The following is a 144,179-nucleotide window of genomic DNA, read 5'->3' on the forward strand; positions in this document are numbered from 1 at the left end:
CTTAGATGATGATATTCACTTTGCAAATACAAAAGCTATGACTAAATAACCCTTATTCTTCTATCTCTTCCTTACACCAGCAATAAGTAGGCCAGGTAGGTAAAGCAGTTTTGTTTGCCATTTGTCTAGTAGGTCATGTCCCTGATACCTTTAGTATTAAAAAGAGAAGGTGCCCAGTACATTCCACTCGTGGTCTACAAAAGCTTAAAGGACTTAGAGTCAAGTTTCAACACGTCCTAAGTACTTATGCAGCAAATTAAACAATTCTCCATCAAGTGGTATATGTATTTGTCTATAAAAGTTTTGTCATAAGTTCACCTTAGTCATGTTTGTAAAATGCTTTTAAAAAATATTTTTAGCTTGTTCTAAATCTTGTAAAGATGCCCATACCCATAATCATCTACAAAATTCTGCTCTGTAGAGAGATTTAGTTGTACATTTTATGGCTTAAGTCAGCTCTAAAGTCAGACAGACTTTGGTTTGATTCCTGGATATGTCTTTTCTTAGCTTTGTGACCTTGGGCACATTACTCAACCTTGTGACACCTCAGTTTCCTCATTTGATATATAGACACAATGATAATACTTACCTCACTGGGTTGCTAGAGGAATTAGACGAGATCCTGTATATAAAGAGCTTTGCACAGACTTGGCATATCATAAATTTTCAATAAATATTTGTTGTTACAGGATAAAGGTCTTTATTGTAAAATAAAATCTTTTTTTTCCCCTTGGCACGTGATCTTATTTTTCTTTCAAACAGCCAGAACTTAATGGATTTTTCCCCCTACTATGGCAATAGAGACGAGTATTTTTGTCTTTTTGATAAGACACATACCAGAAGCAAATGAGGGCTTGTGACCATAAGAATCTTGGCCGTGAAGCTTCCCCTGTGGACTGCTGCAGCCCAGGCAGGACTCTCCGGGCCTGAAAAGGTGTCTCACAGTGTTTCCCCATACACAGAGTTCTAACCTTTGCTGCTGCTGCAGATGCAGTAGGAAATAACTGCTCATTATCAAGCACCTTGATTGAAACTCTTTTACTACTTTGATGAGAGTGAGATTTCTCTTCTTCAGTGTCACTGATATTGGGCTTGGAATGTGGCTTTGAAACAGACCATCTAAATTATTAATTCCTGTGCAAGAACATTATTCTACCTAATCCATATCAAATGGCATATGTATGTAAATCTTAATACATTTTTAAACAGATTATTAGATGTTTGTTTTGATGTTTTATGTAATAACAGTCATTTGTTCTGAACCCAAAATTGGGACATGTGAAACAACAAAAGATTTTAAACATTTTTAGAACTTTAAAAAATTGAACTTTTTTTCCTTTTGATTCTTTTTATTACTCAATAAAGCTTCATTTTAAAATTTAGCTTTCTGACTCTGTGCTTGTGCTTGCAACACTTTCCCAACAATTTGCTGCTCCTCAATAAGTAAAGCACGCTTGATTCTGTCATGGACACATTTAGAACACATGGAACCACCACAGGCCTTTCCGACATGTTTTCTCATTTTAATCAACCTCATATGAACTTTAGGTCTCAGCACAAACGCCTGGGCACATGCCACATGCAGATTCTGGTGCTTCCCCAACTTTCTTGGTTTAAACATAAACGATTCTATTACCAGTGGTTCAGGACAGCTAGTTTTGTTAGAGGCTGTTTTGTAGGAAAGCCTTTGACAGTATGTCCAACGCTGGACCATTCTTAGTGCCTTCTAGATGCTGTCCTTGGAATAAAATTTTAACTTTTTATTTTGAAATAATTTCTGACTTACAGAAAAGTTGCCATAATGATACAGAGTTCCTGTATATTCATTACCCAGCTTTCCCTAATGTTAACATCTTACATAATTATGGTTCAGTTATCAAAATTAAGAAATGTACGTTTGTATAATACTATTAACTAACTATATACTTTATTAGCATTTCACCAGTTTTTTCCCACTAATGTCCTTATTCTGTTTCAGTGTCCAGTCCAAGATGTTGTGTTACATTTTGTTGTCACGTTCTTTATTCTCCTCTGATCTGTGACAGTCTTTGTCTTTTCTTTTATAACCTTGACACTTTTGGAATGTTCCCCAATTTGAGTTTGTGTGATGTTTTTCTCTGATTAAACTGAGGTTATGAAGTTTTGGGGAAAATACCAGAGGTGATGTAACCTTCTTGGTGCATTATATCAGGAAGTACAACATGATAATGATATGTCTTCTTATTGGTAATTTTAACCTTGATCACTTCGTTCAGATGTTATCTGCCTGGCTTCTGTAGTATAAAATTACTTTTTTTTCCTTTTGTAATTAATACATATTTTTGTGGGAGATACTTTGAGGCTATGTAAATATCCTGTTTCTCCTTAAACTTTCTAACTAATGTTATCATTCATTTATGGATCTTGCTTGCAATAATTAATTCTGTGGTTTTATAATGGTGATTTTTATATTGCCTTCATTTCTTCTACATTTATTCATGGGAATTCTTCTGTAAAGAAGAGTTATTTCTTCTTCCCCATCTATTTATTCAATCATTTATTTTCATCAATGTGGACTCATGTATATTTGTTTTATTCTTAGGGTTATAATCTGATATTCTCATTATTTATTTTGTTGCTCAAATTCTTCCAAAGTTGTCCATTGGAAGTTCTTTTGTTGGCTTCTGTGTCCTTTTGGAATGTCCCCATTTTAATTTATTTTTTATTTAGTATGTGCTTACTCTAGACTTATCTTATATTTTCCCTGCCCCAGCCCTGGAATCAATCACTTCTCTAAAAGTTCCTTTTATTAGAGAATGGTATATAGAAACCAAGATCTGGGTGCCAGATCTTCTCAGTACACAGAGCTAAGAAATATGTATATATGTACGAACCCATGTATACACACATGACTATATTTCTGTATCCATCTATCTGTATCTATATTTAAAAAAAGCATGAATTCATGATGATACCACCAACTTCATTTCAGAACCATAGGTTTTATTCTAGCAGTCCCCCTTTCTGGGAAAGGCAAAACTACAGCAAAACTACAGAAAACAAAAACCAGATCAGTTGTTCAGGACTGTGTGTAGAAATTTTTGGCACGATAGAGCTGTTCTGTATGGTACAGTAGTGATGGATACACAGCTCTATGCATTTGTCAACACCAAAGAATTGTTTTCACAAAGAGGTAATTTTACTGTATGCAAATAAAAAATATCAACCAGGATGTTGGAGGAATAGTATGCGAAATGCAGGTTGTGACAAATGAAATCTACCTGTATTAGACTTAGTGACAAAAAACACACTGAAGGAGGTGGGGAAGAAAGGAGCTGACCTTTTAACTTTGGAAAACAGTGTATTGACTGCATCACTAAGACTAGAGATGAAAAGGATGAAATACAACATATAGGTATGTGGCTTAGCAATTCTGAAACTACTTTTCATGCCAATTAGAGATAAAGAAATTAGTGCATGTATTGCAGCTAATGAAAGCCAGTTTTCTCAATGTCAAAGAAGATACAAATAAACATTTTTGGAATTTTTATGTAAAAAATTTACAGAGATATGAAAACTAAATCATATTTAGTTACATATTTAATGAATTCTTTTTATTAAAAGGGATAAAATTATATGAAATTGACAAAATCTGGAACATGTAATAATCTATCAAAATAGGGGCCGTGGTGAGACTTTCCCTTTATCCCCTGAAGGTTAGCTAAAAATAAACTGAGAAACACAGATTAATAGGAAAAAGAGGCACAACAAATGTTATTTAATGTACATAGCAGGGGAGGAACTGCAGCATGATTGTCCAATTAACCCAATGGGATGCAGATGCATATATACCCCTCTTCATAGGGAAAGGGGAGATGGGGGGTATAGGAGTAAATGATTTTTAGGGGGACCCAGTTGGCTTGGAGAACATACAATGGCCTGGGACAAAGTGTGATGGGCCCACAGAGCAGGCAATGACTGATAAACAATTCTCTTTGAGAAGACAGTGGTCTGTGATGACAGTCTGTCCAGTGTGTTGACAGACTTCAGTCTTTCTTCCTGTGATATGAGTTAATTAATGAAAACTCAGGGAAAGAACTAGAGATACTAATTGTTTTCTTCTCTGGCAGGTGCAGGCTTCAGACAGATAAGGGAACAGCTTTATCCTGTGCTTTGCAGAGTGACAGAGGATTGAGAGACAGGAGGGAGTAGGGTGGGAGGGGTGGGGAATATGGTGGGTGGTGGGTGGGAGAAAGCCAGAGAAACCTTGAGGCTGCTTCTTTATTCCAGTATGTCAAAGCACCATAGTTTGGGGTAACCTGCTCTGAGCCCCAACACATACATGTAGGTGTGTGTACATTTATTTATACATGTATTGTACAGTACAGTTTTCACTAAAACCTTCAACATTTATAGGAACACAGGCCTGCCATTCTGGTGCATTTTATTGCCAACATGGATTTAAAATAAGGTCACAGTAATCCTTCCTGATGCCAATTTTAGAAATGAAGGCAGTCTAAATTTCTCTTACCAGTTATTAGAAGCTCTGTCTCTCACAAATGTGCCTACATTTTTCTTTCAATTATTTGATATATTCTTCCCAAGAGATTACGATCTCTTGTAATAACTTTCATAAGTTTATTCCCTGAGGAAAGTGATGCTTTCTTTTATTTCCTCTAAATTTGCCTCTTCGAATTTGAAAGGGGACTCTTTTTTCTGAGAACTTGAAGATTCAGTGTATAAGGCCATTTTTTTATGTTGTTAAAAAATGCTATATATTTTTTAAATTACATTCTCACTTAGTTTTTACTTTTGTAGCATGCAAAATGCTATTCTCTTCCAAATTAATTCACAAAGAATGTCTACTCTTCGTCTTTTCACTTTTGTCACTTTTAATAAACCCACTCTAGATCTACTAACATCCTGACATGCCTTTCTGAAAGAGTTATGGCCAGTATCGCACAAGAATTCTGGTCATAACATAGTATCATAAAAGCACACTGTCATAATGTACAAGTACTAGAAAAATGCAAATCTTATGGTGTTTTACCAGCTTACTTGTTAGGCTTTTTGTGGCCTATCCTGACTTTGGATTTTAACTATTTTCAACTATCCTTTGTTTGTAGAGGCATTCTTTGGTGCACAAGCAAAGAATATTAAAGTTGGAAATTATTATTATTATTATTTTTTATGGCTGGCTGGTATGGGGATCCAAAACCTTGACCTTGGTGTTATAACATCATGCTCTAACCAACTGAGCTAACCAGCCAGACTTTGAAAGTTAGGGATCATTAACTGTGAAGTTGATTTGGTGTTCAGGATGCTGTTGTTCACATATATACTAGCGTATAAATACAAATCCTTGTCTTTTTTTTTTTTTTTTTTTTTAAATAAAAGTGAGTTTTCATGTGAGGTGCTTGGAATGCTTCACAAACAACATGGCACATACCCCTTTGGCCTGCTTACTGCCAGTGGAATGTTATAAGTTTTATAAATTACATTTCAATTCACAAAATTTTTTCTTGATGGCATAAAAAAATTCCTAAAATATTTACTAGTAGGGGTATGCAACTTTCTATTTAAAACCTAAGCTCTACATTTTCCGTTGTCTTCCTATATCCTATTCTGATGACCCAAAATATAGGAAAGCACAAAATATTTCCTTTTTCACTAGGTCAGTTTTTTCACTTTTTCCATTTCTTTTTTCTTCTTTCATTTTATCCAGTAGTTACCATTTTTACCAACATGGGGTAGCAGAAAGAACATGGGTTTTGGAGTTAGACAGACCTGGGTTTGAATCTTAATTCTGTCACTGACTAGCTATTGACCTTGGGTAGGTTTGACTTCATTAAGCATCCAATTTCTCATCTGTAAAACGGAGATGAAAATATCCATGTTTCAGCGATCTGGTTGGGTTAAATAAAAATATACGCACAGTATTTGGCCAATGGTAGGTATCCATGTAAATTCATTTCTCGCTATAGCAAGTGTTGCAAAACTAATTATAGAAAGCAACTAGAATTTGGCAGTGTTATTAACAAAAGGCTACACAATGTATTTTCTTAAAATTTTTAATTTCTAATTTTGATTCATTACTTCTCAGTGAGAAATTTTGTATGTTTTTTCTGTATTCCACAGTGCCATGTACTAAATTTGGAAGAGCCAGTGTAATTTTACAGCCATAGGAATGCCTCCCTTCACCATACCGAAAGGTAACCTCTGCCCTATTGCTACCACCAAGGGCGATTTTGTGGGATGTGGTAACTTTAGGAATATTTCCTACACTGAAATGAGCAATTAAAAAAATACAAAATGCCATTCTTTATAAACATTTTATCACAAAGTTAGAGTAAGAAATTTAAATAACAGAAATTTCTATTTAGCATATATTTCAACTACTAAATCTATAAACTACAAAGAAGTGCTGTGAATTCCTGGGGAAAAATGCCTATTGCTCTATTCACAAGCATCAGTGCTGGGTTCTCATCCTGGGCAAGTATTCAGACAGAGCTGGGATGCATCTCGGTGTTTGTTTAGGCATGCATGGTGTCCTTCATGGTAATCTCAGAAGTCTGCTAAATTTCACTGCTCTCCAACTCTGAATTAGGACAAATATTCAGGGGAACTGTTGCTCACATGTTTTCCTACAGCTGGTTCTGGCAAATGCTATGCATCTAGTCCTGGAGAAGTATGTGAGAAGTCCTCACAGACGGATTCTGCAGGAACTATTTCTTGTCTCTGCAGCTGCTAGTTCTATTTTCTCTCTTCTCCCAGAAATCAGAAGGAAGAAACAAACAAACATGCAAATATCTGCTGAAACTCTGCAGCCACAAACCAAGCTGGCATGTCAGATTTAGTCAACAAATCCTGACAATTCTCCAAGGTGATGATTTTTAGGTTTGAAAGAACTTTACAGATCATTTAGCTCAACCTTTGTGTTAGTTTTCATCAGTACTGTTGTACTCTAAAAGGTAAAATTCCCATTCTGGAAATGTCCAATTTTACAATTTCATAAAAAATTCAAATCTGAAAAGGAAGTTATAAGTTCTAATTTATTTGCATCTGCACTTCAAGCTCTTTGTTTAAAAATTCTTTCTAGATAAATTCTGAGTACGAAGAAATCTGTATAGTGTTGCAGAGCTGAAAGGGAAGTTCTGCGGGTGAACTTGAGAGGACGTCAGATGGAATTAATGATGAAAGAGCCTGAAACTCACATAGGGCATTTCAGAAGGAAACCGATGGGTGCTTTACCCCTGCTTCCCTCTCCAGCTTTCTCTCTCACTCTTGTCTGTCTCTCTTTTTTTCTCCTTTTCATCCTCTGAAACAATATCCATTTGGTCAACTCTGAAGCTTTATTCAGAATTCAGACTGTCATTTATCTTCTATATGTTCATATGCTTGTGAAGTCAGCAATTGTTGCACTGATTTTTAAGTGTCTGCTTATTTTTACGTCTCCTTTATCAGACTGAATCAGTCAGAAAAACAAATCCTTTATAATAATTATGGAACTAAGGGATTTATTATGGTAATTATGTCTTACCAAACATGGAAGGAACTGGGAAAATGAAGATCTGGAAGGGGAGAATTGGAGGATCAGAGTGTCTGAAGCATGGATCAAAATCTTGCCTGCTCTGCTGAGGAATGCCAGTTAGGATCAGAGAAACAATCACTAACCAGGCTGTTTGAAGCACTGGTGTGGGTAGGCAAAGTGAAGCTTGCAGGGAAATCTGGTAATCCAAGCATGCTTAGCTGCTGAAATAGAACCGTGAAGAGGGAACATGCTGGAGAAATCTATGGAAACTGCTGAATGTGGGAGAACTCTGCTTTTGTGGGTGTGGGGCCGCTGTTGGTCAGCAGGGCCCACAGTCAGGAAGGTGCCATTAAGTAGAGAAGACTGAGGACAAGCTGGGAGCTGCTGGGAACCTCTGTGTCTGTCTGTCACTGTGACTGACCATGATAACTTTTCAAGAATAATGGCTTCTGGTCACTTCTGCCTTCCTCTTTTGGCCAACTCTAACCTGGAAATGTGGATCCCAGCCTCAGCAGAGTTGGGGCTTTTATGCTCATCATGTACTCAAAGCACCAACTTTGCTGAGGCTGGGATCCATGCTTCCAGGTACAAAGATTTTGGCACATAGATATGCTTAATATTTAATAAATGAAAGAAGAAATGAAAAGATCATTCATGTACTGCAAACGAGAAGCAAAACAAAATTTGTTCCTGAGATATGAGAGTATTTCATAAATTTCTTTCAATGTATTTCACTATAACTATTAGTTAATGAAACATTTATGTAGTACTGCTATTTTGATAGATTGGTGACTAAGAGAATTCTAGAAAAAGAATGTCTGAAGGAGAAGAGTTTCTCAGTGTTATCTCCAGTACTGTCAAGGGGAGAGGGTACCCAGGCTGCCTGCTTCACTGGCATTTCTCACCAGGGCCGGCTAGACTGTGAAATGTTCTCCATGAACTACTGGACTTGGACAAAGGGTAGATGATGTTCTTGTTTCTCATTGCTTCTTCTAGATAAGTGTTTTTCCACCTTTGCTGCCCATTAGAATTCTTTCGGGGAGCTTTTGAAAGTCCAAATGCCCAAACTGCACCCAGGTATAACCAGGCATTAGTATTTTTTAAAGCTCCCCACATGATCTCAATGTGCAGCCAAGTTTATGTTCTAGAACCTTGTTTTTCAAAGTATGGTCTGTAGACTGGCAGCATTGGTGCTACCTAGGTCCCACTCCAGATCTATTGAATTAGAAAATGTATTTACCAAGATCCTTTGGTGATGGAAAGTACACTAAAGTTTGAGAAATGCCATTCCAGACCATTCTTTCTCTCTTCTTCCTAAAAATCTCCATACCCTTTGAAATATATGCCATGAGAATATCCTACTTTCTTACCCTGCTGGTTAGATTCATCAACTTTCATCCTAGAAACTCCCCAGAATTCAATGAAGTTTTTTAGCATCTGCCTTATTTTCTCTCCATTGCTGTGCTTATTATTCTGGTGATTTCAACATCCACAAAGACAGTCCATTCAATACCTCAGCAACTCAGTTTCTTGGCCTCAATTATCTTATCTGCATGTTGGCTTTCTCTCCTTCCTGCTTTGTATTCCTTGTCCCTCCAGTAATGCTGTATGAGTCCTTTGTCTCAGGCTGCTTTCTGGGAAACCTGTGCTGAGACACTTGTAAAAACTTGACCCTAGTCAAATCCAACCACTATTCTCGATGAACTGACAAAGGTAGGTGCAAAACACAATTCAAAAACCTTCACTATTACAATTCATTTTCCAGCTCTGTAAGATGACTATTTCATATCTTCTTTCTCTCAAATCTTCAACTCCCCTTCCCTCAGTTAATTGCTTCGCTTCTATTTGACACAGAATAAAATCTACCAGAGAGAACGTCCTTATATTTCTACTACCAATCTCCAAATCTACCTGCTTCTGTACCCATATATCTGTCTTCCCTCCATATGTTCCTATATAAGGCTAACTTCTCTCCTTGCTCTGGAGCCTAATCCCCATTACCTTTACAATGACTTTGCTGCTCCTATAGATAATGGTTTTCTTTCTTGAATCACTCTAAACTGCACACAATTACGCTATGTATAATAAAGGGTCTGATTCTATTTTTTTTTGATGTTTGACTGCTGATAGCTTTTAAGCCTCACCCCTCCTTCTTCCCCTCTATTCCACTTCTGGGTATGTTGATAAGAAAACCCAAGTGTTTTTTAGGTTTTGGCAAGAGATCCAAACCAGGAGATTTAAGCCCTAGCTTGCACATGGGAATGAACCCTCAGCCTGGTCCCACCCTCTAACCACAATAAAAATCCTGAGCCAGTCCCCTTTCCTTGCTCTCTCAAGGTATTTCAGGTCTGCCTGGGGCCTCTGCCTGACCTGCATCAATTGAGGGCCCAGAGACCTCAATTATGCAAGTATTAAAACTTTTAACATCCTTTTGGGGTGTGTGTGGTATCATCAGTCTCCATATCTGAACCAAATTTTGGGTGGGAAGAGTGGTTACATTATAATAACTCTCATTTTTAAAAAAAGTATTAGCTAGGATTTAAGTTAGATTGTTTCAACAGAAATTCAAAATAAAAGTGACTTAAACAAGATAGGAGTTTACTTCTTGTTCACATAAAAGTTCTAGCTGTTGTGGTCACTCTGCTCTATGTCATCAGGGGCCCAGGTTTTTTCTAGCTTGATTCTCCACCAGCTGTAGCTGTGAGTCATGTCTGCTTAGTACAGTGATACACCCCAAGTCTGCATTCCAGCCAGCATAGAGAAGGAAAAGGTAGAAGGAGAAGAGGAAGGCTTGCCCCTTCTCCTTCAGGTCACAGTTCTAAACTTAAGTCACACGGCTATTTTTAGCTGAAAGTGAGGCTTGCTAACTTTTTTTTTAAAAAAATTTATTTTAGTGGCTAAGTACCTGTACAACAGATTTTATTACTAAGAAAAAGAAAGAGAATGGTTAGAGGACAATTAGCAGTCTCTATCCCCCAAATCTTCCCTTGATTCTACATCCCTGGGGTAGGCAGAATAATTACCCGCCTCCCCTCTCCCCCCTCACCAAAAATGTCCACTTCCCAAACCCAGAACCTGTGAATAAATTAGGTTACATGGCAAAGGGGGATTAAGGTTGCCAGTGGAATTAAGTTTGCTAATCAGCTGATCCTAGGACAGATATCCAGGATTATCTGGGGTGGGGGAGCCCAATGTAATCATAAATGTCCTCAAAAGTGAAAGAGGGAGGCAGAAGAAGAGACCCAAGTGATGTGACATGCGAAGCACTTGACCCATCATTGCTGGCTTTGAAGATGGAAAGCCATTGCTGGCTTTTGAAGATGAGCCATGAACCAAGGAATGTGGGTGGCCTTTAAAAGATAGAAAAGGCAAGGAAACAGATCCTCCCCTAGAACTTCCAGAAAGAATCATGGCCTTACAACTTGATTTTAGTCCAGTGAGACCAGTGTCAAACTTCTAAGTAAGACAATAAATCTGTGTGTATGTGTGTGTGTGTTTAAGCAACTAAATTTGTAGTTATTTGTTAGGAAACTAATACATATTTTGGACTGGAAATGGGGTGCTGCTGTATCAAATACTTAAAAATGAGGAAGTGGCTTTGAAATTGGGCAGTAGGCAGAGGCTGGAAGAATTTTGAGGAGCATGGTAAAAAAAAAACCTAGATTACTGCTGTGGATTGAATGTGCCCTCCCCAATTCATTGAAGCTTAAATTGTGTCCCCCAAAGTTCCAGGTATTGGAAACTTGGTCCCCACTGTGACAGTGTTAAGAGGGTGGGAAATCCCATTATGGTAATTAAAAGGTGGGGCTTTGGAGAGGTGTTTAAGTTGATGGTTTAATTGTGGTCATGGCCATGGTTCTGTGGACTTTAAAAGAAGAGCACGTGAGAGTCTCTCTCTCTCTCTGCTCTGTCATTTTCTACCATGTAAGACCCCTGCATTGTTGTAAGCCACCATCAAAGAAGACCCTCACCAGATATGTTCCCTGAACTTTGGATTTCCTAGCCTCTGAAACTGTAAGCATTAGATTTTTTTTTTTTTTTTTTTTTTTTTACCAAGTTTCAGGTATTTATGTTATAAGCAACAGGAATGGACTGTTTTTTATTTTTACTAATGGATGTTAATGACTCTGATAGTGAGGACTCAGAAGAAGTGAAGAGCATGGTAGAGAAACCATATATCATTTTATAGAATACACGTACTTAAGTCATCACAAACTGTTGGTAGAAATTGGATGTTAACGGTGCTGCTGGTGAAGCTCAGAAGGAAATCAGGAACATATTATTGGAAACTTGAAGAGAGGGAATTCTTGTTATAAAGTAGCAGAAAACTTAGTGGAATTGTGTCCTGCAGTTAAGTGGAAAGTGGAACTTATAAACAATGAAATTGGACAGTTAACTGAGAATATTTCCAAGCAAAGTGTTGAAGGTGCAGCCTGATTTCTTCTTGCTGCTTGTAGTAAAAAGCCAGAGAAAAGAGATAAATTGAGTGAAGAACTGTTAAAGAAAAAGAAAATACCACTTAATTTGAGAAACTCATAGCCTAACAAGATTGCAAAAAATGCTAAAATTGAGATTCACTGTAGGGATAGAAAAAGCCAAGGGTGTGGCTATAAAACATTTTGCTAATACCATAAAAAGATCAAAAGGTCTGAGTTTTCACTCCCAAAAAAGGCTTTAAAGAGATTGAATATGTGACTCATAGATGTCCTCAGCTATCTCAGCAGAAGCCAAAAGTAGGGATGTAACTATCTAGTAGGAGCCTCTTGTCTAATGAAATGAATTCCTATAGTATACAAAAAGGACTCTCAAGGTTCATGAAAATTTTTTTTGTCAGCATAAACACATCCGCTTGGACTGGAAAGGGCAGAGAAAGTATAAAATGAAAGAAGCCTATCTGATACTCAAAATTCCACAGGCAGGTAAAACTACATCTCTGCAAACATGTGCTACCTTGTATGAAAAAGAAATGGAGCCTTGAACAACAAAGAACAATTTAATCTAATGAGTTTGTCTGGGGGTATTTTGAAATTTCTTGGGACCAGTGACTCCTTTTTTTCTTCCATTAGATAACCTTTTTGAATGCAGATGTCCATAACTATTATCCTATGCCTGTCCCATCATTGTATCTTGGAGAAGGTAACTTGGTCTTGAGTTTTACAGATTCACAGTTGGAGAGAAATTGTGCCCCAGATAGATTATACTCAGAGCCTCATCTGTACTTGATTTAGATGATGAGATTTAGGACTTTTGATTTGATGCGATTTAGATGAGATTTTTGACTTTGAGTTAATGGCATAGTGAGACCTTTGGGGATCAAGGGATGGGATGAGTATATTTTGCACTTCGGATGAACATGTGTCTTTGGGGGCCAGAGGGTGGATTATGGTAGACATAATAATGCCCCCCCAAAATGTTTACATCTTAATCCCAATAACTTGCGAATGTTATGTTAAATAGTGTATTAGTTTCTTATTGCTGATGTAACAAATTACCACAAATTTAATGGCTTAAAGCAACTCAAATTTATTATCTTACAGGTCTGAAGGTCAGAAATTTAAAATGGGTTTCACTGGGCTAAAATCAAGGGATTGAAAGCACCACGTTACTTCTCAAGGGGGGAATCTATTTCTTTGCCTTTTCCCATTCTAGCGGCTACCTTCCTTGGCTTGTACCTCTCCCTCCACTTTCAAAGCCAGCAGTGTAGCATCTTCAAATCTCTTTCTGATTCTTTTTTTTTAACTAATATTTTAAATTGATACATAATAACTATACATATTTATGGGGTATAGTGTGATATTTTGATACCAAATACAGTATGTAATGATCAAATCAGGACAATTAAGCATATCCATTACTTCAAACAATTACTATTTCTTTGTGTTCAGAACATTTAAAATCCTCTCTTCTAGCTATTTCAAAATATAGAATAAATTGTTGTTAACTGGAATCACCTTACAGTGATATAGAATGCTGACTGCTTCCTTAGTATCAATTACTGATTATATTTTTTTCTTTAATGTTTTTTAAAATTTATTTTCTAAAAAAATTTTTGGCCATAGAACAAGTCTTAATACATTTAAAAAGACTAAGATCATAGAAAATATATTCTCTGATCACAGTAACAGAAGGAAATTTAGAAAATTCACAAATGTGTGGGAATTAAATAACATTATCCTACATAAACAATGGATAACAATAAGTATCACAGGGAAATTGGAGAGTACTTTGAGATAAAAATCAAAGCACAACATATCAAAATTTATAGGATCCAGGGCTCATGCATTGCTCAGAGTAAAATTTATACTTGTAAACATTTATATTAAAAATAAGAAAAATCCGAAATCAGTAATGTAAAACTTCTACCTTAAGAAAGTAGCAAAAGAAGACAAACTAAACTAAGAGCAAATATAAGGAGGAAATAAAAATTACAACATAAATTTATGAAATAGGGAATTAAAAAACAGTAGAGAAAATCAACAAAACTAAAAGTTGATTCTTTAAAAAGATCAACAAAATTTGTAAACCTTTAGATTAACCAAGAGAAAAGACCAAAATTACTAAAATCAGAAATAAAGCAGGTGCATTCTTATATTATTATTTGTTTTTTTGCAGTGGTAAGATTTCTTTCTCTGTGGTAGTAAGTTTCTTTCTCTTTCTTAGTTGCATTTTTTGTTCTAGCAGTGGGTTTTGATCTTTCTTGTGTATTTGTGGTAGTGATTATCATTTCTCAGATTCCAGATGCAGGACGTCCCTGAGAATTTCTTGTAGGGCTGGTTGTATGATCGTGAACTCCTGAAGTTTTTGTCTGGAAAATACACTATTTTCCCCTCATTTCTGAAGGATAGCCTTGCTGGGTATAGTATTCTTGGCTGGCAGTTTTTTCTTTTAGTATTTTGAATATGTTATCCCATTTTCTTCTTGCCTGTAGAGTTTCTGCTGAGAAGTCTGCTGTTAGTCTGATAGGGGCTCCCTTATAGAGGACTTGATGCTTTTCTCTTGCTTCTTTTAAGATTCTCTGTCTTTGAGCTTTGCCAGTTTGACTATAATGTCTTGGTGATATTTTTGGGTTGAATCTGTTTGGGGATCCTTGAGCTTCCTGGATCTGAAGGTCTGTGTCTTTCCCTATATCTGGGGAGTTTTCCATTATTATTTTGTTGAACAGGTTTTCCATACCTTTTCTTTTCTCCTTTCCTCTGGAATACCCATGATTTGAAGCTCGTGCACTTAAGGTTGTCTGCTAGGTTTCTTAGATTTTCTTCATTTTTAAAAATTCTTTTTTCCTTTTTATTGTCCACCTGCATCATTTTGAAAAGACTATCTTCAAGATCAGAAATTCTTTCTTCTGCTTGTTTTAGCCTACTGCTTAAGCTATTGGTTATGGTTTTTATTTTGTTGAGTGAATCTTTTAGTTCCATGAGTTCTGCTACATTCTTTTTTAAGATATTAATCTCTTAGCAAATTTCCTCCTTCATATCCTGCATTTTTTTCTCATTTTATTATGTTGTCTTACTGAGTTCTCTCATATGTCTGTGAGTTTCCTTAAGATTGTTGCTTTGAATTCCCTTTCAGTCATTTTTTTCTGATCTACATGGTATGGCATTTGAGAATTACTGTATTCTTTTGGTGGTGTCATATTTCCCTGGGTTTTCATATTTCTAGTATCTCTATGTTGATGTCTGGTCATCTGGTAGAGCAGTTGCTTCTTCTATTATTCTAGAGTGGGCTTTGAGGAGAGAGATGTCCTCTTCTTTTTCTGGTCTCTGCTGGTGACTCTTCTTGTGTCAATGCAGTTGAGTGTCTGGTGGTCCACCTCTGTGGTAGTAGTGGCTACTGCTGTGGCATCTGCCACTTTTGTGGCCACCATGGCTGTGGTGGGCCACCTGCATGGAAGTGGTGTTTTCAGTGTGCTCCTTGCCTGCTTTGAGGTTAGGGATGCTGCCCTCAGCTCCTGCCTTAGGATGCCAGGTATACTCTCCTGCCTGCTTCTGGGCTCTCTATGATTATGACACTGACTCTCCTGCCTCTCTATTTCACTTATAAGGACCCTTGTGACTAAATTGGGCCCACACAGATAATCCAAGATAATATCTGAATCTCATGATTCTCAACTTAATCATATCTGCAAAGTTCTTTTTGCTATGTAAGGTAACATATTTGTAGGTTCCAGGGAGGAGACTGTGAACATTTTGAGGGACTATTATTCTTTCTACTACTTCCATTTTGTCTAACTTTTAAGTTTATTATCATGAAATTGTTAATAATATCCTATTATTAGCTTTTTTCTAGTCTCTCTTGAGCCCATTACTGTGCCCCAGTACTCCACTGAAACCATGTTTGTCAAAGCCATAAATGCCCTCCAGGTAGCCAAATTAAATGTGAGTTTCTTAGTCTTCATCTAACTCAAACTTATTATCAACTTTTGACTCAGTTGTATTCTTCCCTCCTTCTTGAAACAATTTCATGCCTGACTCTTCAGAACTCTATCGACATTCTCTCTCCGGTGATTTTCATCCAATGAGATGGCTGTAAATACCATCTGTACACTGACAATTCCTAAGTTTTATGTTCATTCACCCAGGATTTCACCCTCAAATTTCAGACCTGTGTATCTAACTGCCTGTTCAATATCAATATCCCCAAGTGGACAGCTAGTAGGCATATCAAAACCTAAGAATTGATTTTTCAACACCCATCTGAATATATAAGGGTGATTTTCAACACCCTTCTATACTCTATTTCAATAAGTGTTTCCTCTATTCACACAGCTACTCAGTTCAAAAAACTATGGAATCATCTTTGCCTCCTTTTTCATATATTTCACACCCAATCCATCAGAAAATAAGGATTTCAAACTATTCTGTGTCTCCCACTTCTTATTACCACCACCATTATTAACCTGGTCCACACCACAAACTCTCATTTAGATCATTACAAAAACTCTTTAATTGGTCCCCCTCCTTAAATACTTACCAACTTCTCTTCCTTAGATGTATTCTCCTGATGTCAGACAGAGTGATCCTTTAAAAAGGATCAAGCATGCACTGTTAGATCAAATCCTTTGCACTTATTCCCTCTAATTAGAATGCAATTCTCCCACTACCACCAAAATTAGCTCCCTAACTTCATTCAGATCTCTGTTTGAATGTCACCTTCTCAGAGATATTCTCTGACCACCCTACCTATCCAAAATAGTACTCCCATCTCTCTCTATCCCCCTGCCATGCACTAGTTTTCATTTAGTACACTTATAACTACCTGACAGTATAGTTTTATATACTTTAAAATCAGTATTCCCCACTAAAATATGAACTACATGACAACAAATAACTTGTATTATCTTCGATTATATCCCTACCACATAGAGTGGCACCTAGCACAAAATAGGGTTTGATAAATGAAATGATTGAATATTTTCTCATTTATTCACTATTTTGATCTGCCACTATGTGCCCTGACTATTCCTAAGAACACAGAAATTAATGACAATCTCTACCTTTTAGGAGTTCTTCATCTGGAAGAAGAGACATCTATGCACACAGATAAATTCGGTTCAGGGTACAAAGGACATAATTTGTATAGAGGAAGTATTAGAGAGGATTATTAGGGAAAAAATGGAGAAAGTTCAATCTGAACAGGATTTAAAAGAATAAATAAATTTTATTAGGAAGATGTAAGTAGAGTGGGGGAAGCCAGTTCAAGCACATGTAGAGGCAGAAAAGCATGAAATAGCAGGCTTTATTTGGGGAACTATAAGTAGTTTGGTATATGGAAATAACTGGTATGGTGGGAAAGGTGATAAAATAATGGTAGGTAAGCACGGGGAACTCAGAATATGAAAAGCCTTATACGCCACGCTAAGGAGTGCAGATTTTTTCCAGTAGCTAAAGAGGAAGCTCTGAAAATTTTTCAGATGGGATTGATACGATAGATTTTCACACTGGCCATTTCATTCACACTTTAGATGTGCCATCAGAAGTAAGAAATTCTGCTTAAAATAGTCCAGATGAAAGCCTGAAGTAGAAATAGTTGAGGACAAATAAAAGGATGTTAAGAGCTATCATAATTCTACAATTTTTTTTTAAAAGATCTTGCAACTTTTGGCTTTTCTTCTATACTTTAAAAAGGAAATGTCTGATATAAACCTGGTTTCCCAAGCAAACATCCCACTGGGAAAAGAACACACTGATCAGGCAACTCAAGTAATCCAGTTGGGATTGCAGTTTTAAGTTTTTGTTTATTTTTACCATTCAGTCCCTTGTGAGTTTTGCGCGTGTGTTCAGTTTTTTTACAGACTAATAACCACCGGATAAAATGATAACATTAATTTCTAAACATGCAGAGTTGATAACCTGAACCCTTGGTAACATCTCCAAAATACAGAGATCCTGCAAAGTCTTAAACAAATAGCTTTATTATTTATGTGGGATGTTATTAACCATAAACTTTTTGTACCAATGCACAAAAATTTAATAGAATTTATTAGGAATTTCAGAAAGCAAAGTTTCAAAACTACAGCTAATACATAATTTGAATACCAAAATATCCTCTTTTATTTTTAAATAGAATAAATTTATATCCAGTAGCATGCCTGTTGAAAACAATAAAGTATTTCCATTCATTAAAAATGTATTGTCAATAAAACACATAATAAAGTATAATTTGTAGCATAAATGTAAACTAGTCAATTTATCTCCATTACTTATGTTATGATTTACCTTTATTTTATAGTTATAATGTTTTAAATAATTAATAAATGCAGAAATATGATATATTTACAGGAGGTTCTCAAAAATAATGATTCCATGTAATAGTTACTGTTACACTTCATCAGTATTTTCTTTGCAATCTGGATCCAACATTAGGAGATAGACTGGCCTTTGGCTGTCTGTTCTGTAACATAGTTTCAGAATATTCTTTAGCATTCATAGACTTTAACAGTGGATCTCTTTATACATTATAGATTTTAATAAGACTAAACTCATAATTCAAATTCTCAAATGCTACATATACATCAATCTCAACAAAACTGAGTACCACTCTATGTAAAGCATTATACTAATTACAGTAATTCCTGATCTTCACTCTTTCCTGTTGGTAAAATGTGTTTAAGTGGTGCTTTCTATAATAATCTTCTGTGTAAATTGTCAAAGTTTAATAATTTTATTTTCTACAGGAAGCACTTGGAACCCATATAATACCCTTGGCATAGTTTAACAACGTATTTTGGGCTAGAGAAGTAAGTTGCTTGGGAGGGTAATTGTTAAAAATTCATCAAATTTATTTTATTTTAAAAAGAAAAAAATACTCAAATGAAAATTCTGTTTCTAAGATTCACAGTTTTTATATTGAAAATCATAAACTAAGCAATGGCAGGTGTTTTGAGGATGTCCTGCAGCAACCCTATTCATACTGTATTGTTTGCATGTTGTCTCTATTACAATAGAAGTTACTTTTCGTCTTTCTAGTCCTTGCCCTAGCAAAGTGCCTGACACATGGGAAGAACTCAGGCAATGTCTGTTCAATGAATAAAAAGAGATAAATATGGGCCGGCCCCGTGGCGCACTCGGGAGAGTGCGGCGCTTTGGAGCACAGTGGTGCTCCCGCCGCGGGTTCGGATCCTATATAGAGGTGGCCGGTGCGCTCACTGGCTGAGCGCGGTGCGGGCGACACCACACCAAGGGTTGCGATCCCCTTACCGGTCACAAAAAAAGACAAAAAAAAAAAAAAAAAAAAAAAAAATTGGACTACATGGCTGCCAAAAGGGGAAAATTCTACACTTTGGGCAAGACCAAGCTTGGGTTGAAAAAGCCCTCCCAGAAGGGATGACACTGGAGTCAAGTCCTGAAGAATAAGCAGAAGGGAGGCTGACAAGAGAGCAAGTCCTGGGACGCAGCGGGAGCAGCGTGGGCCCTGGAAGCATGCAAGGAGCCAGGAAGACCTGCCAACTACTCAACAGTGTGTATGAACTGGGGAGCAACTGCAGGTGAGGCTGGAAAGGTCTTGAATGCAGTTCACTGGAGTTTTAATTTTATCTTTCAGGTAATAGGTGACCACTAAAGTTGGGTTTTAAGCAGGAGAACGATATGTTCATACTAATGTTTTAAAGGGATTATTCTGGTGATGAATGTGTAAAAGATGCACTGTAGAGAGCAAACCTGGAGGCTGTTGAAACGGTCCAGATGAGACATGATAAATTCCTAAATTAAGACACTCTCAGTAGGAATGCAGAGCAGTGGATGGATTTGAGATGCAATTATTAAGTATAATCAGGAAGATTTATCGACTAGGGGTATGAGAGAACGAGAAGCCTAGATAGGCAAATACAGTCGGCTCTCTGTATCCATAGGTTCTGCATCCAAGGATTCAGCTAACTGCAGATCAAAAATATTTGGAAAAAAATGGTGTCTACTGAACATGTACAGACTTTTTTCCTTGTCATTATTCCCTTAACAATACAGTATTACAACTATTTGCATAGCATTTATATTATATTAGGTATTATAGGTACTCTAGAGATTATTTAAAGTATACGTGAGGATGAGCATAGGATATATGCAAATACTATCCATTTTATATAAAGGACTTGCATGTCTGTGGATTTTGATATTTGCGGGAGGCCCTGGAACCAATCTCCTGCAGATACCAAGGAATAACAGTATTTCTATCTGGAAATTTGGTGGATGATGGTGTCATTGATTGAAATAATGATTATAAAAGGTAGAACAGATTTTGTGGTGAAGAGGGGAAAATGTAAATCCTGGCTCTGCCACTGAACAGCTCTGAGACCTTGGGAAAATTACTTGATGCCCCCAGCTCAGAAGACTAAATGAGAGAATATGCGGGAAACCATTTGGCACAGCATTTTTCAGTGATAGGAATACGGTTGATAAGTTTCCTTTCTTTTTTAAAATTATAACTCAACAATGTTCAGTTGCCACTAAAGAGTACTACTTTATTAAATATTAACGCTAATTAAATGGCTTTGGAAAGACTCCAGAAACAGTGTTTTTTTGTTTGTTTGTTTTTTTCTAATGGAGTATAAAACCCTGCTTCAGAATTTTAGAAAAAAATTTCAGGTACAAATAATCACTACATTTTACTGCAGTCTGAAAAGGTAGAAAACTTATTTATTCAAAGACCATGTATTAAAAAATCATGAAAAGTCAACCAATATTTTCTTAGCATTTAGTTTCTACCGAGCAGATAAGTGAAAAACAATTTAGGCTTCAAGAATATAGTTCTGAAGAAGATAATTCACTTAGAAAGACAACTAACAAACTGCCTCTGGAGTTTAAGTACAGAACCACGGTTTAAGGAGGGTGACAGCATTGTAAACTGAATTGAATATGGAAGGCTTCAAGGAGGAAGTGACATTAAGTTGGTACTTAGATGGGCTTGCTTTGGAAAGTAAAGCAAAAAAGCCTAAAACAGTAAAGTGCAGGGAGGAACTGGGTATGAACATAAGCAAATCATGAGAAAAATATGGTGGCAGAACAGGGTATTGCCAACTTGATTAACAGTTCATTAAATGTGCCTGGCTGGAATTGAAGATTAATAGTATAGTGAGAAGTAAGAGGAAAGAAAAGGAACTTTGTAGTGGGACTACAAAGGTTGTCACAATAATTCCTAAGTTTCAGAAAGTAAAGGTATGCTTTGCATGTAAATTTCACTTACGTACTTTCAGGAAATGTTTCATTTTTGGAGACAATTTAAACGTATAAGATGATCAGAATAGTGGCAATAATAATAATGCAACCTAACATGTTTTAGCATATACTATGTTACAGGCATTGTTTGAAGTGCTTTACATAGATGATTGATTATTTTATGTAATCCTCACAGGTACTAACTGTATGGGGTAGATGCTACTAATATTAAGATGATTATGAGTGCTCAATGAAGGGATATGGTAAAGAGTAGGTTGTAGTTTTTTTTTTTAATTCTTCTGAAATCTCAGACTTGCACATGCTCTAAGCAAGGGTAAAGGTAGCTGACTGCCACCAAGGAAGCTCTCCTGCTCAAAAATATTTCCCTCACCCAAATGTTAAAGTGTTTGGAATTCTACTACAGTATTAAATTATTGTTCTTTCCAGATATTGCTTTTAAATGATTTAAATGGTTGTAAATGTTTAAAAATGATTTTAAGAAATGTCATTAAAAAAAATCCATGCTGACTACCTTACCAAGAATGAATATATCAGTTTACTTCCCTGCCTGAGGGGAGAAGCCCAAATGAATACAACTAAGCACCCTAGGGGAAAAGAAACCCAAAGGACACTAAAATGGGGGAAATAGGCAGAAAAAAATAAGTGTGCATATGTTAGGGAGGTGGTGGATAATCCTGTTATGATCCTGGATCAGAGAAATAAAATAGCCACAGAGGACATTCTTTCAGACAGCTGGGGAACTTTGAATATGGATTGTGTATCAGATAATAATATTGCATCAATTTTACATTTCTAGGGTGTGATAATGGCATTGTGCAGGGGAATATCATTACTCTTAAGAGAACTTGTATGCTGAAGTATTTGGGGGAGTGTTTCATGATGTCTACAATTTACTTTCAAACAGTTCATAAAAATATATGTTTCTGTGTGTATGTGTATGTATCTCTATTCCTTCTGTCCAACCATCTTTGTCTACAACTGGTGTATTCTTGTGAAGAGTAAAATAACATAAAATAAAAATAACAGAAAAAGGGGAAGACCAGAATAGAATGTCCAAGTCCCCATGCAAAATACGGCAAACACAGCAATTTTGATGCAGGCTGTTTAAAAAAGAAATTTAAAATGCCGTGATCTTATACCACTTTCCCTGAAAATAAACTGAAAATTCTGACTTATGTTAGGGATGTAGTTAAAATGAGGGAGAGCAATATGTTTGGAGACAGAGACTGAAGAAAGCTAATAGTTACCAACATGAAAAAGATGTAAGACAAAAATGATTTCAAGCCTACCTGTGATCCCCAATTCATACCGTTATCTTTTTGTTTATTAGATAGGTACTCTAGCAATATAATGACACGGTGCACTACTGTGCACAACACAGTAACTTCCTAATTACTATATCTCTATATTGAGTACTATTTACTATTCACTCACAGTTGTCTGTGGTTAGTACAAGGTTTTCAAGTGTTGACGTGTATAGAAGAGTGATATCAGTCACTACAGGTATTATCTTACTGAAGTGAAATAAGAATCATAATAAATAATAAAGGTCATAACTGACAGAAAATTGTCACAGCCAAAATTCAGACAAAAATTATCATTGTAAAAATTACTTAAACTACAGAATTGATGGAGATGAAAATTGAGAGAAAAATCAAACTAGTATGTAAAAAGTAATTATAAAAAAATTTATCAGGAATTAAAATGACTGTTGCCAAGAGTTATGTCTAAAAAATCACAGCATCAAAATGTCAAAGGCCACTTCCAAGAACCACAGGCCCAGAGGTAAATAATAAGCTTCATGAGGGCAGGGACAGCCTCTTTCTTACTCGCTATTATTCACTATTATACCTAGAGCATAGCAAGATGCTGAAACATGGGTAAGAAATATTTTATTTTATTTATGTTAAAGCAAGTAATAAGAAATGTAGCAGTCTTGCATAGTCTTAGTTTTTCCTGTCAGATTTCAGAACGGAGGGCACTTGAAAAACAACTGGGCAGGCATTCAATTAATTTGCTAACAAAACATTTCTTTGTTGAAGACCTAAACTGAGATTGTGAGAGTACAGGTAGTACCTTAGTTTGAGAACACCCCATCTATAGATCTGAATGTCTCCTGATCACCTCTAGCCAGATATAATTTCTTCCTCCTGTGGTTTCTTAATATTGTGCCTCACATAGTCTTATTTTATCTTTACTTACAATTATTTGTATATACTATCCATGTGTATGCCTCTCTGCTAGACCACAAATTCCTAAATGCAGTGATTGTTTTTTATTTATATGTGTATCTTTACCAGAATTCAGTGCCAAGTAAAAAAAAAAAAATCAAAATAACCTTTTAATTATAAACTAGACTTAATAGTAATGTCTAGTTTTGAACTCTCAAGACATGAAAGGGATATGGGCAAGGGCAGGGATCATTACCAGTGTAAACTTCTTAGCAATTTTCCAATTAGGCTACACATCTAAAATTATTTGAAGAGTGGTACACTAATGCTTGTGTCTGCTCCCAAGAATGATGAAATACTCTGGATGTAAAAATCTTTATATTCTTAGGTTGTTTTTTTCTTTCTATGAGAGAATATTTGCTTGATTCTAATGAAACATCTCATAATTAGATGTTGGTTGGGAAGAAAAACTTTAAAAATCAGTCTCAAAAAAATTAGTATCAATACAGAGTTTTTACATAAAAAATCATAAAGTTCCCTAAAATAAGAAGAAAAAAACCCAAAAAACAAAAAGGAGCTTCTTCAAATACTTACCAGAAGTGGTATTACTTGTAAAGTATTTTTGATGGATGGATTTTTGCTAAAGGTTTCTTGTATATCTGAAAAAATTATACCACGATATAAAAAAAATTTAGTTATGTGATTGAAAGAGAAGAATGAATAAAAAATAAAATACTAAATTCTAATGTGTCAAAATATTCAAAATTAGATATGAGACTTATTTTTATTGACCCCAGAAATACTCTTTATATTTAAAGACTAATACTTACTCAATTTAAGTCCAAAAACAGAAGTAATTTGATTAGAAACAATTACACAAAACTTATATTGATAAAAATAAACCTAACACTTTAGCTATTATATTACAATATTTATTCAAATGTTAGGGGTTTTCTTTTTTTTAAACCGAAAAATGAATTTCATCCTTGGAAAGGATGAAATTCCATCATTCCAAATTCCTGGGGCTCCCTGTCTCCTCACTGCCCCCATGGATTGCATTCCTTTCCCTCACTCAGGGTAATCGACCCACTGTGCTGACTTTGTTTCTCTACCATTTTGGAAGCTGTATATTATATTTCTAGTCCTTTAGCTGTGACTCTAGTAATTACCACAGGCAAACTTCAATTACTGACATATAATCTTAATCTGTATTTTTACCCAATTCCCTAACAATTCAGAATCCTAGTACACTTTAACTCCATTTATTCCTCCCAACTTATATACTACTGTTTTTTTTTTTTTGCCCAACTTATATCCTATTGTTGATAGGTATTTTAATTCTAACTTTTTTCTCTTTGAAACACACACTGCTTTATTATAGTTATTGTCTTATGCAATGTTTGTTCAAATTTACCCTTTTAAACTATCCATCTGAGATTACTTTCTGTCTGCCGAAGTGCATTTCCTTTAGAAAGACTGCTGTTAAGTTTAAGTAGGTCTGTTTAAGTGTTCTGTTAGCAAAGTCTCTTAATTTTTGTCTGAACATACTTTTAATTCCTCTCATTCTTGAGAGACATTTTCACTGTGAAAAGATTTTAAATTTGAGAATTACTTTCTCTTAGCACATCAAACATGTCGTTCTATATCATCTGATATTTGCAATGTTTTATGCCTTTTCTTGTTGCTGATTTAAAATTCACTGTAATGGGTCTTGGTGGGGCTTTCTTTTTCTTTACTTTGTTTGAAATGTGTTGGGTTTTTGAATCTGTAGGTTGGTATTGTTCATCAGATTGGAAAAATTTTTGGCTGTTATCACTTCAGATATTGCCTCTGGCCCATTTCAGACCTTTTTATTCACTCCTCTGTGTCTTTTAAGCTCTATTTCATATTTTCCATTTCTTTGTCTCTCTGTACTTTATTCTGGATAAGTTTCTGATTTATTTTCTAGTTTACTAAGTCTTTCTTCAGACGTCTGTAACCTTGTGTTTAAACCATCTGCTGAATATTATATTTTCTCTTTCCAGTCATTTTATTTGGGCCTTTTAGAAACTCTGCTTGGTCATTTTTTAGTCTCGTATTGCCTGACAGTATTTTTAAACTTATTTCTGATTACTTTAAAATATATAAACATAGTTATTTCATCATCTGTGTCTGGTAGTTTTATTATCTAAAATCCTTTTTGGGTCTATTTATTCTGTCTTGCAGTTTCTTCTGATTTTTTTTTTTTTTTATGGTGCCTTTCTTCTTCATGGATAAAGTTATTAATTTATTTATTTTTGCTGTGGCTTGCTCATTTTCCTTAGATGTCATTGGTGATAGGTCTTTGTGGACTGGAATATAGGTAGGTTTCTCCAGAAGAGATATAAATTTACTTTTTCCAGGTGTTTTGGGGTTCTACCAGTTTGGGATCATTCAAAATTAAATTCTTTATTTGAGGTTTTAAAAACCACTCAGGTAGTGTGAATATGGGCTGTAAATTAGTGTGATACTTATACTAGACTGCAGTTCCAAATTCTCAGAAATTCCAGCCCACTCGTCTGCTCAATACTGAAGTTCAAGAAATTCAGGCTTTTAAATTTTTACAGGCCCCTCCAACACCCCCACCCCGCACCCTGCCTCCTTTGTGTATGTATGTGTAGGGCATAGCTCTGGATGGCCCAACTTTATGGTGGGAGGGTCTTCTATGAGACTACTCATCTTGAGTAGGTCCTGGGTTTTATCTCCTGTTCCCTTTTTTCTGTGAGGCCATGAAAAGCAAAGCTCAATTTTACTCTATGAGTTAATATTGTCAAGACAAAAGTTAGCTGCGGCACTCTCCTTGTCTTTTTAGATTCTTATCTATATTTAGTTCTTGGTGTTAAGAATTCCTTATATTCTAACCAGCTCATCACTATGAGGGCACTTCAAAAAGTTTGTGAAAAAAACAGAATTAAAAGACAATATGAATCTTTACATGAACTATTTTTTTTTTTCGTGGCTGGCCAGAATAGGGCTAACCATCCAAGCCCTTCCATGAACTTTTTGAAGTACCCTTGTATACTTAAGGTTTTAAAATTACTTAATCAAGAATTTAAGGTTGTTTTCATGGACGGTCAGTATAGATACTCAGACTGTCCATTGCTAAAACAGAGGTCTATGTACTCCTAAAAGACATGTAAACCTGTCAAAGAAATTGGCATCATTATAAATGATATGGTATACTTGAAATAGTATGATATATTCAAACATATTCTCAATTGTTATGTACTTGATTAAGTAGGTGATAATCTAATAAATACACTTTGTATTTTTATTTTCAATTTTAAAATTAAATTTTAAATTAAAATAGTCTAAGTACAAAATACAACATTTCTTACGAAAAGTGTTCTTCCATACTTACACTGTAACCTTTTATTGAGATGATCAAGAGATTGTAGGATCTTCTGTTCTTCAGCTGATAGTGCACAGATGTTGAATTGCTGGGTCTTATTTAAAGCCAGACTTGGTGTCTGTAAGTGCTTGCTGTTCATGACAGAGAGGATTTCATCCTCAGGCATGGAAGCTTTCACTAGGTTTTCAGCCATCAAAAACTCAGAAGTACTATCTGAAACTACAGAAACTTTACATGAATTATTCTTTGACCCCTTTTTGTCTTTGGAATCAGCCCTCATACACACTTTACTGATATATGTCCACGTGTATTCATTTTACAAACAGAAACCCAGTAAATATTCCGTTACTTTGCATTTTATTTATCAAGATCCTCTATATCAATCATTTTCCCATACCTAATTTTTTTTAAAAAAAGATTCAAAATGATGGTAGTAAGATAATAAAAATTCCTAGAGCGTTACCTGAACTAAAGAAAAAATTACATCATTTTTAGCTACATTTTGTGTTGTGCTTTTGTTATTCATTGGAGATTGTCTTTATAATAGCAGTTAAAATGAGTTATAAATAAAAGAGTAAGAGAAAAGGAACTTCAGGAAAGATTAGAAAATTAGATGATCAGAACTGACAGCCTAGAAACAGATCCAATGAGATATAAGAACATATGATCAAAGAAGCATCAAAGACCTGAGGGAAGGGAAAGATGACTTAATAAATTAGTTCATTGCTTATAAAAGAACGAATCTGGAGTTTCACTTTCCACTATCCATTTAAACAAATTCCAAAGAAATCAAAGAGTTAAATTTAAGAAATCAAACTACTAAAGCAACCTAGAGAAAAAAGAAACAGGGAAGGCAACAAACCAGAGACAGAGCGAGCGCCCGACCTGGCACAGCACTGTGAGTGATCCCTGGCACAGCTCTGTTCGGGGGCTGGTTGCCCACCCGGCTCCCGCCTGCACCACCAGGCCACTCACTGCCCCGGTGCTGCCTCCATTTTCCCAGGTGTGGGCAGCTCCGCCCTGATCGGCCATCACTGAGCCCATTTGCTTGGCCTGGCGCGGGGCTTTCCGGACCCTGCGGGCCGGCCTCCTCTCCCACTCCCTCCGCGGTTCTCTGGCGGGGCTGGGGGTGTGGGGCGTCCCGACCAGTGTTGGGAGGGCTAGGAAATACGGGCAGGCCGACTGTCACTCCACCACACCCTGGACTCCGGCCCGGTAAACTTCCTGTTACTGGGAGGCAGATACCATCTCTGCGACCACCAGTTTGGAAAAAAGCCTAACGAATTTCTGGGTGGGAATAGTGTGGTAGGAGAGTTCCCAGGTCCGCTAGAACCTGCCGGAGAGCAGGCTGCAGGCGGGCACTAGACTCGGTTTATACCGGGGGGATACAAAGGTGAACAAGACCCGAGAAAGATCTACACAGTGCTACAAAGGCACCCAGAGAGACCGGTCGTCTGTGCCTAGCAGAAACCTGGTAGACTTCCTGGGCGAGGCGGTGCTGAGCAGGGTCTTGAAGGCCCAGCTGATAGACGAGGGGTGCAGAAGACACACCCCAGCCCAGCACAGTGTGCACAGAGGGGGGAGACGTGCGGCCAGGGAGGTGGAGACTCGACAGAAACCACACACCCGGTGGGGTCGCCACTGCACGATCTAACAGCCTGGGCCAGAGCACACGGAACGGGGAGAAGTCCTGTACAGAAAGTGAAAGCTCAACAGAGATCACACACCCTGTGGTGCGTGATCCACCAGCCCAGCAGAGTACAAGCTGACCAGAAAGGTGGATCCCCGGAGAAGCCCAAGACCCGAGGCAACCACACACACAAGACGCTAGAGGCCAACTGAGCAGTCACGGCGGGAGCCATACCAAATTGGCAACCACAGCAACATCCTAGTTAGTCATTAGTCTCAAACCGGTGGACTGTGAAACCCCCTGCCACAATGAATAAACACCAAAAAAAAGACACCAGAAATACAAAAAATCAAGAAAGTACGCCACCAAAAGTTAATAAATCTCATACTCTAGATCCTATAGAACAAGAAGCCCTTGAAATAACTGACAAGGAATTTCGAGTGATAATTCTAAGGAAACTGAATGAGATACAAGAAAACTCAGCTAGACATCATGATGAAATGAGGAAAAGTATACAGGATCTGAAAGAGGAAATATACAAGGAAATCAATGTCCTGAAAAAAAATGTAGCAGAACTTGCTGAACTGAAGAAGTTATTCAGCGAAATAAAAAACACAACGGACAGTTTAACCAGCAGGCTTGTCGAAGTTGAAGAGAGAACCTCTGAACTTGAAGATGGGCTGTTTGAAATAACACAAGCAGACAAAAAGAAAGAAAAAAGAATCAAGGACATGGAAGAAAATCTGAGAGAGATATCAGACAACCTCAAGCGCTCAAATATCCGAGTCATGGGTATTCCAGAAGGGGAGGAAAATGGAGATTCCATTGAAAACATATTCAACAAAATAGTGGCAGAAAACTTCCCAGGTATAGGAAAAATCACACATCTTCAGATCCAGGAAGCTCAACGATCTCCAAACGTATTCAACCCAAAAAGGCCTTCTCCAAGACATGTCATAGTCAAATTGGCAAAACTCAGAGACAAAGAGAGAATCTTAAAAGCTGCAAGAGAGAAGCGTCAAATCACCTATAAGGGAGCCCCAATCAGGTTAACATCAGACTTTTCATCACAAACCCTAAAAGCTAGAAAGGAATGGGATGATATTTTCAAAATACTAAAAGACAAAGATTGCCAGCCAAGAATACTCTACCCTGCAAGGCTATCCTTCCGAAATGAGGGGCAAATAGTATATTTCTCAGACAAACAAAAACTGCGGGAGTTCACTACCACAAGACCACCCTTACAAGAAATCCTCAAGGGAGTACTGGGTTTGGTTCCTGAAAAATAACTACCACTGCCATAAAAACCTAAGAAAAATCTAAACCCACTAGTACAATAAAAATGGCATTCATGAAGAGAAAACAAGCTAACAAAAACACTATCTACAACCTAAGGAACCAACAAACAAAGAAACCAAACAGTAAATCAGAAAGCAAGGAACAAAAGACACCTAAGACAACCAAACAACCAATAAAATGCTAGGAATAAATCAACACCTTTCAATAACAACTCTTAATGTTAAAGGCTTAAATTCCCCAATTAAAAGACACAGACTGGCTGACTGGATCAAAAAGCAGGACCCAACTATATGCTGCCTACAAGAGACCCACCTCACCCATAAAGATTCACACAGACTAAGAGTGAAAGGATGGAAAAAGATTTACCATGCAAACAGAAAAGAAAAACGAGCTGGAGTGGCTATTCTTATATCTGACAAAATAGACTTTAAACTAAAAACCATAAAAAGAGACAATGAGGGACACTACTTAATGATAAAAGGACTGATCCATCAAGAAGACATAACAATCATAAATATGTACGCACCCAATGTTGGAGCAGCCAGATTTATAAAACAAACTCTATTAGACCTAAAGAAGGAAATAGACACTAATACCATAATAGCAGGGGACCTGAACACTCCACTGTCAATATTAGACAGATCATCTAGGAAAAGAATCAGTAGAGAAACACAAGATCTAAACAAGACTCTAGACCAATTGGAATTGGCAGATATCTACAGAACATTCCACCCAACAACCTCAGAATATTCATTCTTCTCATCAGCACATGGATCATTCTCCAGGATAGATCACATATTAGGTCACAAATCAAGTCTCAATAAATTCAAAAAAATTGGAATTATCCCATGTATCTTCTCAGACCACAATGGATTAAAACTAGAAATTAATAACAAACAAAACTCTGGAAACTATACAAACACATGGAAATTAAACAGCATTCTACTTAATGACATATGGGTCCAAGAAGAAATCAAGCAGGAAATCAAAAAGTTTATTGAAACTAATGAAAACAATGATACATCATACCAAAACCTGTGGGATACTGCAAAAGCAGTATTGAGGGGAAAATTTATTGCATTAAATGCTCACTTCAGAAGAATGGAAAGATGGCAAGTGAACAACCTAACACTTCACCTTAAAGAACTAGAAAAACAAGAACAATCCAATCCTAAAGTTAGCAGACGGAAAGAAATCATTAAGATCAGAGCAGAACTGAATGAAATTGAAAACCAAAAAACAATTCAAAAGATCAACGAATCAAAAAGTTGGTTTTTTGAAAAGATAAATAAAATTGACAAACCATTAGCATGGCTAACAAAAAAAAGAAGAGAGAAGACTCAAATAACAAAAATTAGAAATGAAAAAGGCGATATTACAACTGATTCATCTGAAATACAAGGAATCATTCGAGACTACTATAAACAACTATACGCCAACAAATTTGAAAATCTGGAGGAAATGGATAAATTTCTGGACACACACAAGCTCCCAAAACTGAACCGTGAAGACGTAGAAAATTTGAACAGACCAATAACAATAAAGGAGATTGAAGCTGTTATCAGAAGGCTCCCAACAAAGAAAAGCCCAGGACCAGATGGATTCACAGCAGAATTTTACCAAACATTCAAAGAGGAATTGACACCAATTCTTTACAAACTATTCCAAAAGATTGAAACGGACGCAAATCTCCCAAACTCATTCTATGAAGCAAACATCATCCTGATACCAAAACCAGGTAAAGATATAACCAAAAAAGAAAACTACAGGCCGATATCCTTGATGAATATAGATGCAAAAATCCTCACTAAAATACTAGCAAACAGAATACAGCAACACATACGAAAAATTATTCATCACGACCAAGTGGGATTCATCCCAGGGATGCAAGGTTGGTTCAACATACGCAAATCAATAAATGTGATACACCATATTAATAAACTCAAACACAAGGACCATATGATCATCTCTATAGACGCTGAAAAAGCATTTGATAAAGTTCAGCACTCATTCATGACAAAGACCCTCTATAAGTTAGGTATAGAGGGAAAGTATCTCAACATAATTAAAGCCATATATGCCAAACCCACTGCCAATATCATCCTGAATGGGGAAAAGCTGAAAGCTTTTCCTTTAAGAACAGGCACTAGACAAGGATGCCCACTCTCACCACTTCTATTCAACATAGTGTTGGAAGTACTAGCCAGAGCAATCAGAGAAGAGAAGGAAATAAAGGGCATCCAGATTGGAAAAGATGAAGTCAAACTGTCCCTGTTTGCAGATGACATGATCCTATATATCAGACAGCCTAAAACCTCTACAAAAAAACTGTTGGAATTGATAAATGATTTCAGCACAGTAGCAGGATACAAAATCAACACACAAAAATCAGTAGCATTTCTTTTCTCCAATAGTGAACATGCAGAAGGAGAAATCAAGAAAGCCTGCCCATTTACAATAGCCACCAAAAAAATAAAATACTTAGGAATTGAGTTAACCAAGGAGGTGAAAAATCTCTATAATGAGAACTACAAACCACTGCTGAGAGAAATTAGAGAGGATACAAGAAGATGGAAAGATATTCCATGCTCTTGGATTGGAAGAATCAACATAGTGAAAATGTCCATACTACCCAAAGTGATATACAAATTCAATGCAATCCCCATCAAAATTCCAAAGACATTTTTCTCAGAAATGGAAAAAACTATCCAGACATTTATATGGAACAATAAAAGACCACGAATAGCCAAAGCAATGCTGAGCAAAAAAAATAAAGCTGGAGGCATAACACTACCTGACTTTAAGCTATACTACAAAGCTATAATAACCAAAACAGTATGGTACTGGCATAAAAACAGACACACTGACCAATGGAATAGAATAGAGAATCCAGAAATCAACCCACACACTTACTGCCATCTGATCTTTGACAAAGGCACCAAGCCTATTCAGTGGCGAAGGGACTGCCTCTTCAGCAAGTGGTGCTGGGATAACTGGATATCGATATGCAGGAGAATGAAACTAGATCCATACCTCTCACCGTATACTAAAATCAACTCAAAATGGATTAAGGATTTAAATATACACCCTGAGACAATAAAACTTCTTAAAGAAAACATAGGAGAAACACTTCAGGAAATAGGACTGGGCACAGACTTCATGAATACGACCCCAAAAGCACGGGCAACCAAAGGAAAAATAAACAAATGGGATTATATCAAACTAAAAAGCTTCTGCACAGCAAAAGAAACAATTAAAAGAGCTAAAAGACAACCAACAGAGTGGGAGAAAATATTTGCAAAATATACATCTGACAAAGGATTAATATCCAGAATATATAAGGAACTCAAACAACTTTACAAGAAGAAAACAAGCAACCCAATTAAAAAATGGGCAAAAGAGCTAAGTAGGCATTTCTCTAAGGAAGATATCCAAATGGCCAACAGACATATGAAAAAATGCTCAACATCACTCAGCATCCGGGAAATGCAAATCAAAACCACATTGAGATACCATCTAACCCCAGTTAGGATGGCTAAAATCCATAAGACTCTGAACAATAAATGCTGGCGAGGCTGCGGAGAAAAAGGAACTCTCATACATTGTTGGTGGGACTGCAAAATGGTGCAGCCTCTATGGAAAATGGTATGGAGGTTCCTTAAACAATTGCAAATAGATCTACCATACGACCCAGCCATCCCACTGTTGGGAATATACCCAGAGGAATGGAAATCATCAAGTCGAAGGTATACCTGTTCCCCAATGTTCATCGCAGCACTCTTTACAATAGCCAAGGGTTGGAACCAGCCCAAATGCCCATCATCAGATGAGTGGATACGGAAAATGTGGTACATCTACACAATGGAATACTACTCAGCTATAAAAACGAATGAAATACTGCCATTTGCAACAACATGGATGGACCTTGAGAGAATTATATTAAGTGAAACGAGTCAGGCACAGAAAGAGAAATACCACATGTTCTCACTTATTGGAGGGAGCTAAAAATTAATATATAAATTCACACACACACATACACACACACACACAAACCGGGGGGGGGGGGAAGAAGATATAACAACAACAATTATTTGAAGTTGATACAGCAAGCAAACAGAAAGGACATTGTCGGGGGGGAGGGGGGGAGGGAGAAGGGAGGGAGGTTTTGGTGATGGGAAGCAATAATCAGCTACAATGTATATCGACAAAATAAAATTTAAAAAAAAAAAATAAATAAAAAAAAAAAGAGTTGTGAACCAGAAAAAAAAAAAAAAAAAAAAGAAAAAAGAAACAAATGCTTCTAAATTTCTGTATTGGGAAGGTTCTTTGAGCTTAAAAGTAATGAAGATGTCACTGAGAAAACTCCAAAACAAATTTATTTAAGGCCAGTCTTCCCTAATGGACTTCAAATTTCTGAAGGACAAGACTTTCATATGCTTTGTCATTATTGCACATCCAATATTTACTTGTAAGCAGAAAATTAGCTCTCAATAATCATTTATTGAATGGGCAAATAAAAACTAAAACTTATATATGTAAAAATACAACATAAGTGGAATAAAATGCAAATAATAGTAAAAACATTTTCCATATTAATATAAAAATAAGAATTCTTGATATTTAAAGAATTTTTCAGAAATTAGTAAAAGAATATCAAAACTCTAATATCTAGAGAAACAGAATATGAAGAGACAATTCACCAAAAAATATACAAACAAAAATGATTAAGCATATTATTAATAAAATATATAAAAATCAAAACTAATACAACACCATTTCTTTGCCTATCATATAAGCAAATGTTAGAAAGGATTCTACCTCAAGTTGGCATACACCACTGGAAGAATTTTGAATGAAGATACATTTCAGGAAAGTACTTTAGTAATACGTATGAAAAGCCATATTGATGCTTATTTCCTTTGGTCCAGTATTCATTTAACATAAAAAGTTTCATTCAACAAATATTTATTGTGTGCTAATTACATGCCAGGTACTACAATTTTAATTCTGGGAATCTGTTCTACAGAAATCATTGAAAAGTCAGGAAATAGCTTGATGTAGAAAGATGTTTAATATATTATTATTTAGAATAAAGAAAAACTGGCAATGAGCTGAAAGTCCAGGGCTGAGAAAAATTTGGGTCCTAAATGGTGGCTTAACAGTTATGTAATATGCAAGCACCTGAGAAAATAACGTATTAGAAAAAAAATCACTGGGAACCAAGCTCAGAGGAAAATGTTTACACTAAAACGTACCTTCTTCCATATTAGAAGTACCCCTCGTAGTTTGTTTTGGCTCACTTGAACTTAGCTGGACACTTTGCCCAAAATTCTACAAAAACGGAATATTAAATCAGAACATAATTCCATATTTAAAATTCATTATATATACATGCGCTTAAAAAAACTTTTAATTGCTGTATATATTTTCAGCTATCATTATTCATGTAACTTGTACATTTTCTTTTTTTTGAAAGAGGAATAAAGAATTATTGGAATAAGGCCTTTCTATGGTACTTGAACATTTAAAAAAAAATGTTTTATGTCCACTGAAAAATTTTCAGGTTGCAGTGTTGTCTTGGATGTTAGGAAGAAGAAAAGTAAGTAGGGTGGCAATCAAAAGTGCTGATTAAAGGTAAGGTAAAAAACTACCATAAGATTTATAAGATAACTGTGTTTTATCATCGTAAGGGTGAATCACAACTACTAGCCAATAGCCTCTGACTATGGCTAATGCCAAGAATAAATAAATAACTTAAAACACAAATAGCTGCTCCAATGCTGCATAGAACCTAGAAAAAGGAACTCTCAGAGCACTGGAAATAAGTGTACCCATTTAACACTCTCTGAGAGATACTACTTTCCTTTTCTATTTCTAGTCTGTTTCATTTTAAGAAATGATTGCTTTCTCTCATAAAATCGCCGGGCTGTGACTGTACTTATCTTTTGTTCACTCTGATCTGAAAAGTAACTGATACAAAAGCTCCTCAATAGCTCTCATAGTCTTGCCTAATCTTCATTATAGACTGAGACACCTTGAACGGAAACCCTGGCACAAAGTGGCAATTGTGCTTTTTCTGCCTTTCATTTGTCTCTTTTAGATTCTCTCCGCCTAGAAGTGGTGGGCTGGGAAAAATCCATTATGATAAAATATATTTCCCAATACAAGGTGATAAGGCCCACTGCTTTAGTAACTGAACCCTTGCTTAGGCTCTGGAATAAAACAAAAACAAAACAAAATAATAAGAATAAAAAATTTAAACTTCAAAATTTCATTTTGATTCAGGAACACTGACCTTGTTAAGGCTAATAAAACTTTGGAAGATGTGTAAGTGGATGTGTGAGTGGAAGATGTAAATGTGGAAGTGGAAGCGAGGCTTCTGGAAAGAGGAACAAAAATGGACTCTAAAGACATTAAAATAGAATACAAGGGGCCATGAGATAGAATTAGACTCAGAAAAATAAAAATTTAGAGAGCACACTAATAACGGGCATTTAAAATTTAGTTTGTTCATTTCTTTTTTTTATAAAAACTACATATTACTTTTAAATTTAAAATACTACGTATTAATAAAAATAAAAAAGGTAAAATGTGTTCAGTTTAGGATTTTGAGATGTCTGATGAGAACGACATGGAAGCGAAAGGAAAAATAGGCATTATTGTATTTATAATCAGGAATTTATGTTTATAATTAAGTATTATGTTATTAAGCAATAAGAATATATTGGTAATGGGACTAACTTTATTTACGTAAATATATAATTAAATTACTTTTGTTTTGCTGATAAGATTAGGTAATAGATGATTTTTCTCCATATTAATAATCTTATCCATATAGAAATCAGTTATTCCTACAATATACAAACAACAGGACCCTCAACCTACAACTTGGAATATAAATTCTTTATTAGGCACCCTATTCCAGACCTATTTAAAAAAACCAGAAGAAGCAATAAAGTGAAACTCCAAGTGAAATACATTTACTTATGAATCTAGATTTGTTAATATTCTACAGTCAATCCTTGCCTCAAGTTAGACCGCTAGAAAATGTTATATTTAGACCACACTTACTTAGCCCTCACAGAATTATCTCCACTCATGTTTAAATTGTTATTATGCTTTTGAATTTTATTGAAGATCTCTGTCTCAAACAGCCACGTTACTCTTTATTCATTTGTTGTTGGACTGTAATTAAGGAGATATCCATTATGAACTTCAAGGTCCCCTATAAAAGGTCCTCCATGGGAAATGTCTTTTAAAACATTGTACCCCAAACAACAACATACTTATCAATATCCCTGGAGAACTATATAACTCATCCAATTTTCCTTTTTGTCATGTTTTTCAGGAGGCTCAGATCTAAATAGGACACTCAGTCACATGGAACTACATCGGTTTTATGATTAGCATACTTGCTTCCTCCATCCATGCCTCTAATTTCTTTTTCTTTTTTTTAATGTAAATTTAAATAACTTTGTGGAATTTTGTTGTGAATGTTCTTATTTTTTTCAGAGTTAGCTATTAATAATAAAATAGCAATAGCTATTTCTTTAAGTTGGTTTAAAATCTTCATTAGTAACTGATCATATAGGCTCATTAGAACATATCGAATAAGTATAGTACAGTAAGTTCCTAGCATAGAGACTACCAGACTACTTCATAAACAGCTTTCATAAAATTTTTTTTGTTGTAGTATACAGTTTACAGCAAGAGCATAGTCCTTTAAGAACACATTGTTTTTTGGGCTGACCCCGTGGTGCACTCGGGAGAGTGCGGCGCTGGGAGCGCAGCGACGCTCCCGCCGCGGGTTCGGATCCTATATAGGAATGGCTGGTGCGCTCACTGGCTGAGTACCAGTCACGAAAAAGACAAAAAAAAAAAAAAAAAAAGAACACATTGTTTTTCAAGCAAATTTTCACTATTGGAAAGAGATTTTTACTAATACTGTACTTACATTCATTTCCTCATTGTACTTCTGTCCTACAGATCCAGGGTTTTGTCTTTTCTGCTCTAAAAGACTTTGCTTCTTTTCAATAATTCGTTTTCTTCTCATAATAGTAAAATCTTAAACAAATGTCAGCACAATGTCAAAAATTATGCAAGTTGATAGATAATACTCGTACACATTTACTGAAAACTTTCAAGTTACCTTCACACATCATAGAAAACTCATTCATTCGGTCAGCTGACTTTTATAGAGCTCTCCTTATCCATTCTATGCATGGCACAATTGTAATGATGAGTTCAACAAAATTCTTGCTTCTGAGGAGTTTGTAGTTTAGAACAGTAACCTCCAAAGTATGGTGCATGAATACCAGGAGGATAAATAAGATAATCCACTGGTGTGCAGAAAGAACATATAAGAATTCCAATTTATGTTCATAATCTAGAAATTAAACTGTACTCATGTTAATATGTGGTTGATACTGGTACTCGTTAGTTTGCAAGGGAGATGGTCATACATTGCATAAGTAAACTCAGTTATCTTTCATAAAGGAAGAGTAGAAGTTCCAATTGTGAGAGGTTGGCCGTGGTACCATCATTCTTTAGTGCTCTTTACCTTCCTGCAATGTACTAAAACTTATGTGTGCCCAGGTAAGTGGATTTATGTGTATCTTGTAGTATCTGAACAAGTCCTTACAAAATGGGAAAGTGGCCGAAAAAACTTTTGAAGGGCTTCCAGTCTATGTGTCATGTTTTATTATTTAAGGTGAGTTGTGGGTATGTGAATGTTTATTATATTATTTTTCTATGCTTTTTCTATGACTATTTAATTAAAAACATTATCACAAAATTACAGATCAAATTTAATAATAATTCAGGGAGACATGAACAAGAAAATAGCAGAACTGACACATCCCTTATTCTCATTACTAACTCTTTGCCACATAATGACAATAGCAGTATAATTATATCTGTAACATTAGTACCACAAATTCAAAAATTGTCAAAAATTTGTAACAGTAAATTTTACTCTAAATATATATTGTGCTGTGTGATATTAGCTAATGATATTATTTGGCATAAAGTTTTTATAATTGATAAGACATTTGAAAACTAAGCAGAGTATTATTAATAATATGTGAGAGCAAAAGTATTGTATATGTTATTAATACATAAAATTACTTTTATAATTATTTAAAATATATTATAAAATACAAAATTTTATTTTATTTTTTATTTTTATTTTTTACTTTTGCAGATTTATTTTATTTTTCTTTCTTTTTTAAAATACAAAATTTTAAAATTATTTCAAAAGTTTTTACTTCATCTTTATCTCATTTTTAAAAAATTTCCATTTCTGATTAAGTATCTTAATGTACAGTAATACATATGTGTGGCATATACGTATATGCTCAAATTTTTATTAATAGTGATATAATGAAAAATATTGGAATCCTCTGGTCTAGAATAATGTTCAAAAATTTAAATGGGTTACTACAGAAAAATGCTTAAATTGTATGTAGAGCTATAAGCAGAATTAAATGAAAGCACAAAGTATACCGTGACTTTGCAGGAATCAAGAAAGGTTTCACAGAGAATGTTATGCCTGAGCTTTGTCTTAAAGGAATAGTAGGTTCCGAAGTAAAAGGGCACTTTGAGTTAGAAAGATCATTATGTGCAAAATCACAAAGTAACAATGATGCAGAGTTAACTTTTTGGGGCTGAGGGGTGGAAAATTCAACTGGCCTGGGACATAGAATATGAAGATGTGTGTGAGCACATAAATGTCTTGGGAAGTACAGGGCAGTGTGTTCATGTGCTTTATAATAAGAGTTCAGGTGGGAGAAAAAAAGTAAAATATTTTGAGCTCTGAAAAGATACAAAAAGGCCTTCAACTTTCAGGAAAGTTGGTCGGTAATTGAACATTGATCTTTGAGAGTAAGAAACAATAACATAATTCTTGCTAATATTTATTTAGCATTTATATTTTGCCAAGTATTGTTCTAAGGGCTATGGCCATTTTATCATCACTACTTTTACAGATAAAGAAATGATGTCACAGGAGGGGATAAGGAACTTGCCCAAGGTCATAGAGCCAGTAAGAGGCAAAGCTGGGATTCAGCTTCAATCAGTTGGGCTCCAAAACCTAAAATTCTAGCTCTTACCCAGGATGCTAGTAATTTTCATTGTGATTTAACATATTTAACATATTTGTTTCACAGAAATAAATATGTTTTGCATTGTGACCCACGATACACATACAGATTTATAAAACATATTTAACCCTTATAACATATGATGCCCTCTGGTATTTTCTATACTAGAACATTCTAATTCTGAAATTAGATTTCATGAAAAAAAATACTGATTACCAGTCATTAAGTTGATTTCACAATCCACTAATGAATCATGATCTACAGTTTAAAAAGCACTGTGTCATGTTTATTTCCACCTATATGAGTATGCTAATATGATAGATATACTAAATATACTAAATGTAATAGTTTCCAGTGAGATAATTTGGGCAGCAGTACAGTTTCTATACTGTTTTCTATGCTTGGAATTCTCTTCCTCTAAATCTTGTAAATCCCCCATCTTTCTTTTTTTGAAGAGCTTTAAAAATACCTTAAATGAAAATCTCCTTGACCACATGACCACTGTGTCAAAATTTTATCTCATCCTTCAGCCTGCTCATCAATCTTCTGAAGACAAGTTCTGTTAACACTTTTGTACTTTCTTGATTGAATGATTTATCTTTGTGCTTTATGGTTCTTTGTGTAGGTGGTTAAGTTTTGTGGATTATAGATTGTTGATCCCAGGAACAGATACAGTATATGCTTAAAACAGTTTATGTATTGTTCTATTTACATATATACATTTAAATACTATTTAATAATTAATACAATAGTCAAAAACCTTAATATTTTTGCAAAAATAATATATTTTGCACTGGTATGTCTGGCCAAATTTCTAGTTTCATATGAAAATTCTACATGATAGTTCCACTACCAAAACTCAAAATAAGGGTACTAATCTTCAATAAGTATTATATATTTTTAAATCTGTAGTATTCTTAATAGGAAACATAAGGAAAAATATTGGGAGTCATTCACAGAATTACAGCTTTGGAAAAGATCTTAGAAATTAACTAGTTCAACCTCTAACCCATGGATCTAAATTACTCAGAGGTGAACATCACCCTCTCCTTGAATGGTATGGGGATGGGGAGCCACTACCCCATGAGGTATCCTCTTCCATGGTTCGTTAGCTCATATCCTTCCTTATGCTGAGCTGAAAACCTCCCTGCAATTTTTACCCTTTCATTTTAATTCTATTTATTTCTTCTTTCTCATAATAAACTTTCAAATATGGATATATAGTTATCATGGCTTATATTCCTTTAATTGATCTTCAGACTGAACTCCTCCCCTTATAGTCTTGTTTCACCCCAGTTTGTTTATAGAGCCTTTAAAATATTTACCCTAAAATAACATAGAGTACAGCAGTACTTCTAAAGATCTGGTTATGATTGTCTAAAATTATTCTCTAAAATTATACTGACTTTGTAACAACTATAGTAAACTTATATTTTTTGTTTTGTTTTATTTAGTTTTTTTTTTGTGTTTTTCTCAAAGAACAATTGTCAAGACAGACATTTTCCTTTTCAGAACTGTTAAATTGATTTTAAAAAAGGGCCGGCCAGTTGGCTCAGTTGGTTAGAGCGTGGTGTTGATAACACCAAGGGCAAGTGTTCGGATGGCTTTACTGGCCAGTCACCAAAAAAAAAAAAAAAAAAAAAAAAAGACTAAAAGGAATAGACCACATTAAAATAAACTTTAATTCATCAAAACATGTAACATGTGGAAAATACCAGTCACAAATTGGCAGAAAATAATAGCAACACATATAACCTATATAGGATTTGTATCTAAAATATTTTTTAAACTCATCAATAATGAAAAAAAAAATAGAAAAATGGGCAAAAGAACAGACATTTCACAGAAGAGGAAACGCAAATGATGCATAAACATATTAAAAAATGTTCAATTCATTAGTAGTCAGTGCAATAAAAGTACCATAACTAGAAATCATTTTAGAACCATAAAATTGGAAAACATTAGGAAGCCTATTAGAGTTTTTGTGAGATGTAGTAAAGGGAACTTCTATATATTGCTCTGGAAAACAATTTGAATTATCTAATAAAGTTGAAAATACATATACCCTATGACCCAGCAACATGTCAATCAGTAGATGTACAAAACTGTTCCTAGAAGCATTATTCATAAAAGCAAGAAACTAGAAGCAACCCAAATGTGTAATGACAGGAGACTGAAACATTTTTTTGTATATTCATATAAATGTGATACAGCAATGAATATGAATGAAATACAGCTAAACTAATCAATGAATCTATAAAACAAAGTTGATTGAAAAAAGCAGAATACAGATGAAATGCTTCCATTTATAAAGTGTCAAAACTAGGCAAAACTAAACAAAATGTTTTTTGAGATACATTCATATGTGGTAAAATTATAAAGAAAAGTATGGAATAATTAACAAGAAATTCTATATGGTGTTCACTTCTGTAAGGGAGGAAGGGGATGCAATTGGGGAGGGGCATATGGGGCTTCAAAGGTACTTCTAAAACTAGGCACTGTCTACAGGGTTTTTTTTATTATTAATCTTTAACCTGTTCTTATGTATCATATACATTCTTTTGTATGCAAGATATGTTCTACAATTAAAAAACATTACAAAGTAAATTGAATGCAAATGCATGACTTCATCTCTGCTCAACAGATCTTTATTGATTTTGGTTTATCAGTCCAGTTTGGATGATTTTGAATCTTGCTTCCACCCTCTATTTTATTAACGACTTCCTTTGTTACTCTGTGCCACCCACAAATTGTATATTGATGAATGTACTATTTTTTTCATGTGTATTACTGAAAAATCTGTGGTCATTTAGAGAGTTTTTAAAAAAACAAGCATAGTAGCTAACTAGTTAAAAAACAGACTCTAGAGACAGAATGACTTAATCTTCAGTATGCCACTTATACTAGCTATGTGACATGTACAAATTATTTATCCTCTATGTGCCTCAGTTTCCTCGTCTATAAAATGGGGGTAATAATATTATTTACCTCACAGACTTATGGGAGAATTAAGTTTGTTTCCATATGTAAAATGCTTAGAATAGCTACTTGCACATAATAAATGTTATCTAATTTTCACCTAGAATAATTTGCTTCCATGTATCTGACCATATTTCTGATCTCATGAGAGCTAGATTTAGTCTAGGGTAAGAACAGTGGAGTTGCAACAAAAAATTCTGGTTCTGCTTTGAACTAGCTGGGTCATCTTGTGCTACATAATTTCATTATTATGTGCATCAATTTCCTCATCTGTGAAATATGGGAGTTAAATGCAATTGTTTTCTTGGTCTTTTCTTTCTTTCTTTTTTTTTTTTTTGGTGGCTGGCCGGTAGGGGGAAGTGAACCCTTGACCTTCCTTGGTCCTTTCTGGTAATCAAATTTTTAATTCCTTACAGATATTCTTAATAATTACTGGAAAAGGGAGAAAACGCATTCTTTTTGGAATCAGTTTCAAATTACTTAATGTGCCAATATCATTTGGCTTTTTAAAAAACTGAAGTATAACCTACCTACAGAAAAATACACATATTAAAGTAAACAAATTATATAAACACACCCAGATTGCACAGCCACCCACATCGAGAACCAGAACATTACCAGTATCAAGAAAGCTGCCTTCATTTTCCATTTCCATATACCTCCCACTATAGTTTTACCTGCTCTTTACATAAAAGGAATACAATATGCATTTTTATTTTGCAGTATTCTTCATTTGCACAATATTATGGTGTGAGATTCATCCACATTGCTGTTTTTTAGTAATAGCTCATTCATTTTTATTACGGTATTTCATTGAATGATGGACTTCTACTTACATGTTGTAGTGTTGAAGGACATTTAATATAATTCCAGGTTCTGGCTATAAAGCTGCTATTAAATTCTTGAACATGCCTTTTGATTTACATATGAATGAATTTCTGATATACAAACATATACATATACACACACACTGGTTTTGCTGGATCATAGGATATATATATATTCAACTTTTGTAGGTATGAGAGTTTCCAGTTACACATCTTTACTAGCCTTTAGTATTATGTCTTTTTTATTTTAGCCATTCTGATATGTGCAGTTGTATCTTATTGTTTTAATGTGCATATTCCTGATGACTAAGGAGGCTGAGACCTTTGCCTATGTTTATTGGCCATTTGGCTATCCTGTTTTATGAAAAGCTTGTTCCAATCTTCTGGTTTTTTTTTTAAAGAAAACTGGTGTAGTGGTCTTTTTGGTATGTTATCTAGACTACAGTCCCAGTTATTCAATCAAACACTAATGTAGGTATTACTTTGATGGTATTTTGTAGATGTTATTAAAGTCCATAATCAGTTTCCTTTAAGTAAGGGAGATTATCCTAGATAATTTGGGTGAACTTGATTTAATCAATTAAAAGGCCTTAAAAGCAGGGCTGAGGGTTCCTTGACAGAATAAAAATTCTGCTTGTGGATACTGGTTTTAGCCCATCCCTGTAAGTTATGGCCAACCATTCCTCATGGCCTGTCCTACACACTTTGAATTTGCCTAACCAGGCCCAATATTCACATAAACCAATCCCTTACAATAAATCTCTTAATACCTCTTTACTGGTTCTGCTTCTCTGGTTGAACACTGATTGATGTAATTGGGTTGACTTTTTCTTATTGATTGTAGGAGGTCTTTATATATTCTGAATATGAGCTCTTTGTCAGTATTATGCATTGCAAATATCTTCTTCCACTTTGTGTTTGCTTTTTCAAAGTCTCTAATTCTAATATACAATTTATCAATCTTCTTAATGGTTTGTACTTTTTATGTACTGTGTAAGAAATCTCTGCCTTTATGACCTAACATCATAAAGACATTCTAGAAGAATTTTTTTTTAACTTTCCATATTTAGATGAACAGTTCACCCAGAATTGATTTTTGTGTAGGGTGTGAGGTAAGGGTCATTTTTACTAATTCCATATAATCGTCCAACTGATGAATGATAAGATGAACCTTTTCTCCTTGCTATGCAGTGCTGCCTCTGCCAAAAATCAAGGCTTCAAATAGATGGGTCTGTTTCCAGACTCTCTATTCTATTCCATTGGTCTAAATAACCTTGTGTAACTACCATATTGTGCTAATTCCTATAGTTTTATATGTAAAATCTAGTAGTGTAAATTTTACAAATTTGATCTTTTGAGACTATTTCAGCTATTCTTGGTCTTTGCATTTCCATATAAATGTTAGGCTCAGTTTGTCAGTTTTCACAAAAATCCTACCAAAACTTTGATTGGGATTATACTAAATCTGTTGGTTAATTTGGGAGTATTGTATCTGTCCAATATTTCGGTATGCTTGAAATATTTCTAAATAGAAACAATTTAATACAAAATGAGCAGTGACAATGTAGTATCAATCAATGCTATTTTTTTCAAGCAGTTTAGCCATGAAGGGTAAGGTCTATGACAGTGACTTGAATAGGCAGAGCTATGAGACTTTTTGGAGGGAGATTAGATATAGAGCCATGATCCAGTTGAGAAGAGAAAGTTAAAAACATGAACAAAATAGAAGAAACAATCTATGGATTCAATTTCAAAAGCATCCAGTGTCCTATTGCCATGAGATCCTCTTCCTGCAAACTTAACTCTTTATATATCTTCACGCTTGTTTCCTTTGATATAAAACTTAAGGACATAAGTTAAGTGAAAGAAGAGATGTTTGGAGGTGGATGGGGGAAGCAATGAGGGAGTTCAGATGGCCTCTATTTTGTCAGTTAAATATTAGAAGATTGGATAGAGTGTGTGAGCAGGATTGGAAGAGTGAGCATTTTGAACAAAGGGAGAGATTGGAAAATTATTGACTATTAGTAAATAAAAGGATTGCTAGAGGTTATAAAGTGTGAAGGGAATAACATGCCGGGAAACACTTAAATTATATGAGCCCATATTCCAAGGAGCAAACCAATTCCTTATAGTGAAATAATTAATGGGCTTTCTCATCTGAAAATGAACAAAGATTGATAATGAATAAGCCCACCTAGAGGGGACTCAGATAAAGGTAAAAACAAACCTAAGGGGGAAAGGGGTACAGATATAATTGAAGATATATATTGTACAGATATAATCGAAGGCTTCCTTGTATCAAGGTTGTACAGATATAATTGAAGGCTTCTGTGTGTCAAGGTTGCTGCATACTATATGAATGGTGCTATCTGGATTTGCACAGTGTATAACCTTCACGACTATATGTGGCAGTTCTGTACAGCACTCCTAGATCCTATTTCCTCCCTAGAGCTAATCACTATTCCATTTCTGTTACACTTTTATTACCCATAGATGTTTCAATAAGCCACATAGTATTGTTTTTCATGTAAATTTATTAAAATATCCTAACTCTACAACTTATCCTCTTATGTTGGATATTTATTATCATTGACATATGGTCTGGGAAAAATGAGTAGGTGAAAAGTATTTGATGAAGAAAGAGAAGTAAGGAGATTGGATATTTGGGGAGAATAAATGCTTGAAATAGTTATTGCAAAGAGTGGAGAGTCAATTTATCAGAGAAATAGTAGGATTAATCAGTAATATTGATCATCAGAGGTCAATGATCATAAATTTAAATAAAGAGAGAGTTGATTAATTAGAATAAGAAAGCAGAGAAAATAATAGATGAAAGATCCCGCTAAGGTAGAAGAATGGTAGGAGTAAGAGAGTAGGAAGAATAAGGGACTGTAGTCAGAGAGGAGGATGTGATTGAGTTACTTATTTTAAAAGGAGAGGAGGTATGGAACTCGAAGTGGTCCAGAATATGGCCAAAGGAATGGGTAGATGTGAGGCAGAATGCTATAGAAAGTTACTAGAGAAGAAAAAGAATTGAGAGAGATCAGGGTGTTGGATTGTTCATTCATATGAATGCTGAATTATCCAGTATGATGGCAAAGACTTTACATGGAAGTAATGACTGTCAACCAGATGCCAAAGTCATCTTTTAAGGGGAAAATGACTTGAGACATGAGGAGGTGGTATAGTTGAATGGCTTGAGCCTCATGGGAAATTTTTTTCTACGGAGTTATGCTAGAGAGTTCTGGAAATGCTAACAGAGAGCAAGATACCCTCCACAATTTGTCAACTCTAGGCATCTAAAAGTGTGAGAATAAAAATGACCTGGCAAATAGGACAGTAGAAAAACATGAATAAATGCTCACTGAAGTATAATCCAGTATCAGCAAAGGGTTCACTTGAAATGTGTGATATTTAAATAGTTTTGGAAAAAAAGCCTAAGTGACTAAACATACTAAGTATTTAGTATTGTTAGATATGTATTTCTCAGTGTTGTTATAAGGTTTAAATGAGACAATACGTGTAAAGCACTTAGTCCTGTGGCTGGCACAGTGTAGAAATGCAGAAAAGGTAACTATCATTATTTATTTTAGAATATCTAATCTGTATAATACCTTCCTTTTTTTTAGAAGTATTGTGAAAATTAAAGTTACATTAAGAAATAGCTGGATAAAAAGACAATGAAATTTTGGTGAGAAAAATAACTTTTTAAAATCTAGAGAAATCTAGACAAGTACTAAAGATTTTTAGATTACAGTCTTTGCATTTAGGTTCCCATCTGCTAATGTGGCTTGTGTCCATCCAATTCAAGAAAAGTGTAGGTGCTACAAAGTGCCACTGTTAGGACCTGGGGATGTAGTGATGAATTACAAAAAAAAAAAAAAAAAAAAAATCTCTTGTCCTTAAAAGCTCATGAAGACTTTGAATAATAAAATAATTGAAGACTTTGAATATTAAAATTTAAGCTAACTCTCCTCTCTTTATGTATTAATATTTATTCATACCTTTGAAAAAAGAAAAGAGTTACCTTTCTGATCACCCCCACCTGCAGTCCTAACTATTTCTCAATAGGCAACTGGTTCTTACTGGCAGGAAGTGGCATGGGAAGATTAGATATATCTATTATTAGCTTATAGCAATTCAATTTAACAAGCATTTTAAAGAAAAATAAAGGAATATAATTACATTTATTCACCTACTTAGAATAATTTAAGCAATATTTTTCACTGTGTTTACTTTCGCAGAAAATTGACTTACAATAGTAATGACAGAATAATTTGGGACAAGAATCAGTTCCCATTCCTTGTCTTTCTTCTCTTTTAAACTAATAAGAAAAGTCATGGAAAAAAAATGGAGGCTGGCAAAAGTTTCTCATTTTAGTTGAGCTAAGGTTGGGTCATTCTCTTAAAAGCTTCAGCTCCTAGAGAAAGTTACAATATTAAGGGAGGTAAGTTATTTCTATAAGGCCGAGTTATTATTTTTATTATTTTAAATTAATTTTTTTCATTGTACATGTTTATGGGATATAGTTTGTTGTTTCAATACATGCATATATTGTATAATGATCTAATCAGAATAGCATATCCATCACCTAAATATTTATCATTTCTTTGTGGTTATAATATTCAAGATCCTCTTTCATGGCTATCTTGAAATATACAATACAATATTATTAGCTATTGTCACCCTAGAGCACCAGAACTTATTCTTCCTATGTAACTGTAAATTGTAACTTTGTACCAGTCTATCAACCTTTCTCGGGTCCCTCCTCTCCCCTCCTTTTCCTTAAGGCCAAGTTATTGTTTAATATTAATATCTATACAGTGCACATTGCCATACCTCAATAAGGAAAATTTCACATTAATTTAAAAAGTTGTACATTTATCTATAAAAAGATATAAATTTATTCTTACCAGTAACCCTCTCATTTTGACACAGGATACTATCCCCTCTTTTCCTCAAGGGAACTGAGTCTTCTTCAGTAGTTCTAAGAGTCACAGACTGATAACTTTCTTCACAAACAGGACTTCTTTGGGTGCAATATAATGCCCCACCTTGCTGGGCAGCCATTTGAGTGCCATTTGAATGATTTATTTTTGCTAAAGTATGGCACTCAGAAGAACAATAAGATGGCAGAGATGGTATCACAGTGACTAGGTCAGAGCAAGCCTCTGAGATTGGATGATTACTTTCTTGATTCCACTGATTCAAATTGTGTTCTGTCGGAAGCACATGTTTTGAATTACAACAGTTATGTGTAACAATGTTTTGAGAATTTTCAGGCATTACTGATTGACACTGAGACACTTGTATATGTTTACCACTTCTAATATTTGATGTAGATTTAGGAGGATGAGGTATGATTAGTTTACCCTGAGCTTGCATGAATGTGTTGGCTTTGCTTGCAGACTGTGGTTGAATGACACTGCCTTTTCTGTTCGTATATATAAAGCCTGATTGGACTTTTGCAGATCTTGTTCTTCTAATTACTTTTGCTCCACCTCTTTGAGGATTACCTTTCTGAGTTTTAGAATCATTGTTATGTACGAGGATTTTACTTTCCTCTTTTTTTGAGGCTGGCCAGGCTTGGTTAGCAAAGTCATAACCCGAAGGCATAAAACAGTTCAAAGGCACGTGGTCTGTTCCAAATCCATCAAAAGCAGCAACATTTTCAGAGACAGAATCAACCTTAGATTTTTTTCTATCAGCAGCATTTACAACACAAGACGGGACACTAATTATGTTGCTGCCAGAACCACTTTTCATGTGGAATTGTTGAGACCACTGTTGAGGTGTTCCTGTTCTATTCTTTAGTAAATGATTGTCTTCAGCATTGTTTTCTCTATTGCCAGTTTCATCAAACCACCTCAATTTTTTAATAGTCTTTGGGATTTCTGCACCTTTTTCTTTTTCCTTTGTTAATTCAATACTATCTCTGATAGCTGCTGCTTTTTGATTTCCAAATGTAAAGTCTTGATTTACAATTAGTGCCTTAAGATAATCATGTTCATATTTAGATTCTTTCTTTAAAATACTTTTAAGAAACCTCACATTATTTCTGTCATGAATGTTGTACTTCATTTTCATATGCTGGCCAACTAAGTCATGATCAGAAATTACCTTAGACAATAATGTTGATGTTTCAGCTATTTTTTGTTTTTTATCTTTTAAATCAGGATTGTGAGGTATATAAGCAGTTTGAAATTTGTCTGGAAATAAAGGCAAGTCTTCCTTATTACAATTAAAATATTTTATCTTTTCACCTTTAACACCTTTCAATTCGTCTAATTTATCAGAACACTGCACTGGGTTGATTTCTTTTATGTCTATACTGTTCTTTGCTAAAAGCCTAGCTGATTGTGTATTAGATGGCAAAACTAAAGGCGTTGCCTCTGGTACAAATGAAGTAGGAATTGAAGTAGTTCTATTTTCTTGAGTTAATTCAGAATATTTCTCTTGGTCTGAAAATGTAGCCACTTCCTGGGTTAGAGAATCTGGAGTGGTCTGGGCTTTACTGAATTTAAATGTTGGGCTCTCAGTAGCTAATGGCTTCTCACTTTTGAATACTCCAGAAGAGTCAGTTGTCCTCTTACTGCTAGTTTCAGAGGTCTTTTCCATTTTTTTATCTAGTACAAATATGGGTGGACTATACACAAAGGCTACTGAATTATTAGCAGTATTTGTGGTTCTTTCCACAGTTCTACTCAAAGTAGCTGAGTTTTGTTCTTTATTATTAAAATGTTCCCATGAAGGTAGAACACTAGATTTACTTAAAATATCTGAGGAAGGTGTGGCAATCTGAGTTAATGGATCATCTACATTTGTAAGCCAATTATTTATATGTTGAGTTTTAGAGAATGACAGTTTATGCTCATCAAAGCAGTTTAGATTAATTGATTGCAGATTTGCTGATCTGAGGGAAATGGAATTCGGCTGGATTACTGTGGAAGGCTCCATATTAAGTGTTAAATATATTTCTTCATGCTCTCCAGCCTCAAGACTGTCTATACTTGAGAGGGTTTCAGAATTGGTTATTTGATTAACTTCATCACAAAATTTCTGGAAAAAACACAAACAACAAAAAAAATTGTTTTACAGCTTAGAAAATTTTAAATGTTAAAATCAATGACTCAATATACCATTTTTACTGAGCCCAATTCTCCTTAGCATATAAAACAGCGTAATATGACTATACACATTTAATATGACTATATCTGTGCAGCAGTCCTCTGGGTAAAAAACAGGAAGGTAGCAAAGACTTATAGTAAAGTATGCTTGCTTTAATTTCAGTTCCTGAAGTAAGTATCCAATTATTCTAACCACAGTTATAACTTAGAAAATAATTTTGTTATTGCTATTCCATTTAGAGTATGGAGTTTTTTGAAGGTTTCATAACAGCAAGTAAAATTCTGAAAAATTGTTATTCATAAATGTAATTTTTCCTGAGACATTCACTGGACTTGAATGAGGCTCCTGTAAGATCCATGACCCTAATGTGAGCTTCCTGTTGGTAGGGGCTACATTTTTTTATAAAAATTCATTTTGTCTATAGTAAGGTTTTCAACTCTGGTTGCATGTTAGAACTACATGAGAAACTTTGTAAAAATATCTATTTCTGGGTCCCGCTGATTTAATACTTGGGTGTGTCTATATATTGGTATTATTATTTTTAGATTCCCTGGGTAATTTTAATATAGATTTAGGGTCAAGAATTACTGACTTTAATGACTCTTTTTTTGTGATTTAGCACAGTAATAATTTCCATAAATTCCATGGACATTCTTATCACTATTTCATTGAAATTTCCATGTAATTAATTAATCTTTAATAAAATTTGACAATCACTTCAATGTATGGTAAATATTTAAAAATATTTCTGATTTCTCACACATATCTAGAATGCATTAGTCTGTATCACACATATAGAAATAAATTTTAAGATGTTAAATTGTAAGTCTAGTCAAAAAGTTGAGTGGTATCAAAGAAAGAAAATTATAGTAGTCCCCTCCCCCATCCACCATTTTGCTTTCCTCAGTTCAGTTCTCTATGTGGGTTCAGGGATCCACTAGAGTTCTTGGAACATATCCCCTGTGGATAAGAGGGGACTACTCTAGTGTCCCTTAAGATTTCTCACAAATGTTAGAAAATTTAAAATGTAGAAAACTTAAAAATTTTAGAAAATTTAAATACAATTCTTTTTCCAGCCCAGAAAGTAAACCAAGAAATCAAGGAAATAAGTTACAGAATAAAAATATTTTAATTTATACAGTTAATGCTTATTGATATATTATTGTGAAATAAGTTTTGAAAACGACTCATGAGCATTTTATATTTCCAGTATTTACCCCCTGCTTATCACATCCTTAGGCACTCTTTTAAAGTGATGGTCCCTCAGTTAAATCAGGGGAACAAAACAGAGCACACCTACTTCACTGCCTGTTCTTGGAATTGAGTTCTTTTAAATGATAATAATAAGGAAACTGGCCTGGGGGGCTTCCTTTGAGATTGCATCTAATGAAACATAGAAATCTGGGTTAGAAGGTCCTTCTAGATATGCATGTGATGTCCATGGTGCTAAGATTTCTGTTTGCATATGTCTGTGATGATCTCATTTCCCAAAGCATTTCAAAAGAAGTTTGTTTGGCAGCTTCTAATTTCATAAACTCTACTTTCTTTTTTTTCTTCAGAATTTTCTCACCATTAAATAATGAAACATTATGATCAGCTTCAAGTTTTGCTTGTAAGTTACATTAGTGGTCCATCTTATCTATGTTCCCCTGCACGTAACATCTTTTTTTCCTCTGGCTTAATTTGATTTTGATTGCCTTTGTGTAGTGTGTGTATGTGTGGGCACACTTATCCTTCCTGGAGTTTGTTGAGATTCTTGGATCTGTGGATTTATAATTTTCATCAAATTTGAAACATTTTGAGCCATAGTTTCTTTAAATATTTCCTCTCTCCCTTTGTGGGATTTTAATTAAATGTGTTTGCTGTTTGATATTGTCTCACAAGTCACTAACACTCTGTTCATTTTTATTTTCTCAGTCTTTTTTTCTCCCAGTACTTCACTTTGGATAATTTCTATTGCAATGTCTTCAAGACCATTGATCTTTTTTTCCTGCAGTGACTACACTGCTAAGCCCACCCAGTAAAATTTTTATTTCAGATATTACATTTTTCAGATGTAGAACGTCTATTTGGTTCTTTTAAAATATATTTCTTCATTATGTTCATTTTACTTTAATTTCTTGAAAATATTTAATAAAATGTTTTAAAATTCCTCACCTGTTAATTCCATCCTCTCTGCCATTTCTGTGTCTGATTATATTGACCAGTTTTCTCCTGGGTATGGGTCATATTTCCTGCTTCTTTATATGTTTGGTAAGTTTTGATTGAATGTTGACATTGTGAGCATTATGTCATTGCATGTCTAGATTTCACACTCTTCTTTAAGAAAATGTTAAGTGTTTTTGACAGGCAACTGGGTTACTTGTGGATTTTTTTCAAGGCTTATCCAGAGAGTATGTCTAAGTAAAAAGCCTAGGTGCTCATAGAGCTTACCTCATTTGTTTCCCCTTTTCAAGATTATATCCTGTACTGCCAATTGTCCAATGACTAAAAACAGTTATTTAATATATTTTATTCATAATTATATTTGTTTATGGAAGGAAAGCACATCTTCATAGCCAACAGGAATCTCCTGTTTTGCTTTTTTAGCCTTGTGACTACTGATTAGTTGTGGATGAATCAGGCCAAGGTTATAAATATAATCTTAATATTGGTCTATTAAGAATCTCATCAATGTGTGTAATTATTCATGAAAAATATAGTACATGAACATGTAGGAAAATCAGCTGAAATCTATATTTATTTGTGCAAAAAATAACAGTAAATGCCCTACTAGGGGTAGACTACAAACATCATTTCTAATTAATTGTCATATTTCCATTAAAAGCCTGACAACCACATGTATTATAATGTTCAGGCTGCTCTTTATAATACAGTCTCTAACAGTGATACTTATATTATATTGTACTTTCAAGTAGCTTTCATATTTTTCAGAAAATAACATTCAGAAAGCATATTTTTTTGAAATAAAGAGAGATGGAAAAAGAATAGAAGAAGCAGGGAGAAAGACAGGCAAAAAAAAGGAAAAAACTAAAAACTTATTTTTATGGGATCTGTGATGAATTTATGCTGATTCATCCACACTCTCCTTCATGGCCTACCCGTGGCTAATGACATATATTTCTTTAGTGAAAAACACTGCAAAGGTGGGGCAAAATTATTACTACAAATTAGAATGTTAATAACATGTTTATAGTTTCATACTTGCAAACTGCTTAGATGCTGATCTTCTAGGAGTTTCTGAGTTTCCTCTAGTTTACGCTGAAACACATTTTTGTTAGCAGCCATGTTTGCCCTGCTGTTTTCCTTCATTTCTTTACCACAATTGATTTTGGATAAAAGATGTTTCTGATGCTCGTGATCATTTTTTGACAATGCTGAAGGCAAGGCAGAATTTATAGCTCTGTGAACCAGACATAAATATATGTTTAGTATATTTAAATAGTTAATTTCTTTCTATAAGTATATAAGTGACACGTTTGTGTAATGTGTGTGTGTCCAGATAAGCACATATAAGGATATTGGAGAAATACACAGACATATATATCAGAATGGGAATTTAAGGCAATAAGTAGTAGAATAAAAATGGTTGTGAGAATATAGTGTCAATAAATAACTCCATCCACGTAAAAATGCCCAATTACTTATGGCTTTGATTATTATATTTTATTTGTCTCCCATTTGGGATAGGGATAGAAGTAATTCCTGTAGATGTGGAGAGTCAGTTCTCAGTTGTTAAAGAGCATTCCTACATTGATAAGAATATGTTGCATTACCCTTCATTCCAAGTTGATGTTGTGACAAGTAGGTATTCCTATAACTCTAATAGAGTTGTTTAAAGATACAAGCAGATAGAATATGAGAAATATGCTTGTCAGAGTAGGCAGGATTTTCCTCCCTTCTTAACTATGTTTGGAAGTTTGGATCTTACTCAGTGGAGAAGAGTGCATACATTTGTTGTCATTTCAGTAATATAACCATGGTTTTCATGCTACAGAAGGAATACCTTTAATATAGTGTCTACTTTTAGTGTGCCAAAGTATCACGCCAAAATTATTAGTGCATGGCATAATCATCTATTAGGATTTTGTTTCTTCTGGAAACCTATGTCACATTTCAACATATATACAAAATTAAAAGCAAAGAACTCAGGAAGATTTTTGGTAGAGGATGGGATTGGGATGAGGATATCATACGGCTGACTGCCTGCAGGACTAGGGTAGGTAATAAGAATCCCAGGGGCATTTATTCCAAATTCAGACAAGATTGGGTGCATTCAGGGTGGTATGGCTGTCAACTCAAATTCAATAAATTATTCCCAATTCAGTGATAATAAAAATGTTTTAGAAGGTGACACATGGCCACAAGTGACACATACCTATCTCCAATACCCATATATATCTTTATTTGGACAGACTGGAATAGTCAAGGTCAATGATTATTAGATTCCTAACTATCCCTTTGGGATCACAGGGAAGTCAGAGACAGCAGGAAGGTATTTAATACAAGTACCTAAACATTGAGAATATGTTTCTGTCTGTTCCTTTTATACTTTCCTATTCTTACGTAATCCTTCCCCTTCAGTCACCCTTCCCCCCAAAAACATTGCTAAATCTACAAAATATCTAATAAACTCAATTTATTTACCTTTAAAGTTGTCGTCTCTCAATTTTTTCTTCTCTATTCCTTTCTTCTCTATGTCACTTTCTTCTCTTCTCTTCTCTACTTTCTTCCCCCAATGAGGAGGATTGAAGGGATGGATGGGAATAAGAGGAGATGGAGAGGTAGGAATAGAAGGAGAGTGAAGCGTGGGGGGAAAGGAAGAAGAAATCATAAGTGGAGAAGAAACAGGAGAAACTGGAGAGGGAAAAGCTAAGTAAGTTGGAGGCAAACACGGAGAGGGAGATGAATGTAAAGGAGAGGAAAAAAGAGGGATAGATGAAGGAAGAAAGGATGGAGAAGGAGAAGAGGAAGTTGAAGGAGAGGAAAGAATAGATGATGAGGAAGAAAACAGTGCAGAGGGCGAAGAAGAGGATGTGGAAGTAGAAAGAGATGAAGATGAAGAAGATGGAGAATGACAGGGAGATAGATGGGAGAGAACTGAGGTAGGTGGATGAGCTACAAAGGCCTGGGGCTGATTTGACAGTGTTGTTGCTTGTGGAACAGATTGCTGGACCGACTGAAAAGGATCTAAGCTAGCAGGATGTTCAGAAAACGGAGTGATATAAGAAAGAGTGGGGACCGGTTGATGAGAGGGATGACTGGATAAACAGGAAGCCTTCAAAACAGGGAGAGCTTCCAAAGGGGTTGGGGAAACAACCAGTTGAGCTGGAAGGGAACGACGAACAAGGGCAGGCATTAGAGTGGCTAGGGTAGAACGCTGTGCTGGAAGGAACTGTTTAGGCCTGAAGGTTTTGTAAAATAACTTGCTCTGTGAGTCAGGATCAGGAATGACTGAAAAACTTTGGGGTGGGTGGTGTAGACGGTCAGGTGGGCCAGAAGGAATTGGGGCTGGTAGACGAGGGAAACTGCTAGAAAAACTACTGCTGGAAGTAACTGGGGCTGGAGGGCGAGGAAGATATGTGATTGGGTAAGACAATGGGGCTGGTAGAAAGGACTTTGGAAGAGTAGAGGGGACAGACGGATGGACAGGCAGGGGCTGGCGAGTGGGAGAAACAGTTGGGTAGCTAGGAAGAATTTGGGAATTGTGGGATAGCAATGGGGCCCATGAAGGAGACAGCTGATCAGGTAAGTAGGAATCAGATGTGGAGACAGCTGAACAGGCAGGAATGGATCTGCACAAGTGGAAAAGCATTTGGATAGGCAGGTAGAGAGATAGCCTTGGTAAGTTTTGTGGTTTTTTTTTTTTTTTTTTTTTTGGTTTATTGGGCTGTCTCTAGGTTTTCGATTCATGTTATTTTTTGTCTTTAGGGTCCATTCATGATCTTCCTTTGATGAACCAGTGTCCTCTCACTTGAACTGAGAAATGTACACAGCTTGAGTCCCCCTCGTCTTATTCTCAGTTTTTACAGTATTTTCACTTCTCAGAAGTCTGTTACTTATATAGATACACGAATATGGGCTGGAATATCTGGTTTAAAGCTCTGGTACAAAGGGTAAACAGAGGTCAAATAGACAACTGCTCAGCTCTGGCCAGACTTCTCAGGATAGCATGTGGTTCAGGATCAACTGCCTCATCACAAATACATGGATATTGGAGATAGATATCTAACAATATCATTTTATTAATGTATAAGTATTTAATACGGGAGAGAATATCCCTCTTTTACCCTACTCCTACCAGAAGGGTCAAGTATATAGTTTTGTGATAAGGATCTGGTTGTGATGAAAGGCAGATTACTACTTAATTTTAGTCCCTTATTAATATTTATATCTTGTTATTTCCTGAAGCAGCTTCTATGTTCATAAGAACATATTCTCTGATTTTTCTTAGTAATTATCTACCACTAGTATTTTCCATATTAGAACACTCTCATGAGTACTAATATACTTCTGCTTCTTTGGAAGCTCCCTGCTTTTTTTGTATTATTTTATTCCTGAACACATTTTAGGTTTATATTCCACTGAAAATGTATTTTAATGTAATAATGGTTTATTATTATTAATATCTAAAGCTTAATTATATTTTCAATAAATATAAATGTTTCCATTAACCTAAAACCTGATCTTTAATATTCCAATATCTCATATTGCATAGCATTTTATAGTTTATGAAGCAGTTTTTTTTGGTGGCTGACCAGTACAGGGATCTGAACCCTTGACCTTAGTGTTATCAGCACCACATTCTAACCAAGTGAGCTAACTGGCCAGCCCAACAAATCACTTTTATTTATATTATTTAAAGCTGTTTGTTATCTGTGGAGAGAAGTCCAACTTTTTAATAAGTAAACCATAGTATTCTCTCTATACAGTGTAAACATTTGTTGTTTTCCAAATATATAACATTTATGTGACATATATACACACATATTCATAGATAGATATAGATATCATGAAGTCATAGTCCGCATAGTATATTGCAATAATTACGTGAAAACTAACTATATATTCTAATGCATAATGAAGATCATTTCTCATAAAGCAAAGATGATATATGTTATTTAATGATCCTAGCACAGATAGGTAATGATAACTATGTTTGTTTGCTACAGGACATCAAAGTTGTTCTGACAGTTTAACTCTTCTAAGACTTTAAGCAACTGCACACTTTTGAACAAGAAAAATATCTATGCCTTCCATTCATAGGTACGAGAGCTTTTTTAAATTGAAAATATCTGATTAGCACAAAGGATAACAATTGATACTCAGTAAAAGAATCCTAAAAGTGAAGAAGCCCTGTATGTAAAAAAGTGTACAGTACTTCTATATCCCCCCTGAACCTTAGAACTCCCCTCTAATTGTCTGTTACCTTCTCTTTTCAGATAAGCTATTCATAGAGTACTCTAAAATTATACTGCCTTCAGTGTTCAATTTGTTCCTTAACTGACTGCTATCTGGTTTCCACCTCCACCAGTTCAATGCACCGCTTGCTTGCAATGCACTAATTGGCTTAATTGCAAAAGTAGACACTTCTTGACACTATCTTTCCTAAATTTAATTCCCTTGGTTTCCATATCATCATGTTCTCCTGGTTATTTTCCTACTTCTCTAGTTTTTCCTTCTCAGGCTCTTTCTTGAGCTCCTCTTTCTTTGCCTGTCATGTACATGCTGGAATTTTTGAGAGTTATGTGACCCTCTTCTTTTCTTACTCTATCCATACTCTCTGTGTTGTCTTGTTTATACTGTCTCTGTGATCTTATCTATATCTGTGTGTGAATAAAGGGTTAACAAAATCTATTTTCCTTTATGGGCCAATTCAATTTTGGGTTAACTTTCTAAGTATGTTCTCCTGGATTATTAGTAGGATTTGAGCTGTTACAAGGCACATTGATTATGGTAAAAAGGACCCTCTATTGGTAAGCTGCATCTGGACTGAGAGGACTGTGAATAAACCATAATACCTCCTGATAGGAATCTATAGCTTTGGGTTTCCCTGATTGTGGTAATTCTTGTAACTGAACATCTCATTTGCATGGATCTGGAAGCTATTCATATGGAGCCATTACAAGAAATATTGGTTCCTGTTTGGAACATGGGGTCTCTAGTCCAGGGAGGCTATACACTCACCCATTGTGATCTAGTATCCTTACAGCTGAGCTGTCACTAGTGGGGGTTAGGGGCATAGCAAAGACTAGCCCCTTGACCGCTTTGCCGCCTGCCATGAGGATTTCTCCTATTAAAGAATGATGCCTTGTTGGCATGCAGTGTTTTCTGTCCTTCTCTAATTGTAGTCAAACATGACCTGTTGTAGTCATGGGAATTTGATTGTTTAGCTGAAACCAAGACCACCACTGGTGAATACTGAGCAACGGCTTTAACTTTGTCCATTCATTGATGACTGAGAAATTGGCTCCTGAATATCCCATAAGTGTCTCAAACTCACAACTTATTATCCTCCTTCTAATTACTCCCTCTCCTAAATCTATTTATTCCTCCCTCATAGTAATTAATTTTTTTTATTATTTTTATGTTAAGAACACTTAACATGAGATCTACCCTCTTAACCTCATAGTCTTTATTTTGATAAATGGTTTCACCATCCATTCACTGATCAAATTCAATCTCTAGAGTCATCCTTAATTCCTTTCATCTTCCAAATCTTAAGTAGTTATCAAGTCACATTGATTCTGACTTCTAAATAGCTGTCAATAGTCATCATTAACTAAAGTACCACTTTATCTGATTTTCCTACCTTTAATGTTACCCTATTCTCTTCTATTTTGGCAATATTCCTAAAATCTAAACGTTGTGGGCTTGCTTCAAATCTTTCAGGAATTGTTTTCAGAATAAACTCCTTACCAAGGCTCTTCATGATTTAATTCATGGTTTCTTTTCCAGCCTATCTGCCCACAACTCTCTTTTCACTGTACGCACTAGCCAAATTGAACTGCTTGTAGCTCTCTTAACCCAACATGCCCTTTCATGCCTCTGTGCCTTCTCACACATTAATTATTCCTTCTATCTGAAGTTCCCTCTCAAGGTTTGTCTCTGATGAATATCCTCCTCATCTATAGAACTTCAGGCCAAGTTTATACCCTCTGAGAAGTGTTCACTTATGTCAGTGATGTTTCTCCATTCGAAGTATTTACTGAATACTTCCAACATGGATCGCACATCTAGAATATTATAATCTGGTTGGGGAACAAAAGTACATATAAACAACATGCACAATAACTTTCAAATCTATTTATAAAGCCTAGACCTCTCACCTCATCTTTGGTTAAACTGTTTTTACACATTTCTACTTGGATATTTATTCCCTCAATTCAGAAGGCCCAAATGAAATTTTAAAAAGTCACAAAACTCCCTCAATGATCAAGACACAAAATTTTAGCTTCTTGTGGTGGTACAAACTATGCTATCTACCCTAAGTGAATCATTGTGCAGTGTATGCACGCATTGAAACAAACTCTGTACCCCGCAAATACGTACCAGTAAATGTTAAAGTAAAAAAAAAAAAAAAAAGAGCTAAATTGTGGCTCTCAAGAAACAGAAAAAAAACAGTCAGCTTCTTTTGCTTTTTTCATTGTCTTTAACCTACCATCTACTAAACTCATAATCTATTCTTTTCATGAAATATCTTATCCTTCTATCTTTCTTTTCTACTTTACCACCACCCTTCTAATGTAAGACCTTTTAAACTCATGGCTGGACACCTCCTGATTTTCTTGCTACTATTCTCTTTATACTCCAATTCTTAAATTTCTATTTGATCAACACCCTTAAACTCTTATTTCTTTATATCACTTCTGTGCATTGTGAAAGGCATTGTTTTCATTCTTTCTGCTCTTTCATCCTCTCCTTCTAACCACTCGAAATCTTTTTATTCTTTATCAGATCCATCCATCCTGTCTTCAACAAAATAGTACTATCCTAGTTTAGGCAGTAACAATGTAGTCCTTGGATTATCCCAATAATTTCCTCCCTGGTCTCCTCTCCTCCAAGTTCTCTCTATCCACTATATTCTCCAACATTTGCACCATTTATCTTTCTAAAATAATAAAGACAATGATATCACTCCCTGCTTAAAAACCTTCACTGGCTCTCCACTAGTTGTAGAATAAAGTTCAAACTCTCTAGCTAGACATACAAACATTTCACATCTGATCTCAATCTACATTTCTATTCATCTCCTGTCCTACCAGATGCACATCCTGTGGTCCTGCCACTCTGAACAAGTTCTGTTTCCTTCAGGGTCTGTGCCTTTCACAACACTGTAACCCTGCACATGCCTAGACCCAACCCATGCTTCTTTATTAAACAATTCTTACTCATCTACTTTCTAACTTCAATTTTGTACTTTATCATTTTATTTGTATTTCTGTAACAGCCCTCATTACACAGTATTACATGTATATTATGATGTAACTACCATTATATGAACTTATAATGTATCTGCAAATTCTTCTTGGGTGAAGGACTATATCTCATTCATATTAACCCATGCTAACAATGTCTAGCACAGAATAGATACTTCAGACATTTCACATATTTATACTACTTTACCTTTCTAGGCTGAATTCTGTTACGCATCATTTTTATATTCATATTTAAACATAAGATCTCTTTCATCTTAAGGGAAAAAGCCATGTCTTGGCCCTATGTCCCCTCTGGCTATTGTCCCATCACTCTTTTACTTTCACAGTAAAGCTACATTTGTTATCTTTCCTGCTTTCCATTTCTCTTCAACTCATTGCAGTCTACTTTTTTTCTTTCTTTTTCTTTTTTTCTTAAATGTGTTTGATTTTTTTTTTGGCAGCTGGCCATTAAGGGGATCTGAACCCTTGACCTCAGTGTTATCAGCACCACACTCTAACCAAATAAGCTAACTGACCAGCCCCTGCAATCTATTTTCTTTTCCTACTACCCCACTGAAATTGCTCTGACAAAAGTTGCCAGTGACTTATTTGTTGTGAAATACAGTGGACACATTGCTTCTATGCTGAATATTCTCTGACGCTCCAGATTGACTTTTCACACTTTTGTACTTGACTTTGTGCTCCACAGAGATTGAATGATCCCCTATTCTTTGATTTAAGCTGAGTTTGGCCAATGGAAGGTACAAGCAGGAGTTGAGAGGGTGACACAAGAAAGGTTTTTGACATTTAATCCACTGGCTTCCTCCTTCCTGGGCTGGGTTTAGCAGTGGCTATGTTCCTCCTACAGCTATAGCTCTTTTCAGTTCGGGTCTGTGTTGATGATACTGAATTTGTTGTTAGTTCTGGGTTTGCTTTACCATCCTTTGTTGGCTTCCTAGTCCCTTTATTAACCAACCCCTCAGCCACCCCTTTTAAATATGCCTCCTGTTTCCTGCCAGGATTCTGACTGATACAACTTTTTATTTTTCAAATTAGCCATTTTTGATCTCTGTAAATTATTTTTTCCCCATGAAACTCTAACCTTCTTTAGTTTCCATGATACTACCCTCTCCTAGTCCTACATCAACCATTCTAGCTGATACTATTTGTAGAGTTCTCTTCTTTTTCCATTTCTTTAAATGTTGCTGGTCTCCAGTGTTCATCACAGCTCATATTGTCCGTGGCTCACCATATCCATTGCCTCGGCTTCAAATACCTTTTGAGCTCTAGATCATATAATTTCTGCTTTTAATAAAATAGCCTCCTCTTTCCACCCATTGTCCACAATTGTCCACAATGGATTAGAATGATATGTCTAAAAAGAAAATTTGATCTTATCACTGATCTGCTTAAAATCCCTCATTCAATCCTCTTAAACTCTCAGGATAAAGTTCGTTTTCCTCAGTACACAGATGCATTTACCTCTCCAATCTCATATCTAGCCAAGCTATCAGTATTTTGCATTATGTGATTCAGTCATACTTTCACTCCTGGAACACATAATGACTTCTATTACTCTTGGCCTTTGCACATGCTTATCCCTCTGTCTGGAATGCTATCTACCCATCTGTTCCATAATTAACTACTGTTTTCTTCAAAGTTTTGCTGAAGAGTTCTCTATTCCATGAGGTCTTTCCGGAACTCTAATAAAGACTGAGAGAATGTATTTATTTGTTCTTAGCCCTGATCAAGGGAACTATTGACCATAGGTATTCTAAAATAAAATGACATTATGTACAAGTAAAATATTAACATAATTATCTGTCTGAATTGATGTCTTTATATAAATAAATGTTAAATATTATCATTACTCATTGGCATTATTCTATACTTTTTGAAGCATTATTTCACATCTCAGATTATACACTAGGGAATATATTTTACAATAGTATACTTCTCCATATCCCCTTACAATGCCTGATCTAGTTCTATGCATGTAGTGATATCAATAAACATTTGGAATAAATAAACGGAAAATACAGGATGTCAGAGGGTACCCGGTGTTTGGTTGGTTAATCCTATCACTTCTAAATGATTCACTTATGCCACCCTGGAGAAGAACAAGACAGGACACTATAGACTTTTAAAGACATCCAGGACAGATTTTCAGTGAGGAAAAAATCCATTTCTACCATAAAGTTACTTTTTTTTTAAACTTAAGTTTATATCACTACAATTCAACACAATTTTCTCTTTTCAGTAAAGATGAATAATAACCAATATCAATATTTTAAAATAGTTTTGATGATAGTTTCCATAGAAAAATTATTCAACATAGGCAGTATTTGTAATATCAAACACTTTAAGACAACAAATCTGAATTCTGACTTACTCTTGGAGCAATTTACATTCCACTCTACCTCAATTTAATCTGTGAAAATAAAATAACAACTCTAAAACAGAGATAAGGAGTAACTGATGAAAAGACTGACAAATTCACCAACTGCAAAGCTATATAATTATTATATACTCATACATTAATAATTACACATAATAATTATAAATTATTTACCTCCAGTTTATTGTTGATCTGTGGGAAAAGGGAAGGTTTACTTCTGGTTTTAAATTTGATTCCTGAATTTGTTTAAGGGCCTCTTCCAATGGAGGAACTGGTTTGTGAAAAACTAAGGAGATAATAAAGAAAGATCAAATAGTAAAGAATCACTTTATCTTCGAAGGACTCTATGTATAACTTAATTGGTCAATGATAAAATATTACTTTAAAACTTTTGAAAAAAAGTATTTAAAAAAATGATGTAAAGATTGAAAATTTTGACATCCAGTTCCCAAAAGAGAAGCTATTACCTCAAAATTTTTATCACCAATTTTAAGAATATTTATCTGGAAGAAAGAAACCTTAAGAAATGTCTAGGATCTTCATTCTGGCATGCAAACCCCCTATATTTGATCTCATAGTCCCATACATTTCTGACAAAATTTATAAATATTCCTATGGAAAAAAGGGTAAGATTAAAAACACAAACTAACATTTATTGAGCACTTAATCTATTTTTAAGTACATTATAAGTATTAGCTAATTCAATCTTCACTATGGCCTATGAGGCAAATGCTATTTGAATACTGTATCTGAGAAAACAAGACATAGAGAACGCAAGTAACTTGTTCAAGATCATACATTATTATGGACAGTCATCCATACACTGCTCTGTACAATCTCTAATCCAACCCTGCCTCCTATATGTATCCACTTTCCTAAAGCCTTCCACTGTGTACTTTGGTATTCAAACTACTCTACTTCCCCTACTTCTCTCTAAATATTTTCTTCACCTTCTTGTTTGAGTTGAAATATAGCTGTCTTTTAAGGATATTGCTTCTCCTGCAGCCCTCTGAAATGAGACTTTATTTTCCTCCTGTCATATAGTAAAAATAACTGAAGAGCTGGAGGTAGGGTAAGGTGACTTTCTAGCTCTAGCTCTCCACTGACACCTCTAAAATGTCTTCCTGTTTTCTGCTTTAAAACACCCATTTGTCATCAGAATTTTCCACTCTTACAATGTTTGTAATTTACCTTAGAATGTTTAAACAAAAATGTTATATTATTATGTAAGGGTTAGTTCAAACTTGAATTATAGAGACAATCCATTTCTCTAATCAATTGGTGATAACATAATATGCTAGTGAAGAATGCACAGTTACGGGAATGGTCTGCCGATATTCTAATCATAAAAGACCAATACCCTTGAAGCAGATACTATCAAGCTTTAGATATTACCTTAGTCCATTTGGGTTGCTATAACAAATAATTTAGTCTGGGTAACTTACAAACAACAGGAATTTATATCTTACAGTTCTGATGGCTGGGAAGTCCAAGATCAAGACACTTGGTGGTGTCTGTTGACGGCCCACTTCCTCATACATGGTGCCTTCTAGCTGTGTCCTCATATTGTGGAAGTCGCTAGCTAGGTCTCTGTGGTCTCTTTTATATGGACACTAATACCAATCATGAGGGCTATACATACCTTTATGGTTGTTTCCCCTGTGTTCTTAAAGAACTACACTTCAGTTTTCATGGTCTAATTACCTTCCAAGGCCCCACCTCCTAATTCCATCATTACTTTGGGGATTAGAATTTCAATATATAAACTTTTGTGGGGTGGGGGAAACAAATATTCAGACCATAGCAAATACTCACTGTTTTTCTAATTAGCATATTCAATGTCCAAAATGGGTTTTTATCAGTGAATAGCCTAATGAATTTAAAAGTGGACTTTCTTTATTGAAATTAAAGGTATTCAAGATAAATGGACTTTTCAAAACATATTTTAATCACTCCCTACACTTTCATGAGCAGAGAATAAGACTATAGGAAGATCCTTTACCCTTAGGAACGGCCTCTGAGGCTTGACCTCTAATTGGTCTGTGTCCAGCCATTAATATGGGAAAGTTTCTGATTGTTCATTGCCAGAAGGCACAGAATTCTGTCCCTGGAATATGGTTATGTATGTCTCAGTAGTCCTTTCATGCAAAGCGTAGTCAGAGCACCTAAAAGGACAGAGATCTGGGACTTTACTGAGCTTACTGAACAAGTTGTGTGAATTGTTTTGTATCTGCTGCTAACCAATGTGTAGTTGTGTTAGATTATAGTCTAAGACTTGACTTTATTAGTTCTCACTATTGTTGTCTATCAAAAAGAACTTAAAAATTGTGTATGACAAAGTTTAACTTAGGTCAATTCACAACTACCCATTCCTGTTTCTTGTTGCTGTTATCTAATGAACTCCCAGTCATTACCTTTCATTCATTGATGATAATTTAAGTGTATTCTTTCATTGTCTCTTTAAGCAAATACAAGGAACTTTTTTGAGTACTACCTGTGTACTAGGGCTTTATTATTTCATCTAATCTACTAGCTCCAATCCTTCCAATTCTTTTACTCTACTATTTTCATTCCAACAATTTTCTGACCTCACTGAAACTCCCAATTGATTGTTCTTTGTAGCAAGGGGAAGAGTCAGATACCATGCATACCTGGTGATCTTTTTTAATCCTCTTAATTTGGATATAACTAAACTACTAGATAACTAAATAAATAGTTGTTTTTCAACTATTTTGTTGAAATTTTGTTCTTGCTCTTTATTCATGGCATTATATTTTCTTAAAATATTAATTTAATATTTTAAATAGTTAATATATTCATTTGGTTCAGAAACAAAAAGATCTCACTCTATATGTTTACATTTATGTACAAGGGTACTTCAAAAAGGTTGTGGGAAAATGGAAATAAAAGATAATATGAGGGGTGGCCAGGTAGCTTAGTTGGTTAGAGTGTGGTGTTAATAACAGCAAGGTCCAGGATTTGATCCCTGTACTGGTCAGCTGGCCCCCCACCAAAAACAAACAAACAAACAAACAAACAAACAACCCCCCCCCCGATAATATGAATCTTTCCATGAACTTTTTGAAGACCCCTTGTACATACATAAAAGATATACATTTAGAAGTCTTGCTGTCACTAGTCACTGGTATATTCCTTTACTGTTTCTTTCTGCAAATATAAGGAAATATAAATATATATTCTAATTTTCCCTTTTCTTACACAGAAAGAAGAATATTATATATTTTGTTCTGGACCTTGTTTTTATACATTTAACAACATACCCTGGCAATCAGGGACAGATCCAGATTTTATGAGGATGTAAGGCTTATACAATTTGAGGTCCCTTAATAAATAGAAATTATGCAAAATTATCAATATAGAGCAAAGGGCAGCTCTCTCCACCTGGAGGCAGGCAAGACAGTATGCCTGAGGTCCTAGGCAGAAGCCAAGGGCAGCCTCCTCTGCCAAGAAGCAGGCAAGTGAGCGTGCCTGGGGTCCTAAGACGGGAGCCAATGGCAGCATCCCTGCCTGGAAGCAGGCAAGGAGCATACTCAAAACACCACTTCCACATGGGTGGCCCACCACAGCCACTGCCACAGTAATAGCTGCCAAAAAAGAGGCTCAATGCCATGGCAAGAGCCAAGCCACTGTACAGGTGGTCTACTGGATGCTTGACTACATCAACGTAAGTAGAGTCACCAGCAGAGACCAGAAAAAGAAGAAGACCTCTCTCTCCTCAAAGCCCACTCCAGAATAATAGAAGAAGCAACTGTTCTACCAGATGACCAGACATCAATGTAGAGATGCTAGAAATATGAAAACCCAATAAAATATGACACCACCAAAAGAATACAATAATTCTCAAATACCAGACCTGGTAGAGCAGGAAACCCTTGAAATGACTGGAAGGAATTCTGATCAACAATCTTAAGGAAACTCATTGAGATACGAGAAGACTCAGTTACACAACATAATGAAATGAGAAAAAAAACCAAACAGGATATGAAGGAGGAAATTTACAAAGAGATTAATACCTTAAAAATGAACATAGCAGAACTCATGGACCTGAAAGATTCACTCAATTAAATAAAAAATACAACTGATAGCTTAAGCAGCAGGCTAGAACAAGCAGAAGAAAGAATTTCTAATCTTCTCAAAATAACCCAGGAAGAGAGAAAAAAAAAAAAAGGAAAAAAGAATTTTAAAAATTTAAGAAATTCCAGGAGAGTTAGCAGACAACTTTAAGTGCACAAACATTTGTACTATGGGTGTTCCAGAAAGGGAGGAGAAAGGAAAAGGCATGGAAAACTTATTCAGTGAAATCATGGAAAACTTCCCATGTATAGGGAGAGACACAGACCTTCAGATCCAGGAGTCTCAAAGATCCCCAAACAAATTTAACCCAAAAAGGTCCTCTCCAAGACACATTATAGTCAAACTGTCAAAGCTCAAAGACAAAGAGAGACTCTTAAAAGAAGCAAGATAAAAGCGTCAAGTCAACTATAAGGGAGTCCCTGACAGACTAACAGCAGACTTCTCAACAGAAACTATAGGAAAGAAGAAAATGGGATGATATATTTAAAACACTAAAAGAAAAAAACTGCCAGCCAAGAATACTATATCCAGCGAGACTATCCTTCAGAAATGAGGGAAAAATAGTGTGTTTTCCAGACAAACAAAAACTGCAGGAGTTTACCACATGACCACCCCTACAAGAAATCCTCACGGAAGTACTGTATCTGGAGTCTGAAAAACAATAACCACTACCATGAATACACAAGAAAGAACAAAATCCTCTCGTAGAACAAAAATCCAAATAAGAAATAGAAAACTAAATCTTACCACTACAAAAAACCATAATGACAATGTAAGAATGCCCCTGCCTTATTTCTGATTTTAGTAATTTTGGTCTTCTCCTTTTTTTTCTTGGTCTGGATAAAGGTTTGCAAATTTTGTCGATCTTTTTAAAGAATCAACTTTTAGTTTTATTGATTTTCTTTATTGTTTTTTAATTCTCTATTTCATATATTTCTGTTGTAATCTTTGTTATCTTATACTTATATTTGCTCTTGGTTTAGTTTGCCCTCCTTTTTCTATTTTCTTAAGGTAGAAGTTTACATTAGCGATTTGAGATTTTTCTTATTTTTAATATAGAAGTTTACAAGTATAAATTTTCCTCTGAGCACTGCATGAGCCCTGCATCCTATAAATTTTGATATGTTGCACTTTGATTTTTATCTCAAAGTACTCTCTAATTGCCCTGTGATATTTCTTTTTACCCATTGTTTACTTAGGAGACTGTTGTTTTATTTCTACATGTTTGTGAATTTTCTAAAATTCCTTGTGTAATTGTGGTCAGAGAACAATTTTTCTATGATCTTAGTCTTTTTAAATGTATTAAGATTTCTTTTGTGGCCAAATAGACACACACATGCACACACACACACATCTCAATATAAAATTAGATGTAGGGGCCATGACAGTGAGGGGTCCTGAAACTTCAACCTCATTAGCTTCATGGTAAATCTACCTCTGCTGGAGCTCTTCCCATACAGTCCATAGAGAATTTCCCCATTATTTTTTCTTTTCTTTTTTTTTTTTGGTGGTTGGCTGGTACAGGGATCAAACCCTCGACATTGGTGTTATCAGTACCATGCTCTAACCAATTGAGCTAACGGGCCAGCCCTCCTATTACTTTTTGTAATGGTTGCCTAATATTCCATTGTGCGGATGTGTATGTCATCTGCTTTTGCTATAATGCCTGACTTTTTTGCGTCTAGACCCTTGGTTAGTCAGCACTCTCTTCTGGGGCAAACAATGCCCAAGAGTGGTGACTACTTCTCTGAAGGCATTTAGCACAACCAATCATATTCTTTTTCTTAAAACTACTTTCTGTTTTGCCTTCTTATATATTATTTTCTTTGTTTGCTTTTGTTTTCCCTCCTGTCTTCTTAATAACTACCTCTCAAAATTCATTTTTAGTCCTTGCTCTACCTACAGTAAATGCTTAAAGGTATAGTAAGTGCCTTAATATTCTATCTTAGATCCTATCCTCAATTTGTGGTCTATATCCTGTTGTTTATTTAGTTTATCATGGTTTCATTTATCAACTATATTCATTAGTGACTCAAATATGCATTTCTATTTCGCATCTTTCTCTTGACTTTCAGATCTATATTTTTAGTTGCTGATTTGATTTCCTCATTAAGATGAGCCATGATGGACTAGCCACTTGGTTCAGCTGGCTAGAGTGCAGCCTTGTAACACCAAGGTCAAGGGTTCAGATCCCTATACTGGCCAGCCATCAAAAAAAGAAACAAACAAAAAAATGAGCCATGGGTAGCTCAAAATCAATGCATTTAAATCTTAATTAATGATCTTTCATACTTCTAACCTGATTCTCCTCTTTTATTTGTAAACTTGATTGATATTACCATCACCTACCAAAACAATTAATTCATTTAAAAAGTATTTATTGAGTGCTTCAAACATGTGAGGCTCTCTACTAAGTTCCAGAAGCACTGTTCTTCCCTTAGCCTTTCTTCTACCACTCTCAATCAATTAGTACCTGAATCCTATTGATTATATCTCCTGAATATATTACCTCTTTTCTCTATATCCAGTGCACTGCTTTAATTTAGGAGCTTAACACCTCTTACTTATTATTTAAATAGTCCCCTGCAAGTCTATCTACTTTAGTCTCTATTTCAATCCATATTCCATGTTGTAACTGTAATTATCTTCCTAACAAACAAACCTAATTATAGCAGAGACCCCTAGATTCCCACCTAATATCCATTTTCCCTTTCTTCTTTGGTAACAGACCCTATAAAGTTAGAGACGGCAATATAACCACATTTTAAAAAAACTGTATTTTTCAGCTTCCCTTGCAAATGGAGTTGCCAATAGATAAAAACACATAGATGGGGGCTTCTAGGAAAACAATTTAAAGGGAGCTCAGAGGTATACTCTTTTATCTTTTACTCTTCCTTCTTCTTGCCTAGAACACTGACATGATGGCTAGAGCTCTAATAGCTACCATGTGACCATGAGAGTGAAGATATAAACCATATACTGAAGATGGTTGTGCTGAGAGACAGAAGGAGTGTTATTCCCCACTGACATTGCATAACCATGCATACCAGCTCTTAGCTGCCTACCTCAGGACTTCATAGAGAAAAACAGACCCCTATCATGTCTGGGCAGTACTTACATTACTACATTACTGCCCTTATGTACAGTAAGAGCCCTTATTGACACAGTAATGGCTTGCTTCCCAGTTAAAAAAAACTGAAAGTGAACTGTATTTTGCATAAAAATGAAATTCTTAGCATGGTATTTTTAGCTCTTTGAGAATTGGCTCCAACTTGTTTTTTCTAGCCTCATATCCACTTTTCTTCTCTTTTTTCCTAACTTATGTTTCAGATACACTGAAATATATAATTTATTTGCACAAGCTGTTCCTTCTGTCTGGGATGTCCTTTTACTTTCTCTTTGCTTGGTAAAATGCTCATTCTTCAAGATTAAACTTAAGTCATTTGTCCAGGAAAGATGTCCCTACATAGGTTTAGTGTTCTTTCCTCTGTGCTCTTATAGTACTTTACACGTTATTCTCCTACCATAGCAATTACCATTATATTATCAACATTAATTGTTTATATTACTCTCATCCTCAAAATAGGTTGTGAGATCTTTAACGGTAGAGTAAAATTAGATTTCTTTGTATCTCAACCTAGCTTAGGGCTAAGTACAACATAGTACAGCTTCTGTTTGCTGAATACATAAATGTGTTGCCTATCCTTTTTCTTTATGAAGCTTTGATAGGTTGTTGTTAATTCTGTCTTACTATTTAAGGTATAAAAAATATAGATGTGATACCAAAGAACCAACCATAATCATATTTAAATTCTTAACCGACTCCAGATCTTAAATTGTTGGATTATATTACTTCGTAGACTTTCTTTTTTGTTCTGCCAATCTCTCAAATATGAATTTGAACCAAACTGAGAATAAAATGCCAACAGAAACGTGACACTAATTTCTTGAACCTAAATGTTAATTTTTATTTTTATTAAACTACTTACTAAATCAATTTTATAAAGATAAAACACTGTAAACCAATTTGAAGTGGAATCAAACTTATGAGACTTCCAAATTTTCTAGTAGAACCAACAAAACATTCTCTCCAAATTAAACCTAAATCAAATTACTATTTTTCATTTGGTTAAAGTCCTGTTACTCAAAAGGCATACTGGGTCATTTCAGGCTGAATTTCCTCTTTGTTTCTTAATTTATCATTTTATTGTCTACTCATATCAAATGTGATTATAACTTTAATTTTTATTCTCATGTTGTTCTAGAAATTAAGGCACCTGCTCTCCTCCGCTGTGAAAGAGGAATATGGGCACGTTGGAATTTTTCAGTAACTTCTTCAAACTTCTGTTTTCTTTGTTGAAGTATTTTTTCTCTGATTTGGTGTTCTCTTTCTTCTTGTTCTTTTCGTTTCTCTTCAAAGGCTCTATATTTAAAACATAAAGTAGATAACAGAAATAGGCAATAAGTTTTACAAATCTCAATACAGGACATAGTTTTAAAAGAAAGTATTTATTATATAATAGTGATTTTGTATTTCAAGATTTTACTTAGAAACAACAAATTTTAGATTTTTAAAAACAGGTCCTTGGCCATGAATTTAAATATCATTGTAAATGTTAATTTCAGAACCATATCCAGGTCTTTTCCAACTAAGAGAAGGCTCTATGATGAGGCCCTTTCTAATTTCTGGCAGGCCTTCACCTCCCTTCCTACCTCTCAAGCCCTGCTATGGAAAAATCCTTTTCTAAGAAGCTATGCTATTTTCTGTAATATGAAGAACTAATTTATTGGTGAAAGAAGCAGTCTTGCCAGAGCAATTAGGCAAGAAAAAGAAATAAAAGGCATCCAAATTGGAAAAGTAAAAGTTAAATGATCTATATTCATAGATAAAATGATCTTATTATATGTAGAAAATCCTAAAGATTCCATACAAAACCAGTACAAATAAACGAATTAAGCAAAATTGTAAGATACAAAATCAACACACAAAAATCATTGTGTTTCTGTACATTAACAATGAACAATCCAGAAAAAAAGAAAAAAAAAAAAATCCATTTACAATAGCAGCAAAACAAAACAAAACAAAACGAAACAACAACAACAAAACTTAGGAATAAACTTAACCACAAAGGCAAAATACTTTACAACAAAAACTCCAAAAAGTTGCTGAAAGAATTTTAAAAAGACACAAATAAATGGTAAGACATCCCATGTACATGGATTAGCAAACCTAATATTGTTAAGATGTCAATACTACCCAAAGTATCTGCAGATTCTTTCCAAGTCCTATCAAAATAACAATCACTTTTTTTTTTCAGAAATAGAAAAATCTATCCTAAAACTCATATGGAATATCAGAGGACCCTGAATAGCCAAAAATAATCTTCAAAGAAAAACACAAAGTTGGAGGTTTCATTCTTCCTGATTTCAAAACTTACTACAAATCTATGGTAATCAAAGCAGTGTGGTACTGGCATAAAGACAGACATATAGACTAATGGAATAGATTAGAAAACCTAGAAATAACTCCCCCCATATATATGATCAAATGATTTTCCGCAAGGTGCCAAAACCATTTAATGAGGAAAGGACAATTCTTTCAGCAACAGGTGCTGGTAAAACTCAATATCCACATGCAAAAGAATAAAGTTGGACCCTTACCTTACAGCATATACAAAAATTAAGTCAAAATAGATCAAAGATATAAACATAAGAGCTAAAACTATAAAACTCTTAGAAGAAAACATTGGGGAAAAGCTTCATGGCATTGGATATGACAATAACTTCTTGGATATGACACCAGCAGCACAAACAACAAAAGAAAAATAGATAAATTGGACTTCATCAAAATTAAAAACTTCTGTGCATCAAAGGACACTATCACCAGAGTGAAAACGCAACCCAGGGAATGGGAGAAAATATTTGAAAATCATATATCTGATAAGCATTGATACTCAGAATATGTAAAAACTCCTACAACTCAACAACAACAAAACAACCTAATTATAAAACGGGCAAAGGCCTTACATAGACATTTCTCCAAAGAACATACACAAATACCAACAAGCATAAGAAAAGATGTTCAACATCACTAACCATTAGGAAAATGCAAATTAAAACCACAATGAAATACTACTTCACACCCACTGGGATAGCTATTATAAAAACAAACAAAAAATCAAATAAACATAAGATAACCATTGGCAAAGATGTGAGAAACTGAAACCCTTATGCATTGCTGGTGGGAATGTAAAATGGTGCAGTTGCTATGGAAAATGGTAAGGTGATGCCTCAAAAAATTACCAGAATTACCATATGATCAAACAATTCTGCTTCTGAGAATATAACCTAAAGAAGTGAAAGCAGGGGTTCAAACAGATATTTGTATGCCCATTTTCATAGCAGCATTATTCATAATAGCCAAAAGGTGGAAGCAACCCGTGTCCATGGATGGACGAATGGATGAACAAAATGTGGCTACATACAATGGACTATTATTCAGCCTTAAAAAGAAAGGAAATTTTGATACATGCTACACACGAATAAACCTTGAAGACATTCTTCTGTGTGAAATAGACCAGTCACAAAAGGACAAATGTTGTATGATTCCACTTATATGAGGTATCTACAGTAGTCAAATTCACAGAGACAGAAAGTAGAATGGTGTCTACCAGGGGCTGGGGGAGGCTAGGGGGAGTTAGTGTTTAATGGGTACAGAATTTCAGCTGGGGAAAAAGGGAAAGTTCTGGAGAGGATAATGGTGATGGCTGTACAGTGATGTGAATGCATTTAATGTAATCTTTGAAGAGAGGTAAAGAAAACAGAGGTAATTAAATGTAGGCATTAACAGAGTATTCTGCTTTCTGTTGGGAAAACGAAGCTGCTGTTTGCTTAGCAGGAACTGATAGAGTCAACTCAGAAAGTTCTAAATTCCAAATTTATATACTCTTACTTGACATTAAAATTTTATGTCAAGTGGACTAAAACATAAGTGCACTCCTGTGGTAGCTAGTCTTCAAAGACAGTCCCCAATGAAGCATGAATATGTAGTTTCCTCCCCTCTAATCAGTCTGGCCCAGATTAAAGGCCAGTACCTCTTAGAACCAATGGAATGTTACTGAAGTGATGCTGTGTGACTTCCCAGCCTACATTAGAAGTTTCGCAACTTCCAACTTCGTCTTTTGGAATGCTCATTCTAGAAAAAGCCAGACTCCATGTAAGAATTTTGATGAACTTGAGATCACCATGCTGAGAAGAAGCTCAAGCTAGCTAAAGGGAGAGAGAGCATAGAGAGATACGTCTGGCTAACCTCCAGTTATTCTAGCCATGCCAGCCTAAGCACAAGACATGTGACTGAAGAAGCCATTTTGCATGTCCAGCTCAGTAGAACCAACAGATAACTCCAACCACAGCAAAAGTTCAAGTCCAACAGCATGAGACTTCCAATTGACAATCAACCAGTTAAACCAGGGAACACACAAGATTGTTTCAAGCCACTAAGTTTTCAAGGTGGTTTGCTATACAGCAGCAAATGACCAGAATAACGACTGTAAACCTGTATTTAAAAAAAAACAGCTAACATTTATTTAGTGGGGATCAGGAGAAATGTTTATTAATACAAATTGTTTACTTTTTTCTTTATGTTATTTAAAAGTGATTTATTACATCCATTTATTATATATGCTTCTCTAACCATGAAAATTTTGGAGGCATATTAGAAAGCAGTGTTTTGATAGTATAATGAAGTATTGTTAGTAAACAGTACTTTGTCATGCATTATTCAGTTTCATGCATTATTCAGTATCAGTGGGCTGCAACTGCCAGCTTAGGCAACTGCCATCTTTGTGTGTCACAGTTAATAGTGAAGTGTGTAATTGCACAAAACAATTTGTACTTACTACATTTTTTAAAACAGAGATGTCTGTTCCAGGGATTTTTTGTACTATTGTATTTTTCATCTAAAGCATTGTCTACTTCACTAGTAATGAGAATAATTTACATTTACCTAGTTAGGTAAGGAGGGAAACTTAGTCAGCTTGTATGTACTATTGATTTATTATGGTGATGTTTCAGTAATCCTTGTAGATTTTCTTCCCAGGCAAATAAATTGAAGGTCTATCATTTAATATGGCTGACATGGAGCTAACTCTGGACAGGACTGTATATCTGAGAGTTGATTTGAGAAATCCATGGCTGCTGAGATGCTCAAGGGAATTGTTAAATAATGATTACGTAAATCTTCCTCTAATTCAAATGGGATTTGCAACATATGCCCAATGACGTAGTGAATAACCACTAGAGATTTTCTGCTATTCACATGCTGTAAAAATATGGACAAACTGGCAAAAACAACAATAAAAAATGTCATAACCACTCTGTCTCAAAAAAAATCCTGACAACTAAAAAGCATCCTGAAAAATGGTACGCAGTAATTGCATAATTTGCGTTTCTTACTTTTAGTTTCCAGTTTACATTAGAAAGCTCTTTTTGGGGCAGTAGTTTATAAAATTTTTCTTTTTATCACATTTCCACCATTATTCTTATTTCCCCCCATTTTTCTGATTGAATAAATGAGGGTGGCACATAGAAAAATCAAAGAGAAGTGAATAATAAATCAAAACCAAATTACATTTTATTAGATACTAAACACTAATTGGTAATCTTTTAATTAATCATGAAATGATATGAAAAACAAAGACGATAACACATTTTATAGTAATTTTAAGAAGTGTATATGACACTGTAATAAGCTATTCTATGACAAGAAAAAGCTGCTATGGTCAGTCAGTGAACTAGACAACACACCATCATTCTTGTGCTTTAGGCAGAAAAACAATAATAAAATTTATAAAAACCACACAAATCCAATCAGTGTTTTCTAGATAAAGTACTGTAATGACTTACGTTCATAAAGTGCTACAAAGTAGAGAAACTATTAATTTATATTGACTTTGAATTTACACTTCTGAATAAAATACAATTACTTACTTTTTTCTCCGGTTTGACTCCACAAAATATTTACGTGCTCGATTTCGACATATTTTTTGTTGCTGCAGTAATATTTGGCGTTCTTCTTCTAAATTTTTCTCTAGATGGATTTTCATATCTCTAATAGAATTAAGTTAATGACAATGGTTTATGTCTTTAGAGGATGAGTGTTAGTGCCATCTAATAAATATAATTACAGCCTCACACTAAGGTAAGGTCAGTACCTCAATTCAGATAAAGACATATATGAGATTGCACTGAAGTTATAGATTGTAGGATATGTCTACTTGTCTTTTTTTTTTTTTAGAATAAAGAACTTGTTTAAAAACTTTTTTCTCAAAAATAGAGATTTGAAATTCTCTTTAAGAGACCCATTTATTTTTTAAATTTTTGACAGTTTTTCTATTGGAAGATAATTGATTATATATATTTATGGGGTACAGAATCAAATATCAATACATGTGTACAATATGTGGTGATCAAATCAGGATAAGTAGTATACTCGTGTTTACAAAATGTAATCAATCTTTGCGACCCTTGACTAATTTCTTGTCAACCCCCACTCTTCCCCCTTTCCTACCTCTAATAACTGCAGTTCTGTTCTCCTTTTTAAAAAAACCTTATTGTATTATTATGATTGCTTTTCTATTTTCTTTTCTTTTCTCTCCATATTTCTCTTTCTGTGCGTGGCTTATTTCCCTTAACATAATTTTCTCTAAGTTCATCTATGTTGCTAGAAATGGCAGAATTTCATTCTTTTTTTATGGCAGAGTAGTATTCCATTGAGTGTATATACCACATTTTCCTTATCTGGTCTTCCATAGATGGACACTTAGGTTGATTCCAACTCTTGATTATTGTAAATAGAGCTGTGGTAAACATGGGAGTGCAGGTACCGCTTCAACATGATGATTTCCATTCCTTTGTGCATATACCTGGCAGTGGGATTGTTGGGTCATATGGCAGTTCTATCTGTAGTTGTTTGAGGAATCCGCATTCTGTTTTCTATAATGGCTGCATCAATATACAGTCCCACCAACATTGTAGGAGGTTTTCCCTTTCTCCATATCCCTGCCAACATTTGTTATTCTGTCTCTTTGAGAATAGCCAGTCTGACTGGGGTGAGATGATCTCTTGGCGTGGTTTTGATTTGCGTGTCCCTGATGCTGAGTGATGTTGAGCATTTCTTCATGTGTTGGTTGGCCATTTGTATATCTTCATATGAGAAATGTCTATTTAGCTCGTTTGCCCATTTTTTAATTGGGTTGTTTTCTTACTGTTGCATTGTTTGAATTCTTTGTATATTCTGGATATTAATCCTTTGTTGGATGCATAGTTTGCAAATATTTTCTTTTTTTATTGGTTATGAATATTCATGAGATACAAAGCTAATTGTCACTTCTCATGCCCAAGATGTGAAGGCCAGATCCATACTGGCAGCATACCCATTACCACAAATTCCACTTGTACCTCATGTCCCCCACCCTCCCTCCCCAAACTCCCTCCCCTCCCCCTTCTACCCACTTCACTTTGTATCCCAAGGTATGTTCTCTCCCTCTGCAAGTTCAATGCACCACTGTGGTCTTTCTTTCCTTCCTTCCTTCTTTCTCTTAGCTCCCACTTATGACTGAGTACATGTGGTATTTATCCCTCTGTGCTTTGCTTGTTTCACTCAACGTAAGTTTCTCCAAGCTCATCCATTTTGTTGCAAATGGGAGTATTTTGTTCTTTTTTAAGGCAGAGTAGTATTCCATGGTGTATATATACCACAGATTCCTTATCCAGTCATCCATCAATGGACATTTAGGTTGGTTTCATGTCTTGGCTATCACATTTAATCAAGATTTTTTAAATGCCATAATTGATTAGTAATGTCAAAACAGAATATGAGAAATACACTCAACAATAAATTATGCTGTACCTAATTTGTTAATTCAAAATGTGTTAATTTCAGGATCATACAATATTTCCTAATAGCATCAATATTAGAAAGAAACTATTATACATTTCAAAATAATCATGTTTATTTGAATGTTTTGGTTCAAAAAAATTTAGCTAATGGGAGCTTGCTTATTTGTTTTCAGTTATGTTGCTATTTAACTACCTTTATACCATAGGCCATAATTAATTTTACCTTCAGGTTTTTTTTTTTTTTTTTTTAAATTATTGGTGGCTAGCTGGATTGAACCCTTGATCTTGGTGCTATAACACTGTGTTCTAACCAACTGATCTAACTGGCCAGCCCGACCTTCATTTTTAAATAAAATTTTGTACTACATCAACACAAACAAACCTTCAAACACATTCACACACATGATGTTTTTACTTAAAGTTTTCTTTTAAAGGATTTATAAAAATGAAACAAAAAGGGAAGGAAATCTGGTTCTTTGCTAGTGTAGAAACAGATAAAGGTTTATCTTGTTCTTCTCCAGTAGAGTACTTTTTAGGAGCCAGACTTGAACAAGACAGCTAGCTATTAAAAGTCACAACTCAGCAGTAGAGGAAAATTGCAACTTCCTTTCAGGGTACACAGGGGCAACATGGGGGGAGTGGAAGGTTGCTTTGGCTCAGGTGGCAAGCATGGCTTGCAGGCAGAGACAATTCTGTTCTCTGTTCAACATGTTTGAGATTTCATCACAAGAGCATAAAGAAAATTACAAGTGTAGTTTGCAGTGTTCTTTTTAGTCTTCAATTTTATTTGTTTTTAAATGGCAACAGCTTGGAAATGTCCCTAACAGCAAGGGCATGCCCACATGCATTCCAGAAGGCTCCCCCCACTAGAGCTGGGGCCCAGGCTCCAGTAACTCCCCCTCACCCACACCAGCCAACAGGACTAATTTCTCTCCAGAGACTTGGGACAGAAGAGGGTCACCAGTTAGAGGGGAAGTTGTGACTAAGGGTCACTGCATGGAAGGGCTGAGCTCAAACATGGCTGCTGCTGTTAGTATTAGGATATTTTGGGATTTGGTAACATGCTAGGACAGACTGTGGGAGGGCATGGAGAGGGGCTCTTGAATTCCCCTCTGGCCTCACTCATTCCTGGGCAAGCCCTATAGCACCCTTTCCTCTTGCCAGGCTCAGTGCACTGCCTTTGGATGATGGGCATCTGGTAGCCTGTGGCACTTCAGCATGCCTTGTGACCTGGCCAGTTTCAGGGAAGCACTCTCGTCCCCACTTCTCCTGGCCTATGCAGGGTAGGGAATCAGGAAGGTGATGACAGTTCAGATCTGAGATTGTCCCACTGCCTCCTACCACCGGGCTTAGAACCTGACTGTACCAACTGTTACCACTCTCATCTAAAAGAGAATAATACAACGGCATCTCTTTGTGACTCAGAGGGGCAAATCTGGACATTTAAACCCCAAGCATGGGCACAGTCGGGCCCCCAGGCTGGAGGCAGCTCAATGCATGCACTAAAGCAGCCAGGGCAGCTCAGACGGGAGAGTAGGGGCCCACAAATCTGGATCTACCCTCCCCCACTGCCATCCAAACCCATGGTCACCATGGAAACATAACCATCCCTTCCCCTCCTGCTAGCTGCCTGGGTTTGGACGACCAGGTCTGGCCCACCTCCACCAAGCCAAGGACTGAACTGATGCCAGGCTGGCCACAGACTGGGAACTGGGATTGGGCTATTTGGTCAGTCCAAGCTTCCCAGCACAGCTTGGGAGGACTACCATAGGGGCCTCCATACCTCACTGCCTGGCCTGGGGTCAGAGGGGTCAGAGGGGTCAGAGGGGGCTTGGTCAGCCAGCACAGTGGCCAGAAGAGACAGGCAGATGGCCCCAGATGCCCCCTGCCTGTGGGCTAACAGCTACTATGGGGCAGTAGCCCTTGGTGCAACAGCCTCTGGGCCTCGTTGAGGGGGCTCTCTGGCGCTGCTCTGCTTGCCCAGGCTTCTTATCCATCCCTCCAGGGGTGAGGATATACTGATAGTCACTGGGGGTGCCTCCCACTGCCCCCTGCCACCACCATCCCCAGCCCTGCTTCTTGGCTGATCCCAGCTCGGCAGCTCTAAGCTGCCCCCTCAGCAGGCTTCTAGGCTCTCTGTGTTGATATAAAAGGGGTCCTGGTTGGTGGATCGCACAGACAGATGGCCCAGGATGTTCTCCAGTTCCATTTGCGGGCATGTGAAGCTTGGGTGCTGCTTGGGGTTGGCTCTCCAGCACTGGTACATGAGCTCAAACATGTCTTCCGTACGCTCTGGAGGCTATATCAGATGGTTCCTACCAATGAGGTAGTTGTAAATCTCAAGGTTTTTGATGCCAACATACAGCATCTGCCCACGAGTCATGATTTCCCACATGGTCACCCCGAAGACCCAGATGTCACTCTGCAAAGTATATAGGTTGTCAGCCAGGCTCTTCAGGGACAGTCACAGGCACAGCCCTGACGATAGTAGTCCCCACCAGAGATCTTCCAGGAGAGTCCAAAGTCAGCCACACACACCATCATGTCCTGTGCCAGCATGCAATTCCGAGCGACCAGGTCTCAGTGGATGAAGTTCGAAGAGCTCAAGTACTCTGTCCACTATGAATCAGATCAGAGTCTGGAGGGGCAGGTTAAAGGGGTTCTCCCCAATCTGCTGGGTGAGCAGGAAGCTGTGCAGGTCCCTATGCTTCACGAAGGGCAGGATGGCCATAGGGAAGGGGAGATGGCCTTTAGCCCTGCTCCAGAGGCTCACCCCAACAAGCTTGGCCACGTGTGGATGGTCAAATTCCTTCATGCAAGCCACTTCTCTCAGAAATTCTTCAATGTCGCTTGAGGCAATGATGTCAGCTTTCAGCATCTTTACAGCCAGTTTCATAAAGGAGCCATCTTCCTGCTTCAGCAGGGCCACCTGCACTGAACCAAACTCCTTTGCCCAACAGCCGGCCCAGGGTGAACTGTTGCTCTGGGATGAACATATCAATTTGTCCTTTAGTTCATTGCTGATGCCCAAGCTGTCCAATGTAGCCTTGATGCACTCAGGTCCTTCTCGATTGAAGGACCTGGCTACCTGGAAGTGAATGGCTTGCTCCCCTCAGGGCATGACACTGTCACAAGTTTGCCTGAACCATGTCTTCTTCCACCTCTTTTGAAGCAGGATGAGGGCCAGGGCAGCTGCCAACACCAGGGCTGTGAGCATACCCAGGACTACAGGCACCCAGGATGTGCAGCTGTGGGGAGGGCCCTGCTGACCTGCATGTTTGTGAGACGAAAACACCAGTGGCTGACTCCAGGGCCCACAGCCAACTGCATTGGAGATGCATACATGCATGATCATGTCCTTCTCAGCCTGTCAAAATGAACCTGGTCCCCTCCACTGTCAGCTCATCCCATGTTCCATTGTCATGAACAAGAACAATTTATTGCGTCTCAGGGGGCCTTCCAAAAGGCTCTCGGGGATCACTTCTTCCCATTCCAGGATGATGCCTGAGTCTGTACAAATGGCATGAAGGTTTTGAGGAGTGCTGGCTGGGGCCGTATCCAAAGTGAGAAGGTTGCTAAGACCCCTTCCCTTCCCACCATCACCATCCCATGCAGCTGACAACAATATACTCTTAAATTTATATATATATATATAGTGTATATATATATATATATATAGTGTATATATATATATATATAGTGTATATATATATATATATATAGTATATATATATATATATATACACACACGCATACATATACATATAGTATATGATGGGTTTTCAAAAAGTTCATGCAAAAATTCCTATTATCTTTTAATTCCATTTTTCCATGAACTTTTTGAAGTACCCTCACACACACAAATTTTATATTATAGTATAATTTTTGCCTTCTGAATTATAAAGAAAGCTGCTGCCTTTGCATCTTTTTCAAATATGGTATTCAAGTTTAAGAAATATTAGATGGCTTGGTAAATTTTTGTTATACTAGCTGTACTGTAAAAATATGGTATTTCCATAAGAATCACTGCTAAATACCTGTCCAAAGAAAGTAATTTTTTATATACTTAACATTAAGTAACAAAACCAAACCAAGAATACGACAGGTTATAGGATTAGGTAAGTAACACATGATTATAATTTGAAAGCATAGCCTAATCTACCCCACCTCATCCTTACCTCTCCCTCTCCCAAGTTAGGTCTTTCTCCAATTAGGTTGCTTAAAATACGTTACCATCACAAATAACTATGTCATACAACCAATTTCCTTTCCAAATCTATTAAAGCTATCAAGATTCTATTTCTCCGTCATTTTAACCATTTCAACTGTCTTGGCTCAGGTGCTCTAAATCCCTTGGCTGTACTACTTCAGTACTCTTCTAACTCACCTCCTTACTTTTAAACTGGCCATTCTTCATTTGAACCACCATGACGCCACCTAAGTGCAAATTTTACAATGTTTCTCATTCCTTGTTTTTCTCCAAAAGCTTCCTATCACATTCATGATAAATCCCAAATTTCTTGGATTTGTATATAAAGCATTCTATAATCCAGTCTGTTTTTTCAAGTTCATTTCTCAACATTTTCCTAAATGAATCCTATGTCCAGCCACACTAAGATAATTACTAACAGAACAAGTCATGATGTATTATACTGTTATCTCTTGGCACATGCTTGGCTAACACTACTCATCCTTTCAGGGCAACCTCAAACAGTTCCCTCCCTGTGAAGCTTCTTTTAACTTCCATCAGATGACTTGATAACACCTTCTTGTGCACATTATATATGTCTCCTCTCTACTTCTATAACTCCAATGTCTGGCATGGTTCTTAGAATATAGTAATGGATTAACAAGAGCTTGCTGAATGATTTCCTTTGAGAAAATTCTCTGAGGTAGACAAAAGGCATATGAGTTTTTATAGCTTTTAATGCATCATAGAAAAATTGGCATCTAAAGAGGTTATACATATTTACATACCATTAGAAACATATGTGTATAAGTTTCAAAATCTCATGAGCATAGGGTTAGTATTTTTCTTTTTAAAAAGACAAAGTGCAAAACTATGTTTTATTATGTATTAGGGTCCTTCAAAAAGTTCATGGAATGATTCGTGTTATCTTTTTGAAGTACTCTTATATGTATTAGTAATATGGAATACGTTCCATGTTAATTACTAATTTTTATTTTCCTCTTTGGAGAATTTTTAGTTCAGAGTTACTGGCTATTTATCTATTGCAAACTTGATTTAAAAAAAAAATCTAAGTTCAAAACAGGTAGAATAGTACATATATTAATCCTTTATCATAGCCAAGACCTGAACATGTTTATAGCCTGTAGGGAAAGAAGGCCATTAAGAGAAACTGAAAGCAAATTATAAGAGAGGTGATAATTTATAATTCAGGGTTACTGAGGAGAAGAAAGGGGATGGGAATTAGGGCATAAGTGAATGATTCACTTCCTACAGTAAAAGTGATATTCCATCAGTGAGCCTGGGGGAAAAATATAGGTGGGTGGGAGTATGTGGGTTTGTGCTGTATGTTGGGGAGGACCTGAGGGGGTTCATGACATCCATGTTTCATCATGTGGTAAGATAGTGCACCCAGTGTGGTGGGAGGTGATAGAGACTGGCATAGGCATTAAGAGGAACAAGAGAGAATCCTGTTCCTGTTAGGTGAAGCTAGAAATCATCAATCTTTACTGGTGCCAGTATGTATGGTTTTGTGATTTTTTTTCTGACTGCATTTTTGTTATTCGCATGGAGTAGAGAAGCAGGACTGTAGTAGTTACTGTGTAGTTGAAGCAGAAGGACAGGGGTGTAAAGAACCAAGGACATTAGTGAGAAATATGTGCAAATAATCAAGAATAGGGCATAAACTGGATAGGAAAAAAAAAAGGCAAGGTAGATGCTAGGACAAAATGGAAGGGTCAAAGACTGGAGATACTTAGAAAAAAAGAGGCATAGTATGAAGAGTACATGAGAGACATTTTACCTTTTTTTATTTTAAAAAAATTTTATTCTATTTGAATTCTTATAAGAGATTGAAATGATAAAACTTTAGCTAATTTTAATCAGATGAACTTTATGAAGTTTTGTTCTTTTATAGCCTTTAGAGTCAGGAAATTCTGACTCCAGTGGGAAAACATCTTCAACAGAAAGCTGGATGGCCTCTGAGTATTGCATTCATATTTGGAAATCACAAATAGAAATTTTACCAAGATACTTGTTTATTTTAAGACTATGGTTCTTTCATTTGTTTTCTTTCTTTCTTTCTTTTTTTTATTTAGTCATTCATTCACTTAGTCATATATCTGAGTACCAGGTATCCAATGGGAAATATTACAGACACTAAGAACATCCAGAATAATACTTACATAAAAGGTACTTTAGTGTTTCTCCAACTAGGAAACATAATATTCTTGATTTAGTATAATAGTCTTTATTACATTAAAAAAGAATTCCTCTATCCCAATTTAAATATATGTTATATATAAACATATATGTATACACACTAGCAAAATATATAAAACCAACAAATACACACACACACACAAAGCAAAAGTTGTTGGATTTTATCAAAGTCTCTTGTTCATCTACTGAAATAATCATTTACAACTTGCTTAACTTTAACTATAAATTTAGTCTTTAAGTATATTTTTAGTAATATATTTCTTTACTGAAAATCATCATCATAATTTTGGAATAAAGTCTATTTGGTTGTGTTCATTTGATGTATTGCCAAATTCTACTTACAAATATTTTCTTTGGTGTTTGTATAAACATTCATACCACATAATTTTTTTTAAAAAGCCCATGACCATTTAATTAATGAAAATGATGGAAAGATACACTTTGTCAATGAGCCATTTACAATGCTTTTCTATTTTCTAATTTAGAGATAAATCAGAGTCACTCTAGTAGGAGTTCAGTGTCCAAAAAAATACAATGTCAAGGGGGCAGAATCAAATCTATACAGAACATGATCCTGTTTATTTCAGATTACATCTTTGAAAGGACAGTTTTTGGAGAGTAACCAAGGCAAAAGCTAAACTAAATGGGGTCAACAATGATCAGAGGAGGGATATTTTATCATTAGTGAAGCTCTGTACATACCTATCTTCCTCATTAGATTTGTATCCTTAGAACCTAGAACAGAGTCTGCCAAAGAGCAGACACAATACAAATTGTGTGATGATTTGCTGCTAAAATTGTAACAGAGTATAAAGAACATCCCAGAAGAAACAGGAAACAATGAGGATAAGAAAACTAGGGTTGACATGGAAAGAGGAGACACTCCATTCTCTGACAAGACTGAAGATGATGATTAAACAGCACCATCACTGCCAACCAAAGTCTTTTGAGAATAGAAAGGTTAAATGCTAATTACCACAACATTCTCTGAAGGAATAAACATGGTTGACATATTTTGAAAACACAACACACTCTTTCAATTTCCTACAATGCAACCACAGCAACATCGAAAGTGGGCTTGGCCAATTCTTAGGGAAAATTCAGATACAATCCAGATTGTGAAGCATCCAGACCCCTTGCTTCTCATTTTCTCTCTGCTGTCTCTCTGACAACAGACTGGGCAGAGGTGGAAAACAAATTACCCAACTGTGCTAGTCTTTAGCAGCTCTGGTAAATGAATTAGGGTTATGTTAGGTTAACTGTTAAAACTCTATAGAATAGCAAAACATTTTACTTATTTGCGCAATTCCTCTCTGTTAGTAGCATGATTAATCCAGAGATGCGTAACATGTAAGCAAAGATCAAAATGGCATAATTCTAGAAGGCAAAAACAATACCCCCGGAATACACAGTTGATATATTTTAAAATTCGCAAAAATTTTACAACGAAGTTGAAGAATGAGGGTGGGATAACAGGGCGGCGGGGGAAGCGGCCATAGAACCGGATAAAAGGATATGATTTCAGGTCTAAGACAGGGGGCAATGACAGCTGCTAAAGTAAATATCCGCACTAAGATGACTTGCTAGTTTCGATCACCTTGCGTCAGTGGTCATAGGAATCTAATCGGAAAAAGAATGGGCCCCACTTCCAACACCGCTAACCCGGCCGCCACAGGCTGGGAAGGATACAGGTAAGCGCCAGGTCGGTGACGCCCGCCGCTCTCCCGAGGGTTGAGGGGGGCTCTGCCGTGGGCGTCCGAGGATTCAATGCCCAGCCCCGTGACCGCGCTCCGGGCTCCGGGCCTCCCCGACAGCATCCTTCACAGCGCCGCTTCCCCGCTCGCTCCCAGCGCCTCCCTCATGGCAGCTCCGGCTTCTTCCTCCTCCTCCTCCTCGGCTCCTCCCTACACTCAATCTCTTAGGCCTCGCGTCACAGGCGCCGAAGGGTTGGCAGCGGCAGCCCTGGCTCCCGCGCAGCGGCGCTGGTGGCTGTGGTGGCAACGGTAGCTGCGACGGTGGCGACCTTGCCTAGCAGTAGCAGAGGTGGTGGAAGCAACCCCGCCGCCGCCATCTTGACAACCAACCGACGCCGCGTCCGTCGCGACGGAAACCAGGGAGAAAGGGCGGTGCGGTGCGCCCGAGGCAGCCAATAGGAGGTGCCGGTGACCCCGCCCTCTGTGAGCTGCCCTCTGTGAGCTACCCTGCGGGCTGCGGGTAGAAACTCCGACATCGCCGGGGACCCGCGTGGTTGCCGGAGAGGAAAGCTGGGTTGTCCCGGGTTCAGTTCTACCTCCCTTGTTATGAAGATGTGTTCGTGGGGATTATTGAGAGTGACGAAAGACGGATGCAAAAATCCCCAAATACAGGCAAATGCCCCTGGGTGGATTCTGCAATGACTGTCTCGGGAATAATTTGGGTTGGATTTGTTGAACTACTGAATCCTGTTACGGGGTTTTGAATGGTGAGTCTTTCTGGGGCATCACTATCCCCCAGACACCATGTCATAAAAAAGCTTTGTGAAGTGGAAATTTTCCTTCCCTGCATTCTCTCACCCACTTGACGATTCTGCCAGTTGCTTTGCAGTCGTTTTCCTTGCCATTGCCCTACTTAAAAAATCTATTTCAAAGGCTCCTAATGGTCCTTGCAGATTTTGCAAATGGACCATCACAGCAAAGGCGTCCTGGAAAGGAGTCCAAATTTATCCTAGTAATCTCCTGGGAAGATATGCCCTTAGTGATCGTCATATTGAAATTGTTTCAGGAGGTTTGGAAAATTAAATGGATTTTTGAGCCACTAGTTTAATGGCTATACAAGTGAAAATTAGGAATAGGCTGAAACTTTCTGTTGGAACCTAATATAAAAGCATGTATAAATTCTGACTGTATTTTCAGCCAATTTTTCATGGTAGCAAAATGTACAGACCAAGTAAAGATCACTCACCCATCATTCAAACGTCCCTGCCTTTGTGAATCAATTTGTTCATTTTTAGAGTTCGAATAGTAAACTTTTCCAGTTGAGACTATTTAAAACAGAGTTTTTGCAAACTTGGATGCTATGATTCAAATTGGCATGTGATCTGGGAACTGACATTTTTAAAGTGCCACAGTAAATCCAGTTTTGACTTTTAATACCAAGGAAGGCCCCTTCAGCGGGGATAAAATATATAATCCTGACAAAGGTTAAAATGTGTGAACTTCGACAATTAGCTATCTTTTTAACTGGCCTTGCCACAGACAATGGGCTTGATTCTGTTCCCTCTCCAGGGCTGATTTGAGAATAAGCAAAGTAGGGCAGTGCAAAGTGCAAATAAAAGTGAGAAAATTGTGGTTGCAGTTTGGAGCGTTAAGGCATGTTTACTCTTCCTGAAAGTCTAGCTTTTGCTACATTAGTTTGGTATCTCATAACTCCCAGGCCCCTTACTGCTTTGCTACACAGTATATCAGCATTTAGAAGTATAATTTGTTTTCTCAGTTGCCTACAAATGCTTGCTCATATACTCATTCTTCATTCAAATGTTGCTTTATAATGATAACCAAGAAGTAAAGAAATTTTAAACATAAAGTTGTCAACTTTTTTTATCCACGGAATTTTTTTGACCTTTAATTCTTTTATTTATTTATTTATTTTACAAAATATTAAGCAGGTTTTTCATGTTCTATTTAATTTCCGTAGTCCTAGATTCTAAAAAAAGACTTTAAGATTAGATATTTAAATAACAAAAAGGTAATATGAGAATTTTATGAACTATATCTCTTGACAGGAAAGGCAAATATGAGGGTACTTTAAGAATTTCATGGAAGAATGGAATTGAATAATACATGAATCTTTCCATGAACTATTTGAAGGCCTCTCCTATGATTCAAGCAATAAAGAAGAATATTACACTAAAATCCCTGTATTTTGTTAGAAAAGACATCTGAATTTAATGTTTAATCCTTTTACACTTCAAAACCATAAGATATTTTATTCTTCTATTAGGGAAATATATACTGAACACCTCCCATGTGCCAAGCACTTTCTAGGTGCTGAGGATACAGTAGTGAATAAAACTTTATTTATTTTTGTATTTATTTTTCTTCACTACTAGAATATATTAGGTAGTGAAAAGTGCTGTGAGGAGAAATGGAGCAGCGTAGGGGGATAGAGACTGATGTCAGTTCTATTTTAGACAGGGTGCTTAGGAAAGACCTCTAAGGAAGGGAAATTAGGACAGAGGTCTGAATGAAGGACAGAGATTGCCATTCAAATATCTTGACCAAGTATATTATAAGATGAAGTAAATTTTAAGTACAAGAGGCTCTGAGGGCAGAATCATATTGGTTACTCAAAGAACAGCAAGAAGACTACTATGGCTAGAACAGAGCGGGGTAGGGAAAGTGTACTAAGACATAAGACTGGAGAAATACATGGCTTAGATTCAGTGGAGACATATTGTATGCAAGGACTTCATATAAAATCAAACTTCCAATGGAGGGAAAGCCATTGGAAAGTTTTTAGTAGGAGGGTAATAATATGATATAATTTAACCTTTAAAAAGGATCACTCTACCTGCTGTGGAAGAAACTAAACTATAGGGGATAAGACCAGAAACAATGAGGACTGTTAGAAGGTTATCATAGTAGGTTGGGTGAGAAATGACAGAGACTTGGACTAGGATGGTAGCAGTGGAGACGGCAAGAAGTCTTTAAAATTTGAACCTTGAGCCAATGAGATGTGTGGATTAATGGTTGTGTCAAGTGTGAGAAAAAAAAGAGTAAAATGTGACTCAGATTTGGGACTGGAAGAGCAACTGGACAAAGGGTATTGCCATTTATTAAGATGAAGAAGACTAGGTAAGGAGTGGGAGAATGAATGAGTTAAACTTCAAACATGCTAAATGTGAGATGCCTACTAGACATCCAACTTCATTAACGTGGTCTCATAAATTGTTAATGATGTTCTACTTATACAGGAAACTAATAATAACCATTTTATGGTTACAAAGCAGGTTTATGAAACTTATCTAATTTGAATATTGTGTTAAAAGAAAAACTTTGGACAAATTAAATTTAAAAGAGCTTATTTTAGAAAAGTACGATTCATAAATCAGGCAGCACTCAAAACGAACCAGAAGAGATTCAGAGAGCTCCATCCTGCAGCATGAGCAGCAAGCTTTTGTAGGCTCAACACAAGCAAAGCAGAGAAATCATCTGATTGGCTACCAGTAGGTTTTGCCTTATTTGAGCATGCACTGGACTGATCAGCAGGCTGCTTGTGATTTTCTGAAGCTCAGTTGTTTGTGACTGTCTGAAATCTAGTTATTTGTTACAAAAAATACACTCTTAAGTTAGATTGCAGTTTGTTATAGAGGAACTCAAAGTACATAGACAGCCTCAGGCAATGGCCTCCTGCTTATTTAATTTAGCAACTGTTATAACCTTACAAATAATGTGGCAGTGGGCGATGAACAATTTTTTGTGCTTTCATTTTCATCTTGGCTGAGGCTACTTTTTCCATCTTCTGCTGAGGTACTTCCTTGTTCTAATAAGAATTTTTTGAATTTGTCTCTGGAACATGTGAAAGAACAAAGAATTTTAACATCTGACTGATTTAAAATTGCTAAAGTTCTGCCATTTTCATTTCAATTTCATAAGATTTCAACTAGACATTTAAAATTAAAGATATATACTCTTCTACTCCTAATATAGGTTATAAAGGTCATCAATATTGTCAGCAATATTAGAACTGCATGTAGATCAAGTGAAATAATAATAATAATAATAATAATAATAATAATAATAATGATGGCACCACCCAACATTTGAGTGTTTGAGTAAGGTAAATGTGGGATATAGAACTATCCACTCTCCCCGTTGGGAAACTACCCCTGGCCAAGGTAGTTTACTCAAAGAAAGGCACGTCTTCTTTAAGACAAATGGAAGACAGTAGGAAGCAGGAGCCCTGAGTAAATGATTTAGCATGTAAATGGAGTTAGAACACTGGTGTGAACTACTTTGGTGCCAGGAGGGGTTTAATTTATCTACTCAGCCAGATCTTCTGTGAAGTCTGAGTAGGGAGAGGGTCTGCATATAAGCATGTGAATGATTTACATCTATCCTTTGATCTGTTCACTGTATAATTGTTGTATGTACCCCATGGCAGTGCGGATTTCTAGCTGATCGGCCACCACCAGCCCCTCCCATAAGTGTAATAAACTGATGTCTCTACCTATTGGCCTGGGTGAGTTCTTTGGAATAGGCAAACATTACACCAGTGCCCTTTCAAATTTGGGGCTCCCACGATAGTTTGTTATTTCCCACACACTGTGCTAAGTACTTATATATATTAAATAATTTAATCTATACAGCAATCCCCACTCTACAAAGGAGGTAATTGAGCTATAACAGTATCAGGTAACTTTGCCCAAGTTTCCAGAGTAAGGGAGTGGTAAAATCAAGGTTCAAACCAGGTGGTGTAGTCTTGGAGCCAGTACTCCCAGCCACCCATACACTCACTGAGAAAGTGGTTTCAGTAAATGAGAGACAGAATGTTCGGGTTTAAATAGTAGGTGGTGAGGAAGTAAAATTAGAGAATAGATAATTAATTTAAGATATTTTTTCATCAGTAAATATTTGAATGCCTATTGCATATCAGTCACTATGGTAGTACCATAAAAATTATTTTATGGTTTCTGCCCTGCAGTTTTCAGGCTAGGAAAGGAGATAGAGAAAATAATAACTGAACCAAAAGCAACACTAAGGAAAGTTTCACTTTGTCTCAATTTTAAAACAACAAAGACTTAGATATGTTTGTAGAATGAAGGAAAGGATCCATTGTAAGGAAAAATTTGAAGACATCAGATAATCTATTAATCTTCAGAGAGTAGTCATTTTCAATAACAATGTTTCCTTTATGTTCAGAATTTTTGAAGTTTTAACAATATAGTTGGAAAACATACAAATCAGAGTCTTAGAAATATGATGTTTATGTGGTTAATATGACCATTACTGATAGCTAAATTCAGTTAAAAGGGTGTTTTAAATCTGAATTATCTGCTCTGGATGTCCACATTGATGAAATTTCTACTCAGCATTTTGTACAAATAGTTCCAATGTAACATTCTTCCCAGTCCATCAGTCATTTCTACTTCCTTATTGTTGTTGTGCAAACCATTTGTCAATTATTGAGGTATAGTTTATCAAAAAGACAGTTTTTCCAAGGCAAAAGAAATGGGACACATAAAAACTAGATGAATTTATAAATTCATGCTTTATTTGTCTATATCTTTGTATTTATCTATTTATTTATTATCTATTTATCTATTCATTTATTGCCTATATTGCAAAAGCATGGATTTATAATGCAGGCATGAAGCAATGAAAAAGGATTTGTATAACTTACAATGACAGGATCTCTAGAAGCTACCTTGTTTTTCATATGAAGGGTGTTGTTTCAAAAGAGGGCATGGAAACTAGGAAGTATTGGCTTCTGTTTTTGTTGTACACCTTCCAGAAGTTTTTAACTGAAGACTCTATGCACTTCAGTTCTTTCCACAGAGAGAGAGCTGACTGATATTTGAAGAAGTGTTTCAGTTTATCCAAGAAAAATATCATGTATCTATCCCAAGCCTCACTCCTGCTCTTAAATATGTGTATTTTTATTTGTGGAGAAGCTGTACAAGGTAACTGTGTACATCATTCTACGGTAAGAATTTTAGCAATATTATTTTAGCTAGGAAAGCATAATTAGCTTTTAAGATATATATTAAATGTTTGAAAAAATTAATTACCAAATATAATTTATGGAACAATTAAAACATTTATTTAGAAATTTGAGACATTGCTTAAAATATTACTATTTTTAAACTTAGGAAACTATAAACCAAGGGTTGACTCAACAAATTTCTTGTGAAAAATTTTTACAGAAATTTCAGGCCTGGGTTAAAAACTAGCCCACAATTTTTCAGTTCACTTTGATAATGAAATATCTGATGGATAATAAAAAAATCACTTGCTTATTTTAAAAAAGCCATTTCTATAAACTTTTCATATTTCAAATATAGTCCAGTCAGATGAAAATTTTATCTAAAACAATGTTAGAGTGATAACTAATATTGTGTATGAATACTAGGAGTAACTGGGGATTTGAATATCTACATATTTAAATGTTGGCTTATAATTTTTAAATGTCATAAAATGTATTTACCATGGTATCCAAAGTTTCATGATTGAAGCAAAAATAAATTCTAGGAATGCTACAGGTATAGTGATAATTTAATTCTCTAAAATACTTGATAAAAATTTAAGAACCTTAGATCTGAAAAAAATATAGCTGTAATGTAGGTTTTTGAAAACATCTAGTATGTCAATTATTATGGAGGTACAGAGAAAGAGAAAGAAGTTTAAAATAAATCTATGTAACAAAATGTAAACATCTTTTTGGGGCAAATAATCTTTATTGTATGATTATTAGCTTTATAACTTTCTCTCAATACTCAGGTAAAGCAAGACAAAACACTATTTTTTTAAACAACAGAGTTATTAAATCTATATTACTTTTACCAAAGAATGTTTTAATATTGAAGAAACCAATAGTGTGCCAACAAATATAGATAACTTTGGAATTACAGCTTTAGTTGGCCTTTTAAAATGACATCTGTTATTGATTTTACAAAGCAAAATTTCATACTTTTTTTTGTTATCACTGATTCAAATGTGTGAATACTTTACTTTTCAAATTTGTAAATACTTTAGCTTATACAAAAGCAGCAGGCCTCCCACCCATTTTTCTACAATTCTTAATAATTGGTAGCAGAAAATCCATTGGCTAGGAAGTGTTGTAGATATCTCAGGGAAATTTTTTAGTTATTTTTGAAAGAAATTCAAATTGCAAGATTCTTGGAAGAGGGATGGCTCTGTCCTACGTTACACATAGAAATTTGCAAAGGCTAAAAGTTAAGGCCACTGAATCACAGTAATGGAAACAGACCTTAAATAAATCCTTTTGGAATTTGAGAAGAAAAGAGGAGAGTGAAAATATTGAATTAACATATGCTTACTATTCATATCCAAAATTTACCCATAAGGTTTATTTGTGGAAATTTGAACTAACTTGTTTATTTTATTCTTTCTAATAATCATCCTCAGTGTATGTCCTGAAATCTAGTGTTTTCACTATAGTCTTATTTATTACGTATTAGGTCATACAACATATTTCATGTATTTTTTTTGTTATTTCTATTTTCTATGTAAAGGATCCTCCGGTAGTTAACATTGTAGAAGATATATCTAATGCAAAAGATGAAAGTAAAAGCAATGACACTGTTTATAAGGAAGATTGTGAAGAATCATGCGATGTTAAAACTAAAATTACACGAGAAGAAAAACATTTCATGTGTCGTAAGTACCACAATTCTAAAGATATATGATTTATTATTTCTAGACATGGAAAAAATATACCTTTGCTTTTGTCTGGGTCATTTTTTATAGATCCTGATTATCCTAGACCAGAGGCTTTCTATGTTTGGCACACAGTAGGCGCTTAGAAAATATTTGGTAAATGAATAGATCCTTCTGCCATATGGCCCTGTGGCGTCAACTGACCACAGAGGGAAGGGGCAAACCAGAGGGCACTGATAGTGCTATAGTATCAATTCACCTACGGGTATTTTCTTACATTCATCTGACCACTAGGAATTTTACCTTAGTGTTTGTTGTTGTTGTTTTTTTTTTTTGGGGGGGGGGGAATTCTAAAAACTAGTAAATTAGTATTGAATACTATAATAACTAATACAATAGTATAATACAAATTCATAGCTGATTTATGTAGCAAAGCACAATAAATAAAAGGTTTCACTCTCAATTAAAAAAAAAACTATTAAGTTACAGTGCAGTAATTTTCATGGTCTTTTATATCTACGTGGGGGAGGGATGATTAAGGGAGATCAGAAAGAATGGAATTGATGTTCTGATCTGCTGCTTGTAGGACTGTAAGTCCTAGGTCAGGAAGTATAAAAAGCTCACTTTAATGTAGCTAATTCTATGAGTAACACAGTGTCTCAGGCTTTTCAAACCAATGAGTGCAGCTTTAGGCCTGTTAAGGCAGATGTTCAAATCCAGGAAAAAGCTAATAGAAAGTGAGAGACTAAAAATGAAAAAGAGAGATGAAGCCCAGCGCGGTAAAATTAGAAATATCAAGAATTATTAATGTGATTCTGCTGCTAGGCTAGGGTGAAAGAAATTTAGAATAAGAAATTTTAAAAAGAATAATGCATGCAGTGATACGTGGGTCTTTTTGTTATAGAGGACATCATTGGTATCATAGGTGAAAGTTACACAGAAGCTGCTTACTTCCTGATTTTGATGTTGTGTTGTTGAGAACATCTTTGGTGGAAGAAATATACACTGCAAGAGCAGAGATGATGGTACATCATGGCAACATGGTCTCAGGTGTTAGGAAAAAAAGTTCTTTGTACTGTTCTTGCAACTTTTCTATAAGAAATAATGTTTTAAAATAAAAATATTTAAAAAAGAAAATGTAAAACTATAATCAGAAACCAACAAACCAAAACCTTTGACTAAGATTTATTATGTGTATGTGTTAACACTGTAATGATATAAAAACATAGTATTAATAGAAAAAATTGAAACAAAAATTTATTTTTGAAATTAACTTGCCTGGTATGAAATTGTTGCCTTTCACTTTCTTATGTAGTAAGAACCGATGAATCCTATATCTCTGCCTCTATATTTCTCATTGTATCAAGTGAGAATTGATATTTAGAACGTTGTCTCTTAATCATAATAGATTAATTATTGTAGGTAATCTATATTATTAGGAAGCATAGTTTCATTAAGAAGTGTTAAAATAATTGTTTTCTTGGTTAATTCTGAGTTAAGCAAAATATATGCTAATGAAAATATACAATTCTGAGTATTCAGATAAGTTGAAATATTGAGTTTGCATATTTATCCAAAATCATGTTAAATTCATTATTTTTCACTGAAATTGTTTTCTATAACAATATAATATTTAGCAGCCACTTTTTATTATGGTTAAGGAAATTTGCAAAATTCTATTGTTTCCTACACACGAAGTACCAAAAAACTACTAAGAAATATAATGGATGAGCAACAAGCTTCCTTGGATTATTTATCTAATCAGGTATGGATTTTTTTTTAGTATTGTGTTGTTATTGTATGTGCACACTGACATATCATTAGCTGTAGGTATAATTATTTAATTTTTGTATGCATTTGTGTTTAGACATCTCTTTAGTGCCTACTACGGCAGAGGTACTATAATAAGCCTCAGGCAAAGAGAAAGCAATAAAAACAATGGACCCTCCTTCAAGGGGTATACAGTCTAGTGTAACAAAAAAGTGTATTAAAAAATAACACAAAAGAGAAATCTAAGATGCAAGAAAGCTTCCCAGAGCAAAGAGCCTGTGAGCTGAGTCATGAAAGATGAGTAAACGCTTTAAAAGTCACAAAGGTTGGGTAAGGAGGGGAGGACATTCCATTCTGGACGAACTTCTAGGGGTTGGTGCAGGGGTGGAGCGGCAGGTGAGGTTGAGAATGTAGGAGGAAAACTGACTAAAGGAATAGTCACAAACTAAATTATGCCACACCAAGGAACCACTGAGCAAGGAAGTGACTTAATCCATTTGACAGCTGGTGTGAAGGATGAATTGAGGAAGAACAAAGGGAGGAGATAAGAAACTATAGCAATGGTTCAAGCAAGGTATGAAGAACAGATCTGCAAAGCAGTCAGTGCAGAAACAGGGGCAGATAAAAATCAATGTTAGAAAGGTAGACCCTACTGAATTTAATGATTGCTGTTTAGCTATGCCTTTACTGCTCTGTTAAAGCAGTAAGGACTCAATCTAGAAAAATGGGCATTGCTATGTATTTCAGCGCTGGGTCTATAAGAGGCTTAGAGATAGCAGTTATTGAATTTAGCTAAAGGAGGCTTGTTCAAATACAAACTTACATAAATGTGTATGTGTGTGTTTAGGTTAATGAACTCATGAATCGAGTTCTCCTTTTGACTACGGAAGTTTTTAGAAAACAGTTGGATCCTTTCCCTCACAGACCAGTTCAGTCTCATGGTGAGAACATTGATATTTCAGCCTTTTATATTTATTTGTCTTTTGTTGCTTGATATTTTCCTGAACAGGTTGGTACAATTAAAAGTTTTGTTTAAAAAATACAGCTCACTATCCTGTAACAGATTGGACAATTAATAACTGCCATAAGGCAAATTACTTGACAGGTAATGTGTACTTTCCTAAAATGGAAAACTTTTCTGACTATTTGAAAGCCATGATTGTAAAACATATCCTGAATCTACTAAAAATAGCGTAGTTTTATGTAGCTTTGTTCTGGACTCCCTTTTTACATTTTATTATTAGTGAATCTTCAGATAGAAAAAAAGGAAGTTTCAGAATTCCTACCATGTGTAAAACATGTTTTTGACATGTTTGAAATGTTTCAAATTGGGGCATAAAATTTGAAGAGAACAAGAAATTTAAGACAGAAATAAATTAAAAGCATTTTTGTACTAACATATAGCATATTAATTCCTAGAGACTTGAGCTTCTTTAAAAATTTGCTATAAACCTTACAGATATGAAATACCAAAGAGTTCCAAGCAAATAAATATTATCGAAGACCTAGTATATGATCTTTATTTTTTCCTTAGAAAAAAAAAAGAATAAACAGTGTCTGAGAATCTTCTATGTGCCAGGTACAAAAACGTTTTATTATTTTATTGTATCTCATTTATTTCCCATAACTGCCCCTCGATTGGTAGTGTAACCTGGTATTTAAGAACATGGACTCTGATGTCAGACTGCCTGACTTCAAATCTCTGAACTGCTACTTCCTTTATATCAGTTTCCTGATAAAAAAAACCTGATAGTACCTACCTCATAAAGTTATGAGGATTAAAGGTAAATACATGAAAAGGTCATAAAATACTGCCATATGCATAGTAAAAGCAATATAAGGGCCCCTGTGACGATGATCATCATCATCAGATGAGAAATACGCAGCCCAGAGAGTCTAAAGAACCTGTTCACATTTATTTGAATGTTAATGACAAAGCATGTATTCTAATCCACATCAGTCCTTCACTGTGAACTTCTATCATATCTGAGTGTAAAGTTATTACAGAATGTCTCTCAATTCAGAACACAGGTGACAAATCTATGTCTCCTGGAAATGAATGGGAAAGTAAACAATTTTTTTTATAGCTAACTTTTCGTAGGTGACATTTTCTGTGTATTAGTGTGTGCCAGGCACTGTGCTAAGTGCTTTGCATAATACCTTACTATGTAAATTGTCAGAATAACGCTATGAAGTAGATAGCATTATTATTCTGATACTACATCAAGAAAATAAGGCTTTGAGTGGTTAAGCAACATGGTTTATGGTTCTCTGTGAGTAAGGAATAGAACTAGGCCTCTAAGGCAGGCATCTGGGTAATTGACACTGTAAGAGTTGAATTTATTTTGTTTTATTTACAAAAGATGCTACAGAGTAGACTATCTTCAAGATAATGTAATATCTATAACCACATACACGTGTTTATAGTCTCTGGGAGATGAATTCTTTGAAGAGGGTGATTATGGGGTGCTACCAGGGGTCTCCAAAAAGTTCATGAAAAGATTCATATTATCTTTTAATTCAATTTTCCATGAACTTTTTGAAGTTCTCAGGTACTAACTATTGTAAACAGAGCAGACTCTAGCCTCAAGCATAATTTCTTCATGGTGAAGAAAGTGATTTTTCCCCTTTTGCCCTTTGACTATTGGTAATAGTGGTCCCCAATACATCAGAGTCTCTGAAGTTTGAAATGGAATAATCAAGGAAGTGTCAATAGTAGTTAATCTTCTTATTCATTTGGGTTTTCTCCTGTCCATTAATGTAGATTTTCTTTACACATTATGCCTCCTAAGATAAACCTAGATTCCCAAAAAGGTATCATTTATTGGAAAAGAGAATGCATAATTATAAAATATACTAAATAAGTGTTGATACCAAATGAAATTTTTCAACAGAATAGAACACTAATCACTAACAACGATATTTTTAGTGAAGGCTTACAGCAGCATAAATTCTTTAATCCCAGTTCTTCCATATGTTTTCTCCTTATTTCTAAAATTGTGATCATTTTTATTTCTGAAAAATTAAAACCACTATATCATTAATGGAAATTATGATAATAATTTCAGATAGCACTATTAATTCTCTGTAGTAAATTATTAAGTCTTAAATGTATTCTTGAAAATACTCTAAATAACTAATTTTACTGTTTTAGGCTTAGATTGCACTGATATTAAAGATACCATTGGCTCTGTCACCAAAACACCGAGTGGTTTATATATACTCTACCCGGAAGGATCTAGTTACCCATTTGAGGTAAAGTTTTCCCTTACTATGTGGAATAAGATAAACATCCAATCAATTCAATTAATGTTAAAATTTTAATTGTTTGAATATTTATTTATTTATTTTAAATTTTTTTATGTTTAGATAGAAAATTATTTTCTCAGCATGTAAATGAAGGAAAACATCACAAATTTAAAGTCAATTGATAAGGAATAAATTTAACACACAAAGATTGACATCCTTAATGCATAAAAAACTCTTAAAAATGAATTAGAAAAATCTTAACAGAAGTTTGGTGAAGGACATGAGCAGACAAGTCACCACCCCAAAGAAACACATGTGGCTAATAATTACATTCTAAGATGTTCTTGCTGGCAGGGGTGGGGCAGGCCCACGGCCCCCATCTCAGGACATTAGGTGTGCTCCATTGCTTGCCTGGATGTGGCAATTAACATTAATTAATGTTAAAATTTTAATTGTTTTAATATTTTTTTCTTGAAAATTAAAAAAAAATTTTAGTAAAAGTTCCAGTTTCAAAATTTTGGTTTTCTAGAATCCTAATGCCCCAACCAAAAGCCAAAGAAAAAACAGAAGAGTCTTTTTTTCACTTTTCTATTTGAGTTTCCATGGTTACACTCTTTAAAGTAAATCCATTTAGTGAAAGATCTTATGATATTCTTTACAGTAAGCAGAAGTATATTTAGCAGACACAACTATCCAGTATAAATACTTACTTTAATTAGCTTATGGATATTAGAAAATAATGGTGTGCTTTGCCTTGGAGCTTACTAAAAATGCTTTTGATTTTCCTTCCTACATATGGTTATAATTTCTTTTGATGATAAATAATTTTATGTGATTGTGTAGGAAATTAATAATTTAAAAAAAACCATCACTAGAGTGCAAGGCAGATTGAGAAGCTGGGGTGTGTGTGTGTATTTTTTTTTCCCCTGGATACTTTTTCTTTGTGCATAAAAAAGTTTATGATACTTATATTACACCTTATTGATAGTCTTTATTACACAATCAATAACTTCTTTCTAAGGACATACTACCAGTTTCTCTTCGTAGAGTTACTACCATTATTTTTTTAAAAAATCTATCAACAAGATGTCAAAAAATTAGAAATTAAGAGAGAAATAACTTTAAAACGACCTAAGTTTCTTCACCTACAGATTCAAAACTGGATCTGAACAGATGTGGAAAAGGAAGGCTTCTAATTTTGTGAAGAGTGGGATGCATAATCACCTCTTTTGTGGGAAAGTGTTGGTTCCCTCCTTTCCTCCACACTGCCTTTCTCTGTCTCTGTGTGGGAAGTTTCTGATGGGAAGGATTGCTCTGATTTCTTTCTTATGTCACTTATTGAGTCCTCAAAAGGAGTCCTCTAAGCGCATTTTTGCCCAGCATCAATAGATGCATTTATAAGCTCCTACTGAGAGGGCACAGATCATGTCTTTCTGTCTGAAAATGCCAGTCTGAACACAGGTCTTCCAGGTCTGTGGGAGAAAAGAGCAATCAAAGACAGGCACATGGGCACATTTAACATTGTGAAGAAAACCAGCGTTTGAATTAAAAGAAAAAAGTTAATTTGTAAAGAAATATATCCCTGACACATGAGATCAGTACTGTTATTACTAAATTGAAAAATATTTATAGAGTTGAGGCATAAGAGGATAACTTTAAAATGCTGCAAACGCTTATGTATTTTACAAAATCACTGATACAGGGATTACAATTAGGCTAATTACAAGTTTGTTTTTTTATAATAAACTATTATTTCTAGACATTAAAAAATATGAATATATTAATGGCACACAATTGCATTGAAAACTTCTAGTGGAAGTATCTTCTCATTCTCTAGGATTAAGGATGAAGCATGAGTTTTATAATATCAAATAATGAAAATAATTCTGTATTATTTTGGCTTTTTCTGGGCCTGTTGCAGGTAATGTGCGACATGGATTACAGAGGAGGTGGATGGACTGTGATACAGAGAAGAATTGATGGGATAATTGATTTCCAAAGGTTGTGGTGTGATTATCTGGAGGGATTTGGCGATCTTTTAGGTCAAATTTTATATATTTATACTCTACCTTTTCTTGTCTTTTTGGTGTTATGCATATAGACTGTGCCTCTACTGGTCAGATCTTTAGTAAAAATAGAAAATCCTTGTGAATATCAAAATATGATTTAAATCACTCTCTTTTCATATGTCAAATTATTTAAAATATGTAGATCTTCAGTTGAGATCTGGAAATATTTATTTTTAGATGTCTGTTGAAATGTAACTTGAGTGAAAATTCTAGACTGGATATTTATTAAATATCTACTCTGCACCCAGTTCTGTCACGTGCTGACTATTTGTAGAATAAAAAACTGAATGGGCAGGGTTGTCCTAGATCTTAAAATTCTTGATACGTGTGCAGGTGAACTGTAAAATCTGTTTATATTACTCCCACATGGCCGTATGACTTTTGCTAGTAAAGAAAAACGCCAGTAATTTTGAACCCTGCAGGATTTTATATTAGTTAAAACTTTTGCAAGTGATTTTGGTAATTTTTAATGCTATTTTAACAGTTACTGTTGTTATAATTTAAAATCTTTAACCTCCCTAGTAATGTCATCCAAAGATTTGGTTAAGTGGTGGTATTAGTCCTGATGCTAAAAACCTTACTGCACGCCAATGATGTTAGAAGGCATTTGGCTTACGATCAGATAACTGCCATGCTATGGAGTGCAATTAATATACTTGTAGTTTTCTTAGCATTACCTTTAATTTTTCACTGAGTGCTGCCTCCTGAATTAAATATTCATAGATCAACATATAGGCTTTGAATAGTCATCTTCCTTACTTCCTTGCTTATGGGGAAATGATAAGAGTTTTGACTAATAAGGTCTTTAGGCAGGTATCCTTCATGCAAACTGAGACTGCTTTGTACCTGGTGAATTTCAAAAAAAATATATAGATTTGGGGTTAAGGAAAATATATTGTTACATTTTAAATTTGAGGTTGGGGTAGAGGGGATAGATTGCAAGGACACTTAAATTGAAGTGTTACAGACTGCATGAGACTAAATAGACCCCTGAGACTCATCTTACTGTGCCTACTTTCCTCCTGTACCTCTTCAGAATACTTTTCAGTTATAAGTGGGTGTGTAGCTAAAAGGCCCGTGTAAGCCCTGGAGAAGGACTTAATATCTTAGCTATAGTTTTAAGATTTTGAATGTTATCACATTATGCACCAACTCTTTGAAGTTTGTTTTGACTAGACCCTTACTTTCTTCAGTAATATCATGGTTTAAGTAGAGGGATATATTTCAGAGCAGGTGTGTACACATTCATGCTGTGCCATGGTGGGTAGGGGGAGGTAGAAAGCTGTTGGGTAGAATATGCATGCAAAAAGTACACAGCCTGAATTAGGGAGTTTTAGAATTCATCCTGGATCTATAATCATTTTGGAAATATTAACCCTAAACCTGGGGATACTCCAGTATTGCTACATTATGTTTCTAGTCATAGGTGGTTGACAAGCTGCATCATAACAAAGAAGTATTTGTTCGAACGTATTGTCCAAGACAGAAAAAAAAAAATTTCCACTGAGCATTTTCAAGAAATGTTTCTTTAATAGCTGCCGATTGGAGATTAAACCTCTTACAGTTGTTGGTAGACATCATTTTCTTCCCTGCCATATGTTTCAAGTGGTTCCCTGTTGATATGTCTTAAGATAAAACTTGACTTTTTATTTAGTCTTAAATAAACTTTTGAATTTAACTTGGGGAGACAAAAATGAAACTGAGTCTGATTTCTCCAATCTAGTGAGGTACAAGTAGAAAGATTTTTTTTTTTTTTTTGGCAAATTAGGTAAACACTGACAATTTGAGGTAGGCCTTCCAGTCCCTTTAATTATTTATGTGAGCCATTTCAGAGTTATTAAACACTAAATAACAGCAAACATTCAATAATAAAGGGCTATTGTAATCTGTATCAAAATATTTTAAAACAAAGCATTTTTTTTTTACAGGAGAATTTTGGCTAGGACTAAAAAAGATTTTTTATATAGTAAATCAGAAAAATACCAGTTTTGTGCTGTATGTGGCTTTGGAATCTGAAGATGACACGTTTGCTTATGCATCATATGATAATTTTTGGCTAGAAGATGAAACAAGATTTTTTAAAATGCACTTAGGACGGTATTCAGGAAATGCTGGTAAGTTTTTTATTCCTGAAATTATCCAGAACATTTAAGTATAACTGACTCAATATTAGGCAAAGATTAAAAAAAATGCATTTCTCTTGATATATGACACATACCTGATGGCAGAATAGATTAGGAATGAGAAAGCTGGTCAATTCTTGAGTTTCAAAACTCTGTTATGATCATTGCATCATCTCATGATTTTGAAGTGCTTTATAGTCTCTACGACAATTTGCCATATATGATCTCAGTTGATTCTTTGGATAGAGAGCCTGGGGAGTTGGCTGGGAGGGTATTATTCCCATTTTCATGTCCAGAAAGGCTGACATTTAGAAGTCACAGAATGTTAGAGATGATCTCCATTCTCACTTTAAAGGCAAAGAAACCTGAAAGATTAAGTGACTTGCTCAAGATTTCCAGATCATCACACCTGAGCCAGGGCAAGAATCTAGGTTGATAGAACAAATAGTTTAGTGTTCTTTTCACTATATCTTGGTGCATCTACTCATTTTCAAATAAATTTAATTCGTTAGAACTTCAAAATACTTGATGTTAAATTTATATTTTGATGCTGAAATTCTAAAAGCATTTGAATTAAGAAATATTAAATTCAATTCCCCCATTGTTGCTATTCATAGTACTTGTTCATTATGTATATTTAGTGTTAGAAATACAAAAAAGAGTCATACATGTTCCCAGCTCTTTACCTGATCCCATTATAGAAGGGAAGATAAATAACACTGAAAGTACTGAATACTAATAATGTCTGAGGTGTTAAAGAGAGGGTGAGAATTATTCCAACTGATTGCATCCAGGAAATCTTCATCAAAAGATTGTTTTCAGCAAGGGGTTAATGTTAGATTCAATCTGGGAAGCTTTTGGAAAGTGCATTCACCTGCAGAATATGATTCAGTGAGTTTGAGCCAGATGGGTATGTTGGCATACTTATGATTGAGAACCACTGATTTGATCTTGGAGGAATGGATAGGCTTTTGGCAAGTGAATGCTGGCAAACAGATCAGCTTGAGTCAAGGCATAAAGGGAGGAAAATTACAAAGCACAGAGAGTTGTGCTTTGTAATTCCAACTATGGTTGGAATCTGTGACATTTGAGGTAGTTTAGGTTTGAAATATTCGGTGGAAGTCTACAATTAAAATCTTGATATATAGGGAAAATTCTAAAGAGTTATAGAATTTTCAATGTTTTATCTCTAAAAGTGTAAAGAACTATCTAAACATGGAACATGCTATGTTAGGAAAATTTATGTGGGGGCTCTCTAAAAAATGACTAGGATCTAATTAGAGAATAAAGTTTATAATGGCAGAAGTTCTTTTGTTGCAGAAGCCTCAAATTTTGCTGTGCTGTATGTATTCTATATTTTCCCAACAAGGTTGTTAAGTAACTTTCAACTGTTGACCACATAATGTATACGAATCAATGAAAGAGAAAGGTGTTAGTAAAATGTAAGGATAAAGGCACAGATAAAACCAAGGGATTAAGTGTGATCCAGTGTGTGGCAGAGGTGGGCCACAAATTTGGCTTTGAGCTCAGAGCAAAAATAAAAATATGAATTTAAACATTTGAGCCACACAGATGTTCCATGAGAAGCACAAATATTCCTGATTATAAAATTTGAGAGAAATTTCTCTGAGTTCTCAGAGAAAACAAAGTGACATGTTCTCTACACTCAGAAAACATGGAGGGTGAATTTTCATAGACAATTTTTGAGGAAATAGACCTATGTATATATTTTTGAAATGAGTTGTTAAATATAATCCATTGAGGAGCCCATACATATGATGTATGATTCTTCTGATTTTATCCAGAGAGAATATCCATGGAATGATCTCATAATTTAGGCAATGCTCCATTGCTGCTGTTTCTCTCATCTGTACTTTGGAAAGGTATTGCACTGTGTGGGTGTTGAAAACTATATTCTGTTTGCAAATACCTGCAATGTGTGTATTTTGTTCCCCATGAAGTGCAGAGTCAGAGACGTTAATAATCAGCAGAACTGGGGAATAGGATAGGCCACCACCTCTAATGAAGTTCTTCAGGCTCCTCAAAAGATTTATCCCGAGAGATGCCAAACATTCAGAAGCAGAATGAAACAAATGTGGACCTTGGTTTCTCCACAGATTTTACATAGCTTCTGTTTTAGTTAGTGTTTCAAATATATTAGTCAAGTTTACATATAGGTGAAATGTAGGTATATGGATGTAGTTAGAATCTTTTAATTTTAGGGAGCTTTATAAAACAAAGTATGACTCCTGCTCCTGCCACTTATAACTGAGTTGTCTTGGCCAAGATAATCTTTGATGGGACATTGTGACTACTAAGGACACCATACACACAATGTCCAATATAAGACCTTTAAAAATGGTATTGTTTAAACCTCTGTTCAATTAGTGTACATATCATGCGAAGAGCCATGAAGAAAATGCACATCTCAGGAGTAAACTCATAGATGAATTTTTCTTGAGGGCATTGAGTATTCTATATTATAAACTTGATAGTCCATAAATAAAACCAAACAACTTTTGCAATTGTAAGTCTGTTTCGTAAAGGTAAAGGTTTTACTTCATTCATACCTCTCTGTCTAAAGTGATGTAAATAGCAGTGGTATGAAAACCTACTGTATGTAAATTATTTTTTCTCCTAAATTTTCAACCAGCATATCATGGTCTCCCCAAAGTGTGAGAGGTCTGTACATCATCATTTTTGACCTAAATTGTCTGATTTTGTTTATACAGTCAAGGTTCCATTTCAGATTATGACTTTTATATCAAATATCTCTTTGAAGATGCCTGTAATGTTGCCTGTCATCACTGGATTTTGGCACATTGCAATCTGTGAGAGAGATTTTCAACATAATAAACAGTAGAAAAATAATTTAAACCTTATTTGTAGATGCAATGCTTTTGCATAATAGGCTGGTAACAGTTGATTAAAACAATGAAAATTGGCTTTAAATTCTGTCATTAAAAAAAATCTATTTTACCCAGGTGATGCATTACGGGGCCTTAGAAAAGAAGATAACCAAAATGCAATGCCTTTCAGCACATCAGATGTTGATAATGATGGATGTCGCCCTGCATGCCTGGCCAATGGTCAGTCTGTGAAGAGCTGCAGTCACCTCAATAACAACACTGGCTGGTGGTACAACCAGTGTGGTCTAGCGAATCTAAATGGCATTCATCACTTTCCTGGAAAATCGCTTGCAACTGGAATTCAATGGGGCACATGGACCAAAAACAACTCACCTGTCAAGATTAAATCTGTTTCAATGAAAATTAGAAGAACTTACAATCCATATTTTAAGTAATCTCATTTTAAAATGTAATGCAAGTTCCATAATTATTTTTGATAATATATTAAAGATTTTACATAGTTTCTCTTTTTTCTTAGCATTTCAACCATATTAGCCTAAATTTTACTATACATGGCAGTTAGGTGTTACAGGTTTAATTAGAAAACTTCAATTTTGTAGCATTTTATAAAACAAAACATGGCTCATTGTATGTTTTTACTACTCACTATATTAACAGTATGTAATAAAATTTATTTTAGGTGAATTACAACTTGTCTTTCTGAAATTTATCATGCTTTTAAAGGATTTTACATTTTCTTTGAAGCATATAAACTATAGTAAGTTGTTAGGACAATTGAGAATATTTTACTTATTTCTATATTCATTTTATATGGTTAGTTATATAATCTACAGATAATTTCTATTGAAGACAATTACAGGTAATAACTTTTAATGCAGATTGATATATAAACATCATATGGTTTAAAAACCTTACTTTTTCTAGACTATGCCACAACATGTTATAAGTAATGAGTTTGCTTCCAAATGAAGTACTTCGTGTTCTCATATCTTATTGTGGTGAATAATTTTGTTCTTGTTTATAATAAATTTACTGTACATTTATATTCTGATCAGTTGCAGCCTAAAACACATCTGTATCTTTTTTTATATTCTGTTTTTAAAAAATTATTTTTTACTTTTGGCCACAAAACGAGTCTTAATACAAAAAGACTAAGATTATAGAAAATATGTTCTCTGACCATAATAACAGAAGGAAATTTAGAAAATTCACAAATGTGTGGAAATTAAACAACACTCTCCTAAATAAACAATGGGTAAAAAGAAATATCACAGGAAAATTAGAGAAGATGCTGAGATAAAGATCAAAGCACAACATATCAGAATTTATAGGATGCAGGGCTCATGCAGTGTTTAGAGGAAAATTTATACTTGTAAACACCTATATTAAAATGCAACATTTTTTAAAGGTATTAATCTCTTTGTGAATTTCCTCCTTCATATCCTGGATTTTGTTTCTTGTTTCATTGTGTTGTCTGAGTCTTCTCCTATTTCAGTGAGTTTCCTTAAGATTGTTGCTCAGAATTCTTTTCAGTCATTTCGAGGTTTTTTTTTTCTATAGGGTCTTGTATTTGAGAATTACTGTATTCTTTTGGTGATGCCATACTTTCTTGGGTTTTCATGTTTCTGCTATCTCTACATTGATGTCTGGCCATCTGGTAGAGCAGTTGCTTCTTCTATTACTTTGGAGTGGGTTTTGAGGTGAGAGATGTCCTCTTCTTTTTCTGGTCTCTACTGGTGGCTCTCCTTGTGTCAATGTAGTTGAGTGTCTAGTGGGCTGCCTGCATGGTGGCTGTGACTACTGCTGTGGCGTCTGCTGCTTCTGCGGCAGCTGTGCCTGGTGGTGGCTATGGTAGGCCACCACATGCTAGTCATGTTTTTGGTGTGTTCCTGGGGATGCTGACATCAGCCCCCGCCTTAGGACCCTGGGTTTGCTTTCTTGCCTGCTTCTGGGAAGAGGGAGCTGCCCTCAGCTCCTGCCTAAGGACCTCAGGTGTGCTCTGTTTCTTGCCTGCATCCAGGCAGGGGGGCTGCCCTTGGCCCATGTCGTAATCCTGATGAGGACGCCAATTTGTCTGGCTCTACTGCTAATGTCTGAAATGCTGTTCACAGTGTCAATTATAAAGCTAGGCAACCACGCTAGTTGTCAAGCTCTTTTACCTGCCAGTAATCCTGCACTGACTGGGTCGATTGTTGAGCTAGGGCTGGGTCTGGAGCTCCCAGTCTCCTCAAACCCATTCACAGATGGGTCACAAACCCTTCATATGCCAGACTAGGTCACCAGAACCCTCACACACCAGGCTTGGTCACCAGACCCCTCACACGCAGGTCTATGAACTAGGTAACTGGCCAAATGGCCCTTGGAGACATAGGTTGGAAAGCATGGCCGTGCGGGGTGGATGCCTGAGGCCAACGCCCACCTGCCTGCTTCACTAAAACTACTCTCTCCCTCTCTTTCTCTCTCTACCTCTCTCTCTCTCTCTCTAAAGAACACAAGAATAGCAACAAAACTAAAAAGATACGTTGGTGCACATGTGCACTAACTCCATCCCCCACATACACAATTTGCTTACAAAGGATGCTGAACCACACCCAACTGGACCTGAAGCGAGGGCCGTGACCAAACTATTCTATTTTCCCAACAGCCCCCATCTGTATATTATCTCTTTTTCAACCAACAGGAATCATATGAACTTCAAGTAGAGGACAGTGGAGAAAGAGTGATGAATCAGTGGTCTAGATGTGCTCTAGGAGCAAGCTGATCCTCCCCACTTTTTCTATAGAATTGGAAGGAGTTGCCTAGGAAGGATTCCATAGGAAAAGACAGCAGGGAACATGCTGGGCCAAGTGTCAGTTACTAATAAGAGAGACAAGAAAAACAAGTAAGAAGTAGTTTTGAACAGAAAACTACTTTGTCCAGAGTTAGGGTTATACAATATATGAAGGAAGGAAAAATGGGTGAAAAACGAGGTGGGAAGAGGATTGAATTAAAAGTAGGTATGAAGATATATATGTCAGGGTGAGATAGCTGAACCCAGAACTGGGCCAAGGTAGGTCAGAACACAGAATCTGAATTGGGTTCAGGAAAGGACAAAAATGACAATCGGGCCATTATTCGAGATTGCTTTCCTTTTGATGCCCTCTCAAAGCCATGAATAAATCATGAACAGGATCTACATGAGATAAGGCTGCAGGTGGCTGCACATGGTTTCCCCATGGCCTCCCGTGTATCTCACAGAGGCACTGATGAGATTTGGTCTTTGCAGTGCAGTAAGATGCCTGCCAAGTTGGAGGATCAAAGAACGGTGGGTTCACTGCCTTATGTACTTGTGGTAATATGAGCACCTGAAGGCAAATTAATCTACAAATTAAGACATTAATTTTGCTACTTAGCAAGCCACATCTACTGTTTGGATTCTGGGCCTTGAAATCCTTGCTGAGCCTGTGCTGAGGCAATCTCCTTTATGACACTGCAAAGTCTAGGAGCTCCAGATTTTTATCCCATCAAAAAGGCTATGCATATGATGAAAATACTGAGGGCATAAGCAGAATGGGAATAAAAGTTAAAGGAAAGACAGACCCAGACAGCAGCAAGAAATTTTAATTTCTTTGGGCTTGGGAGTGGGAAGATGTATTTCACTTGTGAAAGACTAGCAGTGGACAAGGCTCCCATGATGCCTTGTGAAAACCTGTAAAAATATTAAGAGGTCTCAAACCCCTTGCAAAGGACAAGGTATATTTTGGATAATAATCCTAGCTTCAGACACCCAGAAATGAAGTGACCTGAGCCTTAGGAGAAGTTAAGAAGAAGCCTTAGATCAAGGCAACTGTTTCCTTTTTGCTATCTACTCCCCCAATAACATGCACATGTGCCTTAGCAGTAGACATAAAAGGTAGCGGTTGCATGGCCATGGTCTGAATGACATCATTATAGATTCATTCTTCCAGGTTCTGAGGACTTTCCTGGTTGAATGAGCCTGTTCAAAAACATAAATGCTTTATTCTTTCATCCACTTACCCCTTAATTGTAAATACTCTGCATCCAGCTGTAAAAAAAAAAAAAAAGAATATACAGATACAGATACAGACCTTCTCTCTACGCCAGCATAGATTAGTTATAAACAGAAAAAAGATGGGATAGCCGGTTAGCTTACTTGGGAGAGTGTGGTGCTGGTAACACCAAGGTCTAGGGTTCAGATCTCCTTACTGACCAAATGTCAAAAAAAAAGGAAAAAATCTAACTTATTTGTAATAGCTTTGAGAGCTATAGTACTTAAAGGCAGGCTAAAAACAAGTAATGACCTGTTTAAAAATAATTATAAAACATTACTGAAAAACATAAAGAACTCTAAACAGCAACACACATCACAGTCTTTCACGGTCTTTGACTAAAAGACTTGATGCCAAGGGCCTCTTCTGTATGAAGTTGAGTAGTGGGTGTAAGAACCAAGAGCAGTTTGGAGATGCAGGAACAAGGTCGTGCCAGGGGTATCACTAACACACACCACCTTACTGGCTTATAGGAAACAGTGTTGATTGGGAAGAAACATATAGCAGGCAGGTAGGAAAGCCTATCTATCTCAATGAGCAGTGCACTTGGGAGGGGCAATTGTGTAACTGTACAAGCTTCATTGGTTGAGAGAGTAGACTTGTTTGAAAGAGGGAGCCTCTGAAGCTCAGTGGCTGCTCGTACCAGCTCCTCTTTCCACTGAGCCACCTCAAATCCACTGAGACTCTGTGGCAAGCTCCCAAAAGAATGGAGACAATGAGCCTCCAGGGCTATTCAGATCTGTCTCCGAAGTAATACATAAACTTAAAATAAGGGCACCATGAAAGATCAATAGGCTTTTTAAAAAATTTTTTTGAGAAAATTTGAAGTGCTTCTAGAAGTGTGATGAATGAGAACAAATAATATGATTAAAAAAGAACTGATGGGATCTTGATATATTTGTTGTGAAAGTATATCATAAATATATTAGTTTTTTACTGCTGTGCAACAAATTACTGCAAAGTTAGTGGCTTGAAATGCAACTCATTTATTAGCTCACAGTTCTGAAGGTCAGAAGGCTGGTAAGGTGTGATTGGGTTCTTTGCTCAGAGTATTATGAGGATAAATCAAAGTGTCATCCAGGTTGAGTTCTTGTTTGGGTTCAGGGTTCCCTCCCAGCTCGTTTTCTGTTGGCAGAATTCATTTCCTTGAGGTTGTAGGATTGAGGTCCCCATTGTCCATGTAGCTGTGGGATGTAACTGCTCTCAGCTCCTAGAGGTTACCTGCTGTTCCTTGCCATGTGATCTCCATGGGTAGTTTACAAAATGGATATTTGCTTTCTTTCAGGCAAACGAGAGCATGCCTTTCTAACTTCCTCCTCTGTGGCCAGGCAGACCAGCCAGAGAAAATTCACTGATTTTTAAAGGGCTTATGTGTTTAGGTCATGCCCACCTGAATAATCTCCCTATTTTAAGGTTAAGTGATTTGGGACCTTAATTACCTCTGCAAAATCCCTTCAAAGCAGTATATAGATCAGTGGTTAATTGAATAAACTGAGAGAAGGTGTGGGTGTATTAGGGCCCAGAAATCTAGGAGCCCTCTTAGAATTCTGCCTACCACAGGAACATCTTATTGTACAAGCATTTATTCCAGGTTGATTAAATATATGAGAAGAAAAAACCGAAATTGTTTAGTATCAGGCAAACGTATGAACAAATCTTTTTATTTCAAAGGCAGAAAGATTTCATTTGATTACTTGAATATCTGAAGCTTATCTGAAGCTTCCATATACCCCAAACACCATCAGCAAAATTAGAGATGAGGAAAAAACTAGAAAAAGTATTTTAATAAATGATAGATTCTATCCCTTGTATATGATGCATCCTAAAATACTTATATTTTAAGTATTTAAGGATGTTCTTAAAAAGAACATCCTTACAAAATAGGTAAATGTCAAGAACGGCAACTGACACATATAAATGGTCAATAAACATGAAATTATATCATGAATCATAATGAAAATTAAGACTTAATATTGTTAGCATTCATATGAGGTAACACTACTCAGTGTTTGTACAGAAGATGGGAAATGGGCTTACTCATACTTTTGATGTAATGTAAAATAACATAATCTTGTTGAAGGGTACATTTGATAATACTTCTGTAGAGCTGAGGAATAGTCAGGAGGAAACAGCCTATTCCAATTTTATATAACATATCCACATTCATATAACTATAAATATTCAATCATAGCTAACATTTATTGTTTACTCTGTGCTTGACACTGTGCTAAATAGTATGTGTGGATCTCATTTAATCCTTAGGAAAATTCTATGAGGTAGGTATTATTCTCACTTTACTAACGAAGACAGTTGGATCCAGTATATAACCACAGCAATACCACTTGCAGGTAGGTGAACTAGGATTTGAACCCAGGTCCTCTCAATCCCGTGCACCACGCTGAAACAGCTGGGTGTGGTGGCTCACATGTGTCTGACCCTGTCTCAATCTGCTTCTACCCACTTGTCCCCACTGTGCTATTGTGCAGTGCATGTTCTTATACTAAGGACAGATCAATTCTTATGTCAGTTGTGAAATAGGTTTTCAGTGATGTTATTTGGAAAATCATATGTTGATTTAATAGCAGAGATACGAAGGTAGATAGACAAAAACAAAAATAAAACTTTATTGTCTATTAAAATTGGCCTAAACCAGGCTTTCCATCAGGCTCCTAACGGTTTCTCACTATCCAAGGAAGAATGTAAAGAGGATCACAGGACCTGTGTTTTCAATTCAAATAAACATAACTAGAAAAGCTTTGAGAAACAGAAATGAGAAAAACTGGGTAAATAAAAGCATAAGAGGCTATTTTCATTTCATTGTTCCTAGTACTGTATATTTAAAATATTCATGCATTTTGTTTTCTAAAAGAGTAGAGTTTAAGAAGTCAAATACTTTTTACGTGGCACTTAAGAATTTAATGCATTAAGCAGCTGGGAATAGGGCTTGAGGTATTTCATTTTCCACTAATCCCTGAAGCACTTTATACTTCAGTAAGGCCAGTCTGAAACTGAAACAAAAGGTGTAATTAAAACTTTGATTTTTTCTAAGTTACATGAATTTTTTAGGAACACATTTGAAAACTTTTAATTTAAATCTTTAGCAATACTATAATTTCATACTTGGATGTAAGTTTTATTTTAAAATGACATAAAAAAACTCCATAGATATCTCAAAATAGGACGCCTAAAACCTACCAGATTTCCAAGACATAAACAGGTTTAGTACCATAAATAAAAAATATCAAAGTAGCCAATAATCTGAAAATTAAGTACTCTGTTCAGTCTCCTATCATCTAGACAACAGTGCATGCGTTATAAAAAAAAAAAAAAGTGCATGCACTTTGAATTCTAAGTGAATATGCACACAAACAGATATACAATTCTTTAGAATGCAACTTTTGTACATAGGAACCATTGTCTTGTCTCAGATCATATGGTCTCAACCTAGTCAGTCCCCTGCTAGGTGTCTGTGTCCAGTGGGTTTTTACGAGTCTTCCAGGGCACAGGGCAGACATCTGCATGAATAGTTGGAGAGGGCTAGTGGCTTAGTCTGCGCATTGTTTCTCTTAGAAACTCAGCTAGAGATGCGCTGGCCTGACAGAGCTGACACTAGACTTAACATGGAAGAAGCTCGGGCAGAAGAATGATTGATGTCTATCCTAAACAAAGGTGAGAAAGAGTAAAGTCAGCTATATATATGCCGTATTTATTTATTTTTAATTCCACTGTTTTTCCATTTGTGTTGGTAGGTGGAGTAATCCCCAAAGACTAGGACTAAGACCAGAGCCTTTTCCTGGGAGAGGGTCTTTGAATAATTCTTCCTCAGCTTTCACCCTCTTCTCTATGAGATAGATTGTCCTGAAGGAAAAGTCAACTGGATTCCTCCCTCATACCAAAATTAAAAAAGAAAAACAAAAGTTAAGAGAATTTGTTTCCTTCCCTGTGCTGTCAGCTTTCAAAAAAAATATCCAAAGTTATTTTAAAGAGGAAAAGTGAATCCGTTCATCAGAAGGGGTTTGTACTTGCTGAGTGTTCTCTAGAAGGAATCCCTATGTAGGGAAAGTGAAGATAAACAGTCAGGGTCCCTCGGGGGTTCGGAATCTTGTGGAGCATTTGATGTAAATATGCACGTGCGCCCAGGTGTTCCTTGGTTATTGTCTAATGTAATTGCCCATGTGCACCCAGGTGCCTGGGTTGTCTGACTCACACCCAGGTGTCCTGGGTTATGGACTTAAATATAAAGGATGAATGGCTCTGATCCACAGTGGGCTCCCTCCCACCCTCAGGATGTTCCCCGGGGTGGGGACGGGGGCCTTCGGGAGGCCTCTACTGCTGCTGGAGGCTGTTGCTGCAAGCTGTTGTTGCCAAGGTTCCCCGGGACACTCTGAGAGGCCACTGCTGCTGCTGCTGGAGGCTGTTGTAAGATGCTGCTGCTGCTGCTGAGGACTGAGCTAGTGTTGCCTGCCAATGGCTCCTGGGATCTTTGCCAATTACCTAGCATGTGGACCTGAGTGTGAGGGGTGTGATGACCCAGCTAGGCATGAGAGGGGTCTGTGACTCAGTCTGTACAATGGGTTTGAAGGGTCTGTGGGCCGTAGCCCTAGATAATACAATTGGCTATGTTGGCAGGATGCCAACAGTTGCCCTAACCAATTAGCATAACAATGCACTTGGATTGAATGTCCCTCCAAAAGTTGATCCCCACTGTAACCACTGAGGGTTGGAAATTCTATTGTGGTAATTGAAAGGTGGGGGCTTTGAGGAGGTGATTAAGTTGATGGTTTGCTGGTGGTCCTGGGCATGGTTCTGAGGGCTTTAAAAGAAGAGTGCATGGGGCTCTGTTGCACTCTTTCTGCTCCACCATTTCTGCTGTCTGAGACCCCTGCATTGCTGTAAAGCCACTGCCAAACAAAACTCTCACCAAATGTGTTCCCTGGACTTTGGACTTCCCAGCCTCCAAAACTGTAGGCAGTAAATTTCATTTTCTTATAAATCACTTAGATTCAGGTATTTTGTTAGAAGCAACAGAAAGGGACTAATACAGTAACTTTGTCAAAGGCAGATATTTCACTCTCTCATATTGCATTGTTAGTGTGCCATTTTATAGGATGTCAGGATGTCAAGTGACTTTTTAGGATGCTTACTCCTGGTTGCGGTCACATGGGGAATACCTAATGCTGTTTCATGGTTCTTGCACCACCTGTGTGTGTTTATCTGTTTGTTTTCTGTTTTAGCGTTTCAAAGTTCTAGTACATCCAGGGTGTTTAATGGACCCTTGAGAAAAAGCTTATGTCTACATCTAGGTGAGAGTTAAATGGAGAATACTACCTGTACCCAACAAGATGAGGTGAGAATCCAAGGGAAAAAAGAAATACAGAAAAATGAATTTAGGTTACTGGATTTCAGCCACTTTGGTCAGTGGACTTATGGAACTAAACTTTGGGAATTCTTATCCGGTACACATAATGCAGAAAACAGAGAGGGGAGCCAAGATATGGGTACCAATGAGCAGCAGTGTCAACATCACAGCCTGGGAAAGCAGCTTTGTGGATAGCCATGACTACAGAGTGGTTGGTTGGCTCCCTGGTGGAGAAAGTACTGCAGGGCTACACAGGCATGGGCCTTGGTCATGCAATTGTCAGGGGTCCTATCAATAATGAGAGATTATTCCAATAATTTCTCCTCCCATTAAATCACTTGATCTTCATCACAACCCCATGGAGTTGCCACAATTGTGGACGTGGGCTTGAATATTGTGGGGCCAAGCCCAGAGGTGAGAGGACACAGTCTGTATCAGAGAAATTTTTAGAAATTTAGGGGAAACAAACACAGGAAAAATTGTGTGTTCCTTCAGCATAAACATGGGTATTATCTTTCTTTTCCCTTATCCACTATAATAAATCCACCATCAGGTTAACCTCCCACTGTGCACATCATCTCAGGTGGGACAAAGGTCACTTTCTCAGTGGAATGGAAGGTTTGTCAACACATTGATTTGCTGTAATTTTCATAACTGATCCCTTGTGCCTAGAACAGCACCAGGCACATTGGAGTCACATATTTACTGAATGAAGGAATAAATGAATTTCTCCTTTCAGCAACATTCACACTAATATACAACTCCAATGTGTTTAATAAAATAAATGAGGGAGGAAGCTGAACCCAGCCACAACCAGGCACGCTGCCACCGCTGCCCTGGGGCCCTGCCAGGGTCCAGAGCCATGGAGCTGGGGGAAGCCAAACCCTTCTGAAACAGGTAAAGAGCACACCAAAAACACCACTTTCACGTGGGTGGCCCACCATGGTCACCGCAATTGCCACGGCTGCCACAGAAGCAGCTAGTTGCTATAGCAATAGTCACAGCCACCATGCAGATGGCACGCCAGACACTCGACTGCATTGACACAAGGAGAATCACCAGCGGAGACCGAAAAAAAAAAAGGTCTTCTTTCTCCACAAAGCACACTCCAGAGTAATAGAAGAAGCATCTGTTATACGATAATAGTGGGGGACCTGAACACACCTCTCTCAGTACTGGACAGATCATCTAGGCAACAAATCAACAGAGAAACAGTTAATCTATCAGAAGGAGAGAACAAATCTATGGTTCTTAGAGGGGGGAGGAGGAGAGATTGGATAAGGGGCATAAAGGAAAAGTATGATTTACAATAATGAATATGCTAACTAAAAAAAATAAACAAATAAAAAATAAATGAGCCCAGGAACACCATCAGGTATTCTAGGCTGTTAGCCTCCTTCCTCCCCTGCCCATTCTGACGGGTCAAGCAGGCACGCCTTCTGTCTTTTTTTTTTTTTCTTTTCTTATGTTGTTTTTTAATTGACACATAATTGTACATATTTTTGGGGTACAGAGTAATATTTTGATACATATATACGCTGTGTGATTATAAAATCAGGCTAATTAGCATATCCATCACTGCAAATATTTATCATTTTTTTGTGATGAGAACATTTGAAAATATACAATAAATTATTAATTATAGACACCTAGCACTACTATAGAAAATTAGAATTTATTCTCCTTATCTAGCTATATTTCCATATTCTTTAGCAAACATCTCCCTATCCCTGTTCCCCTCTCCCCTTCCCAGGCTCTAGTAACCTCAATTCTACTCTCTGCTTCTACGACCTCACTTCTTTTTAGTTCCCGCATATGAGTAAGAACATCCTGTGCCTGACTTATTTTACTTAACATAATGTCTTCCAGGCTCATCCATGTTGCTGCAAATGACATGATTTCATTCTTTTTTATGGCTGAGTAGGACTTCATTGTGTATATATATATATATATATATATATATATATATATATACCACATTTTCTTTATCCATTCATCTGTTGGTGAACATTTAGGTTGATTCCATATCTTGGCAATTGTAAATAGTGCTGCAATAAACATGGGGGTGCAGGTATCTCTATGGTATATAGATTTCTTATCCTTTGGATAAATATCCACTAAAGGGATTGCTGGGTCATGTGGTAGTTCTATTTTTAGTATTTTAAGGAACCTCTGTACTGTTTTCCTTAATGGCTGTACTAATTTACATTCCCAATCGTATTTAAGAGTTCCATTTTCTCTGTATCCTCACCAGCATGTTGTATAGCTATTCCTGCTCATTTTTGGTTTCCATTTGTGTGGAATGTTGTTTTCCATTTGTTTAGTTTTAGTCTATGTGTATCTCTACAGATGAAATGAGTTTCATGTAGCTATTCATTTAGCCAATCAAAATTTTTATTTGGGTGGTTTCAAGATGGCGGCGGCTGCGGCGGCTGGCGCGGAGTAGCTGAGGTGGAAAAGGTGGCCACTGGACCTCAGGCAGCCGGGAAACTTGTGGACCTTCCTCTGGCCATCTCTTAAGGGAGGACTGCTGCTGCTGGCCGGTCGTGGGGGCTCAACGCCACTTTGCCCCCGGCAGGAGAGGCTGCCTCATTTACAGGCAACAGCTTTGAAGTGTGGAGCAGGAAAAGAACTGATTCTTAGCTGCAAAAGTGAGTCTTGAAACAGGGAACACGGCGCCAGGGCTGCTGTGGATGCAGCCAGGATCCCGGAGGCTGGGGCCGCACTGAAGGCGGCCAGCTGCCCTATTCAGGATTCGAGGTTTCAGGCCGGCATTAAAGAAGATTCCTGGGAGCGCCCGAGCGGCGCCGCGACTGAACAGCCCGAGGCGGCAGCGCCGAGAACACGGAAGGCAACAAACCAGAGACAGAGCGAGCGCCCGACCTGGCACAGCACTGTGAGTGATCCCTGGCACAGCTCTGTTCGGGGGGTGAATGCCCACGCGGCTTCCGACTGCACCACCAGGCCACTCACTGCCCCCGGTGCTGCCTCCATTTTCCCAGGTGCGGGCAGCTCCGCCCTGCTCGGCCATCACTGAGCCCATTTGCTTGGCCTGGCGCGGGGCTTTCCGGACCCTGCGGGCCGACCTCCTCTCCCACTCCCTCCGCGGTTCTCTGGCAGGACTGGGGGTGTGGGGCGTCCCGACCAGTTTTGGGAGGGCTAGGAAGTACGGGCGGGCCGACTGTCACTCCACCACACCCTGGACTCCGGCCCCGGTAAACTTCCTGTTACTGGGAGGCAGATACCATCTCTGCGACCACCAGTTTGGAAAAAAGCCTAACGAATTTCTGGTTGGGAATAGTGCGGTAGGAGAGTTCCCAGGTCCGCTTGAACCTGCCGGAGAGCAGGCTGCAGGCGGGCACTAGACTCGGTTTATACCAGGGGGTTACAAAGGTGAACAAGACCCGAGAAAGATCTACACAGTGCTACAAAGGCACCCAGAGAGACCGGTCGTCTGTGCCTAGCAGAAACCTGGTAGACTTCCTGGGCGAGGCGGTGCTGAGCAGGGTCTTGAAGGCCCAGCTGATAGACGAGGGGTGCAGAAGACACGCCCCAGCCCAGCACAGTGTGCACAGAGGGGGGAGACGTGCGGCCAGGGAGGCGGAGTCTCGACAGAAACCACACACCCGGTGGGGTCGCCACTGCACGATCTAACAGCCTGGGCCAGAGCACACGGAACGGGGAGAAGTCCTGTACAGAAAGTGAAAGCTCAACAGAGATCACACACCCTGTGGTACGTGATCCACCAGCCCAGCAGAGTACAAGCTGACCAGAAAGGTGGATCCCCGGAGAAGCCCAAGACCCGAGGCAACCACACACACAAGACACTAGAGGCCAACTGAGCAGTCACGGTGGGAGCCATACCAAATTGGCAACCACAGCAACATCCTATTAGTCATTAGTCTTAAACCGGTGGACTGTGAAACCCCCTGCAACAATGAATAAACACCAAAAAAAAGACACCAGAAATACAAAAAATCAAGAAATTACACCACCAAAAGTTAATAAATCTCATACTCTAGATCCTATAGAACAAGAAGCCCTTGAAATAACTGACAAGGAATTTCGAGTGATAATTCTAAGGAAACTGAATGAGATACAAGAAAACTCAGCTAGACATCATGATGAAATGAGGAAAAGTATACAGGATCTGAAAGAGGAAATATACAAGGAAATCAATGTCCTGAAAAAAAATGTAGCAGAACTTGCTGAACTGAAGAAGTTATTCAGCGAAATAAAAAACACAACGGAGAGTTTAACCAGCAGGCTTGTCGAAGTTGAAGAGAGAACCTCTGAACTTGAAGATGGGCTGTTTGAAAAAACACAAGCAGACAAAAAGAAAGAAAAAAGAATCAAGGACATGGAAGAAAATCTGAGAGAGATATCAGACAACCTCAAGCGCTCAAATATCCGAGTCATGGGTATTCCAGAAGGGGAGGAAAATGGAGATTCCATTGAAAACATATTCAAAAAAATAGTGGCAGAAAACTTCCCAGGTATAGGAAAAATCACAGATCTTCAGATCCAGGAAGCTCAACGATCTCCAAACGTATTCAACCCAAAAAGGCCTTCTCCAAGACATGTCATAGTCAAATTGGCAAAACTCAGAGACAAAGAGAGAATCTTAAAAGCTGCAAGAGAGAAGCGTCAAATCACCTATAAGGGAGCCCCAATCAGGTTAACATCAGACTTTTCATCACAAACCCTAAAAGCTAGAAAGGAATGGGATGATATTTTCAAAATACTAAAAGACAAAGATTGCCAGCCAAGAATACTCTACCCTGCAAGGCTATCCTTCCGAAATGAGGGGCAAATAGTATATTTCTCAGACAAACAAAAACTGCGGGAGTTCACTACCACAAGACCACCCTTACAAGAAATCCTCAAGGGAGTACTGGGTTTGGTTCCTGAAAAATAACTAACACTGCCATAAAAACCTAAGAAAAATCTAAACCCGCTAGTACAATAAAAATGGCATTCATGAAGAGAAAACAAGCTAACAAAAACACTATCTACAACCTAAGGAACCAACAAACAAAGAAACCAAACAGTAAATCAGAAAGCAAGGAACAAAAGACACCTAAGACAACCAAACAACCAATAAAATGCTAGGAATAAATCAACACCTTTCAATAACAACTCTTAATGTTAAAGGCTTAAATTCCCCAATTAAAAGACACAGACTGGCTGACTGGATCAAAAAGCAGGACCCAACTATATGCTGCCTACAAGAAACCCACCTCACCCATAAAGATTCACACAGACTAAGAGTGAAAGGATGGAAAAAGATTTACCATGCAAACAGAAAAGAAAAACGAGCTGGAGTGGCTATTCTTATATCTGACAAAATAGACTTTAAACTAAAAACCATAAAAAGAGACAATGAGGGACACTACTTAATGATAAAAGGACTGATCCATCAAGAAGACATAACAATCATAAATATGTACGCACCCAATGTTGGAGCAGCCAGATTTATAAAACAAACTCTATTAGACCTAAAGAAGGAAATAGACACTAATACCATAATAGCAGGGGACCTGAACACTCCACTGTCAATATTAGACAGATCATCTAGGCAAAGAATCAGTAGAGAAACACAAGATCTAAACAAGACTCTAGACCAATTGGAATTGGCAGATATCTACAGAACATTCCACCCAACAACCTCAGAATATTCATTCTTCTCATCAGCACATGGATCATTCTCCAGGATAGATCACATATTAGGTCACAAATCAAGTCTCAGTAAATTCAAAAAAATTGGAATTATCCCATGTATCTTCTCAGACCACAATGGATTAAAACTAGAAATTAATAACAAACAAAACTCTGGAAACTATACAAACACATGGAAATTAAACAGCATTCTACTTAATGACATATGGGTCCAAGAAGAAATCAAGCAGGAAATCAAAAAGTTTATTGAAACTAATGAAAACAATGATACATCATACCAAAACCTGTGGGATACTGCAAAAGCAGTATTGAGGGGAAAATTTATTGCATTAAATGCTCACTTCAGAAGAATAGAAAGATGGCAAGTGAACAACCTAACACTTCACCTTAAAGAACTAGAAAAACAAGAACAATCCAAACCTAAAGTTAGCAGACGGAAAGAAATCATTAAGATCAGAGCAGAACTGAATGAAATTGAAAACCAAAAAACAATTCAAAAGATCAACGAATCAAAAAGTTGGTTTTTTGAAAAGATAAATAAAATTGACAAACCATTAGCATGGCTAACAAAAAAAAGAAGAGAGAAGACTCAAATAACAAAAATTAGAAATGAAAAAGGCGATATTACAACTGATTCATCTGAAATACAAGGAATCATTCGAGACTACTATAAACAACTGTACGCCAACAAATTTGAAAATCTGGAGGAAATGGATAAATTTCTGGACACACACAAGCTCCCAAAACTGAACCGTGAAGACGTAGAAAATCTGAACAGACCAATAACAATAAAGGAGATTGAAGCTGTTATCAGAAGGCTCCCAACAAAGAAAAGCCCAGGACCAGATGGATTCACAGCAGAATTTTACCAAACATTCAAAGAGGAATTGACACCGATTCTTTACAAACTATTCCAAAAGATTGAAACGGACGCAAATCTCCCAAACTCATTCTATGAAGCAAACATCATCCTGATACCAAAACCAGGTAAAGATATAACCAAAAAAGAAAACTACAGGCCGATATCCTTGATGAATATAGATGCAAAAATCCTCACTAAAATACTAGCAAACAGAATACAGCAACACATACGAAAAATTATTCATCACGATCAAGTGGGATTCATCCCAGGGATGCAAGGTTGGTTCAACATACGTAAATCAATAAATGTGATACACCATATTAATAAACTCAAACACAAGGACCATATGATCATCTCTATAGATGCTGAAAAAGCATTTGATAAAGTTCAGCACTCATTCATGACAAAGACCCTCTATAAGTTAGGTATAGAGGGAAAGTATCTCAACATAATTAAAGCCATATATGCCAAACCCACTGCCAATATCATCCTGAATGGGGAAAAGCTGAAAGCTTTTCCTTTAAGAACAGGCACTAGACAAGGATGCCCACTCTCACCACTCCTATTCAACATAGTGTTGGAAGTACTAGCCAGAGCAATCAGAGAAGAGAAGGAAATAAAGGGCATCCAGATTGGAAAAGATGAAGTCAAACTGTCCCTGTTTGCAGATGACATGATCCTATATATCGAACAGCCTAAAACCTCTACAAAAAAACTCTTGGAATTGATAAATGATTTCAGCACAGTAGCAGGATACAAAATCAACACACAAAAATCAGTAGCATTTCTTTTCTCCAATAGTGAACATGCAGAAGGAGAAATCAAGAAAGCCTGCCCATTTACAATAGCCACCAAAAAAATAAAATACTTAGGAATTGAGTTAACCAAGGAGGTGAAAAATCTCTATAATGAGAACTACAAACCACTGCTGAGAGAAATTAGAGAGGATACAAGAAGATGGAAAGATATTCCATGCTCTTGGATTGGAAGAATCAACATAGTGAAAATGTCCATACTACCCAAAGTGATATACAAATTCAATGCAATCCCCATCAAAATTCCAAAGACATTTTTCTCAGAAATGGAAAAAACTATTCAGACATTTATATGGAACAATAAAAGACCACGAATAGCCAAAGCAATGCTCAGCAAAAAAAATAAAGCTGGAGGCATAACACTACCTGACTTTAAGCTATACTACAAAGCTATAATAACCAAAACAGTATGGTACTGGCATAAAAACAGACACACTGACCAATGGAATAGAATAGAGAATCCAGAAATCAACCCACACACTTACTGCCATCTGATCTTTGACAAAGGCACCAAACCTATTCACTGGGGAAGGGACTGCCTCTTCAGCAAGTGGTGCTGGGATAACTGGATATCGATATGCAGGAGAATGAAACTAGATCCATACCTCTCACCGTATACTAAAATCAACTCAAAATGGATTAAGGATTTAAATATACACCCTGAGACAATAAAACTTCTTAAAGAAAACATAGGGGAAACACTTCAGGAAATTGGACTGGGCACAGACTTCATGAATACGACCCCAAAAGCACGGGCAACCAAAGGAAAAATAAACAAATGGGATTATATCAAACTAAAAAGCTTCTGCACAGCAAAAGAAACAATTAAAAGAGTTAAAAGACAACCAACAGAGTGGGAGAAAATATTTGCAAAATATACATCTGACAAAGGATTAATATCCAGAATATATAAGGAACTCAAACAACTTTACAAGAAGAAAACAAGCAACCCAATTAAAAAATGGGCAAAAGAGCTAAGTAGGCATTTCTCTAAGGAAGATATCCAAATGGCCAACAGACATATGAAAAAATGCTCAACATCACTCAGCATCCGGGAAATGCAAATCAAAACCACATTGAGATACCATCTAACCCCACTTAGGATGGCTAAAATCCAAAAGACTATGAACGATAAATGCTGGCGAGGCTGCGGAGAAAAAGGAACTCTCATACATTGTTGGTGGGACTGCAAAATGGTGCAGCCTCTATGGAAAATGGTATGGAGGTTCCTTAAACAATTGCAAATAGATCTACCATACGACCCAGCCATCCCACTGTTGGGAATATACCCAGAGGAATGGAAATCATCAAGTCGAAGGTATACCTGTTCCCCAATGTTCATCGCAGCACTCTTTACAATAGCCAAGAGTTGGAACCAGCCCAAATGCCCATCATCAGATGAGTGGATACGGAAAATGTGGTACATCTACACAATGGAATACTACTCAGCTATAAAAACGAATGAAATACTGCCATTTGCAACAACATGGATGGACCTTGAGAGAATTATATTAAGTGAAACAAGTCAGGCACAGAAAGAGAAATACCACATGTTCTCACTTATTGGAGGGAGCTAAAAATTAATATATAAATTCACACACACACATACACACATACACACACAAACCGGGGGGGGGGGAGGGAAGAAGATATAACAACCACAATTATTTGAAGTTGATACAACAAACAAACAGAAAGGACATTGTTGGGGGGGAGGGGGGGAGGGAGAAGGGAGGGAGGTTTTGGTGATGGGGAGCATTAATCAGCTACAATGTATATCGACAAAATAAAATTAAAAAAAAAAAAAAAATAAAAAAAAAAAAAAAAAAAACATTCTAGACATCCAAGAAAAAAAAAAAAAAAAAAAAAAATTTTTATTTGTTTTTTAATATACAAAGTCTAATTTTAATGTAGTAAAACATTTACTTCCCTCATTATAGGAAAGTCTTCCTTGCGTATTTATGAAACTTCCAGTCTCTAAATCTTTTAAATAGGGAATTTCATTCATTTATATTCAAGGTTTTTATTGAGAGGTGTGAGCTTATTACTGTCATTTTGTCAATTGTTTAATGATTGGTTTGTACATCCTTTGTTCCTTTCTTCCTCTTTTACTGTTTTTCTTTGCAGTTTGGTTTTCTGTAGTGATAAGATATGAATTCTTTTTTTTTTTCATTCTCATTTGTGTATCTGTTGCACAAGGGAGTTTTATTATTTTGTGTGTTATCATGATGGTAGTTATTGTCCTTTTGCTTCCAGATGTAGGATTCTCTTAGGGATTTCTTGTAGGGCTGGGATAGGAGTGATGAATTACTTCAGTTTTTGTCTGGGAAAGATACTACTTTATCTTCATTTCTGAAGAAAAGCTTTACTAGGTATAATATTCTTGGCTGGCAGTTTTTTTTTCTTTCAGCACTTTGAATTTATCATTGCATTCTTTCCTTGTCTGTAGAGTTTCTGCTGAGATATCTGCTGTTAGTCTGAGTGGGATTCCCTTATATGTGATGATGCTTTTCTCTTGCTGGTTTTAGATTTCTCTCACCAGGCCCCCTTCCCCCGCTCCTTTTTTTTTTTTTACTTTGACCATGGAGAGGACCTTTTGGGTTGAATCTTTTTGAGGATCTTGAGCTTCTTGAATTTGGATATTCATATCTCTTCCAAGACTTGAGAAGTTTTCAGCTATTTTTTCATATTTTTATTAAATAGGCTTTTGATGCCTTTTCTCCTGCTGGAACATACATAATGTGAATGTAGGCTTAAAGCTGTTTCATGAATATCATGTGTTGTCTTTATTCCTTTTTATTCTTTATTCTTTTTCTTCTCTTTTTTCTTTCTTTTTTTTTTCTTCCTTTTTTTGGCTTACTGGTTTATTTCAAAAGACCTGTCTTCAAGTTCAGAAGTTCTTTCTTCTGCTTGATCTAGTCTGTTGCTGAAGCTCTCGGCTGTATTTTTAAATTTCACTCCATGAATGTCTTTAGTTCCAAGATTTCTGTTTGACTTTTTTATGACATCTATCTCTTTGTTGAATTTCTCTTTCAGATCATGAATTGTTTTTCTGATTTTGTTGAATTGTTTCTTTATTTTCTTGCATCTTGTTGAGTTTCCTTAAGATTATTATTTTGAATTCTTTTCCAGATGTTTCGTAATTTCCTTTTCTTTGGGATCTGTTACTGGAGAATTAGTGTTCCTTTGAGGGTGTCATGTCTCCTTGCTTTTTAATGTTTTTTTGTATTCTTCTTTTGATATCTGGGCATCTGGGGAACAGTCACTTCTTCTAATTTTATGAAGTAGCTTTCACAGGGAAAGACTTTTACCTGTAGGTGCATTCTATAGTGTCAGTTACCTGTGGTGTTTTGGCTTTGGTTCTCAGTGAGCACAGTAGTGCAGTTGTCATTTGATTTCTTCAATGTATTCAATGTCAGGTGTCTAAGTGCCTCAGTGGCCTAGGTTATGGGTGTTTGTGGAGTCTGTAATGCAGCTTTGCTGGGAATGAGGGGCACTAAATAGGACTTTCTCTGGTCCTAGAGGGGAACATCCAGGTATGCAGCAGCTCATGTGGCTGCGGGTGTTAAGTTTGAGGGGGGCAGGCCTTGGGTTGGCTGAACTTTGGAACCCTGAGAGAAGCACTTGGGTGTTTGAGGGCTCTCCTGCTGGAGTTGGTGGGGTCACTGGGCTAGGGGCAGATACTCAGGCTCCTAGGAGTGGTACTTAGGTGCTCAATGGCTCCTTTATTGTAGTGGGTGGAGTAACCAGGGCCACACTGAGTTCTTGAGTCCCTGGGAGAGGTACTGGGGCACTCAGCAGCTCCTCCACTGGAGTGGGTGATCCTGGGTTGGATTCCTGGGGCTGTGGGTGGTACCTCAGGCCCCTGGGACAGGTGCTAGGATGCTTTTCAGCTCCTTAGCTAGAGTGGGTGACCTTATGTTGGGTGGCCAGGGAGGCAGGAGCAAACTTGGGTCCCTGGGAGAGGTTATGGACTGCTCTACAGCTTCTCATCTAGAGTAGGTGACCCCAGGTGAGGCTGCTGAGATGCAGGTGGAAGCTTGAAACTCCAGGTGAGGCACTGTGCAGGACTTCATCTTGGTCACCCTGGGTGGGGTGGCCAAGGCCATGGGTAGAATTTGGGTTCCTGGAAATGGCTCTTGGGTGCTTAGCTGGAGTGGACAGGGCCATTGACTGGCAGAGAATCCTGAGTGCTCAGCTCTCAGGCTGTGGAAAGTGTGTGCATTGGCTCTCTTTGTTTTGGGGGTGGCCTTTCCACTGTGCTATACCACCTGTTCCTTAGGGTGCTGGGTCACAGCTGGTGGGCCAGCTGGTATTGTGCTGCTGCAGCCCTCTGGGTGGGTATGATGGGATAGCTACAGAGCCTTATAAATGTGGAGATGCTGGGGCTATTGGGCCCCAGAGAAGAATGCATTCTTGGTGTTGGCTCTGATCCCATATCGTGTCATGCTTCCTTGGTCCTAGGGGATGGAGGACTCAGCATGAATTCCCTCTTCTGAATAATGCAGCCATGTGGTCTCCAGGAAACTCCCTATATTGGGCACATGACCTTAAAAGGGCTGTGTCTCTCTTATAGCTAGGATTGCATGCATTCATGATGGAAGTGTAGACTGCCAGGGATTTCCTGCTTATGTTTTCCCCACAGTAAGAAGTCAATCCTGACTTTGAGCTGATCCTGGTTAGGATGCTTCCCTTCCCTTTTTTTGCTGCCATCATGAGTCTCCAAGTCTCAGGGGGTCTTCTTCACTTCTTTGCTGAATTCCAGTGTTCTCCCCTAGACTGTTCATTCAATGTGTGATTAACTATTTGTTATTGTGGGCTTTCTTTGTGGCAGAGGAGAGAGCTGTATGCCTCTAGTCCAGCCATTGGATCTCCCTATGTTCTAGGTTTTTAATCAAGCCCTAATGAGGGGAAAAGGAAGTGAGTGGATTAGAATGTATTTGGGCAGAGGCTTGATTTGAGTGTGTCTTGAGCCAAGGCTTGTGGAAAACCAAAACTATGACTTTTTTTCTGTTTCTTTTTCCTTCCCACCTTTTCTTCATTTTTCTAGGTGGGATGGAATAAACACTCAGGGTGTAAGGGCTAAGTTCTAAACCTTGTCCTCAAAGAGGAAATTTGAGAGACTTTTCCTCTTCCCTTCTCAGAAGACACTTGACTTTGAAAGAAAAGACTAGCAGATTCTCCCTTCCATTCCCTATCTTGGGATTCTGTTTCTTCACTACTCCTTGAGCTTTGACAGCAAGTGTTGACAAAAGATGTGCTTTTGTCTCTCCAAAATTCATATGCTGAAATCATAATCCCCAAGGTGATGGTATTAGGAAGTGGAGGATTTGGGAAGTGATTAGGTCATTAGAGTAGAGCCCCCATGAATGGTGTTGGTGCCCTTATAAAAGATACCTGAGAGAAAAAGCCTTGTCCTTTTTACTATGTGAGGACACTGCAAGAAAGCACTGTATATGAGCCAGAAACTGGGTTCTCACCTGACACTGAATATTCCTAGATCTTGGACTTGCCAGCCCCCAGAACTGTGAGAAACAAATTTCTGATGTTTATAAGCTACTCAGCTTATGGTATTTTATTACAGCAACTTGAATGAACTAAGACAGGAAAAAACTTGTTTTATGGCTTAGAGGTGGCTTAGGCTACTTAGTTCCTGGTTGGGAGATTTCCCTATATGTTACTTATTTAGCCCCACCTTTCCTGGCTCTTTTTCTACACACTTTAGCACTTTATTGTTCACTTAGATGCCTCACCAACTTCAGTCCCTACTGGGTTAATTTATTTATAGAGGTTCAAATTATTTTGTAGCTTTAGAAGGCCTGCCTCAGAATGCTCCCTTGTAAACCTTGTTTATTTTCTGAGCAAGTGAGAGGGACTAACTGCTGGCTGAATTCATGGGTCTAAGGGCTGAATAGCTCCTTGTAGTGAAGTCCAGAACATGGTCAGGGGTGGGAGGCAGGTGAGTGACTAATACAAACCCATAGGCCGTCTTTGTTAGAGAGAAGGTCAGCGAACTGAGAGCCAGGGTATTGTTGAAATTCTCTAGAGTGGTGGCAAGCCATGCTGTTCAACTGGTTATACTTTGGGTAGAAAGGATAACTGAATGAATGAGAGTGGATGACCAGATTAGTCTAATAGCAGCCAGTAAGTTTTGGATTTGGTGGTTAGGTTCAGAGAATGGTGCTTTTCCCTGGGTACCTTCTTGATAGTGTAAACTCAAGAAAAGCAGAGGAAAGCATCTACGGTTTACTCCAAAGCCATGAGAGTATGGATCCATATGCCTCTTATACTGGAATTTGGAGAAGTTTGAACACCTGTGCCACAGAGTTAGAATTATATATGAGGAAGTCTGTGGTAGGTCAACAGGAGCTGAGTGTGAGTTCTGTTTGTAGGAGATTTTTGGGATCGCATCCTGCTGTATTAAATGTTCAGTCTCCAGGATTGTTTCTGGTAAATTTCAGCCCCAAACCTTTCTCTACCCATACATTACCAGAGGATGTTTTTGATAGATTTGCCTTAGAAGGTTATGAGAGTCTCTGACTTAGCCCATGGTCTAGATGATGTAGGGTGGGGCAGAATTCTAGAGTAAATTGTTAGATTCTGGAGTTGGTTGTCTGACCATTAATTCCAGGCCTCAGTTTTTGAGCAGCATAATCTTCTCTTCCAAATATAATTCTTGCGTCAATTTTGATGGTTTGGATTGGGCAACCAGGTTTGGGTTTCCAGGTTTGGGAATGGGCAACAATCTCTTTGTCATCTCTTTTCATGAATGACTGATGGGTATGTTGGCACCACCCCAGGGATGGGACTATACTCTGCCTATATTGCATACAAGAAGGCTTTAAGAATCTCACTGGGATAGAATTTCTAAGGCTGCTGCTCCTGTGCCTTTTTTTTTTAAAAAAAGGTGTGTAGTATAGAATTCATTACTCATGCAAAGAGTGCGTTAGGTTGGTCAACTGAAAGATGTATGTAACCTCACAGAGCATATTCAGTAAAGGCAGAAGATATAGTACAGCGGGGGCAAGATAATACAGGCAAGCATCGGGGGCCTAATAATCTTCCAGGCGCAGCTCCCTAGTGTCTTTCTTGTTTGCACAGATTAAATTGCTGAGAATTTTGTGACGATGAAGCTTTGTTTTGGGAATGGTACTTAAAAGTTTTAGGGTCTTTTATGTCTCTCTTGGTCACATAGTTAAGCCAGGCTCTCCCATTGGTTACACTAGATATAAGCCATCAATAAACAAACTGGTCCTGGCTGTCACAAGGAGAATTTGAACTTTAAACATCATATCATAAATCATTAGCTCACAGTCCTTATCTTGGCTAAGAGTCAGTGCCAGAATCCCAGACATTCCTGGAGATAAACAAAGAGTTGTCTTAGTCCAGCTGTAAGATAACTATCCTATACAATCTACCCTCTGACACTTAGCCGTGCCTTTTAAATTATATATTGCTCATTATTGTTTTTCCTGCAACTTTAACTATTTATAAAAAAAGAAAAAGGACATTTTTCAAAGCAATAACTATTTCCTAATAAGGTACAGATATTGTTTTAAAGAAACATTTTAGTTTACCAAATTTCCAGCACAAACATGCTCATAAACATGTACAAGATTTTTAGTTTTGCCTCCTTCTACCACTGAATTTTTTGGGGGGGGAAATTGCTTTTTTAAAAATTGAGATATAATTTATATATCATACAGTTAACTCTTTTAAAGTATATGGTTCACAGACCCCCCCCCCCTCCCACAACCAGGCACACCACCAGTGCCCCGGGGCCCACCTGCAGTCCTGAGGCATGGATCTGGGAACTGGATGCTCCCTCACAACCAGGCACACCACCAGCACCAAGGAGAATGCCAAAAACATCACCTCCATGTGGAGTGTCCTACCACAGCCACCATAATAACCATGGCTGTCGTGAAAATGGCTAGATGCCACAACCACCACACAGATGGTCTGCCAGCCACTGGAGTGCATTGACACAAGGAGAGTCACCACCAGAGACCAAGGAAAAGAAGGGGATGTCTCTCTCCACAAAGCCCATTCCAGAGTGACAGAAGAAGCGTCTGCTCTATGATAATATTGGGGGACCTGAACATACCTCTTAGCATTGGACAAATCATTTAGGCAACAAATCAACAGAGTAACCATTACTCTTTCACAAGGAGAGAAGAAATCTAGTGCTATTAGAGGGGGGAGTGGGGAGGGAGAGGGGAATAGGAAGAGATTGGACAAGGGGCATAAAGAATAAGTATGATTTGTAACAATATATATGCTAGTAATATTGATTTGACTAACATGTCAATGTTGAACCCCAAGAATATGTATAATCAGTTATGATTCAATAAAAATTTTAAAAAGTATATGGTTCAATGATTTTTAGTATGTTCACAAGATTATGTAACCATTACCACTGTTCAATTGCAGAAAATTTTCATCAACCCAAGAAGAAATCCCATACTCATTATCAGTGACTCACCCTTTCTTCCAACCTGCAACAACAAATCTACTTTCTGTCTTTATGGAATTGCCTATTATGAACATTTCATATGAATAGACTTATGAATGTGCCTTTTTTGTGATAGGCTTCCTCACTTAGCATAACGTTTTCAAGGTTCATCCATATTGTAGCATGTATCAGTACCTCGTTCTTTTCTTTTTAAAAAAATAACTCTATTGAGATATAATTTACACACTATACAATTTATACATTTAAAGAGTACAATCCAATGGCTTTTAGTATATTCACAGAGTTGTGCAACTATTACCACAGTCAATTTTAGAATATTTTCATCCAATCTTTGTATCCTATTTGGAGTTTCTTGAGCTTCTTGGATATGTAGATTAATGATTTTCATCAGATTTGGGAAGTTTTTGGGTTTTATTTCTTTACATTTTTTCTCCTTTCTCTACTCTCTTTCTTGGACTTCCATTAAGCATATATTGGTATAGTTGATGGTTTCTCACAGGCTTCTGAAGCTCTATTTTCTTTATTCTTTTTTCTTTCTGTTCTCACCCTGGATAATCTCAATAAACTTATCTTCAAGTTTGTTGATTCTTTCTTTTGCCTGCTCAAATCTGCTGCTGAGTTCCTCTAGTGAATTTTTCACTTTGGTTATTATAATTTTCAACTCCAGAATTTATATTTGGTTCTTTAAAAAAATTTTTTTTCTCCTCTCTTTATTGATATCCTTTATTTGGTGAAACATCATTCTCATACTGTCTTGTAAATCTTTAGACATGGTTTCCTTTTATTCTTTGAACATATTTAAATAACTGATGTAAAGTCTTTGTCCAGTAAGGCCAATATCTGGTCTTCCCCAGGGATGATTTCTACTGACCATTTTTTGTGTGTGTGCTTTGTATGGGTCAGACTTTCTTGTTTCTTAGTATGTCATATTTTTTTGTTAAAAACTGGATATTTTAAATATAATGTAACAACTCTGAAATTCAAATTCTCTCCCACTCTCCAGGGTTTGTTGCTATTAGTGTTTTTGGTCATTTGTTTGTTTAGCGAGTTTTTGGAACTAATTCTGTGAAGTCCTATTCTTTTTCATGTGTGGCCACTAAAGTATCTTCTTGATTAGCTTAGTAGTCAACTAACGACTGGCTAGAGATTTCCTTAAATGTCTGGAATCAATAGGTTTCTCAATCTTTCTAAGAGCCTCTGTGTGTGTGTGTTGGGGGGCATGCATTTGTTGTGCAGCCAGGTAGTTGACAGCTCTGTCTTAGCCTTCACCTCCTGTTTGTGCAGAACATCAAGATCAGCCAGAGGTGAGAATTTAGGGTCTTCTCAGGTTTTTTCTGAGCATATGCATAGCTTTCTACATGCTCAGAGATCAATGAGCATAAGTGGCCTTCTAAATTCTCAGGAATATGCCAGAGCTTTTCAAAGTCCCTATGGGCAGCTTATTCTCCAGCTTTTCCTTTAAGGTTTTTAAAGTAGTCCATTGTTTGTCCCAACTGTTATCCACTGCTTTAGGCAGCTGTAATGTTACACAATTGTCTCTAATTGTTTTCAACAAACATCTCTAGGGAAAGGCTTTTTCACAATGGAAGAGCTTTGAGTAAGGTAAAATAAAGGCAGCCATATGAGTGGGCTCTTCTAGGCAACAACCAGACAGAAACATAGTGACAATTCTCTGTGACTATGATTTGAGGAGCTCCAATCCCATTCTACCTTTTACCCTCTCCAGTCCTCTAGGCAGCAGGTTTTCACTGTGATTGTAGGTTGTTGATTTTCAAAGCTATGACTGAGCTGGGAAGGGAAGATGGGAATAGGGCAATTTATAAAACTACAAGCCTCACTGTTACCAAGATTCAGATATACTCAGATATATATTTATTCTTTTATATATATATATACATATGAATAAATTATTCACAGATTGTTGCAAGCCTTTGGTTAATTTTTATAGTTTTGCAACAGTTGATTTTGAAAACATTTTTTTTTGTCATTGTTCTTATTTCTTTTATAGATGAGAGAAATTTGGGAGGAATCAAGTTCCAAAGGAAAAACATTTTCTGAATGTTTTAAATTCAATTTCCCAGTATATTTTATCCTTGATATTAGTAGTATTGTAGGCTTTGTTAAAAATCAAATTAGTTCTGCTAGTTACACCAAATAGTGGTTACTTTATGAGTTAGAATAAAATCATTACAAAATAAATTTGTTATAATTATGCTTCTATTCTCTTACTAAAAGCAGCCTTTGCCAATATACCAAATATTGTCATGGATTGGAAAATAGATTAAGGGCCAAGTCTCATTTCATTCTGGATTACAAGTTTTGTGGGCATAGACATATGCCAGGCTTCATGCTAAAGGTTACACTGACATGTGATTCCAATGAGCTTTATCTTTAAGTAATTGTCATCTTTTCTCTGCTAAAATCCTAGTCAAGTTTAATAGGCTGCCTACTCTTTTTTTTCTTTGTTGTTATTCTTTATTTGAATGATAAATCTTAGAAGTCTTGATACTCACTGTTAGTAACAGGATGCCTCAATGTCAGTAATAGAATCAGAAATAGGATGTCTCCATTACACAGGGCATGATGATGATAATACACTCAAATGTAAAGTCCTGCTTTCATTCCTGATTACATCTGCAAATGCTTCCAGAAGTATATTTAGAGTCCTTAACATAGTTCTAAGGACCCAAGACTATGTTTCTTTAAATTCCCAATCCTATGATGTATATGCATTTGTTGTTCTAATTAGTATAGGGTATTTCAGTTATTATCATTCATGCTTCCACTTAAAAGCAACTTCTTCTATTAAATAGATGCTGAAAGTTATATGATCTCTTTTTTTGGTGGGGGGAGAGGGGTGCAGCTGGCCTGTCTGGGGAATCTGAACCTGTGATCTTGGTGTTACAGTGCTAAAAGTTATATGAAAGCAAAGTCTCTGGGATGTTAAACTGGGGGAAGTCTTTTATTGGATTTCTTAACTTTCTGGTCTCTTGTGGTCTTGCATTTCACACAAAGGAAGATTAACGGCTATCAGAAACTTTACAAGAAGGAACAGGAGGGGAGGAGATAGTGAGAGAGTCTGAATTTATGTCTCCGTTTGGGATACAAAGAAAAAATATAGGCCTCAGAGCTCCTTGGAAAGCAAGAAATTATAAATGAGGGATCTCTCTGTCACATTGTAGAATTATATCTGCTCATACTCATATTCTAGGAAAACTCCAACTTTGTGCATTTGCAAGACTCTGCAAACAGAAAAGGCCCTACACCCAATGCTTATGGAGATAAAGTCTTACTCATGGGATCTGTGATGGGGAAACACTGTACCTTCTGGGTCTTTCCACCTTTAGATAGGCTGCCTATTCTAGGTGCATTCTATTTCTTTCTGGGAAAGTGCCTCAATGTGGAAGGGAATCTGTCCACTTCCACACATCCTTCATCTGTCTGGCATGTTGATGGAGGATACTTCTTAGAATAATAATCAATGTCTACTGCTTTAGAAATTTACATCACTTGTGGATATGCTGGAGCAGGTTGTTGATGATGAGGGGTATAGAGACCTTAGGCTTCCAAATGGCCTTTTCCTTCTGGAAGTCAGGGAGAAGCTCTGGGTTAAGTTTCATGGTGATTTAAGCTGAGTAATATTCATGGGCACAGGCAGAAATTCCTTATGCTGGGGAATCCTCAACAGGGCTTCTGGCACCTGATTACAGGTGTAGGAACTGTGAACCCAGGTTAGGGAGTAGCTAATTCTCCAAACCTTGCTTAGAACTATGTAGTGAGGGCTTCCATCCCAGTGACCACACCTTCAGAATTTATGGTTAGGATTAGTCAAAAATGTGTGATGTCAGGGTCCATGGCATATCCTCAGAGGTAATATGAAGTCACAAACAAGGACAACAACTGCCTAAAAATAACTGCATTAATAGCTACAGTTAAAGAAGGGAGCCAGCTGGTTAGCTTGGTTGATTAGAGCATGATGTTATAACACTGGGATCAAGTATTCGGATCCCTGTACTGGCCATAAAAAAAAAAAAAAAAGAAAGAAAATGGCAGGGTCTTGCTTGTATAAGGGCCAACCAATTCATAGTGGCCTTGCATTGCACTCTGGGAATTGTTCTCCATTGTAATTAAGGTTGATTTTCTTTGCTAACTGAGGAAGGAAGGATGAGTTGCCCTAAGTCTCCCTAATGCCTGAAACATCTGCTCCCAAATTCTGTATGGACTTTTCTCTTGAATGGTCACAGCTGGTTAGAGATGTTACTGGAATTCTTACGGAATTCTGCTGCTATTTGGGGACGGCTCCCTGGCTTCCCGAGGAACAGCCCCGTTGTGTGAGCGTGTCACTTCTGCTCTTGTACTGTTACTCCCATTCCCCTGTGCAGTACACATATTTATCAATTTTCTTATTTTACTCAATCTTCTCTTCCCTGCCCCTCTGCAACCCATTACCTCCCCCCCCCCCAATCTGAGGACATCAGAACATATTTAGCACAGACATCTTTTCTGGCCTTCAGCCATAACTTCACTTATGCTTACTCTAGTGGTGCCACAGAGGACCTGACAGCCTAAGTTTCCCCCCATAGCCTGTTGAGTGATTCCAGCCCGTGGGCACTTGGTCTGATACTGCATCACAGACTGCAGAACACTTTTTCTTCTTTCCTCTTGCAGCTTCCAGCTTGTCTTGTGTCCTTCCTCATCCCTGTGTTCTTCCTAGGAATGCTTTTTGGTGGTAGAAATGCACCCTGAGCATTACAGAAAGAGTTTGAGATAGATAAGAAGTTCTCCTTGTGCTTGTAGGGTTGTTTCCAATACTTGTCTAGGTTCACTATGTCTTCATTTGCTGTGGAAGAGTTATTTCAACAATTGGAGTGAGGTAATCATGAGATATTTACAAATATTATAAAGTATGTGCTTGTGATGGAGAGTCCATCCCAGTACATCATTAAGGGCCAGGGACAGGTTAGGGATATCCTCTGGCAATGCCCCCATACTCTTTTCTAGGAACCCACTGATAAAGTCTGTCCCTTAGGATGCATGTATGCATAATCCATAGACTTTCAGTTTTCTGCTTGACGGTGGCAGCAGGAATTCCAATCCTTACAGGATGATTGGTTACCTTTAGAGCTCATGGATACTACTGTTAAAATAAATGCCTCATTTAACTTAGTTTCTTTTATTTTTAGACAAGAATTTAAGTCTTACCCCTCATGTTTATGTCATTCCAAGCCTATTACTACAGTTGGGCAAAGTTATTTAATATTCCCCCATATCATCCTACCATGCTCCTAAGCCCTGGGGGAATAGAGAGTAAGCATTTAACTTACTCAGATAATAGACGCAGATGAAATACAGTAGCCTTTTCTTAATACTAAAGCTAATCCACGTTGCAACTTAATTTCTGCTCCTTCTGTCGACTGTTCAGTCCATCTTATGTCCTGTCCCATGTGGACAGACTGGTGGGAAATGAATGGGTAAGTGTGCCCAGACTTGCAAATTCCTTCCAAAGTCAGAGCAGTAGCTGCCTTAGAGCTGATTGTGGTGGTTAATGGAATTTGGGTTTGTTATGGAATGGCTAGTGTCTAGGTTCAAGCAGAGAAGAAGGAGATGTGGTTAGAGGGAAGATGTACAGGGGCCAAGGAGTACGTTTATAGAAGACAGCCTCTGGGTTATGAGTACTTCTCTCTAGGGAGGGCAGCTGCTAGAAAGAATGACCTTGGTAAGAACTTGAGATCAGCTGAAACAAGGTTCAGATCCTGGTGATCCCAGGGGCCATAGTAGCCGAAGGGATTACAATGCTAACTTCTGGGATGATTGGAAGCTGAAAAGTGTTCTGTGACTTCAAATTGGAAATAAGGGCTCACAAGCTGAGGCTATCTTTTTATGCTTTTTGCCTTGATGTCAATATTATTGAATTTCCATAATGAGCTGATTCTATAAATAAAATCTTGGGATAGTCCTTAGTGTTTTCTTTAATTGTAAAGGAACTGACATAATCCATAGCTTCTAACAATACTTTATTCTTATGCTGGGTTCTCCCTGAAGAAAACCTTGAGACAGAATTTAGGTTTAAGTAGTTATTTGGAAGAGAATCTCAGGAAGCACCAGCATGGGTATAGGGAGGTGAATGAAACAAGGAGGTTACTTCTATGGGCAGTTGGGTTCTAGTCCCTCTGGGGAACTCTGGTGGCAGAGAAGAAATTATCTCAGAGTCATCCCAACCAATGGCTCCCATAAGTCTTTAATCGATGGCTGCTCCCTGGGTGTATTAAGCACCTGGTTCTTCTGGTCTGTTTGTACTTGGTCAAGTGGGCTCTGGCAGCCAGAGAAAGCCCTTAGACAGAGTTGCAGATGCTTGCAGTTAGTTGCTATCAGGTTTCCATACGGAAGAATAGTAATGGGAGTCTCCACCAGATTAAGCTTAAAATATTTCTCTCTCATTTTCTAAGAATTACTTACATTCTGAAGTGGCTAAACTAGAAAATTTAGTAGAGATGTGATATAAATCCTTAACCCTAAATTTCTTCAAGATTTTAGAGGCACTAATATGAATGAGGCATTGCTCCTAATTTATTCTTAAAGTTGGAGAGCTAATGGGGCGTGTGTGTGTGTGTGTGTGTGTGTGTGTGTGTGTGTGTTCTTACTAATAAAGGCCATTACTCTATAGGATCTAAATTATTGTGCAGATTCTGACAATGCTGAGGATATTCATCCCAACAGAACATTGAGGAACTGGGAAAATAGCCCTGTGTTGTGCTCAGGTCCTGGTGGGCTTATGATAAAGCAGTCTTGGGTCAATGATCCGCTTATCTTTTGATCCCCACAAGTCTCCACTATGACAGAAAGACCACAGTAGCATTCTGGTTTCCCAGGAATTAACTATTAGAACCAATGTCCAATAATCCTGAAAGATTTGGGTATTTCTCTTTCTCCAATGCACAATTAGCCTTGAAAATTTCAGTAGCTTTTATAAGGGAGTGCCAAGAGGATGAATTACCATACTACTTGGGATGTGAAGGCAGGGTTCTCTATTAGGCACATCTGGCTTTTTGTACGAATTTTGGACAGAGTAAAAAATAGCACTCAGTCCTCAGGATTCTTTATTGCTTCTTGCTGGAAATTCATCATAGTAGTGAGCGGTGTCTCACAGCTATGTAGTGCAGTTTGGCTGTCTGTATGTGGTGGTCCTGCTGGCTTCCCTTATGTTCAAGTGTTCTTGGTCTGTAAACTGACACAATTCCAGGAATCAAGGCCTGTGGCTCTCTACATTGGAGGCTTAAATTAGACCCTTGTTCTCAGTACACAATTTTTGTCGTAAAAATAAAGTTGAACAATATTGGACTGTTCAAATATGTCAGTTCTAGCAATCTCATGTTCAAATAACAATTAGCAGAGTCAAAGTGGTATGATTTTTAAAAAAGGCAGCAGAAATTTTTGGTACAGAATGGTTTGAGCTGTAGAGATCTCTGTTGAAGTGTTGTTAATTGATTTTGCCACTTTAGAATCATCTTACTGTTGAAATCAGGGAGGCTGTTTAGTTTTCAGCATCTTCCACCATCGTTCTTATACAGAGAAGCATCACGATAGTACTTCAGAGAAGCTGGCATATTCCTCTCCTATATCTTGATGGAGAGTGATATGAATTGTGTCCTCCAAGTTTTATGTATTAGTAGCTTGATCCCCACTGTCATTGTTAAGAGGGTGGGAAATCCTATTACGGTAATTGAAAGGCAGGGCCTTGAAGAGGTAATTAGATTCTGAGGACCCTGCCTAGTAAATTGATTAAAAATGGTGATCAGGGGCATTGTTCTAAGGGCTTTAAAAGGAGAGTGAATAAGGGGTTTGGTCTCTCTCTGCTCTGCCATTTTCTGCCTTGTGGGACCCCTGGGTCACTGTTGCCACCACCAAGGTCTTCACCACGTGTGGTCCCTTGACTTTGGACTTCTCAGCCTCTGAAATTGTAAGCAATAAACCTCATTTTCTTTATAAATTACCCAGTTCCAAGTATTTTGTCATAAGCAACAGAAACAGACTAATACAGAGAGAGTGTGCCTTCTGCATCCTTTAATAGGATATAGTTGAGGGTAGGTGGTGATTATTTGGTTCCCATGTGTTAAATCCACTCCAGGATTTCTATCTTGTGATGTTGTTGGTTGACAGAAATTCTCTGTTTACAATACAGAGGCAGAACCTAGCTTGGACCACCTTTGAGTTCAAGTTTCTATCAGATGAGAAGCAAGAAAGCAACTTCCAGCTGCTTCAGCTTTTAGAGTTAAATCCATAATCTGGTAATTATACCCATATCACTAAATAAAGTCTGAGCTGAAGTTTAGTACTTGCTTGGTCTAGCAGTCTCACATTTTCCAATTCAATCCCATACATCTTCCCCGTATTTTGCCAACTTCACATAGCTATATCCTGCAATTGTTTTTTGGCAGATAAATTTTCCTTTTCTAACCTCAGCCAAGACCTTTCTCCACTGCCACCATGTGGTAGATGGAGAGATGTGCTGTCCAGATCCCAGCTCAGCTGTGGGGAGTGCAGTGCACAGGACAGCTTCTAGCTGTTAGCTCCTTCAGGATCAGCCTCCGTGGTAGAAAGCATTCTCACTCAATGTCATTGCCTTGCTGGGAAAACACACCCAGTGACTAAGTAGGGCAGCATAAAAAAGCCTGGCCATTGTAGCCTGAAGCAGGATGATTCTGATGTGCGGTGCTCACTCTTGAGCTGCTCTTTGGTTGGGTTAGACTTGTTGGGCTTGCCTTGCAGTTTGACTTCTTCTTCTATGCTTCCTCCCCCTTCCCTTCGTAAATATTAGTTTCTAAGGAAAATTTTGCACCCCAATTCAGTCTCAGAGTTAGCTCTGGAGAACCCAACCTGCAATAATTGGTACCAGAAGTGATTTGGACTGAAATAGCAAGTGATAGGATAGGGTTTTGGAGCTGTATCACTCACCTCCCAGGGGGAAAGGAGGACCCTGTCACTGCTGATAGGAGGAGCACATACAACTTTCGCTGGTGGTATATTGTGATGGTCTACCACGGGAGGGGAAAGCACTCGTGGATTCAATGTGTCAGGTGTTGTGATATATGGAGGAAACAGAAGGTGTAAGAATGAATGGCTGTTAAGAGGTTTTGTGCTACAGAAAGATAATGAACAGGCACTTAAATTAGGTGAGAAAGCCAAGGGGCTCTTTGACTGTATAGAAAGAAACTTTTATCTTCTGCGTCAGGAAGGCAGATAAATGAGGACCAAGCCAAGGATTGAATGTCAAAGGTGGTTAAATGTCCCACCAAAACAGGTCTGTTACATCAAGTCTAGGGACCTGATTATGAGAATCAGGGACCCTGACACATGGGATAAGAACATTTGGGTCGCTGCTTTCTCAAATTTTGGCTTCCCAGACTTCCCTGTATCTTCTTAGCCTCAACATCCTACTAAAAGCTATTACTTACTTGTGCTAAAAGAAAATGCATAGGAATCTCTTCTGCATAGTGACATGTGCCCCTCTCAGGACCTGCTCCCCACCTCTCCTCCTGACTCCTAGGTCTATAATTATGGCTAAATTCCAGCATAACCCAGCTCGAGAGGGGCTGGGACTGACAGGTGCTGCCCCAGATAAAGGAAGAATGGGACTCTACTCTAAAGAAGCTGCAGAAGTATCCAGCAGGAGTTGGGGGAGTAAGATTGGGACTGGCTTCTCAGGGTCCACTATACATAATTAAATATTAAAGAGTTTATTGATTTGGTAGTGCTCTCCTGAGGTAAAGGATTTAAGACCCTGGCAAAGACATTAGGAGATGGGGCAAACTTACTGCTAGAATGAGTTCTAGAAGCATGAAAAACACAATGGCTCAGGTTGAGTGAAGTTGAAATGCTATAATTATTGTGGTAGACAATAGGGGGAGGGATTAAAAGGCTCAGGAATGTAGGCTTGATGTCATGGATATACCGTGCATGGCTGAAAGGCTCATTTGATAATTACGTTGTATGGCAAGGCCCAGAGGCCGCACATTAACAAAGGCCTTATGAAAGGAAAATGTACTTTGAGAATACTAGCATCACTAAAATGTTCAGTAATGGTTCTTTTCTGTAGGAGAGGGAGTCATAGAATGTGGCTTCCTAATAGCAATAGGGATGACAGGACCCTGAAAAAAATAGAGGCCAGATGGCAGCACTTACCCATTAGAAGCCAGAGCATTGCAATTATCATAGTGACTTGGAAGGATGGAATGGCTGTCAAGGGCCTTTTCTGCACAGAGAATTATGAAGATGATCAATAAAACATGACAGCCAGCAAAAAAACTACTTAGATTTTATAAGCAAAATAAGTCAAGGATAGAAGATTTGGAAGCTGAGAACAGTTGCTCCCAGTTTAAAAAAAAAAAACAAAATCACAATTTCTTGCCCAAATACAAACTTGAACCAGGTCAGAACTCAGACATTGACTAGAGAGGTAACTGCGTTCTCAGGAAAGGACAGTTCAATACCATGGCAAGTATACATGATAATGACTCCCACTGTCCTTCCTAAAATGAATCTGCCATTTAAGCTAACTATACACTGGGGAAAGCAGAATACACAAATAGTTTGAGGACTCTTGAACACAGGATCTGAAATAATATTGGTACCCAGAGAACCAAAGCATTTTCATGGAAGAGGGATCCCAGGTAATACTTGAAGTCCAGGCTAAGGCCCCATTTACAGTGGGTCCATTAGATCCATGGACCAACCCAGTGGTCATTTTCCGAGTCTTCAAATATGTAATTGGGTTTGCCATTCTTGGTAATTGGTGGAGCACCCATGTTGGATTCATAACCTGTTGAGTGGGACTATCATTGGGAGGAAAGGTCAAAAAGAAACCCCTGAAACTACCCTATGCAAAACAAGCCAAGACAGTAAATAAAAAACAAAATCACATGTCACAGGGGACCGGGAATGGTAGAGATTAGTGTCACTCTTAAAGATCTAAAGGATGTAGGAGAGATGGCCCTATAATATCTCCATTTAATTTTCCACTTAGGCCCCTGCAGAAACCATATGGGTATTGGAGGATAACTATAGACTACTGCAAACTCCACCAAGTACTAGCTTCAGTCACAGCTGCCATGTCAGCTATGGAATTTATGCCAGAGTAGATCAATATGGTTGCTATCCCAATCAGAAAAGAGAATCAGAAACAGTTATCACTGAGTGAACAGAAATATACATTTATGTTTTTCCCCAGTCTATATTAACTTTTTCTCCCTCAGTCATATCATAGTCCAAAGAGATATGGATCATCTGTACATCCCAAATGTGCTAATATATCACCTTGATGACAGTATGTTGATCAGTGCTATAGACTGAATGTTTATGTCCACTCCTAAATTCATGTAGTGAAATCCTAACCCCCAATTCAATGGTATTACAAGATGAAGTCTTTGGTAGGTGATTAGGTCACGAGGGTGGAGCCTTCTCAGATGGGATTAGTGCCCTTTTAAAGAGTCTCCAGAGAACTTCCTTTCTTATTCTACCATGTGGAGACCTGATCATGCTGGCACCCTGACTTTAAATTTCTAGCCTCCAGAAACTTGAGAAAGATATTTCCATTGTTTATAAGCTATCCAGTCTATGATACTTTGTTATAGTAGTCCCAACTGACTAAGACAATCTCAGGCAAAATGAGCAAGAGGTGAGTAGCATACAGGAGGCCTTTGTAACACACATGTACCTTACTAGGTGGGAGACAAGATTCAAGGGCTTGTCACTTCCATGAAGTTTTAGGAGTCCAGTGGTCAGGGGTGTTCTGGGACATTCCTTCTAAAGTAAAAGATAAATTGTTGCATTTTGCACCATCTATCACAAAGAAGAAAGTGCAATGATGAACCCCTTCAGGAAGTGGGGAGCAGGTCCTGAGAAGAGGCATGTGCCACTTTGCAGGAGAGATTCCTATGCATTGTCTTTCAGTACAAGGAAGAATATCATATATTCTAGCTGAATGATCATGTAAAGTATCATATATTTTAGCTGAATGATCAGCTAAAAAAAAAAAGGCAAATGTGCACCATATAGTAAAATAACCTCATCATGATGTCAAGTGCCTAGAATATTTTAATTTTCAAAGCTGTCAATCTTCCTTTCTGATTATTAATTTGACTTTATCAGTTACCTTAATGGGGAGAAAGTGTTAGGAAATAATATGCCTCATTTTAACCTATAAATGGACATTCTTTATAACTTTAGCTAATATTAATCTATGACCATGTGTATTAGTCAGGGTTCCTCAGAGAAACAGAGCAATAGGATTGTCTGTCTGTCTGTCTATCTATCTATCTATCTATCTATCTATCTATCTATCTATCTATCTATCTATCTATCTATCTATCTATCTAGAATTTAAAGAATTGGCTTATGTGATGATAGATGATTGTGGAGGCTGGCAAGTCCAAAATCTGCAGGGTAGGCTGCAGGCTGGAGACACAGGGAACAGTTGATGTTGGAGTTTGAGTCCAAAAGAAGTCTGCTGGGCAGAATTCCATCTTTTTATGAGGGAGGTCAGTCTTTTTCTATTAAAGTTTTCAGCTGATTGGATGAAAACTGCC

At 36.7% G+C, this 144,179-nt stretch overlaps 2 protein-coding genes and 1 pseudogene across 2 annotated transcripts; 1 reads left to right on the top strand and 2 right to left on the bottom strand.

The window, feature by feature from the left end:
• Positions 1-18,337: 18,337 nt before the first annotated feature.
• CEP126 (centrosomal protein 126) lies at positions 18,338-86,717 on the bottom strand. Its single transcript, XM_063096035.1, has 11 exons — positions 86,590-86,717; positions 76,581-76,700; positions 71,870-72,015; positions 63,672-63,783; positions 53,886-54,084; positions 48,467-50,612; positions 37,602-37,711; positions 34,903-34,978; positions 26,728-26,937; positions 23,943-24,007; positions 18,338-18,400 (listed from the first exon to the last, which is right to left on the bottom strand). The coding sequence occupies exons 1-11, from the start codon at positions 86,715-86,717 to the stop codon at positions 18,338-18,340; spliced, it is 3,375 nt and encodes a 1,124-aa protein (XP_062952105.1).
• Positions 80,388-82,920, bottom strand: LOC134374982 (tyrosine-protein kinase receptor TYRO3-like; annotated as a pseudogene).
• Positions 86,718-92,490: 5,773 nt separating the features above from the next.
• ANGPTL5 (angiopoietin like 5) lies at positions 92,491-106,792 on the top strand. The gene is made up of 8 exons (XM_063092471.1): positions 92,491-92,583; positions 94,133-94,277; positions 95,939-96,042; positions 96,895-96,988; positions 99,202-99,302; positions 101,218-101,338; positions 103,294-103,479; positions 106,473-106,792. Exons 1-8 carry the CDS (start codon positions 92,491-92,493, stop codon positions 106,790-106,792), a joined length of 1,164 nt encoding a protein of 387 aa, XP_062948541.1.
• Positions 106,793-144,179: the final 37,387 nt, after the last annotated feature.

Source organism: Cynocephalus volans, chromosome 4 (genome assembly GCF_027409185.1).
Source record: "Cynocephalus volans isolate mCynVol1 chromosome 4, mCynVol1.pri, whole genome shotgun sequence".
Lineage (NCBI taxonomy): Eukaryota > Metazoa > Chordata > Mammalia > Dermoptera > Cynocephalidae > Cynocephalus > Cynocephalus volans.

Bases quoted from the DNA above. Each gene is read 5' to 3' on its own strand.
- CEP126 (XM_063096035.1), bottom strand. From the start codon at position 86,717: ATGCTGTCGGGGAGGCCCGGAGCCCGGAGCGCGGTCACGGGGCTGGGC. The intron at 54,085-63,671 runs GTAAATAATTTA...TCTGGTTCACAG, and splicing joins AGATCAACAATAAACTGGAG to AGCTATAAATTCTGCCTTGC. The intron at 34,979-37,601 runs GTAAGTACAGTA...CCGTTTTTGTAG, and splicing joins AGTACAATGAGGAAATGAAT to AATTTTGGGCAAAGTGTCCA.
- ANGPTL5 (XM_063092471.1), top strand. From the start codon at position 92,491: ATGTATCTATCCCAAGCCTCACTCCTGCTCTTAAATATGTGTATTTTT. The intron at 94,278-95,938 runs GTAAGTACCACA...ATTATGGTTAAG, and splicing joins AGAAAAACATTTCATGTGTC to GAAATTTGCAAAATTCTATT. The intron at 103,480-106,472 runs GTAAGTTTTTTA...TATTTTACCCAG, and splicing joins ACGGTATTCAGGAAATGCTG to GTGATGCATTACGGGGCCTT.